The 144,179-nt window shown below is 41.2% G+C and overlaps 1 protein-coding gene across 1 annotated transcript; it reads left to right on the forward strand.

Annotated features, from left to right (window-relative positions):
- Positions 1–263: 263 nt before the first annotated feature.
- On the forward strand, positions 264–64,683 carry LOC149459878 (alcohol dehydrogenase 1-like). Its single transcript, XM_089680571.1, has 9 exons — positions 264–362; positions 19,661–19,762; positions 23,939–24,080; positions 27,717–27,804; positions 30,901–31,120; positions 35,493–35,753; positions 40,459–40,588; positions 44,349–44,487; positions 63,243–64,683. Exons 1-9 carry the CDS (start codon positions 345–347, stop codon positions 63,265–63,267), a joined length of 1,125 nt encoding a protein of 374 aa, XP_089536697.1. The 5' UTR covers positions 264–344; the 3' UTR covers positions 63,268–64,683.
- The last annotated feature ends 79,496 nt before the right edge of the window (positions 64,684–144,179 follow it).

The following is a 144,179-nucleotide window of genomic DNA, read 5'->3' on the forward strand; positions in this document are numbered from 1 at the left end:
TGGCTGCAATCCTCTGAAAAACAATCTACCATATTAAAATGCATGACAACATAAAATGTGTTTTTATTTAATACTCAGAATTTGAGACTGTCATAATGCAGCAGACTCAGTGTAATATATACCACTTCAACTACATATTGTGTAATATGGTATAATCAGATTTTCAACTTCAATGAACCCTTTATCTATAAGATTTTCAAGAAAATAAAAACTTGAACAAAGTGCATGCAAAGTTTTAATCATTTACTTACAGCAGGAGTGGTCAGAGAATTACCTTTTACTTTAAAGCAGTAAAAACAGAAAGCTGTAAAGCAGAAGCTGGTCATTGAAGACTTTTGATCAAAATGGATACCACTGGAAAAGTAAGAATATTCTTTTTTGTTTTATAAACATTCGCTAGTATAATTTGATGAGAAATAATGTTTTATCAGATGTTGGTTACCATGCCTGTGTGCTTATGTGGCTTTGTCTAGGTTCACAGTTATGCAATGTGGCTTGTGCATACATGTGAGTTTTACATGCTTTGCGTTGGACAGCCCATTCAATTGAATTTGAATTAATTTGAATGGGCTGCCCAGTACACAGAAATTGTACTAAAGAACCAGGGGCAGACTGACACCTCATGGGGCCCCCGGGCAATAGGGGATCATGGGGCCCCTGTGTCCTTGCTCAAACTTAAAAAAGCCTATGAAAAAGGTACCAGGGGCATCTCATGGGACCCCCTACTGACCCCGGGCCCTCGGGCAGTGCCCGAGTTTCCCAATGGTCAGTCCGCCCCTGTAAAGAACTGTATGTACCTCTTTTTCAAAATTCATTTCACCAAAATAAATGGTAAAAATTTATTATGCACTGTGGTGCTCTAAAACGTACATTCAATACCAAGTTGTGTTGTCATTAGGAATGAATGGCACTGCAGCACATCTAAAATAAAAACATATGTTTTGATGTGCTGCATGAATGCATGTAATTTCGTATTTGTTCCCGCAGCGCCTAGATGCATTTGGGCACTTAGTCTGCACTAGTGTATGAAAGGTGTGCTAACAAGAAAATGTTATACCACCCATAGCAATCTGAGAGAATCCTTGTTTTTGTCTTCAAACTATATACTGTAGAAATGACTTTTGAAAGCTGAAGGTTGCTAATACATTTTTACACAGACACCCAAAGTTTAGATACAGAAACTTGGAAGCAGAAGGAACATTTATCTGGCATAATAATTATAATTTATAGATATTAGTTGATCTTTAAAAGTGAATGTGTATACTGATTTATTTATATAATAAATAGTGCTTTTTTTCTTTAACCATTTCCAGACACTTTTACCCCCATCCAGTCCAGGCCATTTAATGTTCAGCCTCGTCATAATTTGAATGACCATTACTCAGTCATGCAACACTGCCCCCAAATTAATTTTCTATCATAAATCATTTTTGAGACACATAGAGCTTTCTTTTGGTTGTATTTAATCACCACTGGGTTTTTAAATTTTTTACTATGTAAGCTAAAGAATTTCACACCTTTTGAAAAAAACTATGTTTTTCTTAGTTTCAGGTTTAAAATGTTGATAATAAAACAATCTTTCTTCAAACATATTGGTCAGAAAGTATTCTGCAACATTTCTTTGGTAAAAATAACCCAAATCAGGGTATATTACTTAGTCTGTGTGAAAATTATAGTCTACAAACTATGGTATATATATATTTGAAAATTGATCAGCCTGATGTACTGATGGCATATCTCATTTCTGAAGGATCTTAAATGCCTGGACAGTACAAATACCTAACAAATTACCACTTTTTGGAAAGTAGATAATCCAAGGTATTTAGTAAGAGGCATGATGATTTTTTGGGAAGTTGTAATTTTTGTCATTTTGGAAAATGATAAAAGTAATTTTTTTCACAAAGTTGTCATTTTAGCAAGTTATTTCTCACACACATCATAAGCATACTCAAAATTACTCCACAAACACCATTCTGCTATGGCATTGCCACATGGGTGAAACTCTTTCACAGCCTAGCCACATAAACAGGCTCAAAATGAGGAGCACCTTTTACATTTTTGGAGGCCATGGAGCACCAGAACAGTGGAAACAATTGGGAACAATGATGGCAATGATCTGGTGACATGATGTCTGATGTAGCTAGTGATAAGGTACACTATTCTACCAGCACTGGTGGCACTAGAACAGGCATGACATGTGACTGTTTGCACTGTTTATTTACACACAGTGGGGGCTAATGATCAGCTACACTTTGGGCTGGCTGGCACTGCCGTGTGTGTGTTTAAATACAGTGTGACAGGCTGATTAAACTTACAGGTTGCTGAAACATTTCTCTCTCCTCCTACAGAGATCATAATTTTTTTATATTTACAAATGTGATCACTGTGATTGGACACAGTGATCACATGGTACAGAACCAATTTAATTAATCCTGTACCGGGTCGTGCGATCTGCTATGTCTGTGGCAAAGTAGACAGGCTTTGTGAGCCATGCACGAGACGCTGATTGTGGAGGACATATGGGTACATCCACCCGCATCACTGCTGCTTCCATCTGGCTGTATATATACATTGGCCAGATGGAAAGCAGTTAAAGTAAGACTAAAAGCAAAAAAAGTTTTTCTTCATTTTAAAGTAAGTGAGAATTATATTCTATGTCAGGTTCTTTTGACATCTGTGTCCCATTTGCTTTAATTTCGTGTCCAAAGCCAAAACAGGAAATGAGAAGAAATCTCTCCAAAGCTAGGGAATCCTAGGGCACCACAAGGGTCAGTAAAACTAGTGTCCCTATTTTCCATCTATTACTGTTCTGTAGACAATCTCAAATGTAGGATTTTCACTATCAATTATAACTGTAAACAGGATAAATAAAGAGGATTAATCCACATAATGGGGGCACAGACAGCAATAAAAACCTGACAGGTGTTCTAATCTCTATTCATTTAAATAAGTGCTATCATTATATTTTTGTTACAATCCTGCATACTTTGAGACAGAATGCTTTTTAAACATTGTCATGAGTACTGTCCCACCCTCCTCCTTTCCGATCTGACAGCAGCTTTTAAGGAGACAGCTGGTTCAAAACTGCAGCTTGTTTCGACTGTGAACAATTTCCACAGACAAGCAGCGCCAAAAGGAATGCAGAGGGAGCGGGAACATGTTAGACTCTGCATTATATAGCACCAACAGCAACACTTTAAAAAAAAATCAAGAAGAATTACCTCTACTTCATAGATATTGAAACTGGAGGTAATTAAGATTAGCTCTAAGTTGACTTACAGAGATAGGCAGAGTGCTTGTTTCTGTACACCAGTGGCATGTTAGCTGCTGCTACCCCCTCCCCTCTCCACCTATTACTGGTTGCCAAGGATGCTGTCAGCATCATGGTCAATAGACTCCTAGAAAACACATACGCTAACAGCAGGCAGAGCCTCACAGGGAAGCTGAGGGACAAGTTCCCCATCAGGTCCACTCCCTACTTGTGACTGACAGTGGGCAGTTGTTGGATTCCTTAGCCAATAGCAGGCTATCAATTGGCTATGGAACCTGCCCACTCTTTGCTATCAATCACAAGGTAGATGGACCTGATGGGGAGCAAGAGTCTGTGAATGCCCATCAGGTTCTGCCCACTCAGCTACAAAGGTCATCGACTGCTGTGCTGTCCGTGTGACAGCATACATTGTTTGTATGGAAACTGTGCATCTCTGCATGATAATTGTTGCTGCTTGCCTCAAAATCGTGTACCTGTTCCCAAAGAACAGGATGCCGACAAAATGGCCACCACCTCTCCATTATATAGGTTCAGTTTACAAAATGGCCACTATCCATACATAAGGATATATGTTTTTAAATGTGTAAATTTACAGGGGGGAGTTAAGTGCCAATCATAGCCTGTGTTAGTGTACCAACCACAGTGCTCCTGCTTGATCACAGTACACCTGCCTGATTACAACCAGTGCTAGGTTATAGCCAGTGGAATAATTACAGCCAGTGCTTGATTACAGCCAATGCCAGATTGCAGCCAGTGCCTCATTAAAGCCAGTGCTTGATTAGAGCCAAGGTCCTTTTACAGCCATATCATTGCCAGTACCAGATTACAACCAGGACCTGATTACAGCTAGTACCAGATTACAACCAGTATCTAATTACAGCCAGCGCCTGATTACAGCCAGCTCTAATCATAGCCAAGATCTTTTTACAGTCAACAATTTATTAAAGCCAGTGCTAGATTACAACAAGAACCTGATCACAGCAAGTTCCAGATTGCAGCCAGTCTCTATATACAGCCAGTACCAGATTACAACCAGCATTTGTTTACAGCCAGTGCTTGATTACAGCCAGTTTCATATTACAGCCAGGACCAGAATACTGCCAGTACAAGATTACAGTCTGTGTCTGATTACAGCCAGTTCCAGATTACAGCTAGAGACAGATTATAGCCAGGACTTGATTACAAGTACCATATAACAGCCAGCATTTGAATACAGCCAGTGCCTTATTACAGCCAGTTCCAGATTACAGCCAGTGATCGAATACAACCAGTGTTATATTACAACAACACCTGATTACAGTCAGTGTGCCAATGCTTTCAGTTTGCTGATCACAGCCTGTACCAGATGTTCCAGTTTGCTGATCACAGCCAGCACCAAGTTTTCAGTTTGCTGGTGACTGAGGACAGCTGATGACTGTCCTGATACTTCAGGTCTTCTGAAAATGTGATAGGTAGTCAGGAAATAAGATGTATAATGTATGCTCCCTGAAAGACTTAAGGTCTTCCTTGGATTTTGGTTCTCCCTATGCAGATAAACAACAAAACAGTCTTACACATGTGGTGTTCCCATACTCAAGGAAAGTAGCAGACTGTTGGGTTTCTTTACTAAAGCTGGTTTGCTCAGACTCTCTTGCACCTGTGTATGGTAGCCAATCAGCTTCTAACCTCAGCTTATTCAATTAATCTTTAGCAATAAAACCTGGAAGTTGACTGGTTTCTGTGCAGAAGTACACAAGATTCCGAGTGAACCAGCTTTAGTAAATAAACCTCTGTGTTTTGGGGTATAATTCAAAGTACAGTATGTCCATGCTGTGTATGACAACTTTGTGAAAAAAAAACATTTTCATTTTCTTTATTTTCCTAAAACCTGCAGCAAACAATAACTCTTCAATAGACTTAACCTTGCCTCTTAGCAAATACCTTGGAATGTCATTGATTGATAGTCAAAAAAACAGATGCATAATTGTTCCCCCTTGAAAGCCTGAAGGCTTCTTGGATTTCAGGGACCTCTACATGGATAGGCAGTGAAAAAGTCCCACACATGTGGAAATACTCAGAATGCCTCTTGGTAAATCCCTTTGAGTGCCTGCTTTCCAAAAAGGGCCTTGGGGGGGGGGGGGGGGTTGTATTGTTCAGGTATTTTAGAGCCTCAAGAAATGTGACTTATAGTGACTCATTTTGGTTATTTTTCACCACAAAATGTAGCAGAATACATGCTGGTCTACGTTTTAGAAATACTATTTGTGTTATATGTTTTTTTTTTAAAGTAAGGAAAACAGTTTTTAGTTAAATATTTTTGGCCCTTTTTTCCTTTTTATAATTAAAAAAAAAAACAGTGCGTGGTATACTCCACAACAAGAAAGCTTTCTCTGTCTCAAAAGATTGTATAAAATTAATTTGGACACAGTGGGGTTTATTTACTAAAGCTGGAGAGTGCAAAATCAGGCTCACTTCTGAATGGAAACTAATCAGCTTCTAACCTCAGCTTGTTCAATTAAGCTCTGGCAATAAAACCTAAAAGCTGATTGGTTTCTGTGCAGAAGTGAGCCTGATTTTTGCACTCTCCAGCTTTTGCAAATTAACCCCACAGTTGAACGACAAAATAATTATCAGTCCAACTGTCACAGTAGTGAAAACTGAAAATTGGCCTGGATAAGAAGGGGGTAGAACATGCTGGTATTGAGGTGGTTAAAACCAGATTTTTTTTAACATGTAAAGAAAATCACACTTACAGCTAATATTTATGAATTTTATGGAAAGCTCCTGGCAGCCCTGCCTGACGAGATGATAAGACCATCTATAGCATTGAAGAAGCAAGAAATCTTGATATTTTCAAGTAACTAAGTACAGACATGTATTTTTATGAAATGATTAACCAACTTTAGATCAAAGTCTACAGAAAATCTAAAATGTACACCTATCATATATTTATAAAAGTTAAATAAATGGTGTCATATTGAATGTATGGAGTCGCTCTTGGCTCAGGAGTTGGGCACATCCGAACACTGTCGTCACACATTGGTTCTCCTGGAATATCTATAGGGAGTCCTCTGCACTCCGTGCTCTCTTGGCTGCTTGAATGGGAGTTCATTTTGTTCTTTCCCTTACGGTCCTTCCTGGTTTGTTATTCCTCAGGCCTTTCCTCAGGCGGGTCTATTCTTCTTCTCTTTCTTTTTCTTCCTCTTCCCTTTCCTCCCCCCTTCCCCCTCCCCCTTTTTTTTCTTTTTTCTTTTTCTCTCTTCTCTTTTTCTGGGCACTTGTTTGATAGAGGAGGGGGGGGGGTGTGTGGACCACTGATTTTAATCTATTTTTACTAGTGACTTTTTCAATCTATTGCAAATCATTACATTAGCTCTTGGCCTTGGAAAATTTAAAGCTGGGAATTTGTGTCACAGAGTTTCTGATACAGAGAGTGATGCTCTAACCTAAGGCTCCCGCAGTCTGATACTCCCTGTATCCATAACTCCAACCCTCAGTAAAATCCTCTTGTAACCTTACACAACATCTCAAATTAACTCTCCTTGTAACCTTAACAACATTTACTCTATAAACTTTTTGAATAATAACTGTTCCTGTTCAAGGATTTCAGTCCCAAAGACTTTGTGGTGACAGAAACCAGAGTTGAGGCCCCAGTGCCAGAATCTGGATAAACTGTACATAATTTTTGTTTGTTAGTTGCCATATAGGACATTTTAAACACTGGTCTCGAATATGGCTAACAATTTTTTGGTTCTCTTTTCCGATCCATCATGCTCCTCAATCCGCAGATCCGATCCATCCGATCCAGGGTTAACTGATCTTGCAACACCGGACCGGGGGATGCAATGGGGATACAGGGAGGGAAGAGCCAAGCTGTGTGTGCACAACAGGGACCGTCCACCTCTGGAGGGGTGACACCACGTGATACTGCAGATCCGATCCATCTTGCGGGGATCGTCAGCTTGCTGTAAAACTTTTTGGTGTCACCCTGTGAGATAGGTGTCACGCGGTGTGGCTCGTATCCCCCGCACCCACCTAGGGATGCCACTGAAACAGGCATACCTCGGTTTACGATAATAAATGAGAAAAAGCGCCAAATACTTGTATCTCCAATACAGCTGCAAACCTTAGCCCAATAGGTATAATAATCAATAGAAAAAAGGAATGCGCTAATCAATAATAAAGTGTCACAAAATAATTACATTACATTACATTGAGTTTATATAGTGCCAAAGGGTTTGCTCAGCGCTGTACAATAGAGGGGGGGACAATACATGAAACATTACAGCAACTACAAACAGCACACAAGCGGTTATAGGGCCCTACTCTTTCGAGCTTACAATCTAGGAGGGAGGGGGTAGTGGTACAGGAGGAAGTGGCTGTGGGGGATGGAGTGGTAGGAGGAATGAAGGAGAGCAGCAGTTAGGTGAGGGTGGGGTAGGCTTCCCTGAAGAGGTGGGTTTTCAGGGAGCGCCAGAAGGTGAGGAGGGAAGGTGACAGTCTGATGGATTGGGGTAGTGAGTTCCAGAGGATGGGGGAGGACCTGGAGAAGTCTTGCAGACGTGCGTGTGAGGAGGAGACCAGGGAGCAAGATAGAAGGAGGTCCTGTGAAGAGCGAAGGGTACGGGTAGGGTGGTACTTGGGAATCGGGTTGGTTAGGTAGTTAGGGGCAGTGTTGTGAACGGCTTTGTAGGTCAGAGTGAGTAGTTTGAATTTGATGCATTGGGCGATAGGGAGCCAGTGGAGGAATAGGCAGAGGGGGGTGGCAGAGGTGGAGCGGTTGGTGAGGTGGATGAGTCTAGCCGCTGAGTTCAGGATGGTCTGAAGCGGGGAGAGCCTGCACTGGGGTAGGCCGGTGAGGAGGGAGTTGCAGTAGTCAAGGCGTGAGATAATCAGGGAGTGTACGAGTAGTTTAGCGGTGTCTGGGGTAAGGTAGGTGCGTATTTTGGCGATGTTGCGGAGGTGGAGCCTGCATGTGTTTGTAAGTGATTTGACATGAGGTTGGAAGGAGAGGTTAGAGTCCAGAATGACTCCAAGGACTTTGGTTTGCGGGGCAGGATTGATGGTGGTGATGTTAGTAGTGATGGATAGGATGGGGGGGGGGGCACGGGCAGGGGGGAAGACGAGAAACTCGGTTTTGGAGAGGTTAAGCTTGAGGAAATGGAGCGACATCCAGTCAGAGATGTCGTTTAGGAGGTGAGTGATGCAGGCGGAGAATGTGGGGGTGAGGTGGAGGGTGGAGAGGTAAATTTGAGTGTCATCATTGAGTGGGGGGTGGAGAGGTAAATTTGAGTGTCATCAGCGTAGAGGTGGTAGTTGAAGCCGTGGGAGTGTATGAGTTTGCCAAGGGAGGAGGTGTAGATGGAGAAGAGAAGGGGTCCAAGGACAGAGCCCTGGGGGACCCCAACAGAGAGGGGGAGGGAAGGGGAGGTGGCACCATTGTAGGAAACGCTGAAGGAGCCTCGGGATAGGTAAGAGGAGAACCAGGAGAGAGCGGTGTCTCTGATGCCAAGGGAGAGTAGTTTATTAAGGAGGAGGGGGTGGTCAACTGTGTCGAAGGCCGCGGAGAGGTCCAGGAGGAGGAGGACAGAGTAGTCGCCTTTGGCTTTGGCGGTTAGTAGGTCGTTGGTGATTTTGAGGAGGGCGGTTTCGGTGGAGTGTAGGGGACGGAAGCCGGACTGTAGTGGATCAAAGAGGTTGTTGTCAGTTAGGTGGGCGCTTAGGCGGTCGTAGACTAAGCGCTCCAGGAGTTTGGAAGTGAGTGGCAGCAGGGAGATGGGTCTGAGGTTGTTTGGGTCAGTGGGGTCCAGGGAGGGCTTTTTGAGTATGGGGGTGATGTGCGCATGCTTTAGGGGGGAGGGGAATATGCCGGTAGAGAGGGAGAGATTGAAGATGTGGGTGAGGGAGCAGATGAGGGAAGAGGGGGGTGACCGGAGGAGTCGAGAGGGGATAGGGTCCAGGGGGCAGGTAGTGAGGCGGGCTTCTGAGAAGACCCTGGTGACTTCCTCAGTGGTAGCGGGGCTGAAGGAGTGCAGAGCAGGGGGGGTTACGGTAAGCGGGGTCTTGGGTGTGGAGGGGGGCAGTGCGGTTGCGAGGTCAGAGGAGGGAAGAGATGAGGGGGAGATAGGGGGGGGAGGCTAGGTGGGGAGGTAGATTGCGAGTTGACTATGTCCTGACTGATTGCATCAATCTTGTTGTGGAAATGAGTGGCAATTTCGCGGGCGGTGAGTGAGGTACTGAATGGAGGAGGGGGGGGGAGAGAGTAGGGAGTTGAAGGTGGAGAAGAGTCGGCGAGGGCAGGAGGAGAGGGTGTTGATCAGGTTTACGAAGTAAGCCTGCTTGGCGGCGTGGAGGGAGGAGGTGTAAGTGAGGAAGGCAGACTTGTAGAGGGAGAATGAATGGGTGGACCTGGTTTTGCGCCATAGTCTCTCTAGCGCACGACTGCGGCGTTTGAGGCATTTAGTGTGGTCGTTCTGCCATGGTTGGAGCGGTCTAGGTTTGATGATGCGTGTGGTAAGGGGTGCCAGAGAGTCTAGTGTAGATGATAGTGAGTCGTTGTACGTGGTAGTGGCTAGGTCAGGACATGACAGTGGAAGGATGCTGTCGTGTAGGCGGTCAGCAGCTGAGTGGAGGGGGGCCGGGTTCAGGTTGCGGAGGTTGCGGCAGGTGATGGTTTGGCACTCTGGGGGGGGAGTTAGGGGAAAGGGAGATGGAGAACGTAAGGAGGTGGTGGTCAGAGAGAGGGAAGGGGGTGTTAGTGAAATGGTTGAGGGTACAGAGGTGGGAGAAGACGAGGTCCAGGGTGTTCCCATTGATGTGGGTGGAGGATTGAGTGTGCTGTGTGAGCGCGAAGGAGGAGGTTAGGTGGAGGAGTTGGGAAGTAGCCGGGCTGTTGTCGTTGATGGGGATATTGAAGTCCCCAAGGATGATGGTCGGTAATAATAATAATATCACTAAACTAGATATATAAAAATAAATATCCACAATTTGAATAAAAAGTCCAACCTACCATAAAGTGATAAACAATGTAGCAATCTGTATATAAATAAACATAAAAATAAATTCCACAATTCTTGTATAAAGTCCAACCACCATAAAGTAATAACAATGTAGCAATCTTGTATAAATAATTGACACCGTGAAGAAAAAAATCCACCACCGAATGAATTGAATGAACTCACCAGAGCGATATGCTGATCAAATTATAAATCAGCATAATCGCTATTGCTCTGGGAGCGATGATCTGTTTGAAGTATCCAAAAGTATGGGAGCAATACTCTGCAATCTGCCAGCATGAATGAAGGAACTTTATTATCAAACGAATCTCCTCTCTCTCTCCATGAATAAGGCAATGCTCGGGGGATTTAAAAAGAAATATAATAGTGCAGTACGTTCTTTAAACATAGACTTTATTGAATGTCAGATAAAACTCACAAAGAAGGTGTCTAAGCCAACACCAGCATAAACCGCCTCTGTCAATCCCAGGACAAGCTTTGTTCACTGCGGTGATCCAGTCGACAGCCTCGAGGAACGTCCTGAGCTCCGTGAGGACATCGAATGACAAAACGCGTGGGGTGGGGCTTAATGGATGTGACGTCAGTACGTTCCTCGAGGCTGTCGGCTGGATCACCGCAGTGAACGAGGCTCGTCCTGGGATTGACAGAGGTGGTTTATGCTGGTGTCTGTTTAGACACCTTCTTTGTGAGTTTTATCTGACATTCAATAAAGTCTATGTTTAAAGAACGTACTGCACTATTATATTTCTTCTTAAATCCCTCGAGCATTGCCTTATTCATGGAGAGAGAGAGGAGGTTCGTTTGATAATAAAGTTCCTTCATCCATGCTGGCTGATTGCAGAGTATTGCTCCCATACTTTTGGATACTTCAAGCAGATCATCGCTCCCAGAGCAATAGCGATTATGCTTATTTATAATTTGATCAGCATATTGCTCTGGTGAGTTCATTTAATTCATTTGGTGGTGGATATTTTTCTTCACGGTGTCAATTAATTATACAAGATTGCTACATTTTTATCACTTTATGGTGGTTGGACTTCATACAAGAATTATGGACTTTATTTTTATGTTTATTTATATACAGATTGCTACATTGTTTATCACTTTATGGTGGTTGGACTTTTTATATGAATTGTGGATATTTATTTTTATATGTCTAGTTTAGTGATATTATTATTTTGTGACACTTTATTATTGATTAGCGCATTCCTTTTTTACTATTGATTATTATACCTATTGGGCTAAGGTTTGCAGCTGTATTGGAGATACAAGTATTTGGTGCTTTTTCTCATTTATTATCGTAAACCGAGGTATGCCTGTATCAGTGGCATCCCTAGGTGGCTGCGGGGGATGCATGCCACACCGCATGACACCTATCTCACGGGGTGACACCAAAAAGTTTTACAGCAAGCTGACGATCCTCGCAAGATGGATCGAATCTGCAGTAACACGTGGTGTCACCCCTCCAGAGGTGGACGGTCCCTGTCGTGCACACACAGCTTGGCTAATTCATTCTCTGGGACTTTTCATATAGTGAAAAATTTGTAAACCAAAACACCGTTTCCCATATGAATGCAATGAAAACCAATTAATCCGTTCCTGAGGTAAGAAAGAAGTAAACGCTACTAAAATACTGCATGAGTTATTTTATTAAGTCATGAGGTATTTTAGTAGTGACAACCATGTGTTAATGTTTCAGCTGTCAGAGGGGTTCCCCACTGACAGCTGAATGTAAAAGAATTGCTGGCATTTAAAATCATTGTTGTCACATGGGGTGGGGTCACATGCGTGATGTCCCCGGGATTGATTGGAATCTGTGCTTAATGGTAGCATACCTATAACTTTCCTGATTATCTCTAAAATTCATGTGGGACACCAGGCAAACTGTTAAATACACAGTTGGCATACATACAATATACATATTTACTATTTTACCTGCCAAAGGATTTGTAAACTTGGATACTCTTTTACTTCCTAAACTTCCTTCCTAAGCATTACCAGACATTTCCTGGCTTATCATTGCTGCTGCTCAGATTGGATCTTCCAATCTGTGCTTTTCTTTCCTTTCTTGAACTATTATAGATTTACTTACTTTTGATAGAAAAATAAAGTGCCCCTCCCCAAGAAAAAAAAGCATAGACTGGCATACCTATACAAACAGATATTACCATAGTAAGTTGGCTATGATCATTCAGGCTATGGTTTCTTTTTGTCGTGCAGCAGTAAATGACCGCTGCTCAGTTCTCCTGCATTCTCAGAGAGAGAGAGAGAGAGAGTTCTCCTCTGAATGCCTTTTTATGCAGCGGTGTAGATCGCTTCTCCGAATGAAGGGAGAAGCGATCTACAAATGCTTTGAATGCTGGAAAATGGCTGCTTTTACTATAATCGCACGAGATTACAGTAAGAGATCAGTCAAACACAATTTACTAAGCAGCGGTAAATTACCTCTCCTTCGTTGCGGTTCTGACGATTCTCCACCTCTGGGCTGGAGAATCTGGAGGGAGAACACAGATCGCCAGTGAAGGGCTGACATCGCTTCTTCATACACTGGCCATCTGTGTGCTGAGATGATCAGCGGAGAACATGTTCTCTGCTGATTGTCTCTGTTTCCTAAACCACAAATGATCTGAGGTCAGCAACAATCCTTAGGATCGCCGCTGATCTCGGTTTCATAAAAGGACACCCAAGTGCTAAGATGGTTCAACCCAATAGTGAAAGGATTTGAGCTTTTCTGCACCCTGTGCTCAGTGAACTTTTGTCTTGATGCTGTTAGGTACTTAAACACAAGAACCATGTGTATTCTTACCTGAAACCTGGTGTCCATATATATGCAGTGAAGCAGCATGAAACAACTTCTGCCCTTTCCCTGCGTGCAGAAACTTGCTATAAAACTGAGAATATCTTTCCAGTTTGTGTGCGCCAAACAATTTTGCAAACCCAATTATAATTTTGTAAAAGTAGTGGTGACATAACAGTAGGGAAAGACATAAAAATGGGTCCAACCACTTCAGATTGCCTGTTGAAAACTGTAAGCTGGTGATAAAAGAACACTCATTTTGCACCAAAAGAGAGAGCAGCATTGGCCGGTCATTGTTACTGAAAGCTCCTGCACAGAGGCAACGTTTGCTGCACAGATCTGAACGAAATACACAAAGCACTCCAAGATTCAAGTTCAAGGCTCTTGCATTTAGACAATATTTGCTTATTCAGAAATTCAGCATTATTAAAGACTGGTTATTGCTGCTTTTTCTCCTTGTGTAAGGTGAGACAACATACATCATTCTCTCTGTAGTTTTCTGCAAGCAGCCTAAAATGGAAGGACTCGATGTATACAGACTAGGCTACATGGCATATGGTAATATAAAAATTTGGATAATGCTAAACGTAACGCAAATTTGCAAGTATGTGTGTATTCATAATTTTCAGCTTGCAATTCTAAATTAGTCCAGTAGGATGCATTGTTCCAAGTGTGGTGATTCATTGGAGTGTGGTTATTTGAAGTAAAACACATATTTTTGTTGTTTTGTGTTTTATGATCTTCTGGACAGAAGATTTCAAAAGTTATATATTTATTCACAGACACTTCAATGTGATTACTTATGGACATTTACATTGCATGATTAAGAAGGTTTAACAATATGTGTGCTTTAAAGCATTCATAATTTTTGTGAGACATTTACCTCCTTGGCGCCATCTGTACACATATATGCAGCCGCTTGGAGGATGGGCATTAAAGCTGCATATATTTGGCCCTTTGTAAATTACTTACAATGCTGAGAGAGCTTCCTGCATGCTCCTAGCATGGTAGCCTGCAGTGACTGGAAAGTTCTCGATGCATAGTTGCCATCAGGAGCTTTCCAATCATGTGACTGCTGTGACAGGAAATCACTGCCTGATAGCCTGTCTCCACCTCCCGGCATCTAGAAGCTCTTAAAGGGTCAAGAGGCGTTGGCGCAAAAGGGTTAAATATGATGTTTTATAAACACTTAGGTTGTATAATTGAGATTATTTGACACTCTTTGTGCTTATTTAGGGATCTTCATAATTATAATGATTAGGTTATGCTTGCACCTTCAGGTGATTGGACACTGGCAAAAAACAGACATGAAGTTCCCTCCCAGATATACCCCCCCCCCATTATCCAGGCTCCAGGCCATGAACAAAAAAGGAAGAGGGGTGAGCCAGGTTCCAGGTTTTTTACTAATTGTCTTGATGATGGTCATGTATGTGCAGCTTTCTGCATGAAAAAAACCTAACTTCTTACAGTTCCAGCTGGAGGTAGAAGAGTGGTTTTATACACAATTTCACACCCATGTCTTTGTTATGCCTGGTACCTGGACCTGAATGCAAGGACAGTGGTAATGTTGCCGGTCAGTACTTTGTTCAACGATATATTACCTTGTGGCAATGCAGGTCCAGTATAGTGATCTCCTGCTGGGTAGTTGAGTCCCAGGAACCTCCTGTGGTTATGGGATTGGCAGGAATGGTGACTGCCTTAAGATAGCACTTCGCTGGGACCCATGCCCAAGCCAGTCCCCCCTGCCCCAACCCTATGTTGTATGTTCCTTTAAATTTGGGTGGATATAGGCAGCATAATTACTTACAGTTCCTGGGCTACTCAGAGCACACAATAGGCACAAGGTGGGTAAGTGAGCGCTAGAAGTCGCTAGAGCCGCTGAAACACCAAAAAGGTACCAAACAACCTCAAAAAAGACAATGTAAACAATGGGCGCAGTGCTTGATTTACCAATAGTCACAAATAATGCATCCAATAAATAAATATGTACAAAAACATGTATAAGTAAAGAATTACATATAACGCGCTGATGCATAAATAAATATATATATAAGGAGGAGCTACAGTGCAGTGACATCATGCCGCCGGCGCCACGTGGGTCCCAGCGGCCATCTTGGATTCATGTTTACCTGGTCAGTGATTGTCTTGCTCTACTACTTGCTTGTTTACTGGATGCAATAAACACATTTATTGGAAACAATATCACACTATTGGCCTCCTTTTTCTGGGGCTCCCTGTGAGCTTTCTACCACCCACAGAGCCACTTGAAAGGAGGTTGCTGACATTGCTGACAGCTTAGTGAGGAGAGAGTGACAGCAGACCAGACCATACCTCAGAGGAATGACAGATATTACTAAGAGTGTTATCTCTGAAATGCGCTTACTGATTGCGCATCTGGTGAGTGCGCAGTCTTTTATTAATTTTGGATACACTGTCACCAACTGGATTAGCCCACCAGTTCTTTGGGGATCCTTGTGATCTTCCATGCACTTACCTACTGGGAGATTGTGGACTTCATGCCTTCACACACTACATTTTTGCATGTTTAGTCACCATGCAGAGAGGTAGATATTATTACGTGTGTGAACTGTATATTCTTTTACACTTTACCAATGTACCATGTTGGTTCACATTGAGTGACAATTACCATCCACTAATTGAGTCACGATATATATATATATTTATTTATGCATCAGCACTTTATATGTATTTCTTTACTTATACATGTTTTTGCACATATTTATTTATTGGATGCATTATTTGTGGCTATTGTTTACTCAAGCGCTGCGCCCATTGTTTACATACTCAGAGCACACGACTGGAGTGCTGGAGTTAAGGGACTGTCCTGGTAGTTTAGCTGCCATGTTTGGAGGCAGAGAACTTCTTCCCCGCCCCCTGTGCTAAGAGATGTGCAGGTGGAGGGGGCTGAAGCAGGATGAGGAGTTTTGAGGGAGTTTGGTGGTTATTTTGGTTTACCATGCATTGCACAGTGTGGGCTCAGCATTACCTGGGCTAACCACAAATAAGATTACATGTTACTAGCAGGGGGACCACAGGTAGCAGATGATCTTTAGTGGGAATACAGATTTGCAGCATAACCTCGGTAGGACTACAGTTTGCAGCAGATACCTGGTAGGACTAAAGGTTGGAAAAGATCCTCAGTGGGACAGCAAGTATTCTAACGATTTTTTGGTGGAGGTGCTGGGGCACTGGCAGAATATAGGGTGGTCTTTTTGACTTGGTGTCTCTCAGCTGATGCAGAATGCTATTTGTTAGCAAGGGTTCTGTGATTTGTCAGCGGTTTATGTCTCAAAAACAACAGAGTGGAGGGAATGTAGGTGGGGGGGGGGGGGCCTGTGCATAAACTCCCGTGCTGTATATTTCCAGGGGGGTCAATATGTTTTAGGTGGCTCTGACTCTGATTCTTTATCAGGTATATCCACTAATTGTGAGACATATTTCCCCAGTTTGTGACAAGTGAGGACTTTTTATCTGCTTTTGCTAGAATACAACAGCAGCTTTATGGAATACTTGTCAGCCACCTTGGTAGCAAGTGCTCCTCCTCCCCTTCCCATTCATTATTAACAGAGGGAACCAAGGAGGATGAGGTGAAGGAAGAAGATTATATTAAGGTAGAAGGGGACACAGAAGATTTCTTGTTCTTTGAGTCTACTTCAGAAGAACCCCAGAGTCAGAGATTTCCTCAGATTCAGAAGGCCTTTGTACATTTTCTTGGGGAACTTGTTTAATAAATTTGAAATTATCACTTCCAGAGTCCTCTGCTCCAAAGGTTACAGGATTAGGATCATGGCGGGCGCTATGAGATCCACAGTCCTTCCTTTTACATCTTCATTTAAAGGATGTTTTGTATGCGGACTGAGCTCACCCTGACAAAGTATTCTTCCCACCAAAAAGTTTCACTTAGCAATAGCACATGGAGAGTGAGTTCACTAAAAATGGAGTATGCCTTCAGTAGATTTGGCAGTTTCTTACCTCATTAAGAACCTTATCTGTCCAGTGGATGAGGTCCTGATGTTTAAAGATGCCTCAGACAAACTTCTGGAGTTCACACAAAATATTATTTAATTTAATATTTATTAGTAAAGGTCTTGAGTTTTTTGCCCTGGTGGGGGTAGTTTACAGCTGGCAATTGCAACTGCAGCAGCTCTGTGATGTGGCTGGAGATTATATGCTGTATCTTGTCTGTGTCTTTTCTCCCATGCAGACTGTCTGATTGGGCAGAGCCCTCTCCCCTTTTATTATCAGCATGGGAGAGGCAGAGCTCAGTAGAAGGTGTGGAAAACAGGTTAATTGTTTCCCTCCCAGATGGGGCAGCAGCTGTCTTGTTAACCAGCATTTCAACCTGCTTACACACATTTTGCATGCAGCTGCTTGAGATTCTTACCCAGTCGGGGTTGGTGGCTGGTTACCGTGTTGCTCTCCCCTCATTTTATTGGTTTGGGAAGTCCCTATCATTATGAACATGAACATTCTCTGTGTCCTGGGATATACGAAAAAGATAATCAGATTTTTGGTTTACCTGTAAAATCCAGGACCAGGAATGTAATGCTGAAAATGCAGGGATCAGGAGTATGCAACACACAGAAATCATGGATCAGTAGTACAAATCTATACATCAGCATTTACAGCTGCCAGAAATAATCTAATGATTATTTCTCGAGTCTGCCTCTAGCCTCTGCTATTCAAGTGTAGCCTTAAAACAGAGTTCCACCCAAAAGTGCAAGCTCTGCTTTTCTGTCTCCTCCCCCCTGGCACCTTTTGGGGGGGAAAGGGGGACATGTACCTGGTTCTGACAGGTACCCACTCCCACTTTCGGCTCAGTTTGCTGCAAGGAACTGAATCAGAATTTTGGCACCCCCAAAGCCCTCTGGGACCTGGGACTGCAGCCCATTCACAAAGTGCAGCAGGCTTCGCACATGTGCAGTAGGGTTTCCCCTTAGTCAAGATTGTGGCACCAGCTCCCGAAAGCCTATTGAAGAATCGGCTCAGGGTGAGGACACCCCTGGATGCATGGACAGGTAAGTGCCCTACTATTAAAAGTCAGCAGCCACAGTATTTGTAACTGCAGACATTACTTATTTTTGGAAGGTGGCGGGGCCAAAACTCCACTTTAAGACTTGTGTTTAAAATTTCCAAACAGGAGCTGAAGGGTGCTTTACAGACTTCAATAAAGTTGCTTGAAGCTTGCCAAAAGGTTTGCAAAAGTTTCTGAAAGCTTCATAAAAGCTTGCTGTTCATACTGCTTTAATACAAACTTAAGCCTCTGTGAACTAGAGTGTTTTATATATCTTTGTGCACAACTAATTGCTTTCACAGGTATTTATTAAACACGGTTTATTGATTTTTTTTTTATATATGTAGCACTACCCCCTCAGGGGTCACTGGATTTGTTTTGGGTCCCCCAATACTCTGCAGGGCCAGGCAACACACATTTCCTACACTTTGGATGGGGCCTAGGGGTATATGGGATGCCCAAGGAACTGTAGAACTTGAGGACAACTCTTTAGCAACATGTACAGAAATTTGGATTAGCAACAGTGTCTTCTTTAAGAGCACTAAAGGCTCTTTGGTGTACCTCCTCGGACCCCAGATGGTTCCTTCGCTTCATCCAGCTGCCAACTATCCCTGTGCGAGGAGGCCCAGGAGCTGCCGATTGAACAGTCCCAGATGAGAAGCTTGTTGGGCGTTACACCTGACTACCCTCTCTCTTTATCTGGCCTAGGGGGTGTAGAAGTACACACTCTGTCCTTTCCTGTAGCTTAAAGTGTTGGTGGCTGCATTCGGGCCTTATGCTGAGCTGGCTCCTTCCCTGCTGCACAGGCTGTCCTCACCAGGAGACATTGAAGCAGTGGAGATCCTACCTCCAGCAATCTGCCTGTAGGTAGACTCCCCTCCCTGGGGCCCCCTCCCAGGATCCTCACTCCAGCCTTCTCTGAATCCATCTTTCACCTGACCCTGCACACTTCTCCCCAGACTCTGCCACATTTGAGGGTTGCCCTGGACACCATGCCCAGCCTCCTGCCAGGGGATTGGCTAAGGTTCCTCAAACATGCAGATCTGGGCCTCCTCCTCTCCCCTGCTTCAGAAAGTGCTCAGGTTTCTGGAAAGGCTCCAGCAGCTCTGACTTGTTAGAGCCTCCCAGCTTGTCCTGAGGTGACCTCCGTATCTCACTCCCAGGCTCACTCATCCCCAGGCTGCTACTCAGCCTCTATCTAACAGAAAAAAACCCTACCTAACTAACCTGGAGGGTGTTACATCTACATTCCCAGAACTCATACTGCAAGTACCCATGAGTAAGTTTTCTTGAGTGGATACATACAAATGTATTGTTTGGGCTGATTGGTATGTTTAAACAATTTTAAAGTTTGTTTAAGTATCAGGCAGCTATAATTTAGACAGGCCATGCAATAGCCATAAATAGTTTTTCCATTATGATTGCTATTCCATTCATCATATCAGAGAGAGAGAAGTTTTCAGTATGTCTTTGGCATTCAAAAGATCAACATATATCAGAATCTATTTATCTGTGCCTACTATAGTTAACTGCATTTATATGGTTATGTTAACATTTTCCAGGTTATCAAATGCAAGGCTGCTCTTTTGTGGGAGCCAAACAAACCTCTTAGCATTGAAGAGATTGAAGTTGCTCCACCAAAGGCTCATGAGGTCCGGATAAAGGTAAAATAGATTTTTTTTTGGAGGGGGATCAATTAGTTAGAGCTTTTAGTATGTTATATATTTGATGCCCAGAATTTTAAATGGACAATTTAGCAGATTTAAAAAAGTCTTTTGAAATTGGTAAAGTTAGTGGTGTTAAACCCAAAACCAAAAATGCATTTGTTTTTTTTAGGCTTGTTTACCGTATTTTAGGCATTATCAACTGGTGATCTGGCCAGTAACACACCTCCTGCTTTAGAGTGCCCCCACGCTGGATGAATGGGGGCAAATTTGGACAGCAGCATTGTCAGTCTGGGGGGAGAGGATTGTTAAAAGTACTATCAGACTTAAATACACTAACAAATTGAACTCCAGCTAATACTTTATAAGCAGCTACAGCCGTTTTTTTTTTCCTTTTGGGATAAAGCTTTTACATAAGCAAAATAAAGCTGATCAATGCAAGGACCCCTGCCAGTGTTAAATGATTTGCCTCATCCCTGTAACTGCAAAAGAGCTTGTTGTTTTGGTAAACAACATACTGGCTGGATCACCAGATGAAAACAGAAGAAAGAAAAAAAAGCCTGAAAAAAGAAAACTAATGCAGCCATCACATCTAAGAATTGGTAAGCTGCAATATAACAAATGTTCGGTTTCTGTAGTGGACCATATTTGTAGTGGAGTGCTCCTTTACTCACCATGCTCAGATGACGACACAGGCACTTTTAACTCCAATCCCTACAATTCCCTGGATTCCTGGACATGCCCAGGAAGGATAGATTTCTCAACACTATCCCTCAGCAGCTCTGAGAGGCCCCATCTGATGAAGCAGAGGTAGCTGAGCCAGTTATTTGAAGCCAGATAAGCAGCCTTCCATTGTCAGAACCCGCATTCAGGCAGAACTTAGTCTAAAAGCACACAGTTCTATTACCAGAGCTACCCCTCACTTCATGGGCAGGGCAGGGGCGGACTGACAACTCATGGGGCCCCCGGGCAATAGGGGATCATGGGGCCCCTGTGTCCTTGCCCAAACTCAAAAAAGCCTATGAAAAAGGTACTAGGGGCATCTCATGGGGCCCCCTACTGACCCCGGGCCCTCGGGCATGGTCAGTCCGCCCCTGGGGCAGGGATACAGATTATGAAACAATCACAACCAGCAGTTTTGTGTTCTGAACTCTTTTTACTGCAGCAATTCCCAGCTTGATGCTTTGTTGTAGAGTCTTTAGAGAATATGCTATGTAGCCATATTTTACCCATTGATCCTCAGAGACATTGCTTTGAAGAGTCTATGGGGTTGATTTACTAAAACTAGAGAGGGCAAAATCTGATGCAGCTGTGCATGGTAGCCAAGCAGCTTCTAACTTCAGCTTGTTCAGTTACACCTTGACAAAAAATCTGGAAGCTGATTGGATTCTATGCAGAGCTGCACCAGATTTTGCAGTCTCCAGTTTTAGTAAATTGCCCCCAATTTTTTTATACCTTTCATATTTTGTTTTGTATTATTCTGTAGTGTATGCATGCTCTTTGCCATCTTTAACCTGTTTCCAATTATTGCTTCTAACTTTGCTCCGGTTTAGTAAAATGCAAGCTGCAGTTACTCCTGATCATTTGCCCAGTTATCTGTTCTGATAAGTAGCTAAAGTCAAACGTTTATATATATATATATATATATATATATATATATATATTTATTTTTTGGAGTGGTGAGAGCTTACCCCCCAGCTGGGGGCAAGGGCCAGGACTGTTGGGAGGGGACCTAAAAAGAAGAGGATCAGGGCTGCTCTGTGCAGAACCATTGTTATTTTTTTTTAACCACTTGCCCTCCAGAGGATTTACCCTGCTTCCTGACCAGACTATTTTGTACGTTACAACGCTGCGTTACTTTAACTGACAATTGCGTGGTCATGCAACGCTGCACCCAGATTAAATTTACGTCCTTTTTTTCCCCTCAAATAGAGATTTCTTTTGGTGGTATTTTATTGCCTGTGCGTTTTTATTTTTTTGTACTATAAAAAAAGACAGATAATTTTGAGAAAAAAAATATTTTTTTTGACTTTTTGCTAATAAACATGTCCAGTAACAAAATTTTAAAAATCAAATTTCGTCATAAATGTAGGGCAAAATGTATTTTGCTACATATCTTTTCTAAAAAAAATCCCAATAGGTGTAAATTAGTTGGTTTACATGAAAGTTACAAGCGGCAGTATATATACTGGGATTTTTAATGTTGTTTATTTATTTTACTAGTAATGGCGGTGATCAGCGACTTATAGCGGAACTGCAGCGGGCGTTCTGACACTGGGGGGAACTGACTTGGTGTCATTGACATCCCCGGTGACACCAGTACAGTGATCAGTGCTAATAAAAAGCGTTGACACTGTACTAATGGCACTGGGTAGGAAGGGGTTAACATGTGGGGCGATCAAAGGGTTAACTGTGTGCTGTGTGCTGTTTTACATGCTGGGCTGTGTTTGTGTTTCACTGTAAGCAGTAAGAGCTACGGGAGAGAACTGTTTTATTTACAACAGTTCTCCCACAAATCCCCCCCCCCCCCCGTTGGAGATGCTCAGCAATCACCGGGCGCAGGAGAGTGTCAGGGCTCTGGGTATGACCAGAGGTGTGTGGACTGACACAGGGAAACGCAGGCTTCAGATATGGTATAAACAGTATGATTTATTAAGACTAACAATACAAAACGCAGTGCAAAACTAAACATAAACACAGTGCAAACAAACCAAACCACCCACCGATAACAATACATACAATACAAAGAGTAGTCAGGCAGGCCGGGTCAGTAGCAAATGGGCAAACAGAGTACCAGGAACAGGCGGGAGAGTGGTCGGGGTCACAAGCTGGGTTCATTAACTCACGGGCAGCGCGGTGCAGAGGGTCGGGCAGAGAATGGTCAGGGTCACAAGCCAGGGATCAAACAGGAGAAGTCAGCAGAGGTCAGGATCAGGCAGGGTCGGCAACAAGTCAGGCAGAAACAGGAACAGGAACACAGGATACAAGATACAGGGGCCCATGGAAAAACACACACCAAGGCCCTGAATGTGAGTCTGGCCATTCCTTAAATACAACCCCTGCAATCAGCTTCAGGTGTTTGGCTGACTGCAGGGGTGAGTCTCTGATTGCTGAGAGCACCCACTGGCCAGCCCTGGTACTGCAGCCCACAAGGCAGGTGAGTCCCACCATTATTGGAAAGTCCATTCCTGACAGAGTAATCACCGGCAGGGACCAGGTGATTGACAGCCAAAGCCGTGAATGGTGGTGTGGGTAGGGTAGGGCTCGCGTGCACCCCCTACCCGGAAATGCAAAATCATATACAATATCTCACAGAAATTAGTACACCCCTCACATTTTTGTAAATATTTTATTATATATTTTCTATTTTTATATTATGTGACAACACTGAGAAAATGGTAAAATATATACAAAAATGTGAGGGGTGTACTTACTTCTGTACTATACTGTACATATCATTTCACAACATTGTTTTATATGGAGAAAGAGCACAAAATAAATTCCTTGCTTTTATTGGCATAATATAGCAACAATATAAAAAAACCTTTGTGATATCATTACCTGTGAAAATTACCTTTTTATAGGGGAAGATTACATTCCACCAGTTGTTTTATATATAAAATATCATAAAGTGTATTCATTGTTCTCAAAATAGAACTAAGGTTCTATAGAGCAGTATTTTGAACATTAACCGGGGCTCACCTGGGTGGATAGTCATTGGATTGCTGAGAAACCTGATATATTTTTGGAGTTACATCTATATTTGGACATTAAAGGATAATCACACCCTAGGGTGGATGGGAGGCTGTTAGATTACAACCTTTGGAATCATTTTAAGACAGATAAAACCATAATGCTTCACTAGAGAATAATCAGTACAGCCTACTGGAAGACACATGCCTAATTTGGGCAAAGATCATTGCTAGAAAACAATATGATAAAATATATTAATTTGATTTTTTAATATAATTGCACCACAGTTGTCATTTACAGCATTAAACAGTGATGCCCACCTGGCAGCATGGATACAATGACAGTATGCTCAACTGTACTGCACAGCATACCTCATAATTTGGCAGATTGCTTACTAGTGGTTTAAACAATAACATGCAGAGAAGCCACTTCCTATGTCTACATGCTTTACCTTTTATCATTCATTGTTTTATTTGTATTTAGATTGTAGCTACTGGAATCTGTCGATCAGATGACCATGTGATAGAAGGACATGTAAAAAATATGAAATTTCCAATTATTTTAGGCCATGAAGGTGCTGGAATAGTTGAAAGTATTGGTGAAGGAGTAACTACAGTTAAGCCAGGTAGGTACATATTTTAACATGGATGTTTATTTGGGTCGTGGTATATTTATCATAAGGATCTTGTTAGCCTGTGCCCAGGGATCAGGATAAGAGAGGCAGCAACACAGTCCAAAATTTACATTATGTGTTTATATTTTAAATTTATGAAGAAGGGTTATTTATTTGCAAAATTTTATAACAGAAACTAAGAAAAACACATTTTTTTCCCAAAAGTTTCGGTCTTCTGTTTATTTAGCAAAACATTTTAAATTGAGTGGTGATTAAATACCACCAAAACAAAAGCTGTATTTGTGCAAAAAAAAATTATAAAAATATTTTATGGATACAGTGTTGCATGATCGCGCAATTGTCATTCAAAGTGCGACAGCTCTGAAAGCTGAAAACTGGCCTGGGCAGGAAGGGGGTAAAAGTGCCTGGTATTGAAGTGGTTAAGGGATGTCATTAAAAAGTCATCAATGTGACCATCATCAATCATTCACTGCAGACAAATCAGTCACGATAACTCAAATATTATATAAATACAAGAGGCCTGTGTATTCCTACTTGAATCTCAGTGTGCTTTGTGTATTCCTTCCAAATCTGTTCAGTAATATAATATGAAAATGTGTCTCTGTGCAAGATAGCTGTAATAAAGACCAGTCACTGCTGCTCTATCTCCTGGTGCAGGGTGACTGGTCTTGTATCCGCCTCCACCCCCTGTAGTTTTTTTGTAGAGTCTGTAGTGGGTGGAGCCTGCTGGATACCTCCTACTGCTCTGCTCTCTGCACAGGCTATAAACAGCACGGTGGTGATGTCAGTACTACTTTGACAAGATGATAACTGTGTTTGTAAAGGCATTTGGATTTACTGTATATCCATTGTGGCTGCTGAGGAACATATTCAAATGAAAGTTTTGTGCCCAGAGCTCACTAGGAAGATACACCTGCAGTAACCTGCAAAGGGTTGTTGAATCTGCTTTTAGCAAGCTGTTGTCCTTGAAGGATTGCCTAGGCCGGGTGTCGGCAACCCGCGGCTCCGGAGCCGCATGCGGCTCTTTTTCACCTTTCCTGCGGCTCCGGAGCACACTGCCCACCAGGTGACAGGCAATAGGGTCGGCAAGCCACGGCTCTTTTAATGTAGATCTTCTGTGTGCCGGGCGCCCGCTGGCAAACATTGGCTGTCAGGATGTAGGCGGGGCAGCCCGGATGTAGGCGGGGCAGCGCGACGAACTCCTCTCCTCTCACAGTCCGCCCTGAAGACCAGAACGGCGCGGGAACCCAGCGAGAGGAACGAGCAAAGGTAAGTGAATTCACACAATATGGGGAATGAATTACTATGGGGGATGAATTACTATAGGGGGGATGAATTACTATAGGGGGGATGAATTACTACGGGGGATGAATTACTACAGGGGGGATGAATTACTATAGGGGGGATGAATTACTATAGGGGGGATGAATTACTATAGGAGGGATGAATTACTATATGGGATGAATTACTATGGGGGATGAATTACTATGGGGGATGAATTACTATGGGGGATGAATTACTATAGGGGGGGTGAATTACTATATGGGGGATGAATTACTATAGGGGGGATGAATTACTATAGGGGGGATGAATTACTATAGGGGGGATGAATTACTATGGGGGATGAATTACTACGGGGGATGAATTACTATATGGGGGATGAATTACTATATGGGGGATGAATTACTATAGGGGGGATGAATTACTATAGGGGGGATGAATTACTATGGGGGATGAATTACTATATGGGGGATGAATTACTATAGGGGGGATGAATTACTATGGGGGATGAATTACTATATGAGGGATGAATTACTATATGGGGGATGAATTACTATGGGGGATGAATTACTATGGGGGATGAATTACTATATGGGGGATGAATTACTATATGGGGGATGTATTTTCAGTTTTAAAAATGTTTCTCTCAAAATAAATTTCAATCGTGGTTTTGGCGAGATTTGGCTCAGTCGAAAAAAAAGGTTGCCCACCACTGACCTAAGGCTATGATTGTGATTATGACGATACACTGTGGCCCTGATTAACCCTTTGCTTACTGGGCCCTTAAACCCCCTTCATGATCAGAGCGTTTTTTGCAATATATGCAGTGTCGGATTTGTTTTAAATGTTGCAATGGTTTTGCGGCTCCCAGTCTTTTTTTCCCTCTCGGAAATGGGTCCAAGTGGCTCTTTATGTCTTAAAGGTTGCAGACCCCTGGCCTAGGCCCTGTTATGAGAGAGGGTCTGCATTTGATTAATCTGCAGAGAATCCCTTTAAAGTTTCGGGATTTGGCCTGGCTCTCATTCATTGGCAGATTCTATGTGAAGGGCAACATGAAGCATCGCTCTGCGGTGAACCATGGTTGTCCAAGAGTGGAGTGTGGTGGGGTGGAGGAGACAATGGACCATTTCTTGCTTCTGTGCCCCATCAGTACAGAAGTCTATAAACAGGTGGGTGGGGCTGTGGGTGTCCCTTTCCTTTCCTACTTGAGTTATGCAGAGTGGTCATACGGGACTTTTGAGCTTCATTGGGATTTTGATTTTGAGAAATTTTTTCTAGTTAGCTTAGCAGTCCGTTACTTCACGTGGAATGCATGATGTCAGGTTTCCACTTGCAAAAAAGTCCTTCCTATTGAGGTGGTGGTGCACAACATTCTGGCTGAGGTTGAGAAAATGCAGGGTCTTGAGAAGGACAGGTGACGGCCAGAGGCCTGGACAAAGGCATGGAGGAATGTCAGGTCCCCGTAGCTGCTGTCTCTCAGTCTCTAGGTGTGCGTCTTTTATTCCTGTCCTTTGATGTCCCCTAGATTTTTATAAGATCAGATTTTTTAAAAAAGGCTGCATGCATGGATTCAATGTTTAATGGTTTGTTAGCCTGGGGTGTGTTTAGGTGGAGGTTAGGCTTTGCTGAGGTGCTTTACAATGATAACAATAATATTAAAATATGAGCAAAAAAGCTGTGTCCTGTGTTCTATGCTGAAGTAAACTATTTTAGTATATATATATATATATATACACACACATATATTTTTTTTTTCAATGTATTCTGTATATATGTAAATGTGTAGGTATTATGTTGTTTGTAAGATTTTTACTAAACAAAAATTTACACCTGCAGTAAATGTTTGGAGAATGTCACATGCTCTCAAAATCCAGGGCATAATAGAAAACAAAATGTATAGAAACTTACTACAGTTACTTGTGAGTGCAGTAACCTAGTGCAACCAGTTGGAATCTACCATGCACTGGTCTGACCTCAGCAGAGTGAATTTTGATTGGTTTGACTACTGATTAGCACTTGTACATATACAAATATTTTTTTTAATAAAGCTAAAAATGCTGATTTTGTGCTTTGTTGTTGCCTATTAAGCCCATCCCTGCTGCACCGCATTTTGTACAAGTAGTAAAGTTAGGTATTATTGCTCTTTGTGAGTTCTTATATGATGTATCTGATACACAGCATAAGGAACCAGAGGAAGGGTAACTGGAGCAGGAAAATAGAACAACCAGTGATCTTTTGTTTCTTTTTCTTTACTGTGATAGAAAGTAAATGCTAAAAGCAGGTTAGCATTATTTTTTGTCAGGTTTTTTTTAAATTAGTCAAAATTTTACATCTATATTTTTTTAGGTGACAAAGTAATACCACTAATTGTCCCTCAGTGCAGAGAATGCAGGGGCTGCAATGATCCAAATAGCAATATTTGTAACAAATCAGAGTAAGTAAGTTTCTATCTATCTATCTATCTATCTATCTATAAATCTGACAGTCATTTTTGTAATTTTGTATTTTTTTAATCATTTATAAGACAATAAAAAATTAACACTGTGGTTTGATCAATCAGACTTTTAGCAGTTCAGAGTAGTTATAATAAAAAAATCTGGTCCTCCCATGCCCAAGGTGGATAGGGCGACAGAGTGGCTAGAGTGGGAGAGGTGGCAGAGTTGTGGGGGTGTAAGACACAGTGTTAAGAGTGGATGGACCAAGGGGGCAGAGAAGAATAGAAAGAGCAGCAGCAGGTGGGTGGACATGTATCAATGTATCAGAGTGGTCATGGAACGAGCATGGGTGGGTGGGTTGACATGTGTCAATGTATTGGAGTGGTCTTTGAACGAGCAGGGGCAGGTGGGTGGACATGTATCAATGTATCAGAGCAGTCGTGGGGGGCAGAGGTTTTAAAAGAGGGGAGGTCCAACAGAGTGGTGGTGGGGGGGGGGGTGAGATATGGTGAGTGGGGGAGGCAGTACAGTAGAGTGGTGTGATCAGAAATGTATCTGGTACACAAGCACAAATTTAACTCTTGCACTTCAGAAAGGGTCCCTAAACATGTACAGTAAAAATCAGGAGCAAGAGAGGTTGTAGGCAGGTGTAGGTTTCACTCCATCCAGAAAGTGGTCTCCTGCTACTATATGGATAGAGCAGAGGCTCAGAGGAAGAATATTCTTTTGTGGGCTCTGTAGTCTTCACAGGGAGAGCGGCTGTCTGATTGGATGCTGCAATCCACAGTGACCTTTGGTAGCCATCTTAGGTTGGGCAACCCTATTAAATAGGGTTTGGCACGCATTGTGCAAGTGGACAGGATAGGCACAGGTACCCTGCTAACTAGGGAGAGTGATATAGTGTTAGGGAAAGGTTCCTGCATGGGGATGAATCGCATAGGGATACCGCTGCTTATTCCTAAATTCACAGGCCACCAAAACTGCTGTTGCAGCCCTAAGAATGGTCTCTGAGAGCCGCCAGCTCAGCCTGGCCATTCAGCCAGTCAGCCAACCCTCCAGTAGATGCCTTGCCTGTATAGTGCCTTACTGAGAGCCTGTCGGGTTCTCCACCACTTACCTGTGTGATGCTACAGTATGTGACATACTGGTACACGATAGTGATTCCCTGCTTGCCTTATGCTGCCACACATGTCATTAATCCCTGGACTTTCACACTGACTGGAAGTGCTCTGTGTCAGAGTAAAGTAATAATCATACCTGTGTTGCTGCAACTATCACCGCAATTGTTAGTGCAAATGTTACCACAATTATTAATAAGTGTTAATACCGGTGATACCAACAGTATTCTTGTAAGTACTCTTGTAACCTTTTGCCATACTACTTTTCCAAATACCTATACTTTTCCAAATTCCTATACCTCTTACTGGTCTTTGTGTGTTTGCTCTCCCTATATTGTGTACATCAGCTCCTGGTCCCTCCCACAAGGTAGTATCACTACCATGCTCCCAAAAGGCTGTCATCAATATGGTGGTGAAATCCGAGTCCTTATACTGCTACTGCTGCGCATGCATGGGATCTCCTGCCAAGTCAAATAGTCCCAGACACTGCTCACTTTTGGTCTGGTGAAATACCCTTTTTGATGCTCTAATCATGCCTGGCTTGCAATATTCAAGTGGTACCAGGCAGCAAGTACCACTTTTTTACTCCATGCCAGATGAGCAATAAGACATGCAGAAAGCTTTTCCCATTTCCTTTTGTCACTATTAGGACTGGAAGCAAAAGCAGCATTTGTTGTCTGAGATCATTTGTATATTATAAACCATGAAAACATCTAGGGCATGCTACTATCTATCTATATCTATCTATCTATCTATCTATCTATCTATCTATCTATCTATCTATCTATCTATCTATCTATCTCTCTATCTATACACAGTGAATGTTTGTACAATGGTTGAATGAGGGGTGCAAAAATTGTTCTTGCATATGTTGCCCATTGACATCTTTGTCCATAACTGTCATGTCATGCTATATGATTTCCACAGACTGAATATCCAAATGATATCTATTATATGAGTAGATCACAGAAACCGAAACATAAATGCATTTTGTGGACTGAAAGTTGTTGGTTTGTTCTGAGGGTACAAAGCTGAACCCCAGACAAACAGCCAAATACATATTACTTGTCAAAGAATGTTTAAAGCAAAATAATATAATATAAAATAAAATAATATCATAATGTGCTAGTATGCATCCCATACTAGCACCTTATGAAAAACCTGCCTTAGAACGAAGCCCTCCAGCAGCAGGGCTTCCATCTTCACCCGGTCTTTCTTCTGGGTTTGCAGGCTCTGGCCGCCTGATAGGCCAAGCTGCGATTGAGTCACTCACGCGCAGAGATCTGAAGGATCGGCGCGGTATGCCGTTTTTTCAGAGCACATGTGCTGGTGACATCATCAGCTGCAGGGACACTAAATAAAGATATTCCTTGTACCTACAAGTAAGCTTTAATATAAACTTACCTGTAGGTACAGGTGTCCAATGGGAATTGACTTCCTTTATAAAGTTGTACAGCCACTTTTGTGATTGACACCTATTTGTTATGTTGCAGACAGGTTTTTTTTTACAGTTGGGGTTCATTTATGAAGCAGTGGTATGGCCTTTGGGACTTCAGAGGGTAATTCACTGCGGCTCCACAGGCTTCACACAATGGCGCACATTTTATGAACAGGCCATAAAATGCATGCCATGGTGTGTGTAACCTGATTAAGTATAATGGACAGCCAATAGTAATCAGTTATAAATCAGTCCCTACTTAGTGTATTTTTATGTCTTCCTGGGGCATTACTGGTCACATTTGGGTTGATTTAATAAATGCATAATCTGGTGCAGCTCCACATAGAAACCAATCAGCTTTCAGTTTTGTTTTTTGTCGAAGCTTAATTGCACAAGCTGAAGTTAGAAGCTAATTGGCTACCATGCACAGCTACACCAGATTTTGCTCTCCCAATTTTGGTAAATCAACCCCAATATGTTTTGAAAGTTTATTAAATTTGTGATTTTTGTTTTTTTGTATAACACCTTTTTTTTTACAGCTTTGGAAAATACCAAGGTCTAATGTCTGACAACACCAGCAGATTTACCTGCAAGGGCCAAGTGGTTTATAATTTTCTCAACACCAGTACATTTACAGAGTACACTGTGGTGGAGGAATTTTGTGTGGTTAAAATTAATGATGATGCACAACTGGATAAATCCTGTGTGATTGGATGTGGGTTTTCCACTGGCTATGGCTCAGCTATTAACGTAGCTAAGGCAAGTGATAATTCTAATTTTAACTAGAGATTAGTTTAAATTTGTTCATTTATATACATGGTAGATTTTTTGCATACATCATTTTGTGTTATATTATTATTATTATTATTATTATGCAGTATTTATAAAGCGCCAATAGTTTGCTCAGCGCTGTACATTACAAAGGGGGACAGAACATGTGACAGAACAATACCAATACAATGCAAAACATGAGGGGATTGAGGGTCCTGCTCTTTCGAGCTTACAATCTAGGATAGACATTTTATATATCTGTACTTGACAGTTTATCACTTAGCCAAGCAAAAATGCAGTTCTGTAAAATTCTGTCATGGAACTGGTAAAGTAACTCATGTAAAATTATTTTTCTTGCTGAGACGAAGAGATAGGCATACCAGCCTACCATAGTTTGTGACCTATTGACATTTTTCTTAAAATGCTAACTAATCTAATCTACAGTGTCAGTGACATGCAACAAGTATGCAGAAAATTAAATCTGAATTCATAATACATTTTCTACATACATGTACTTATTTAATGTCAATGGGTCAAACCTCTAAAGCCACTGAGTCAGAATGGCAATGCAACTAGCATTTTCAGAAAAAAATGTCAGCAACACGTAGTTCATATTCCACATAGTTTGATTAGTTCACACATATGATTTACATGTGGTTGAAAATAGTACAATATTAAAATGTACAACATTTCAAAAATCTTTTAAAACCCTTACCATCAATACTTTTGGTGCCTAATGCATATCATTTGCATTTATGTTTAAACACAGCAGCAAATCACCCTATAGTGACCCAGAAAAGTTATCCACCTCCACCCTTGAAGGCTAATTGAACAAAATAATAAAACTTTTCCCTAAAACAAATAAATGACAATAAAAAAAACAACAAAAAAATAAATAAAATAAAACCCACATCAAAATATAAAACCATAAAAAATTGTCCCAAATATCCAAAATTCAAAAAATACAAAAATAATAAATAATCCAAAAAAATTTAATAAATAATCCAAAAAAATATAATAGTCCAGAAAAATAATAATCTAAAAAAATATAATCCCCACAGGTGTAAATAATACTTTTCTTTCTTCTTTCATCAAACACTCCTTCTCAATATCCGCAAATCCTGATGACAGTACACCCTATATCAAAAACATCAAGGCAGGACACCACTCTGGGTTAATTTCTCCTCAAACCGATTTTATCCAATGCTAGGGTTTTTCTTCCATTCTCAAGAAAATCCACAGTCACAGATAGTCTATAACATATCCTCCTTTATTAGTAACTCACATAGAATCTGGGTGAAAACAGCTCCTCCTCAAAGGGATACAAGTGTGGACAGATTCAGGGAAACATTGGCCACATGTTCCCACTTCCAAGATGGGCGCGATCGCACTTCCGGTCAACGTCGATACGTCTGACGCCACGTGTCTCTGACGCGTTTCGTCACCTCCTATGACTTTTTCTGAAAAACAACAAAAGCAACTCCAAAAAACGTATAACTGGGCAAGAAGAAGGGGACTTTAATTTCAGTACAGTTTAAAATGGTCATAATAGTCAAATTCTTCTTACCCATTCTAACTCTTCCTAACACGACCTTAGGCCACACCTTAGTGGCACACTAAAGGGTGACATTTAGGATCCAAGACCATGGGCACTGCTAGCGCTTGGTACCCAGCACATGATGCCAAGTCTGCTGCTGCCCACTATGTTTCTTTCCTGGTTGCTGTGGGTCTTGGCACCATGAGCTGTTTAAGAAAACATGTTGAAATTAACCCTGGCTCCAGAAAAGCTGTAGTGGAGCAGTGAGAAATGCTGAAGTGACCAGTTGAAAAAGGGAGTAGGCACAGCAGGGGATACAGAGGTGAATGGTCGAAGAGAAGTGCATGGGGTGCAGAGTTATTTAGAGTAAGAGAGGTGAAATTACTGCAGGGGGTGCAGGAGACAACAATGAAAGAGAGGTGCAGGTACTGCAGGAGGGTGCAGATGTGATGCTGCAGGAAGGGTGTAGGCACCTCAGGGGCTGCAGAAGTGAGAGCTGGAGGCATGTTGCAGAGGTGAGTGGTGGAGCAAAGCAGGGTGGTGGAAAAGGAATGCAGGCATTACAGAAGGTGCAAGAGTTAGCAGTGAATGACAGGTGCAGGCAGTGCAAAGGTGAGCAATGGAACAGTGAGGAATGGTTGAGCAGTGGAACAGTGAAAGAGAGGTGCTGGGGGTACAGGGGTGAGCAGTCTATCAGGGGTGCAAGGGGTACAGAAGTGAGTGGTGGACATTGGGTGTAGGCTAGAGTGATAAAAGAGGGGTTCAGAGGTGAGCAGTGAAGCAGAGGTGCAGGGCTACAGAAAGAACACTGGATGAGGGGTGCAAAGATGAGCACTGAAAGAGTTGATCAAGGGGAGCAAAAGTGGGAGGTGGAAGAAGGTGGGGGATGGCATATACAAAACATTTTTTGGGCTGGTAAATTAAATTCTTTCTTTAGACAAGCCTATACTATGTGGTTGTGGGCGATAAGTTATTTAGGTGTTTGTGTCAGGTAGCAGGAAAGTTTGGTTTACCTCTGCTCAGTAGCCATATCTCCTAAAATGCATGTACCCACTACAGTAGTTGCAAGCATTCCTTGGAAATAAGTCCATTGCTTAGTAAGAAGTGTATGAGAAGCACTTGCAAGCAGTGAATATGCAGTCAGTCATTTTCAGTTGATATGCTGGTGATTAGATACAGTATGTGCTTCCTGACCTAGTGTCATGTATTGAAATGTAATATTTCCTCACATGACCACATTGAAGCCTCTTGGTCCCAGGTCCCTCATCTAACATTGACAATGTAGCTATTTTAATGCAAATGGTGAGCTTAACCGCTTGCCTACAGGGCACTTATACCCCCTTCCTGCCCAGGCCAATTTCCAGCTCTCAGAGCTGTCACACTTTGAATGACAATTGCGCGGTCTTGCAAAACTGTACCCATATGAAATTTTTAGCATTTGTTTGTGACAGATAGAGCTTTATTTTGGTGGTATTTAATCACCTCTGGGTTTTTTATTTTTTCTTAAACAAACCAAAAACCGCTGAAAATTTTGAAAAACAAATGTTTTTTCTTAGTTTTTGTTGTAAAAGTTTGTAAATAAGTGATTTTTCTCCTTCACTGATGTGCGCTAATGAGGCTGCAGTGAAGGGCACTGATAGGCTGCACTGATGGACACTGATAGGTGGCACTGATGGGCACTGATGAGGAGGCACTGGTAGGTGGCACTGATGGGCATTGACAGGCATCACTGATGGGCACTGAAAGGCAGCACTGATAGGCGGCATTGATAGGTGGCACTAACTGGCACTGATAGGCGGCACTGATGCTCACTGATAGGTGGCACTGACTGGCACTGATATGCGGCACTGACTGGCACTGATAGGTGGCACTGATTGGCAGCACTGATAGGTGGTACTGATTGGCATTGATAGGTGGCACTGACTGGCACTGATGGGTGACACTGAAAGGCAGCTCAGATGGGCACTGATATGTGGCATTGATGTGGCACTGGCACGTGGCACTGTTCAGCACTGGCAGCTGGCACTGATGGACACTGACAGGTGGCACTTCTGAGGCCACACTGATCATCAGGGCACACTGATCATCAGTGCCCTGATGATCAGTGTACATGTCCCCTCCGCGAAATGCTGATTACCGGCTCTCCTCTCGAGCTGTCAGCGTGACAGCTCGTGAGGAGAGAAATGCCGATAACCAGCATTTCCCTGTTTACATGTGATCAGCTGTGATTGGACACAGCTGATCACATGACTGAGCCGACATCTTCGGCTCTTTCCGTAGATCTGTGATCCGCTGTGTCCGGGGGACACAGCGCTCCCTGAGCTGCGCATGCATGGTGAGAATGGGAGGACATCATATGATGTCCTCCCAGAACCAGAGAATCACCTTGTGCCCGTCATTGCACTATATGGCGGGCGGGAGGTGGTTAAAGTGTACTTTTATTAAAAACATTTTTTTTTTGGATAGAACCTCTTTCAAGGTTTTATTTCTATATGTGTCCCTGTTGGGGAGATTTATTTCTGTTTGTACCGTGACCATGATCACCAAGAATGAAAGTGAAAATTTTTAGATTTGTCCTTAGTAAAAGAAGTAAGAGTACATTTTCCAATTGGGACACGTGTTCCATGAAAACTATTTGAGAGAGGAATTTGCCTCACTTTAGGGTATTTACTTCCTGTTGCATTTCTGGGACAGGAAGTGAAGGGAAAGCTCAATGAGACACAGATCTCAAAAATAAACTGGCAGGGGTTTTAACCCTTCACTACGCTGTTGAAAAAAATAAAAGTATTGACTGTACATACAGATTAATGTATCCTGTTGCAGGTAACTCCTGGGTCCACCTGTGTTGTGTTTGGGTTAGGTGGCATTGGCCTCTCTGTAGTAATTGGATGTAAAGTTGCTGGAGCTGCAAAAATCATTGGAGTTGACGTAAACAGTGATAAGTTTGCAAGTGCCAAAGAATTGGGAGCTACTGAATGTCTCAATCCAAAAGAATTTGAAGCTCCCATCCATGATGTGTTACTAAAGCTGACCAATGGTGGAGCCAACTACGCTTTTGAGTGCATTGGAAGAACTGATATCATGGTGAGTACCTAATTTGGCTACTTAAATATTGATTCTAATAATTCTGGTTCTTTTTAACAAATCCCCATATATCTGTGCTTTTTTTTACCTCTTTTATTCCTTTATATTGGCTTTTTAAAATAATATGCGTAGTAATATAGAGCTTAGATAAAAGTTTAGTGCAGCACAACACTTTTGGAAAAAAAATTGTACATTTTGTATAGAAATGTACACATCAGACCAAAAAGAGGAACAACTGAGACTGCACGTGGGACAGAGAAATTTGGTACCAAATGAAGTACAGTTGGGAGCTATGAATTAGATCTGATACCAACACAAACAGGCAGAGCTCATCAAGCATATCATTAGCACTCCCACATTTGTGATGCAACACAGAGGAAATGGCAAGGCATGAGTTGGGCACTTTGTGACCCGAAAGAAGCAGTTGCCTGTGCCTTTTACAGATAGGGACAAGCTAGCTGAATGAATGCATGAACATTGGGGTATTGATTAGCCATGACACTACAAACTGCATCCACATATGAGCCCAACAATATAAGGTAAGGCAAACTAACAACATAGGGAATATACCGTAACTACATGAATACCTAGTTAATACAATGAAAACATGAAAAAGATTACAACACCTTTGAAAAGTGTAAAAATACTTTTAAGCAGACAACTTTTACATATACTGTATCTTTTAAAGCTAGTAGTAAAACTACAATTTTTGACCTGGTGGTGTGAATATATTAAAGTACCCAAAAATATATGATTTCCTTTGTTTTGTTATATAGCCTTATCATTTTGTATGTGTTAACATACTGTACAGTATTATTAAACAAGGCCCTTTTCATGTTAGGCTCTGTCAGTGTCCAAAAATAACAATTGTGCTTTAGAGAATGTGAAGTTTGGCATCCCAGCAAGCGAGTTGAATACTAAATAGTGAAAGATAAATTGGTATGGAAATAATTTGTTCCCAGCTGTGTTTACTTTCAATGCAAAACAAAGGAAAGCAAACTTTAAGCAAAGCAACAATAGTCAGGATATTATTTAATCTCTTCATCTTTCTGTCCTGTGAGTTGCATGACTTGTTCATTCCAGGGTCATCTAAGGACATCCATATTACTATTATATATGTAAACATAGAATCCCACACCTACAATTGTATACTTCTGTGAAAGTGGGGTACTAATGGAGGTATTACTTTTTTGTTCAATATTATATTCAGGAGTTGGGAGTACCGATACAGTGGAGATATGTAATTTAACAATTACCATACATACTTTAAGTATTTGATAATGATACTAAAAATGTTATCAGATTTGGCATCAAATGACTAAATAAAACTGATTTCTCAACAGCTGTCAAGTCAAATAATATTGTTTAATCTTCTTCCTAAACTGTAATTTTAGTCTGTGATAAAAACCATTTGACTTGGCTTTACAGTTACATTATTTGATGGATCTACTTCTTTGTACTGGCTACTAAAAGGTAACCTTACTGCATACTGACAGGAGCAATCAAGTTCCAAGGCAAGCTGGAAATTTGGTCACGCAAATTATACAGCTATGAGGCCAACAGTTTTGTACTTGGGGAAAAATACTCAGCATCAGTATAAGCATCAACAACCCAGCCTTGTTCATAAAGCCAAACATGGAAGGGTTAAAGTAATTTTTTTTTTGCTGTCTGCATCCCACTATAGATTTTTTCCTTTATTTTTTGCCCTAAAACAAAACAGAAATTGGGAAGAAATCTCTCCAAAATAAGGAGAAATCCCCTAGACAGTTTTCATCAACAGAGATCTGCCCCATTAGAAGATTTCCCTTTAATTGCTATTCCACTGAAATGTTGGGTTTACCTCCACTTTCTAAATCAAGAGGATGAATCTTTCCAACGAGGAGGACACAGACAGCAATAAAAACTTGACAAGGGTTCTAAAACTAAATTCTAAAGCTGGAACAAGCTTTTACAGGAGATACACAATGTTGCTAAATGTTAAAGTTGAACTTCGGGAAAGGAAAACCTTTAAAGTGGTTCTAAAGCCTCAAGGTTTTTTTTACCTTTTTTTCAATGTTTTTATTTATTGAAGAAACAACATACAGATTAACAAAACCCACAATTGTGGATGTCAAAATTCCAAGCAATTAGTCCTTGCAAAAATAAATGATACAGTCGTGAAATAAAGGGGTGAAAAAATCGGACTGAGCAATTAAGTATGAGACCTAACAATCCCTCTGCTGCAGTCTGGAGACCAAGAGGATACGTCGTAACAATAAACAGGGATCTGGTACATAGTGCACTATGAGAATTAAATAACCATACGCATATTCAACCTGTAGTCAAATATCAGTATATATTACGGCAAAGTGGAATGTTGAAATCAAAAATGTAGGGAACAATAATGAAGAAGAAAGAGAGAAGAACACAGAAGAAAGAGTAAAGTAAAGGAGGATCAGCCATGAACCCATTAAGGGGTGGAGAGATATTGAATCCATGGAACCGAAGTACTGTAAAATTTTGAAGCATTATTTTTAAGAATACAAGTGAGCGTATCATTAATCATGATCCAATTGAGTTTATTTTTGACATACAGTAATTTGACATAATTTTGACAATCAAGTGGTAATAGGGACATAAAAACCTCAAAGTATCAATCATAAATGGACAACTAGCTTGAAGTAAAACATACTTTCTTGGGGGATAAAAAAAAATTAAGAAAGAAAAATCCAGGGGGTAAGTAACTAAGGCAAAAAAAGGCAAAAAAAGGGGAAAAGGAAAAAAGGTACAGGCAAGAAGAAAAAAAACAAAACTAAAACAAAAAAAACAACCCCCAAATGAGCTAACAGTGGTAGATAATGTTCCAGTAGGGAACCACAGAGGAGCTACCACATAGAAAGTCCAAGGCACATCAATGAAGGATTTTCAAGTAGCTCTACGAGAGTGTCTCATCTTCTTTGATGGTGAGGCAGACCACAGTGGTGAAAGTGGCGGAGGCAGAACGTTGGATTATGATTGAGTGTGGGATGAAGGACTATGGGAAATGAAGCCCAGCTGGAGCAAGATCTTTTCTCCTTTGTGAAATGTGGAAAAAGCATAGGGTTTACTGTTATAGGTACATTGAAGCCTAAATGGTTAGGCCCAACAATAGCGAATGTCCCTCTGTATCAAGGTGGAATGTAGTGGTTTGAAGGATCTTCTACTCTGGATGGTAGTTGTAGAGATATCCGCAAAGATTTAAATTTTGTAGCCAGCAAGTTCCATGTCTGGATTTTCTCTAGCGGATTTCATGATTGCTTCCTTAATCTGAAAGAAGTGTGGTTTGATGATAATGTCTCTAGGAGGCCCCTCCGGTCTGGGGGGAATCAGGACCCTGTGGATGCGGTCAATTTCCATGTGGAGGTCATCAGTCTCTGGCACCGCAGATCACATAAGAGACTGAGTAAGGGTAGTGAGATCCTTCACCGATTTCGGGAGTCCCCGGATACGGAAATTGTAGTGTCTGGCATGGTTTTCCAGAGCGTCTATTTTAGTGTAAGCTTCTTCCAGTCGGTCCTGTAACTCAGTGATCATGTTAGAATTTTGTGACACATTATGGACAGTTGTGTCTACTTTAGATTCAGTGCTATCCAAACGTTGGCCTAATTCCTGTAAGTCCTGGTTTAAATCCGCCTCTAATTTAGTAGTAGCCTTATCCAGTTCCCATTGCAACAGATCAGCAAAATGGGCAATAAGGACTGAGTCCCCCGAATACTGCGGCGGAATAGGCGAGGATGTTGAAGATCCCTCACGGCTATCCAGATAAGGGTCCACACCACTATTTTGACTGAGGAAAATATCAGCCATCTCCTTATCCAGGACAGAGGTGTGGGAATCATGGCCTAGAGAGCAGGCAGAAGCCTGTGATGGAGATGCAGCAGGACTAGAAGAAGGATTGAGGGATTGCAGAAGGTCACTCACCCCCTTAATAAAAGCCATAGTGCTCAGATCATGGTCTCCACTGCAGGAGGTGCCAGCCTTGGTCTTCTGTGGAAGAGGCTTAACTTGGAGGGAAGAACTGCATACCATTGGACCAGAGCCGGGTGCTATCTTGCCACCCCTGCCTGCCACGAAGATTGGGTTCTGTTAGCTGCTTTGGCTCTTCCCGGCCGCATGACCCAGCATGGGGATGAGCTCTATAGTGCTTGGAGTTGACCGAAGCTTGTGCAGAGGTATGGTGCCGCTGTAGAGCGCTGAATGTACCAGGAGGGTGCGGAGCGGTTTACTGGGACATCTGGCCGCCTGTGCATGCGCACCCCAGGTTTTTTTTTACCTGAATGCATTCTATGGTCCACTTTGAAATGCTTCAGTATGTGGCCGGGCAATTGCTGATAAGATAAGTAAAAACTGCATTTAAAGCTATCCTAGGCAAAAAATTAGAATTTAACCCTTGCATTGCAGGGAAGCCCCATGGAAAGGGTAGCTTTTCAATTTTTTCATTAAAATTTATTATAGCTAAATACAATGTAAAGTAATACTCCTAAAAAAAAATATAAGTAAAAGCTGCATTTAAAGCTATCATAGGCGAAAATGAGAATTTAACTCTTGCGTTGTAGGGGGAATCCTACAGAAAGGGTAGTTTTACAATGTTTTCATTAAAATGTATTATAGCTAAATTGAATCTAAAGTAATACACCTTAAAAATATTCAGTACATAACTTTGGTATATTGTTCTATATTGTTTTAGGTTTCTGCAATTTTGTCCACCTACGCTGGCTCTGGTACCACAGTTATTATTGGAGTATCAACTGAACAAATCACATTTAATCCCATGATACTTCTAACTGGACGCACTTTGAAAGGAGCTTTATTTGGAGGTAATGAAAATATAATTCATTAATATTTCTTTTATGTGATCCAAAGGACTTTTGACATGTCTACAATTCCAAGTTACTGTTAATCATCCAGAAGCAGGAGAATTACGCTTAGAAAATATTTACATTGTCACATCTTTTGTTGAAACTTTATTTCATTTTATTTTGACTGTTGCTGATGTTGTGTATGTACCAGGGGCAGACTGACAACTCATGGGGCCCCCGGGAAATAGGGGATCATGGGGCCCCTGTGTCCTTGCCCAAACTCAAAACAGCCTATGAAAAAGGTACAGTTGCAAGAAAAAGTATGTGAACCCCTTGGGATTACGTGAAGTTTTGCATGAATTGGGCATAAAATGTGCTCTGAACGTCATCTAAGTCACAACAATAGAAGAACACAGTCTGCTGAACATAATACTACACAAACATTAGATGTTTCCATGGTTTAATTGCACATAACATGTAAACATTCATAGTGCAGGGAGGAAAAAGTATGTGAACCATTGGACTTAATAACTGGTTGACCCTCCTTTGGCAGCAATAACCTCAACCAAACGTTTCCTGTAGTTGCAGATCAGACCTGTATAACGATCTGGAGTAATTTTGGACCACTCCTCTTCACAAAACTGTTTCAGTGTAGCAATATTCTTGGGATGTCTGGTGTGAATCGCTCTCTTAAGGTCATGCCACAGTATTTCAATCGGGTTGAGGTCAGGACTCTGACTGGGCCACTCCAGAAGGCGTATTCTGTGCTGTTGCAGCCATTGTTTTGTTGAATTACTTGTATGCTTTGGGTCATTGTCCTGTTGCATCACCCATCCTCTGCGGAGCTTCAGTTGGTGGACAGATGGTCGTACGTTTTCCTGCAAAATGTCTTGATAAACTCTGGAATTCATTTTCCCATCAATGACAACAATCCGTCCAGGCCCTGAGGCAGCAAAGCAGCCCCAAACCATGATGCTCCCTCCGCCATGTTTTACAGTGGGGATGAGGTTTTGATGTTGGTGTGCTGTGCCTTTTTTTCTCCACACATAGTGTTGTGTGTTCTTCCCAAACAACTCAATCTTGGTTTCATCTGTCCACAGTATATTTTGCCAGTAGTGCTGTGGAACATCCAGGTGCTCTTTTGCAAACTTCAAACGTTCTGCAATATTCTTTTTGGACAGCAATGGCTTCCTCCGTGGTGTCCTCCCATGTACTCCATTCTTGTTTAATGTTTTCCTTATTGTAGATGTGTCAACAAAAATGTTAGCATGTGCCAGAGATTTCTGTAGGTCTTTAGCTGACACTCTGGGATTCTTCTTTACCTCATGCAGCATTCTGCACTGTGCTCTTGTAGTCATTTTTACAGGACGACCACGCCTAGGGAGAGTAGCAACAGTGCTAAACTTTCTCCATTTGTAGACAGTCTGTCTTACCATGGACACATGAACATCAAGGCTTTTGGAGATACTTTTGTAACCCTTTCCAGCTTCATGCAAGTCAACAATTCTTGATCGTAGGTCTTCTGAGAGCTCTTTTCTGCGAGGCATGGTTCACATCAGACAGTGCTTCTTGAAACCAGTAAACCCAAAACAGGTGTGTGTTTTTTAAGGGCAGGACAGCTGTCAGCAACACATCCAATATCATCACACTGATTGGAGTCAAGGTTGGCTCACTCCTGGCTCCAGTTAGCTCTGGGAGAAGTCATTAAGCTAGGGCCTCACATACTTTTTCCTCCCTGCACTGTGAATGTTTACATGTTATGTGCAATTAAACCATGGCAACATCTAATGTTTGAGTAGTATTATGTTCAGCAGACTGTGTTCTTCTATTGTTGTGACTTAGATGACGTTCAGAGCACATTTTATGCCCAATTCATGCAAAACTCCACGTAATCCCAAGGGGTTCACATACTTTTTCTTGCAACTGTACCAGGGGCATCTCATGGGGCCCCCTACTGACCCCAGGCCCTCGGGCAGTGCCCGAGTTTCCAAATGGTCAGTCCACCCCTGGTATGTACAGTGGATTTCTGTACTCCATTCAAAAACTAAATAATGTCTTCAAGGAAGAAAATAAGAAAATATATTAAAAAAAAAACTTAAAAAGGACTAGGAGATTTCTTACTTAAAGTGTTACTAAACCCAGCACCCTGCATCCACTATATATAGTCTCCTACAGGACACAGGACATAGAAATTCAATTATTTTAGTCATTATAAATGGCTAAATACCTTTTCTCATCAGCATTTGGAGCAGCCTTGTGACTTCTATCAGTGTCCAGCAGAGCACTGGTAAAGCTTGTAGGATGAGTTTTCATTCTTCTCTAGGAGGATGCAGGACCTCTGACTTCTGTCTGGACGGTGTTGATCGGCCCTGTGCTTATCACATGCTCCCTCCCAAAGAAAAAAAAAAACTCTAGCAATATAAACCAAACTGAGCATGTGCAGAGTGACTCTAAACCTCTGTTCTATCAGGAGATGTTTAAAGAACAATGAAAGAAGGGGAGGATCAGAGAAGACAGGATCAAACATCCTTTTTACACAATGTGGGGAATTAACCCCTTAGGTTCCTCAGTGAGTATAAGCATGCTTCACTGCATATACAGACTGATTTTACTTTGGTGGGTTTTGTAACACTTTAAAAGATGTATATAAAGGTAACATTTTTTTTTAGTTTTAAGATAGAATGTGGATGGGTTGGAACCTCTGTCAGAGTTTTATTGCTGCTTGTGAGGAGAATAACCCCAGTTCTAATGACAGCTGCCTTAACGGGCATTGCCCTTATTTTGGGTGATTTCCTTTCTGTTGCAACACCAGGACTAAAAGTGAAGGGAAATCTCCTCAATAGGACAGATTTTTACATGGGTTCTAATCATTTCCTACTAAGAAAAAAAAGTTTGCCTCTTAATACATTTTAATAATCACTTCTGGGTTTTAAAACCCTGGGTTAAAAATGGAGGTAACGAAGACTAAACAGGTACTCAGGTGTATTGAAAAGATACAGTAAATACTGTATATACAAAGGATATCTAGAAATGTACATAAGTAAACACACCTTTTTCCTGTAACTGTTATTTGTACACTATTCTGTAAATGGACATGTGTACAGGATTTGAACAGTCTGCTAATAACCTCAGCAGACAAAGCAAAAATACTTTTTTTCATATATCATAAAATAGTGCCGTGCATATATCTCTATAACTTCATATATGAATTAAAGCATCCAATCCATGTGATTATGCAACAATAGTGAATACGCTGAATACAACTTAAAAGTCCATAATGTGTGCTTGATCCGTGCGTTTATAATTTGTTCCCAGACAGGTGCTCTTTATTGCTTATATCCACATATTTTCCTATAGCTTCTCCTCCAACAGAGACATACATACATACTCTCACCTCCTTTTATGACCCAAATTGCATATTTAAAATACCACCTTTCCCTTTTAACTCGGGTGGGTATACTGTGTAGATGACTTCACTTTCCTCCTCAATGCTGCAAATGGTCTCGTCTCCTTTTTATCCCACATATTCTCTGCATATGTAAACAGAAATGCTTGCCATAGTGTAGTATATAAATATACTGTGATTTATTAAAATAAAAAAAAAAGAGAAAAAGCAAAGTGCACTCACATTTAAAAGTGTCCTGCTGGGACACCACAGTAAAGAACCTTGTTATAATGTATTTTCATTGTGTTCAGGAATTTCCAAGATGGCGGCTCGTAAACTTCCTGTTTAGCAGCTTGACATCATTGGCCTATTCACATTTTTTTTCATCCATAGGTTTGAAGAGCAAGGATTGTGTTCCTCAGCTTGTATCAGATCTGATATCAGAAAAGTTTAAATTGGATGCTTTGATAACTCACCGATTACCTTTTACTGAAATAAACAAAGGATTTGAGCTTTTGCATAAAGGGGAAAGGTAAGTTGTCAATGTCAGAAATAAAAACAAATAATCTGTTGAAGAATTTGATATTGAGTTAGAAGTACACAGTTCAGTCTTTTGTGCTTTACCTTTATCACAGATTAGCAGGGAGACCTGTATAGAGTGCCTGTATGGCATTGTATTGTGTGTATGTCTGTATACATAGTGCATAGGGCCTTTGCGCCTTGCACAGCATGCACTAAAAGCTCCTATGATCTCTCCAATTGTCCAGTTGTCCAATTACTGTGGTTCACAGAAAGTTTTTTTACAGCCAGGCAAATATGGACTGTACAGTCTTTTCTGTTTCGCCAGTTGGTGGCTTTAAAAGTTCCTAATCACATTTTCCATTTTCTTCTTATTTCCTGTTGTAGTTGATAGAGTTCAATGGCTCAAGCTGAAGTTTACAAAAAGATCTCAGATAAAACGTATTCCAATTTGACAGCTCTATCCCCTTGAACCTTTTCTGAATAGAGACAGCCCCTGAAAGGGAATCATTTGCTACTCTCTCAGCTAACCCATTAGGATGCAAGTGGAAGGGGTTTACATTTCTCCCAGATTTCTCTTCTATGCAGGTTTCAGACAAAGCCAGTTTAGTTCATGAAGGATTACTTACTTGGTCCTCAGTATTACTGAGATTTTGGACCCTGTGGTAAAAGTTAAGAGTCAGGATGAGGCATTCCTACCTGTCAGGCTTTAGATTTAGCTGGCCTAGTTAGGCTTAAGTATGCTACTCATATGGCTATCCTTTTTAGAGGAACCTGACTGACTTAAATGTGTCTCTTAATCTCTGGAGTCTTTTCAGAGGACCACATTGTGTATACCCAGAATGTGATAGATGTTCTGTGAGTACAACGCTTTTGATTTTTGGAGCTAGTAGGAAGGTCCACTTTCCCACCAAAGAAAGAACTGTGTGTACCACCCTCCTATTGTATTGTGGGCAGAGCCAGGACAAGGGGTGGGCGGGAGGGTCAGCTGCCCTGGGCGCAATGGTTTACTTTAGGGATGGGAGCACCTTCCTTCTGTTACAAGGCTGACAGGAGTAGAGACAGCTGCAGTGATTTTGACAAGAGAATGACTGTGGTGCATAGGTGGAACATCATGAACCAGGAAGGGGAGTGGGTGGCACAGTTAGGCATATTTGGGCTGGGCACTGGATGACCTTGTCCCGGCACTGAGTGTAGGGTGCTAGGTAAATTTAGCTAGCTCCTCTATAATCAGAGAAGGGATTGATTGTTAAGGAATGCTCAGTGTTTTCTTTGGACCCAGTGGAAGCATGCTTGGCTGTGTGTACTCTAAGGGGGATATAGGACCAAATTCACTAGCAGCTCTTTAGGGGGTGTGCTACATGTGTAGTAAGTGTGAGAGAGGCAAGGGTTTGGTTTTTTTGCAGCATCAAATAAACATAGGCATCAAAAGTAATAAAACTGATTGTGGCCAGTTTGAAGCCTCATTGGCTGTGTGAAATATAAGTAACTCTTTAAACTTTTCAATAGTTTCCCTTTATTTATTACTACTAGGTCTTTTGTAAGTGATCCTAACACCAACATGTCATCTGTAAACAACAGCGGCCATGTCAAAGAAAAAACAGCCTTTGCTGCAATACTCACCTTCCCTCTCCATCACTGTTCCCCATCAAGTGAAAAAGAAACTAGTGTGGGGTTTGCACCTAATTAACAAAAGGATTGAAACTAACCTATATCTCTGTCAAATTGCATCTGGTATACAGGATGCGAACTGTCTGCTAATAACCTCAGCAGACAGCTCACAGGGATCACTGCTCATGCAGTGAACGCACTACACAAGCAGAGCATTCATACAGGCAGGGAAAGCTCGCTTCCAGCTAAGAAGGGTAAGGGCAGGAAAAGGGAACAGGATCAAGCAGCACATAGCTCCTACTTAACAAAAGGGTTTGTGCCCTCTCTGTAAATTAGAAGAAAAATATGCTCCATTTCTCACTTTAGATGAGAGGCGCACTCTTCGTTAATTCCTCCCCTTTTTTACAGTTTACCTACAATTTATAAATTTATTTAAACTCAAAAACAAGAATGCAGAGTAAAAGAAAAAGTGTTAATGTGTTTTATTTTGGTCTACAGTTTCCATTGGTGATTATCTGAACAGTACAGATGTATACATTGTTCCTATAGTACTTTACTATTTTGAAAGTGAAAATTAGTGGCTTTCAAACTAAACTCTTCCTGTTTTCTACCAATAAAAAATAAATTAGCCAGTAGCTGTAAAAATAAAAAACAGCTTTTGGCTTTTGTTCCAATACTCACCGCCTCTTTGTCACTGACAAACCTCCCTGCAACACACAGTTCTGCAATCTCTTTCTGGAATGAATGACATTATCCAACCCATGTCTCGTAAGCCCAGGCTGTTATAGATACATCCCCTGTGTAGTAGGTTAAAATGCCATTCTTGGCTCACAGTACCGCTTTACTGAGCAAAAGTTGGATATGTTTATTTTTATTCCTTGTTATTTACTGACCAGCTTTTTAAAGAGGTACTGCAGGTAAACATCTCAGACTGTATAAATTACAAATATATATGCTGCATTACCCCTCAATACTAACCAAAAGATTTCTAATTTTAGTCCGCCATTCTTTAAAGGATAAGTTCACCTTTTGCTAAAAAATAATAAATGCACATTTTTTTGCAGTTAAAAAAATGTGCTTTTATTTTCTTTTGTTGCTTGAACCTGTAAACCATTGCACCAGCGATCAGCAGATCGCTGGTGCCATACAGGTCCCCTGCAGACCTGTCAGTATATCTGCTTATATGGGATGTACGGGCAAGCAGATATACTGACAGGAAGAATCCATGAACTACCACAAAGTTCCAGAGCACCATGGTAGTTAATTTAGAACTACAAGTCAACAGCCGCTAAGGCTGTCGGGGTTTTCATTTTCTCATTCACATAGGACTGTGAAAGAGTTATGCAGCCGGGTGGGTGGAGCTAGCTGTCAAAGGGGGGGTAACGGGGGAGCGTGGGCTGGTCTATTCATAACATATAACAGGTTACACCTTGAATATGGGTTTAACATGTAACATGTTATGAAAGGTGAACTTATCCTTTAAGTACACATTGTTCTGCTAATCAGAACGTTTTCTCTTCCACTGCCTGCTTTTGCATTGTTGCCTCCTGGTTCAGTTTTACTATGCATTGGGTAGAAGTTGTGATGCTAAGTAATTGTCCAATGAACAGGCTAGGCTCCATGCATGCTAGCTTAAAAAAAAGCGCCTTGTTTTTTTTTCTGTCCCTAGAAGCAAATAGTGTTATCCTATGTGTCCATGCACACTATTATAGTCTAGGAGCGTTTCGCTGACAAGTCTGTACGTCATACGGACCTGACAGCAGGGGGTTTTATACACAATCCAGTGGCTGCAGCCATCGGTATTGTGTCTAAAACTGACAGGTATACACCTGCCTGTCAGGTGGCTTCGCTGTCGCCGATTTCTTCCACAGCCCCTGGCGACAGTGACTCCCACCCCACAGGCACGCTCTCGCCATGTATTCGGGCTCTGCTTGCCCATCTGCAGGCCTGGGGAGAGCCATGGCAGGTGCCGGCAGGTGGAGGGGAGAGAGGAGAGGAGAAACGTGTCTGCTTTTCTCCCCTTCTTTGTGTGACCTGGAAGGCGATGTTCATGACGTCACTTCCAGGTCATGGCTGTCACTTTCCCTGATAGAATAGCCAGGGAAAGATGTATTGCAATGCGGTTTGCATTGCAATACATCTAATGGATCACAGAGAAGACATGGAGGGTCTTTTAGACCATCATCACAGCTGCGCCATTCAATCTGCCGGAACCGGCGAACCCAGAAGGAAGACCGGATAAAGATGGAAGCCCTGTCAGCGGTGAAAGCACACCGCTGGAGAATTTTATTCCAAGGTAAGTATTTCATAATATGCTAGTATGCGATGCATAATAGCACATTGTGCCTTTGCCTTGCAGTGGATTTTTTCTTACATTAAGGACGCTGTTTACTACCGCTTTAGGTACATTTAGTACATTTACTGCAAGGCTGGATCACTTACATGTAAGTGATATAGCTTCTTCTGTGTCCTGACCTATAATGTACAATGTAATACAGCACGATTTTATCAGAAGGTCGTGGCCAATGATTTATGGCTGAGACCTGCTGCAGCCAATCACAGCAGAGAGTCTTGTGTTTGCAAACACACATGGCACTGTACACAGATCAGAGTTCTGACTAATTGTTCTACCTGCAAAGCAGGGGTTAAAAAGAGCCTTTCGGAGGGCAAGTGCATCATGAGCTACCTCTTGTAGCAACACAACTGTTAGCTATGGCTAGGAAATTGAATACTGCAAAATGTGAAATAATTACATTGCTGAGCTGTTTATCTTTTTGGAACATCATTTAGACTTACACTAATCTCTCAAAAAACATATGAAAAATGTGTAAAGCAAGTAAAGATGGACAGTACAACTTAAAGCCAACAGGGGGCAATGCAGTGATATCTGAAGCACTGACCATGGAAATCAATATGCCCAGAACAAAGTGTGTCCAGAATCTTTTATCTGAAGAAGAGGGGTTTGTTTTCTGTTAACACTACTGAAATTAACCAAGACTGAAATCTCAGACAGGCACATTTCTTACATTTTATTCTAGTCTTGTGCCTGCATGTGTGATACCACACTTTGAATCAGTGTTAAAAAAATGAAAGTCTATTATCTACAAAATCAATTCCTAAATTATTGCTTTCTATAACATGATATTCTAGGGAGTGAGAAGTAACAAGATATGTTATACTGAGAAGATATAAAAGATGTACTCATTCTAAGAAATATTATTAAAGCCCATCTCTGGACAAATTTTAAATGCAAATAAAAAAACAGTCAGCAGGTGGTGTGCTTGAGGCTACTCTTCTGTATTTCACTATATACTCTTTTACTGTTATGCTTTGAATAAACAGAATAGCCTGTGGTATTTTATATCCTGCTATTCCTTATTATTATACCATATGTACATTTTATTAAGGTCTGTTCCCTGTCTGCTAGGTCATATGGACCTGTAGTATTTAAAAGTGTGCAATTCCTTTAGAGCTCTATGAATGGAGGATGAGTGGATGAATGAAAGGGCCATCTCCTCCATTCATAGAGGGCTTTACAATGCTGGAAGCTATAGTATAGCTTCTATGAATAGAGGAGGGTTACTGGAGGGGGGCAGAGGATGGAAGATTTCAACTAGAGAGGGTAGACACCAGCACATGGCACACCATTCAATGTAAATACCGTCCATTGTGCAGCATTAAAAAAAATGTAACTAAGGCTTTAAAGATAGCTAATAGTAGTAGCTCAGTGCTTCAAATGTATGTACTCAGTTTCTACTATATGCAACTGCAAAGGTAATGGTTACTAGGGATTAATAGTAGGATGATCATGAGTGGTGACCACCGCAGCAAATTTGTCCATGTACTCCCAGTCTAACACAGGATTTTTTTTCACTAAAACATAACTATTCACTATTTGTTAGACCCCTCATTATTCAATACAACAACCCTATCTCAAAACTTAATGTAATTGTACAATTTCAAATGTTTTTGTTGGTATTCGTGTAGTTATATTCCCTGTATTGCTTGTTTGCCTTACCTTGTAATTTTGGGCTCACATTTTGTGTACATGTATTCATTCACTTAACTTGTCCCTTTTCACTAAAATTACAGACAACTTCTTTTTCGAGGTCATGCAGAATCCAATCCATGCCTCACCATTTATCTGTCAGAGAACTCATGTGATGAAAACACACCTCTTCCCTTAATTGCTCTACCAGCTTGTGGCTGCTCTGACCTGCAGAACACTAGACTGAGAGACTCAGGGATTGTGGGATATATAGTTTCTTTATAGGAAGTGTCAGTCCTTAGACTACAGATAGAGGTAATACATTAACCTGCAGCGATAGGCGGCATGCCTTATGCTTGCACACAAACAGAAACTTCTGATACCAAAATGGGAAGATTTACTCTACTATAGGCTGTGTGTACAGAGCAACAAATTACACATTGAAACTATATGATCAATGCACATCTTAGGTAGGTGAAATACACAAGGTGCAGATAGGAAAGTTTATAATGCCTAAAAAAATTAAACATTTTTGTTAAAATTATTAAATGTTAGTGTAACAGAATAGATAACTGGCTGAGAGATAGAGTAGCAGGTGCAAAGTTAGACACAATAATCCAAAACAAGTTCAAGATGTCAAAGAGCATGGAATACACAGCAGAAAAACACAAACTAGAATATAGAACTGCACAAACATAGACTCTTCACAGCAATGACTCTTTGGTTCAATCAATATATCGTGTGACCACATAGCATAGTCTCTAAAAGGCTTGCTGTTGCCATCACTGCTGATGCCATTGCCAAAGCCTGTCCTATCAGTCTGTTGTGCCCAGGGGCGGACTGACAACTCATGGGGCCCCCGGGCAATAGGGGATCATGGGACCCCTGTGTCCTTGCCCAAACTCAAAAAAGCCTATGAAAAAGGTACCAGGGGCATCTCATGGGGCCCCCTACTGACCCCGGGCCCTCGGGCAGTGCCCGCGTTTCCAAATGGTCAGTCCGCCCCTTGTTGTGCCATGCCCAGTCCTGAGTTCCTGATAAAGATTGCCTAGCGTTGGAAGCCTGCCACCATGTAGGGGGACTGCTGGAATCTGCAGTCTGCCCTTAAGAATGTCAGTTGCTGGACACTCCCAAGATGGACTTTCATCCTTTGCAGGTATGCTGGGACAACCACAAGCCTGAGTTAAGGATTAGGGAATGTTTGGAAAACACTGTTCTCTGTGTTCTGTTATGCTGAGAGTTTTTAGTAAAGCTTTTGAAACTTTGTCCTTGCCTGGTTTGAAGTTACTAAATAGGTGTAATGCAACTAACCAGCACATTTTGCGCTTAGTTTACAACTTGGGTCAGTAAAGCACATTGGGGCATGAAGACACAAGTGTAATGGAGATTTACCAAGCAGCCTGTCATAAGCATGTGTCTGTGACAAGTGGAACAGCCTCTTGCAGCGAAGGAGTTGTTGTCAGCATTCCCCCTGTAAGCTGTCTGTCTCCCAAAGCAACAGGAGCAGATCAGCACCCCAGAGATCTGTGGTCTGTGCACAGTTACGGAAGAGGAAAAGTTAATACAGAACACATAAGGAGCCTGTGCTAGGTGCTTGGTACGTCCCCATTCCATTACAGGAGGTAGCAAAGATGTGCTGGATAAGTGGAGTGGGCATAGGCTCAACATGTCCCTCCTAAATGCCTCAGAGACAGTATTATTTATTTATTTCAGGTACTTATATAGCGCATATAACATATATATTGTACATTCACACCAGTCCCTAACCCTCAAGGGGTGTGCAATCTATGGTCCCTAACTCACATTTATTCATACATACTCAATTAATCTACCAGCATGTCTTTGGAGTGTGGGAGGAAACTGGAGTACCCAGAGGAAATCTACGCAGGCACAGGGAGAACATGCAACTCCAGGCAGGTGGCACCATGGTTGGGATTCGAACCAATGACACAGGTACTGCAAGGCGGAAGTGCTAACCACTTAGCCACTGTGCTGCCCATGTATGGTGTACATTGACATGGGGATGAGAGCGTTAACAGGAGTGCAGTTTATTGTTCAAGTGTACACAGTGTATTGAACGGCCATCTCTACAGTTGGAGGCTCGCCTTAAGGTTATCCCTGAAAGCAGCCTTAGCCTTGATTCAGGGCATTGCTGGGTACGGCACAGTAAAGGTACTTCATGTGCAAAGCGAGTGACCCTGTCCAAGGTGCCTAGGGTAGCCCAGAAGAACCCACCCTGGGGTAGGCCTTTCACGTGACCTGCACTTGGCACCCTAAAAGGAGGGGAACATGGAGAAAGCACTACCCACAACAGCCACAACCCCACAGCCCAGTCTTCATCCTTAATGAAGTCTAAGTTAGCTGTGGTAACCAAGGTGAACTGGTTAAGGGATCCAAGGCCCAAGGACAAATTGCTATGCCACTAGAAATGGATTACTCTGATTGGAGGGTGCTCCCCATATTAGCTGGGTCTTCTGGGGAAGATGTGTGTTATTAGTCTCTTGCCTGGCCGCCCCACATGCCAATTCTGACAGTGGAGGACAGCTCACCTGTCTGCAGATTACTTGCCCAGCTACCTCTGCCTCATCAGCTGTGGCCTCTCTGAGATTCTGAGGGAGGAAAGATGAGAAACGTATGTTCCCTGGGCATGTCCAAGAACCCAAGGAGTTATGGGAAATTGAGTTAAAGGCGTTTGAGCCTGCATCTAAGCAAATGGGCACTCTGCTACCACTGGCAGTATCTGGTTTCTGCTCCTTTAGACTATGCACTGGTGATGCCCCATAGTCTTCCCACAGCCTCTTGGGAGAATTCTAAATTTCATGAAGATGCTCATATGCACTGCACATGGGGAGTTAACAAATATCCACTTTCAGGTCAGTCAGGCTCTTGTACTGTGCAAAGAGGAGGCAGCTAACAATTACACTGTGTGCAAAATTTTTAGGGCAAATTGTATTTTTGAGGATTAATTTCATTATTGAACAACTACAGTGCTCTTGGTTATTCCAAATGTTAATAAACCTCAAACCTGAATATTTAAGAAAGTAATTAGTGTGCAGAAATATTATCCAACTAAACGAAAAACAAACATTTTCCCATTTCACTTGTTTATTTTCATATGTTAACATGAGAATAATAAACAAATTTAAAAAGAAATATTTCTGGCATTTAAAAAAAAAAGCAGTGACCAATATAACCACCCTTCTTTTTAATAACACTCGTAAGTCTTCCATCAGTTTTCTGATCTGTTGACTATCAGCTTTTTGTGCAACAACCACAGCCTCCTAGATACTGTTCAGAGAGGTGTACTGTTTTCCTTCACTGTAAATCTCCCATTTAAGAAGGGCCCACACGTTCTCAATAGGGTTTAGGTAAGATGAGGAAAGGGGCCATGTCATTTTTCTTTCATCTTTAAGGCCTTTTCTGGCATGCTACGCAGTGGAGTACTTTGATGTAGCATTATCCTGCATAAATATCATTGTCTTCAGCGTGCATGAGAACTAAATGATAAAGAAGAGGAGGGGGAGGGATTTCAGTGACAACTCGGTTTTGTTTTACTGGGACACGTTGCAACCATGATTTTAATACGGGACAGAGCTCCATTTTCGGGATTTTGCACGGAACAAGAGCAGAGTGGGGCACATGTCGCATTTTTAGGGCTGTCCCGGGTATTTCAGGACTGTTGGCAACTATGGTACCATCTGATAGCATGCTGTTGCTAATCAGCCTACAATTCTGCATCCAGTTGCTTCGCATTTTCAAGCAAAGGATCTTGTGCAGAAGGGTGGTACCATAAGAGCAAAATGTGCATAGTATTTAGCCAGCTTAACTCTTAGACCTTATTCAAACAGGTTTCAATTTGTATAAGAGCAATGTGTACAGCAAACATATGCAAAGCATTTGTATTTGCAAAGACTTCGGCAGCTTTGTTAAAAACTAAGGGCTAATGTACACAGGGCATTTGGAAAACTCTTCTGACCGCTGGAAACTGACTGCTAGAAAATATAGGTTAAAAAAACGTCAGTTTAGCCATGTTTGCATTCCGCGTTTATGCTCGTTTACATTTAGAAGCATTTTTAAAAGATAACCTCAGGAGACCCTCCCAAATGCCCAGAATGCACTGAAAAATCTTAAATTAATTAACTATTTCAAACATTTTGAGAGAAATAGAGAGAGCAGAAGCAGAGAGAGCAGTATGTGTTGAGATTACCTATGTTTACTGGTTGTATTCACTATGGATCCCATCATGAGCGTAATGCAGCACGTTCTACCATTTTTTTTATTGCACGCGAAACCTGGAACTGACTGCACTGGTGTACTAGGTCCATTTGAATACATAGAAAATGCTTTGCATGCATTTTTGATGAAGAAAAAAGGCTCTGGACAGCATCTGGATATGGACCTATACACAAACGCCTGTTATCGCGGTTAACCACGTTTACAAGCGTTTACAAGCATTTGGCATTTGAAACGCCGGTCAAATCTACTCTTGAACCCAATTTTGGTGCATTCAAGAAAACAACTGTAAACTTAACTGCCTGTAAACTACTGTTAATGACTATGTGTACATGGACACATAGGAAAACATAAAGGAGAGTTCAGGGGCTGCTGAAAAAACCGCTGAACAGCTCCTGAACGTCAGTTTAGCAGCTGCAGTGTACATGAGCCCTAACTCCATGTTAGTGTAATACCCTGCTAATTACACTAAGGGGAGTTAGAATCCTTAATGATTAGTCAGGAGCTGCTAGCAGCTCAGCTGTAATAGCCAGAGGGGTCACATTTGGGTCAGGGCTGAGAGACTCTATAGGCCAGCCTCTCTGGAATTTCCCCCTGCTCTGAGATTCTCAGGGAGGGCCTTGAAGGCAGTTGGTGGACCTGAAGAGTTGCTGGCTGCACTTCTTTAGGGACTTCAGCCAATCCCAAACAGGAGGCTTGGCAAGGGGCTGGACTCCTTAAAAGGTGTTAGAGTCTGCTCAGTAGCACGTGTGGGAGGAGAGTGGAGTGACAGTGTTGGAGAGTAAAGGAGGAGGCTGGTGGGGGAGGACCATCAGGAGGCCCACTGGGATGGGGCCTGCCTGCAAGCCTGGTTCTGGAGAGGAGGAAAAATCAGGATTCACTGGTCCCCTGGGAAAGGATTCCCTGTTTGGCAGGAAGGAACCATCCAGTTATCAAGCCTGGTAACTGCAGCCATCCACAAGCTGTGCAGGAGAGGAGCTAAGTGAGTACACCTACAACCCCTGGGTGAATAGGGGAAATAGCACTCTGGTGGGAAACCAGATTGGCCCCCCTGCCTAGTGGCTGTCCACCTTACATAAGGGAACAGAATCTGGGTCTCCTGCTCAGGATTAGAAAGAAACTTTGTCTTTTGGAGGTGCTGGCTAGCATTCCAACCATGCTGTTGAAGCCTTAAAGGGGAAGTTGTATATAGTCAGTAAAGTTGTCCTCGAAGTTCAGTCCATTGGGTATCCTATACACCCCTATCCCCTATGTAAGTTCAAATTCCCTAAATAAAAAATTAAAAAAAACAATGCTCAAGGCCTGATTTCTTGTGTGTGAAACCGGAAGCGACAAGGATTTCGACTTGTGTCGATATGGGCTTGAACAAGCAGCAGATCACACCGATCTTGGAGTGATCTGATGCTTTGGAGGCCAGAGGAGAGCTATGGAGTCTAATAGACCCCAGAACTCTTCAAAAAGAGTACCTGTCATGCTTTATGCTATCATATGGTTACATTCTTTGCGATTGCAATAAAAGTGATTTAAAAAATAAAGTTACAATGTGAAAGAAAAACTAAACTAAAATTTAAAAAAAGTTAAAAAGCCCATGTCCCACCGTGCTCACTTGCAAAGGTGAATGCATGCATTGGTCCCGCACTCATATGTAAACGGCGATTGCACCACACATGTGAGATATCACCGTGAACATCAGAGCTAGAGCAATAATCCTATCCCCAGGCCTCCTGTGTAACTCTAAACAGGTAACCTGTAAAGGTATTTAAAGCGTTGCCCATGGAAATTTTTGGATACCGCAGTTTGGCACCTTTCCATGGACGTACGCAGTTTTAAAGCATGACATGTTTGGTATCTATCTACTTGGTGTAACATCATCTTTTATATTTTACCATAGAATCAGGTATTATATAAAATTTGTTAAAGTGTATTTACTCCAAAAAAAATGTGCGTTTGCAAAACCACTGCGAAAATACAGTGTGACATAAAATTATGCAACACCCATCATTTTTTCTCTAGGGACTCTGCTTAACCACTTGAGCTCCTGAGGATTTACCCCCCTTAATGACCAGGCCTCTTTTTGCTACTCGGCGCTGCACTAATTCAACTGATAATTGTGTGGTCATGCAATGCTGCACCCAAACGAAATTTACGTCCTTTTTTTTACACAAATAGAGCTTTCTTTCGGTGTAATTTGATCACCTGTGCGCTTTTTATTTTTCACGTTATAAACAAAAAAAGGCCAAAAATTTTGAAGAAAAACAATATTTTTTACTTTCAGCTATAAAAAATATATAGTAAACTCAAAGTTGGTTATAAATTTAGGCCACAATGTATTCTGCTACATGTTTTTGGTAAGAAAAAATCCCAATAAGTGTATATTGATTGCTTTGTTATAGCGTCTACAAACTATGGTATAAATACTGCAATTTACGCCATTTTTCTGCTATACAGCGCTGCGCTAGTTTAACGGACAATTGCGCGGTCATGCAATATGGTACATAAATGAACTTTACATCCTTTTTTTCCCCACAAATTGAGCTTTCTTTCGGTGGTATTTGATCGCCTGTGCAGTTTTTATTTTTTGCGCTATAAAAAAAAAGGCTGACAATTTTGAGGAAAAAAAAACAATATTTTGGACTTTTTGCTATAAAACATGTCCAGTAAAAAAAAAAATGCAAAAATCAAATTTAGTCATAAATTTCTGCCAAAATGCATTCTGCGACATGTTTTTGCTAAAAAAAAAACCCAATACGTGTAAATTAATTGGTTTACGTGAAAGTTACAGCGTTTACAAATGGCGGGAAAGATACTGGAATTTTTAATTTTTATTTATACTAATAATGGCGCCGATCAGCGACTTTTGGCTGCAATCAGCGACATATGGCGGTGACCAGCGACTTATGGCAGGACTGCGGGACATTTTGACACGGGAGGGGAACTGACTTGGGGTCACTGACATCCCCAGTGACATCAATACAGTGATCAGTGAAAAAAACCACTGAAACTGTACTAATGTCACTGGGGAGGAAGGGGTTAACATTTTTAGAATTTGCTGTGTAAGGGGAGTGTTTTACTAGGGGGCGGGGGTGTGTACTGGACGGGGGGAGGGAGGGGGGAGCTGATCGAGGGAGAGAAACTCTGTAGCTTCTCACAAGCTGTCAGAGAACTGACACAGAACAGGGCTGTGTGTAAACAATGCAGCCCTGCTCTGTGTCAGCGATCACCGTCAATCGCGGGAAAACGGCCGGTAAAAAACGGCCGTGACCCGTCGGCTGACACTTGCTGCTGACACCCGCGGGACAGGTAGGGCAGGCACGCGCCTCGCAAGCGCCCCCTACCTGTTTTGAAGGCAGTCGTTTTAAAACGTGCTTTTGCCTACGAGTGCCGCCCTGCCACCATTTATATGCGGTGGCTGGGCGGCAAGTGGTTAAAAATTATTAAAATATATAATGTTTGAAGGTTCTAAGTAGTTTTCTAGCAAAAAGTTATGTTTTTTTTTACATGTAGGAGAGGAATATCAGAATTGGCCAGACTGGAAGTGGTTAAAACAATTTATCAGGACAAAAATGAGTTACTATTGTGATTATTGTTATTGGTGGCACAGGTTTCAGGGCAGATATCCAATCCCTTATTTCACTATTACTGATCTGGAAAAAGTATGTGTGTATCAGGTGTCCGATACTTGACATGCATTTGTCAGTGACTAACCACGCTTTGAAGGATGGATGACAACCTTGGAACTTGTATCCCCAAAAACAGTTCAGCAATGAAATTTCCCATAGTTTTGCAGAGACAGGTTCCATTTTAAACATTTAGTAGTTTGTTACCTGAAAACTATTGTAAAAACATATCAGGAAAGTTGTTTGAACTTGCTGAATGCAGACGTTCCTTAGTATTAATCCTTTGGCACCATGGGCATAATCCTAGTAATATTGTTTTATTGCAATTGCTGAACCTGGGAATTCTTTAGACACATCTCTGTATGTAGAGTCGCTCTTCACTCATAAGAGCTTAATAGCTTATTATACGCCCTTTAATTACACTAGTCATCTTGTGCCAACACAGCCAAGCTGTTTGTTATTTGGAACCAGAAATGAATCATAAGAAAAATATTCCAGCTGAAACATGATCATAGCTACCTTGTATGACTTCTGAACTCTTTAGAACGCAGCATGTGAAAACAAGTTTGATGTGTATGGGGACTGACAATTACAGAACAGATCAGAAAAAAGCAATTACTTAGTTTGTGTTTAACACTGATCTCCACCTATTGTTATACTTTTCATAGTTTGTTTAGGCCAGCTTAGCCCAACGTGTCCTCGCTAACCTGTGAGGCCACTGCATGTGCAGTATAACCTGTATGTAGCTGCGGCTACATACAGCATACCGCGCTATGTTATGGGTGTGAGCCAAGGCTTCCTCTGAGCCTGTGACATCATAAGCCCGCCTCTCTGACTCAGCCAATCAGAAGAAGCTTTGTAGTCGATAGAATACATCGCTTACTCTGAATGGCTGAGATCCACTGTGAGAGGCTTTACTGCATTCTGGGTATGAGACTGGAAGTCTCGGCTCGTACCTGGAACACAGTACAGTATGCTACCTCAGCTACGTATGGTTTATAATGCACATTCAGCGGCCTCACAGACTAGAGCGGGACATAGTTTGTTTGAACTATGTAAAGTATATCAAAAGGTGGAGATCAGCTTTAAGGTATAAAGTATTTAAGGTGTAAACTCTATGGCTCTAAGGCCTCTTGCACAATGCAGCTTTAAAAAGCTCAGTACAGCTTTTTTTTCACTGATCTAAAATGCAGCCCATTGTTTACAATATGCCTGTACACACAGACGTGTAAACAAGCGCTGCATATTTGTAAACAAAATGGAAAATTCTACGTTCCTGGGCAACATTTTGCTCTGGTACATGCACAAATACGTGCATACGAGTGTAAATATTAATAGATTTATCCTAGGAATCTATTGTAGGTGCGAATGCACAAATATGCACAAATAAGCTCAAATCCAAGCATAAATACAAGTGAATGCATGCAACGCAAATGCCTTAAATTATTATTATTATTATTATTATTATACAGTATTTATAAAGCGCCAATAGTTCGCTCAGCGCTGTACATTACAAAGGGGGACAGAACATGTGACAGAACAATACCAATACAATGCAAAACATGAGGGGATCGAGGGCCCTGCTCTTTCAAGCTTACAATCTAGGAGGGAGGGGATGGTGGCACAGGAGGAGATAGCTGTGGGGGATGGAGTGGTAGGAAGAGTGGAGGAGGTCGGCAAGTTAACAGGGGGCGGGGTAGGCTTCCCTGAAGAGATGGGTTTTCAGGGTGCGCCTAAAGGAGAGGAGAGTAGGTGATAATCTGATGGGTTGGGGCAGGGAGTTCCAGAGGATGGGTGACACCCTGGAGAAGTCCTGGAGGCGGGCATGGGAGGAGGAGACCAGGGAACTAGAGAGAAGGAGGTCTTGTGAGGAGCGGAGTGTGCGTGCTGGGCGGTACTTGGATATTAGGTCAGTGATGTAGTTCGGGGCAGTATGGTGGACAGCTTTGTACGTCAGCGTTAGGATTTTGAATTTGATCCGTTGCGCAATCGGAAGCCAGTGGAGGGATTGGCAGAGGGGGGTGGCGGAAACGGAGCGGTTGGAAAGGTGAATGAGTCTGGCAGCCGTATTCAGGATGGACTGAAGCGGGGATAGCCAGCGGCGAGGCAGGCCAGTGAGGAGGGAGTTGCAGTAGTCGAGTCGCGATATGATGAGGGAGTGGATGAGCTGTTTAGTGGTTTCTGGAGTTAGGAACGTGCGGATTTTGGCGATGTTGCGGAGGTGGAGTCTGCACAAGTTTGTTAAAGAGTGGACTTGGGGCTGGAAGGATAGGTTGGAGTCTAAAATGACACCAAGTACTCTGGCCTGCGGGGCGGGTTTGATGGTGGCGTTGTTGGACATGATGGAGAAGTCAATGGGGGGTGGTGTCCGGGCTGGAGGGAAGACAAGAAACTCGGTTTTGGAGAGGTTCAGTTTAAGGAAGTGGAGCGACATCCAGTCTGATATGTCGCTCAACAGGTGTGTGATTCGGGCGGAGACCGAGGGGGTGAGGTGGGGGGTTGAGAGATAGATTTGTGTGTCGTCGGCATAGAGGTGGTAGTTGAAGCCGTGAGAGTGTATGAGTTGGCCAAGGGAGGAGGTGTAGATGGAGAAGAGAAGGGGCCCGAGGACAGAGCCTTGAGGGACCCCAACAGAGAGGGGGAGTGAGAGGGAGGTGGTGGCATTATAGGTAACGCTGAAAGAGCGTTGTGACAGGGAGGATGAGAGCCAGGAGAGAGCAGAATCTCTGAGGCCGAGGGAGTGTAGTTTTTTGAGGAGGAGGGGGTGGTCGACTGTGTCAAAGGCCGCAGAGAGGTCAAGGAGTAGGAGCACTGAATAGTGGCCATTAGCTTTGGCGGTTAGCAGGTCGTTGGAGAGTTTGAGTAAGGCAGTTTCGGTGGAGTGTAGGGGACGGAAGCCGGACTGTAGGGGATCGAGGAGGTTGTTGTCGTTGAGGTGAGAGCATAGGCGGGCGTAGACTAGGCGCTCGAGGAGTTTAGATGTAAATGGGAGCAGGGAGATGGGTCTGAGGTTGTTCGGGTCATTGGGGTCCAGGGAGGGCTTTTTAAGTATGGGGGTGATGTGTGCATGTTTCAGAGGGGAAGGGAAAGTGCCGGAGGAGAGGGAGAGATTGAAGATGTGGGTGAGGGAGCATAGGATGGAGGGGGAGGGAGGTTGTAGGAGTTGTGTGGGGATAGGGTCAAGGGGGCAGGTGGTGAGGCGGGCATCAGAGAGGATCTTGGAGACTTCTTCGATGGTAGTAAGGTCAAAGGTGCGGAGTGTTGGGGGAGCTTCAGTATGAGGAATGTAGGGTGGGGTGGGAGAGGAGGTCAGAGCAGTGGTGGGGCCGTGGGAGAGGGGTGTAGAGGGGGTAGCTGAGTGAGGGGGAAGGGGGTTGGAGGGAGTTTGAGCAGCGACGAAGTCCCTGTGGGTTATGTCGAGGGGGAGGGGGGATGAGGGGGTAGCTGTGTAAGAGGGGACGGGTTGAGAAGGCGTGTGAGTTGCGGCAATGTCCTTGCGAATTGTGTCAATCTTGTTTTTGAAGTGATTGGCAATCTCAAGGGCAGTGAGTGAGGTGCTGGGTGGAGGTGGGGGTGGCGAGAGTAGAGAGTTGAAGGTGGAGAAGAGTCGGCGAGGATTGGAGGAGAGGGCCTTGATGAGGGTCAGGAAGTAGGCTTGTTTGGCAGTATGGAGGGAGGAGGTGTAGGTGTGGAAGGCAGATTTGTATCGGCTGAAGGCTTGTTGGGATTTGGTTTTGCGCCATAGGCGCTCCAGGGCATCCAGAAATACCGATGCTCAGACATCAGTACTATGTGCCAGAGGCCCAACACTGAACTTTTTTAATGGCTCTCCTTTGGTCTGTTTACAACAACATTCAAAATGTTTTATTATCTATTGAAAAAAAATTAATTCTCAAAAATACATGTTGATCCTGATAGGAATCCAGTAGGCTCTTACACTTTGTAACCCAAAATACTCTCACTACAATCCGAATAAAAATATTACAAGTGTGCAACAATATATTGTCATCAGCTGGCCAACACTGACGTGTTCCCACATAAAGCCTAAACTTTCACCTATAAAAGTATAGTGCTGCTGTAAACATATATCAATACAAGATAAATAGTGGAAAAGATAAAATCAAAAAAGTGTCCAGCGTGCTGCAAATAAATATAATTTAATATAAAACTTCAAAATATCCACCTTTTTATGTAAATAAACAAATGGTACCTAATAATAATATACAAAAATGAATTAATTCAGTGTAAAAAGCATTGAATTGCTTCAACATATGCCAATCATTAAAGCAGCCCAAGTCTGCTGCCCATAAAGAATAAAGTGCTCAGTGCTGTAAACAAAGATTCCATCCAAGTGCTTCACCCTTTGTTCTCATATACATTGTCACCTCTATTGTTTACCCATAAACATTTTAACCACTAGAGCTCAGGAAGATTTTACCCCCTTCATGAACAGGCCATTTTTTGCTATAGCGCACTGCACTGCTTTAACAATTGTGTGGTCGTGTATGTGAGATAAAACCTCGCCAATCCCTAATCAATTGCGCTTTCATGCAATACTGTACCTAAAAAAAATTTATATCATTTTTTCACGCAAATAGAACTTTCTCTTGGTGGAATTTGATCACCACATAAACAAGAAAAAAAAAGGAACATTTTGAAAAGAACAATATTTTTTACTTTCTGCAATAAAACATATCCAATAAAAAATTATAAAAAACTAATTTCTTCATAAATTTTGGCCAAAATGTATTCTGCTTTTGTATATTGATTGGTTTGTGTGAAAGTTTTAGTGTCTACAAACTACGGTACATATAATGCAATTTTTATGTATTTTTTTGTATACAACTAATGGTGGTGCTCAGTAACTTATAATGGGACTGCGATAGTGCGGCAAGCAATCTGACACTCACTAATCTCTGGATGGTGAGCAGCAGGGCAGCCGCTCAGCATGCGATCTAAACACTAGCAGCGTTCACTGTAGTATTTAGGCCTACTATACTGATATCCAGCTTCCAGGGGGATCTACCAAGTATGGAACATATACCTATATATACATTGTTTCAAGATGTTTATATCTGGAATTCAGCTGTAAAGGTCCAGTAAATACTGCTTGCTAATATTAATTGTATACAAGTTTAAAATTGATACATCTATATTTTTGTGGTATTCTTAAATAATATACAGTATGTGACAATTTTAAAGGAAAATTCAAAGCTGTAACTATTATCTTCCTAAACATGCCCCAAACCGACTAAAATATTTAATTGCTTATTTTGTGTGAAAGAGTCTTACACTGTTTTTTTTTTTTTTTTTTTGCAGCATACGCACAGTCCTCCAGTTCTGATTTCAAACATCAGCCGTTCTTCTGGTCCTTATAGAAGGCTAAATTAAGAATATGTTAATTTTTGGAATTTGTCTATTTCCTTCATTTCACAAGAAAAATACAGTCAACATATTAATCAGCTAAAAAGACTCAAATCTCAATACGGGCGTACTTGTTTAACAAAAAAGTTTTACACACATCAGCAATAACCAAATACTGAAGATGAGGATAATCTCTTTAGCTATGTAAATATGTAGAGGGAAAGTGTCCTGGCAAACAAGAACCTCTTCATTGTCATTGTGCTACTATTGTTATGAGTCACTTGTCAAGAAACAAAGCCAAGCAATCAGAATGATAACCAGGGGCAAACATTGCCAGAAAGAGGCAGACACTATGGTACACATATCTTACAGAAAAGGTTCTGTGTGGAGCAGATTAGATTTTTTTTCTGTGACTTCAAAGAGTATTTCCAGTTTTGCAACCAAATTAGAAAAACATCTAATTAGCATAATATTTAAAAAATGCTGCTTACCTTTTTATCTGCTGAAAGTTCATAATTAAATTTCTCCTGCATTGTAGGGGGCTGGGAGTTATGTTTACCATAACTAACTCTATCTGTATTGTGCTGGCAGATCTCATTATTAGTTGCTAGGTCTGCACAATAGCTGTCCTAACAAAAGGCTGAAGATCTGAAGGCTTGGGTGGTACATTGGGGTTGATTTACTAAAGGCAAATAGACTTTGTACTTTGCAAAATGCAGTTTCTTAGTAAATTAGCAGAAGCTCTACTGACTTCCATTATCCATTCATGTGCAAGCAAAAGTGCTGTTTTTTTTTAAAGTTTTCTTTCATGTGATTAGGTATTCTTTTCAAAGTGAAGCTTTACCTCATTTACAAGCTCTGGAGCAACTGCACTGCAAAGTGCGCAGTCTATTTGCCTTTAATACCCATATGGAAGAAAAATAAATAATATGTAATATATAATAATATATAATATGGACAAAATTGTAGCATTTCAAATATATGACAATATATTTGGGAATAATATTTTTAAAATATATTTCAAATATATTTTTCGTCCATGTGGGTAAATCAACCCCATTGCATGTTACTGCACTTTAAAAAAAAAAAATGTCCTTCAGTTTGACCATTTTTTGCACATTTAGTTTTCTAAAGCACAACAAAAGTTATCAATAGCATCCTATATACAGTTGCAAGAAAAAGTATGTGAACCCCTTGGGATTACGTGGAGTTTTGCATGAATTGGGCATAAAATGTGCTCTGAACGTCATCTAAGTCACAACAATAGAAGAACACAGTCTGCTGAACATAATACTACACAAACATTAGATGTTGCTATGGTTTAATTGCACATAACATGTAACATGTTCTTCTATTGTTGTGACTTAGATGACGTTCAGAGCACATTTTATGCCCAATTCATGCAAAACTCCACGTAATCCCAAGGGGTTCACATACTTTTTCTTGCAACTGTATATAATACTGCTTCAAAGAAACAACTAGAACAACAACAACAACAACAGTTCAGGTATGCGATGCAAATGGGAACACAGAACAAACATATGGAGGTTGATTTACTAGAGGCAAATAGATCGTGCAGTTTGCAAGTGCAATTGTTCCAGAGCTTAGTAAATGTGAAGTTTCACATACCCAATCACAAGCAAGAAAAATGAAAAATAACATTTTTGCTTGCATGTCATTGGATGATGGAACTCAGCAGAGCTTCACCTCATTTACTAAGCTCTGGAGCAACTGCACTGCAAATGCATAGTCTGTTTGCCTTTAGTAAATCAATCTCATAGTGGAGGGTTTCCAAATGTGATTGCAAAAAAGAGAAAATGCACTTTAACGTGAACTTATGATGATATATGGAAGCGGATTTGTTTTTAAAATCAGTACTGAGTAGCCAAAAATAACATGTAGTCAATAAAGGCTGAAAGCGTGAACTTCCAAAACAAATAATGAGATGAGAAGAAAGTAGATAATACTTCATAACATAATCAGTAAATGGAAGGAATATGAGAGTGAAGGGAAAGGTGAAATAATAAAGGTCCAAAATGAGGACCAAAAGGTGTAACAAACAATAAACCGTGACCGTGGGCAAAAAGCACAGAAATGATCAGGGAAAAATAAAATTAAATCACAGTAATAGTGGGACATATGAGTCCGTCACAACATAAATGAAATAATGTGAATACATCTAATGAGACAGTGGAGCAAAATCTTTACTGGAGAGTACTGGCATATTGACACTGTTATGCATTTTCAGGAGTTGTGACACAGTGCATAAGGTCAAACAGGCAGCAAATGTCAGGCAACGGGTGACCACCAAGCCAGATTCTTCAGCTTGAAAATCAGGTTTAAAGTATGAATCCCTTCATGCCACCACCTCCCAGCCCTTTAAGAGGTTCTAAATGCTGGGAGGTGGAGGCGGGCCTGATCATGTGACCACTGCGATTGGCTGTCACAGTGGTCACATGATTGGAAAGCTCTGGCTCCCGATTGCCCAACGCATCAAATTCAAACTGCTAACTCTGACCTACAAAGCCATTCACAATGCCGCCCCGAACTACATAACCGACCTGATACCCAAGTACTACCCTACCCGTGCCCTCCGCTCCTCACAGGACCTCCTACTCTCTAGCTCCCAGGTTTCCTCCTCCCACACCCGATTACAGGACTTATCCAGGACTTCTCCCATCCTCTGGGACTCCCTATCCCAATCCATCAGACTGTCACCTACCCTCCTCACCTTCAGGCGCACCCTGAAAACCCTCCTCTTCAGGGAAGCCTACCCCAACCTCCCCTAACACCCAACCTCACCTAACAACTAACCTCCTCCACTCCTCCCACCACTCCATCCCCCACAGCCATCTCCTCCTGTACCACCTTCCCCTCCCTCCTAGATTGTAAGCTCGAAAGAGCAGGGCCCTCGAACCCCTCTTGTAGTGTATTGTTACTGTCTTGTCTCATGTTCTGTCCCCCTTGCTACTGTACAGCTCTGAGCATACCCTTTGGCGCTATATAATACTGTATAATAATAATAATAATAATATGCATCTGGAGCTTTCCAGTACTTGCTGGTAACTGTGGTGGGAACACTCAGGGCGCTGGCCCTCAATGTAGAAAATGTTTACATAGGGACGCATATATGTGGCCTCTGGGCATTAAAGCCCACCCATGGAGAGGCCACATATATGCATACAGTCAGCGGAAACAGGTTAAACTTGAACAGAGCAGGTATACATCTTCCAAGGCAAGAGTGCAGAATTATATTTATGACTGAAATTCAGACTCCCACAGAAGCCTAGAAATTATATAAATATGGGAGCTATCACTAATAGCTTTATATGTCATTATATACTGTACATATACATGCACATTGACATATGTTGTAGACCTTACATTCTTCAGGCAGAGAAAGTAATATTTACCAATAAGGCAGTTTCCCAGCATTACAGGATTCCAGAGGAACATGTCCCTTGGAGGTGTTTTTTTATTTCTCTATCACACTCTGATCCCCAAGTGTCCTTGCAGATATCCAGCTGCCAATGGGAAACTGTTCTGAGAAGCTGACAAAATAGACACCCTGTAAAAGGAAACCTATTCCTTCCCTCCTCAACAGGTACAGTGCCACTCCTTATGCTACTCCCACTCTCTCCCTATCCAGTGGGGTCTCTGTCACTATCTTACTCCCACACTGCAGGAACACCAAATTACACAGAATCTCTTGTTTAAGGACTTCTGTGTCTAGATGGCTTTCCAAATCTTTTGAGATTTCAATATCTAATAACATATGCAATTCTCCCCAAGATGGCTACCTGGAACCCATAGCAGTGGACAAATTGGTCCTTAGTGGTCTCCTGCCAGCAGAGAAAAAAACTGCACAGTGCTACCCTTAGGTTGGTATATATACTGCGGCCCAACACCTGCCCATATTAAAAAGAGTAATATAAATGTATTGCAATCAACATTTGATCAGAGCTTGGTAAAGTTAATATAACTAAGTCTGTTTATTATTACATTAAAAGACTTTTGTCGTTTTGATTTTTACAATAATCTGGGAAAATAAAGTCAAGGAAATGATGGTTTATGCATCTTTTTTGCTATTATGTTGATTAAATGTGCATTATCAAGTTTGATTAAAAGTATTGAAAACATTCTACCTGCACCCTGTATTTTTCACCTGCATAAAATGTGCATTGGTTATGTAGTTTCATGGTGTCATTTGTTGCCCTGTACTATCAGCTTAGGCCCCATGTACACGGGACACTTCTGAATGAAGGAAATTGACTACTGGAAAACACAGGTTAAAAAACGTCTGTTTAGCCGCGTTTGCATAACGTGTTAATGAGTGTTTGCATTTAGAGGCGTTTTTTAAAGATAAGCACAGGAGAACCTCCCAAATGCTCAGAATGCACTGAAAAGTGGTAAATTATTAATTATGTCAGACTGTTTCAGAGAAATACAGAGAGTAGAAGCAGAGAGAGCAGTATGTGTTGAGATTAGTTTAGGTGTGAGTTGCTCATTAACATTTCTTTTGTTTCCAAGGGTGAGAAAGGTGTCTGGTGGAGTGAGTCATTAAGGTCACCTGGCAGGGGGTCTTCATGAGGAATTTGAGGTGTGAATGGTCATTAACATATCTTTTTTTTCCAAGGGTGGGAGAGGTCTGAGGTGTGAATTGGTCATTACAATGTGTGACAAGCTTGGTAGGAACATCCTGTGTTCAGTGTTTTGTCCATTTGAGTACCTTGAAAATGCTTTCCATGCATTTTTCATGATGAAAAGAGGCTCTGGACAGCATCGGGATCTGGAAGAGTTAAACACAAATGTTCAAACGCAAATGCTTATAAACGCGATTTGCCGCGTTTAGCCACATTCACAAGCGTTTTGCCTTTTGAAACGCTGATAAAATCGACTGCTGAACGCAAGTTTTCTGCGTTCAAAAAAAGGACTGTAAACTCAAATGCCTGTAAACTACTGTAAACGAAGATGTGTACATGGACACAAAGGAAAACATTAGGGTGAGCTCAGGGACTGCTGAAAAAAAAAGCTGAACAGCTCCTAAACGTGAGTTTATCAGCTGCAGTGTACATGAGTCCTTATAGTAGAGTAAATATTCGAATCCCTGGGTCAGCAGCTTTTGCTTGTGTAGAAGATATTGGGCACTGCACTGCACAGGTTAATCTATGACCTCTATTTGTAGTGTAAGACCTGACACTTCCTGTGAAGAAACTACAAATCCCACAATGCCTGGGTCTGTTAGTCTAGTGCTGGTGCAGGTGTGAACTACACACTAATTAGAACTGAGAAAGACACAAACAGGCAGAGCATTCAAAGACACATGCAGAGCTCACCATGAGGTAAAGCTTTACTTTGTAAAGAATACTCAATCAGGTGCAAGGAAAATAAAAAACACATCATTTTTGCCTGCACATATTAGATGATGTTAATCAGCATTCACTAAGCTCTCAGGAAAATTAGTTCATCTGCACTTGCAAAGTGCACAGTGTATTGGCCTTTAGTAAATCAACCCCAATTAGCTGTACTGTAATGTGTTCCATTAATGCCTAGCACAGACATGAAATTTAAATCTGACTACTTTTGTTATTGACTAGATAATTTTGGAGATATGAAGGAGGCGCTGTGTTCAGTATGGCTCCTCCATTTGCTCTACACCATTTTAGGTCTGTCTGGCTCATTATTGTTACCCCTCCTCTCTTTGAGAGGTTGCACAGAAGTATTTACAAATACTTTTCCAATGTGACCAGAATCTGCAACTCCCAGCTATCAAGTCTAACAGTGGGTGTGCCTCTTTCTGTTCAGGTCTGCTATATACTGGCATTACATATGCTGTTCTTTCATGTGCCTGTGCTTCCTTTCAGATTCTTGATGTAAGTGAGGCACTTTATGGTTGGATATGGCAGCTCATATATTACCTGTAGTTTGTTTTAGGAAACAGAACATATACCTTCTGACCCATGTTGTTTGTCCACTTTCTTACTAACATTTCTGCTTGGCCTGAACCTGTCCCCAATATACCCCAAATTTTGAACTGGAACCGTAGTACTTAATCCACCACAGAGACCTCTGTGGTGGACCAGCAGTCTTTCCCTCCTAAGTATTTTGGAAAAGGTCTAAGGGTCCTCTTGTCTTCCACATAGGAGTTAAAATGGTGAAATGACTGTTGACTTATAGGGCACATCTCTGTAAGCAAACAGCACGTGAGACAAATATTATTCACAAGTGCCTTTCCTGTGTCCTCAACATCTGTGTCAAGGCCCCATTGAAGGGCACGCTCAGGCTTTCCCTTTTCTTGGTGGTAAGGACTAACCACAATATGCGTAAAACACACAAACTGAGGGCCTTAAACACTAAAAAGCTGTACAGGGAACTTGACCCTTATAAAGATTCCCAGAAAAGCATTTGCAGCTTTGTCTGCCCTGCAGGAGGATAGTGATGCAGCCTCTGAATCAAGAATAATGCTTAATAATAAAATAATAGTTGCAGTCCACACTGTAATGTGTATTTTCACACCATCAATAATATACCAAACAAAAGTGTAATGCAACTATCTGATCATATACCACAATAGCCACACTACATACAGTTGTGATCAAAGTAATAGCAGTCAGACATCACTAACCTGATCAATCACTGTTTTTGGTGGAAATTATATTTCTACATGGCAAATAAATTACTAGCAGGTGTAGTAGAGTAATAGAAATCCAACAGACCCAACAGTCATGACATGCATGCTGCTGATTCTGTGTAATTGAATCACTAATTGAAAGGGGCATGTTCAAAATAATAGCAGTGTGGAGTTCTATTAGTGAGGTCATTCATTCTTTGAAAAACAGGTGGCAATTATTGCCCTTATTTAAGGAAGGAAGGCAGCAAATGTTGTACATGCTGGTTACAGTGCATTTCTCTCTGAAATTCTGAGGAAAATGAGTCGTTCCAGACATTATTCAGAAGAACACTGTACCTTGATTAAAAAGTTGATTGGAGAGGGGAAAACATATAAAGAAGTGCAGAAAATGATAGGCTGCTCAGCTAAAATGATCGCAAATGCTTTAAAATTACAACCAAAACCTGAAAGACGTGGAAGAAAGCGAAAAACTACCATTCGAATGGTGAGAAGAATAGCCAAAATGGCAAGGACTCAGCCAACAATCAGCTCCAGGAAGATCAAAGAAGGTCTAAAGTTACCTGTAAGTACTGTTACAATTAGAAGACGCCTATGTGAAGCCAAGCTATCTGCAAGAAGCCCCCGCAAAGTCCCTCTGTTGAAAAAAAGACATATGCTGAAGAGGTTACAATTTACCAAAGAGCACATTGCCTGGCCTAAAGAGAAATGGCGCAACATTTTGTCGACTGATGAAAGTAAGATTGTTCTTTTTGGGTCTAGTGGCCGGAGACAGTTTGTCAGATGACCCCCAAACACAGAATTCAAGCCATAGTACACTGTGAAGACAGTGAAGCATGGTTGCGCAAGCATCATGATATGGGGATGTTTCTCATACTACGGTGTTGGGCCTATTTATCGCATACCAGGGATCATGGATCAGTTTGAATACATCAGAATACTTGAAGAGGTCATGCTGCCTTATGCTGAAGAGGAAAGTAAACGTGCAACATCTTGGTTCCAGACCAACAAGATTGACATTATGGAGTGGTCAGCCCAATCCCCGGATCTTAATCCAATAGAAAACTTGTGGGGTGACATCAAAAATTCAGTTTCTGAGGCAAAACCAAGAAATAGAGAAGAACTGTGGAATGTAGTCCAATCATCCTGGGCTGGAATACCTGTTCACAGGTACCAGAAGTTGGTTGACTCCATGCAACACAGATGTACAGCAGTTCTCAGAAACAGTGCTTATACAACTAAATATTAATTAAGTGATTTAAAGGAAAGCAAAATCTTCAAACATTTTTCAGTTTATATAGTGAATGTTTGAGTTTGTAAAGAAGAATACAAACACTGCTATTTTTTTGAACAGTCTAATAGTCACTTTTCTTCAATTTTTTTGAGAGGAACAATACAAGTTTGATATATTTTTCTTCATGTTGTGATTTGGAATAGAATGTATAGTGTTCCCAATGCATTTGTGTGTATTATTATTATTATTATTACTACGAGTTTATATAGCGCCAAAGGGTTTGCTCAGCGCTGTACAATAGAGGGGGGACAATACATGGCACAGTACAACAACAACAAACAACGTATGAGGGGTAAGAGGGCCCTACTCTTTCGAGCTTACAATCTAGGAGGGAGGGGGTAAAGGTACAGTAGGAAGTGGCTGAGGGGAATGAAGTGGTGGGAGGAATGAGGGAGGATGGCCGTTAGGTGAGGGTGGGGTAGGCTTCCCTGAAGAAGTCAGGGAAGTGTGTATGGAAATAAAAGCTATTAGAAGGATTTTCAGCTTTATTCACTTTTTTCAACACACTGCTATTATTTTGAACACAACTGTACATAGCAATACGCATTTCCAAACACATGAGTTAATGTACATACATTATACACCTATACCTATGTGACATTTATATGCTTGAATAAAGTGATCCTTCCTATTTATAATGAGTTCGGAGACACAGACACACAGGAACAGAGATCTGCATACTACAGACGAAAACTTCTGTTTCCAGATAAGAAGGCTGTGGAGAAGGACCATTGCTCGCTGTGTGGAAGCAGTATTCTCTCTGTAGCAGCAACACCCCTTGTTGAGCCAGAGGAAGTTTATGCTGCCCGCTGATTGGAGAGCTATACATCAGACTCAACCGGGTTGTGTGAGACTGTTGAACTGAAGTGGGAAAAGGTTGCAGAAAGGCTTCTAAGACACAGGCCAACAGGGGCTCCAACACCAGATAGAGTCTTTCTCTTCTTAATCAGCAAGAATTCTGACTATTGGAGGATCTCAGCAACTCAGCCTCTTTTCTGAGCGGAGGAGCCCTGGAGATTGTTCGAAGGGAGGGATATATATCCAAGCCATTGAGGAGGATCTCAGAAGTGGAGAAGTAGGGTGAATAGGTCTATTTATTAAGGAGAGGAGGAGAGTGGGACCTTCTATCCTTTTATGTGCATAAATGGGCGCATGAAGACTTTATAAAGCACAATACTTAGCTGGAGCACATTTAAAAGGACTCTATCATTAGATTCTTCTTGATTACAAAGTGTTTCTTGACATGTTTTGTTTTACTTAAGTTTACATTTATATTTATATTTTTTGATGGCATATGATTTGAGATAGAAGCAACTCCCTGCTGTCATGTGTTGTTTGCCTGAACTGCTGGGGATGGCTAGGGACCCGATGATATAAACTGCCACATTCTGAAAAGGTTCATCAAGTACAGACAAATGTTGTGGGGGAGCCCTGTGAATATCTCTTGCCTTGCCACCCAGCTGGCAGGTAACACAGGTCAGATAAAAGTGGGCTATATTTGCAAGGATGTTAGGCCAGAACAATTATGCATCACTTGGGCCCTGGTCTTTGAGGTTCCCAAAGTGATCTTGTAGGGAAATTTTGTGAGCTGACTTCGACAAATGTCCCCTAAATTGGTTGGGGACAATAAGCTGCCTTTGACCAGTTCTGCCCCTGTACAGTTTTTCATTGCCCCAGTGAAAATTGTTTTCTCTAACACTGCAGGAGGTATAGGCTGTTCAGCTCCTGCAGATTTTGATCAGTCTGCAGTAATTGCTCAAACGTAACACTACAAGTCCCAGTCAAGTGTCCCATGATGAATGAGAACAGCAGGTGAGGCTTGACAGAGGATTGGTCTACTGGATCAGGGCAAGGAAAAGGCTTTTGAGTACCATCCCCCCCAGCTCTGCAATCAGAGACTATTCCTCAGCTGCCTTTACAGCTGGCAACTTTTTATGAAGGTATCTCCTTTACAGTAGGAATCATGGAATATGGATAGAGTTTGCTCTGGTAGTTAAGAAAAAACACACAGCATGTGTATTTGCTCAAACCATTTAACAGACTCTTTGAGACCCATTAGAGACTTGGCTCATTAAGAATGTTTCTGCATTCTACTAGCCAATTTTGGAGAAATGAGGGTGGCACTGTATTCAATACAAATCTCCCATTCACTTCACACACTTCACTGTCATCACATGCATGATTTGGGCATAGGTTCACTTTAAAAGTCCACCCCAAGACACTGGAAGAGACATTGTCCATATAAGAGGCAATCAGAGAAATACTCTTTTGGTTTTGGTTATATAACAAAACTCATCCACTCTACTGTCAAATATGCCTTGGTGCTCAACACTTTATACATTTGTATTGCAAATGCGTGTTTATTAAAGAAAATGTGTGTGCATGTTTATTTTTATTCTCTGCATAAAAGAGTGAAAGAATGAAAAATATGACATGTGCCAATGCAATCCGAAGCATGAGCAGCCCTCCAAGACACGTTGGCATTCAATACAATGTGTGTCCGTAGCTGCATGTTGATATGAAATAATCCAGCTTTTATTTCAGTCCTAATGCTGAAGGCCAACATAAACATTCTAGAAGTTCACATAACAGAAATGGAAAAGTGGTTTCTGCTGCTCATGGCAGGATGCATCCAAGTTTTTAATAGCCTTGATAAGCCTTCAGCTATGTGCTGCTTCTAATAAACAAAATAAGAGCAAACTGGAATCAATTAAGAAATAAACATCTCTGTATGTCCTTCTTATAAAAGCTGTTTTTTCAGTTTTTAAAGTTTGATTTATTTAATACAATTTCAACGTGCTGATTTGTATGGCTACCAGAGCTGATCAGCTCTGCACTCGATAGCTGCAAGCAAGTCAGCCATTGATATTTTATCAAAGCACCATGTTCTAGAAAAGTTCCTCTTCTTTGGAATGCTCTTCACGCCATTAGACTCTAAAATCACTTAAACACATCATAACAATCACATTTTTTGTTTAACCCTTGCGATATCTTTTTCTGATTTGCCTAAATGTTTTTAACTTCCATTCTCTGGAATCTACCACCACTGCTGTTACCCTTTCCTTCCCTATAAAACCACTTTACTGTAAGCTCTTCTGGATGGTGTATTGCTATACTCTGATGTATTAGTGGATGTTACATTACTTGCCACATACATACATGTTAATTTTTGTGAAAGTTTTCAATTAAAAAAGATGGAAATTGTTACTGTGCGGGTCTGAACATCAAACAGGCTAGAACAAAACTTTGTTAGCAGTTTTGTGTTACTGTATAGATTAAAAGGGTCAGTTTTGTTCATCTGCTACTGTATAAAGTCCCATTTTTCATTTACAGTCCGTAGTGGAGTGCAAATAGGATAGAGTGACATTTAAAGTTCTGTATAGAAAGGACGGATCCACTTGACTCCTTAATAAAACCCCTAAAACTCTGAATGAACAGCATAAATTAGCTCTGTTGCTCAACTTGCATCTTGAAGTGTCAGTGTGTCAAAGGAAACCCACAACTGCGATCTCAACACAGATCAGTATTATACATAAACATGGAGCTGAAGTTTTACTATTAATGCAAACTTGATATCACTTACAAAATGTTTATAAAAATATATTTAAACTGAAGAACAAATATATAATATACAGTTCTCAAAAGTTTGCATACCCTTGGAGAAATGATAATATACAGTATGTATCATTGTAACCAATTCTGCGCTGCACTATTGCAGGAATACAGGGCAGCACAGGTGCGCAAAATTACGTATAAATATATTTTACATTTCCGGGCAGGGGGCACATGCAAGCCACGTGTACGCCCTACCCGCACCGCCATTCACAGCCGCGGCTGTCAATCACAGGGCCCCGACCAGCAATTAATCGCTGGCGCTGGTGACTTCTGATGATCTCCGACGGGGAGGAGAACTATTTTGTTTGCTAACAGTTCTCCTCCCTGTCAGGTAGGGCACACTGCTTTGGATGGCTGTGCACAGCACAGCCATCCAAAGCAGTGTGCTTTCAGTAAAGCACACTGATACGGCCCCCTATGTAAAACACTCCCAGCACACTGTTAACCTTTTGATTGCCCCTCATGTTAACCCTTTCCTACCCAGTGCCATTAGTACAGTGTCAGCGATTTTTTTTTTAGCACTGATCACTGTATTGGTGTCACTGGGGATGTCAGGGACACCAAGTCAGTTCACCCCAGTGTCAGAATGCCCACCGCAGTTCCGCTTTAAGTCGCTGCTCACCGCCATTACTAGTAAAAATTTAAAAAAAATTCCAGTATCTATAACGCCATTTGTAAACGCTAAAACTTTCACGTAAACCAATTACTTTATATGTTTTGGGATTTTTTTTAGCAAAGACATAGCAGAATACATTTTGGCTTAAATTAATGAATAAATTTGATTCTTTTTATTTTTTTACTGGATATGTTTTATAGCAAAAAGTCAAAAATATTGTTTTTTCTCAAAATTGTTGGGCTTTCTTTTTAATAGCGCAAAAAATAAAAAATGCACAGGCGATCAAATACCACCAAAAGAAAGCTCAATTTGTGGGAAAAAAGGACGTAAATTTCATTTGGGTGCAGCACTGCATGACCGCAAAATTGTCAGTTAAATGAATGCAGCTCCGTAAAGCAAAAAATGGCCTGGTCAGGAAGGGGGGTAAATCATCAGGAGCATGAGTGAGCAGGCAAAACATGTCTCTTTTATTTCTTATGGGATTCATATTCAATTGTAGGTCATAACAGAATGGCATAATCAGAAAACAAAACATGGCGGCAAGTAAACAATTGTAATGACCCTTGTCCAAAAGTCTGCATACCCTTAGCTCTGTATTGCCCCCTTTAGCATCAATAACAGCAAGCAGTCTTTTAGTTGTCTATAAGTCCCCAAATTCTTGCAGGTGATATAGCTGCCCATTTGTGTTGGCAAAATGCATACAGGTCATGCAAAGTCTTTGGTCATCTTGCATGAACTGCATGTTTGCGATCTCCCCAGAGTGGCTCGATGATATTAAGGTCAGGAGGCTATGAAGGCCACTCCAGGACCTTCACCTTTTTCTGCAGTAACCACTAGACAGTCAAGTTGGCCTTGTGGTGCTTAAGGTCATTTTTGTGCCGGAAGGTCTAAAAGCGTCCAATGAGCAGCTTTTGTGCAGAAAAATGCGAATTGTCTGCCAGTATTTTCTGATAACATGCTGCATTCAACTTGCCATCAATTTTCACAAGATTGCACTGTGTCTTTAGAGCTCACACACCTCAAAAACGTCAGTGAGCCAACACCATGCTTCACAGTGGGGATGGTATTCTTGTGGCTATAGGCTTTGTTGATCCCTCTCCAAACACAGGACTTATGGTTGTGACCATAAAGCTCTATTTTGGTCTTGTCACTCCAAATTACAATGTACAAGAAGCTGTAAGGTGTGTCAAGGTGCTGTTGGGCATATTGTAACTGGAATTTTTTGTGGCATTGGCGCAGTAAAAACTTCTTTCAGGCAACTTGATCATGCAGCTAATTTTTGTTCAGGTGCCATCTTATCATGCTCCTTGAAACAACTACATCGCCTTTTTCCAGAGAAGCCTGTATTTCTCCTGAGGTTACCTGTGAGTTTTTCTTTGTATCCCCAGCAATTCCTCTGACAGTTATCGCTGCATCTTTCTTAGTCTACCTGACTTGGCTTGCTATCAAGAGATCCTCGAATTTCCTACTTCTTAATATGTGATTGAAAAGTACTGACTGGCATATTCAAGGCTTTTTCTATCTTTTTCTGTCTTTATAAAGTTCCATTACCTTGTTACACAGGTATTTTGGCAATTCTTTTCTGCTCCCCATGGCTCAGTATCTAGCCTGCTTAGTGCATCCACATTAGAGCTAACAAACTCATTAACTATTTATACAGAGGCACTAATTGCAATTTAAAAAGTCACAAATGTGGGAAAGTAACCTTTAATTGCCATTTTAACCTGTGTGTGTCACCTTGTATGTCTGTACCAAGGCCAAACACTTCAGGGTATGTAAACTTTTGATCAGGGTCATTTGGGTGATTTCTGTTATAATTATGATTTAAAAAGGTCAAACAACTATGTAATAATGAATGGCTTCATATGATCACTGCCCCTAAATAAAATACAGTTTTTTGGTATGATCAGTCATATTTTCAATATCAATGACAAAATTTCATGATTTCTGCCAGGGTATGCAAACGTTTGAGCACATCTGTATTGCAGCTTACCAGTCCTCAGATGTGATGGCGGCATTAGTTCTCTTTTCAAGCAAAGTACATTTTTTACAAGTATAGAAAACTCTTACTTGGCCCCGCCAAAATTCCAGTGTTATTGTCATTTCCTGCGTATAGAGCTGCCTTAGACAGTGTTATCAGTTCTAACTACTTCCTTTCTATGAACTATAAATCATACCCCCTTTCCTTGTAATGAGATGAGAGGCGCTTGTAATTCAAATCAGAGAGCAACCTAGAGCGAAAATGCTGCTCCTCTATAGATACAATACAGTGAGTGAGTGTTGTCACCCTAGGACAGTAAGTGTGTTGCTGAAACGATCCCCTGGCAAAAATGAAGTAAAAGAACATGAAAAAAAGAAATGCAGTCATCACATCTGGAGACTGGTAAGCTGCAATGTATTACAGGTTTGTATTTTGGGATCAGAAAGGAAAAACTTGACCACTGCAGTACATTAAAAATTTACAGACATTGAGGTGGATTTACTAAAACTGGTGCTCTCAGAATCTGGTGAAGGCGTGCATGGTAGCCAATCAGCTTCTAGCTTCAGCTTGTTCAGTTAGTCTTTGTCAATAAAAACTGGAATCCGATTGATTTCTACCAGATTTTGCACTCTCCAGCTTTAGTAAATAACCTACTAACGTGTCAGTTTAAAATGTTGGCTGACCAGGATTCTTTGGGGTTTTTTTCTGTAAAGAGTACAAAAATTAGGTTGGTAACCCTGGCAAATCACTATACAGAAGCACCATACAGTTGAGGGACTGCCAGCTGCTAAAGATATATGGCTTGCAATGATAGGATGATAGACTCTTAAATAGACACTAGGGAACAATCATTTGTCATCCATTTAAGTGGTAGCAAAGTCATTTTTTCATGTTTTTCCTATAAGGCTTACCTGTAGATACTGTAAATATCTCCTACATGTGCACCGTTTAGGAGATATTTACTTCAGCGCGTAGATGATGTTACCAGTGCATGTGCACTGCACTCTCAATGGACGGGGTGCCGTCCATTGAGTGAGCCATGCCGTGGCCTGAGACTCCTGTGCGCATGCGGGGGAGTGACATCACCGTGGTTCGGCCAGTCAAACGGCCTGCAGCCCAGGAACCCAGAAGGAAGCAGAACAGGGGATGAAAACCGTCACATCCCTTGGTAGAAACAGCACACAATTAACACAATAATGCTGGCTAGGCATGCAGTTAACCCTCTGATTGCTCCAGATGTTAACCCCTTCCTACCCAATGCCATTAGTACAGTGACAATGCATATTATTAGCACTGTATAAGTGTTGTTGGTGATGTCAGTGTTAGTTATTCAGTGCCCACAAAGTGTCAATTAATGTCAGACTGACGCAATATTACAGTCCCACTATAAGTCAGTGATCACAGCCATTACTAGTATAAAAAAAAAAATTCCAATATATACACATATAAATATATATATATATATTTATACACCGTAATTTGTAGATGCTATAACTTTCTAATTTTCACACAAAACCAATTAATACACATTTATTGGGATTTTTTTTTTGTCAAAGACATGTAGCAGAATACATTTTGACCTAAATTTATGAAGAAATGTTACCACAAGTAAATCTCTATATATCTTGCGAGCCAAGCTGTATCTACTAAATATCCACCTTAAAGCACAAAACTGGACAAAATATGTCCTTGATATTACTGGATCGCAAACACCCAACACATAACTACCACTGTGTGCATAAATTATTTCACCATATTGTGTTGCGCTTCTTATTAATTAATATCTCTTTAGATACTTATAATCCCAAAATAAATAATCATGTATTTCCTAGTGATCAAATATACAAAAAATGTTGAAACATGAATATATAACTTTACCCAAAATTCATATATAATAATAGCTTAATATATAAAACATATTATTAATCCATATCCATGATTATATAATTAATTATAATTAATTGTGCATCATAATTAGTGAAAAATAATAATTAAAAATTTTTTTTGTGAATAAATACTCATATAAAATTAATTGATTAATTTTGTGCAAAAACAAAGTCCCATTAATCAAAAAAATATGTATAGTGACTCTGTGCTCTAATTAATTTTCAATCCGTGACTGATTGTGAATCCGTGACTGTGTTGTGAATCCTTCAATTAGTGCAGATGTAAGCTCACCTCCTTATTTGCCTACAATTAGGCTATATGCGCTTTTGGTTCACCTCCTTTGGAACCTGCTTGTTTAAGATTTCTCCTCTTTAGATTGTGGAACAGGGATATCCTTTAGCACTGATTATCCCCTCTGGGATTAATCCCTCCTCACGGTGATACAAGCCCCTATACTCTCCTCTCCATGCGTCTCTCCACATGCAGGGAAAAAATGCCAAACATGTGTTTTATCCTTTTAAAACACTACTTTATTCCTTCCAAGTAGTACACTCACATTTACTAAAATCGATATAAGGCAACCCAGTGTGTAACGAATCCTCCGCCGACCATTGAGTCATGCACCCGCCATCTGTCAAACAATCCGGCTATCTCCGAGTGACGTTGCAGCCCCACCCCTACGCGTTACGCCACTGGTCACGTGGCTTCATCAGGGGGTATTCATCAATACCCCCTGATGAAGCCACGTGACCAGTGGCGTAGATAAAACACTATGTTTGGCATTTTTTTTTTTAATCAATATGCTTTACTGCAAAAAGTAAAAAAAGTTTTGTTTTAAATGTTTCGGTCTTTTTTCGTTTATAGTGCAAAAAATAAAAAACCCAGAGGTGATCAAATAACACTAAAAGAAAACTCTATTTGTGTAGAAAAAAAGTATATACATTTCATTTGCATACAGTGTTGCATAAATTGTCAGTTAAAGTAGTGCTGTACCGTAAAGCAAATTATGGCCTGGTCATGAAGGGGGTAAAATCTTCTGGAGGTCAAGTGGATATGAATATAGGTATTTATATATTCTGAAATTATGAACCCAAAACTATTTTTAATGGTCAGGCTGAGGAATTGGAATATCTACAAATAACAAAAATAATAAATAAAAAAACCGTGCAAATGTCACACGTCCAAGTAAATACAAAGCTGCAAACACACCCAAAGGATATCCCCCTCTCAATCAACATATAAAAATCAATGTTGCGCTAAGAGTGAACAAACATGAACAAGAAATGTTAATAAATGCACAATAAAGTGCTCTAAACAAACAAGTGACAACAGTCCTTGAGGGACCCTATAGTGCTCAAAGTCCACATATGCGAAGAACAATCAAAAAACAATCCTTGTGAGTGCAAGACAATTTCTTGAATTAACAAGCAATGGTGAATATTCTTCATTCCATCCAAAAATCACCAATGTGACTGGCCACCACCATGTTAGCAAGTCAAAGGCTAACCAGATTCTCAGACTGATGATCAGTGTGCCCTGATGATCAGTGTAGCCCCAGCAGTGCCACCTGTCAGTGTCCATCAGTGCCAGCTCTCAGTGCTCATCCATGCCACCTGCCAGTGCCCATCAGTGCCACATCAGTGCCACATATCAGTGCCTACCAGTGCACATCAATGCCACATATCAGTGCTCATCTGAACTGCCTTTCAGTGTCACCCATCAGTGCCAGTCAGTGCCACCTATCAATGCCAATCAGTGCCACCTATCAGTGCCGCCTATCAGTGCCAGGCAGTGCCACCTATCAGTGTGCATCAGTGCCGCCTATTAGTGCTGCCTATTAGTGCTGCCTAACAGTGCCAGTCAGTGCCACCTAACAGTGCCAGTCAGTGCCGCCTATCAGTGCCAGTCAGTGCCGCCTATCAGTGCCACCGATCAGTGCTGCCTATCAGTGCCATATATCAGTGCTGCCTTTCAGTGCCCATCAGTGATGCCTGTCAATGCCCATCAGTGCCACCTACCAGTGCCTCCTCATCAGTGCCCATCAGTGCCACCTATCAGTGTTCATCAGTGCAGCCTATCAGTTCCTATCACTGCAGCCTCATTAGCGCACATCAGTGAAGGAGAAAAATCACTTATTTACAAAATTTTATAACAAAAACTAAGAAAAAATGTTGTTTTTCAAAATTTTCAGTGGTTTTTGGTTTGTTTAAGAAAAAAACCCAGAGGTGATTAAATACCACCAAAATAAAGCTCTATCTGTCACAAAAAATGATAAAAATTTCATATGTGTACAGTGTTGCATGACCGCGCAATTGTCATTCAAAGTGTGACAGCGCTGAAAGCTGGAAATTGGCCTGGGCAGGAAGGGGGTATAAGTGCCCTGTAGGCTAGTGGTTAAAAAAAGATACACGCTTTATTCCATAAACATACTTATAAAAGATACATATGTTTTAGAGAACATTGACTCTGACAATACTACAAGATACTTTAACAACATGAAAAAAATACTCCCAAAGAAAGGGAGAATACAACTTCGATCATTCCATTTTTTTATCTTCTTTAGGGGGCATGGATACAAGAGGAATTTCTAAATAGACATATAGAGGTAAATGATAATGTACAAATGGATAGTAGGAAAATGACATTGAGATAATTGCCATAATAATACTTCCAAAAGGATTAAACAGGCATTAATCAGAGCAATTATAAAATAATGGTGTCCAGGATGAGACTGCATATTCCAAGGCCTCAACGGCATGGACCATCAAGAAGAGCAAGGGTGGTCAAATATCAATCTTATGGCTGACAGCAACTGGGGAACATCAAATCACCCTCAATATTCCTTTAAACATCATAGAAGATATAATGTAAATTAGATACAAGGCTAATTGGACAGGTCTATAAATTGATATTCTGATAGATCTATAAGAACAAGACTAACCATGTTGAGAACATGGTAGATGAGCACAGAGAACTAAAGTGCTTATTGCTATTATGGTGAAGACGTCACAGATCTCACAGAACCACAGATTTAAAGCAGTTATTTGATCTATAATGAAAATCAAAAAATGTTAAATATATTTGTATAACTGCCTATATTAGTACAAAAAAATTGCTGTTGCAAAAATAGATTTTTAGGGTACTGCTTAGGTAGAATTAACATTTTTAAATGTTCACTATAACATAGCAAATCTTCACTATTTCAGTTCTCTTCTTCATTAACATTTACAAGTACCTTTCAAAACGAGCTCAAATACAGACATCTTACGTAGATACCATGTAAATACCATGAATCTCTTTTAAAGCATGGACTTCTTACATGGAAAAATCCTTCCTGATCTCCAGGTAGTGTGAGCCCCAGTTTGTCAAAGCTCTTTTTATTGCAACTCCTGTCATATAATATCATTTTATTTCTTGTCCTGGGTTGCCCCAGAGTTGTACATTTCCAGCTGCAATTTCATTTTTTTTTCTGTTATACCTATGTTATTTTTATATTTGCTTGTGTATTGATTTACATTTTCTATATTTTTGGCATTGATGAATTAGTCAGGGTACTGGATGCATACCAGAAGGGATGATGCCTATGGCCATAGGCCGCCCACCATTCCGCAACTAAGGGGGAAAGGCAGGCGGCAGAAAATAGAGGGGAGAAAGTCTACAGCCAGGAAGAAGAGCAGGCAACAGCAAAAATGTAAAATTTTACAGCCATACACTGCACCACTTTCCATCCCAAAAAGGAAAATAAAAACAGGCAAGCATAAAAGGAGAGGTAGAAGTGCTGCCACATGAAGGTAGTGACTGCAAAGCATTGCATGTTATCTCTTACTCTCCCTTCCCTACTTTACCTCTGCTTTGCTCCTCCTCTTGATTCTGCTTTTCTCCTTCCTCCTTCACTCCATTGTAACCTGTGTACCGGGGTGGGCTCCCCAGGATACAGTGAAGTCACGAACTAGGAAAGTAATCCCAACACCAGCTTTTGCCACAACAGAATTTTTACTTAGATGTGGCAAATAAACACAACCACAAATGCTGGAATATACAATATATTTACATACACCCAGCCCAAAGGCTGAGACCCTTGTGCTGTACAGCACGGCACCTTCTGATGGATGAAGGTAGAAAGTGAGGTAATTTACCTACTGGCGGGCACAACTAAGCTGCCACACCTTACATGTTATTACCCTAAAAGAGCAGGAATCAGTGTATGGGTGTATGGTATGGGCTAGCCTGCGGTGCAGCACAACAGCTTACAATCTTACACAAATCTACAGTATTCCCTCTCCCGTAACTGATCCTATAGCACGTGCCTGAGTATTCCTTCTGAGCAAAACGCCAGTCTGGCTTGAGTTTGTAGGATTTTATCAGTTCTCCAATGTGAAATGTCACTTTAAGTTGTGGAGTCCTTCCAATGATCAGCAATAACACTTGTGGCCTGACACAAACAGAGACCCTAACTAACTAACTGTAGGCCTTGACTCATTCTCTAGGCACAAACACTGAAAGGAGGTGCGTGCACAATTCTTACCGACCCGGGTCTGTATTTCAGCCGCTGATGACTCTGAACAGAACAAATGTCTCTCCACTACTCATGCGATGTTATCAGCAATGTATGTTGCTTTGCTCCTCTGCCCTCATCAGCTTCCTGGTAGCAAATCTTCCCCTCTTTGGACAGGATTAGCGTTTTGAACACCATCAGCTTCACTCAATGGGATTTCTGATTACAAAGGGCAGTCTTCACAGCTGGATGGCAACGGATTCTCCGATCACACAGCCCCCCTTCTCTCTCTCAAGCATGGCTGCTCTCCTTTCCTTTTCCTGTTCACTCTCCAAGTGTAAAAACCCCACCCCTTCATGAATAAAGAAATCTCTATGCAGTCTGAGTCTGTGTTAGAACAAAACAGCGACATCTTGTGGCTAAACTGCAGAATGTCAGTCAGAATGTTTTTAATTTACTTCAATCAGTGTTCAAACAATGAAAGCTTTTTCCCCATCTCACACCATCATCCTCCCTTCCCTTTTCTACCCCCTCCTCCCTGTACGTTTCCTCTTTTTCACTCTTTTTTTTTCCCACACCATCATCACCCTACTGCTCATCATCTAGGACACCTGTGCCATTGTGGCCCCCTTTGAAGAGGCAACTAAAATTGTGAGCTGCAATGGATCAAGGATTAGTGACATGATCCCTCTTGTGTTCTTCCTAGAGCACACACTGCATGGCTAAATAGATGGTATCATTCACTTAAAACATTTACTGTAATTCCTCCCATATTTTGAAAATTCCTGGCATAGGCAGTCCCACATTAAAATAAGTGCTCCTGAATCCTACATGGTAAAAAGCTAGTGAAAACCGCCCTCTTCCTCCAGTTTTCTGGTCCCACATTAACATACATCTACCTACAATGGCAATTTGTATTATGTATTTTTACATTTGTTGAAAATTATTTAGAGATTTCTTTTTTTTCTATTATTTTTATTATTTTCTATCATTTTTTTTCCTTGTAAGGCCTTCTCTGTCCAATTAAAGCAACATGGGCAGGGGCAGCAGTGCAAACTGCGTGATAATTTTGACAGCTGGGAAAGATGCTGCAAAGGCATAGGCTGCCTGTCCTTCTTAGATTGAAGCCTTGAAACTCAAAGCAGTACTCACCAACTCCCACCCCACCATCTCCAAAAACAACCTTCTTGTATCAGAACTCTGTGAGCGAGTAACGCGGCCGTGTGGGCGGAGCCCCCCATGGCCACGCTGTTTTCAAATCTGACAAATAGTACAGGTAGACTTCTCCCCGTACTATTTGTCAGAGGGAAGGGAGGGGGGCGATGGGCGTGGCTGCGATTTCTGGAGAGGTGCAAGGAACTTTTTCCTATGTTTTGCAAGGCATGACAGCCCATTCAAATTAATGTGCAAAGAAAAAATAATAGCACTAGTGTGAACCAAGGGTGAATTGCAATATTCAATAATCAAGTATCTGGCTGAAGTACAGTATAATTGCCTGCTACAGGTCAGAGGAAGGGGGCGGCGGGGGCAGTTGCGATTTCTGGAGAGGTGCAGGGATCTTTTTGTTGCATTTTGTGAGGCATGGCAGCCCATTCAAATTAATGGGCAAATAAAAAAATGGTGTGAATCAAGGGTGAATTGCAATATTCAAAAATTACATATCTGGCTGAAGTGCAGTATAATTGCATGCTACTGGTTTCTGGGCTCTGCCTTTTATCATTGCTTTTGCATTAAATAAATATGTTTTCATGTTGTTACTAAAAGTAACATTGTTAACCACTGTGCTATTTCACCTGGTAATTGTGCAGTCATGCAATGCTGTACCCAAATTACATTTATGTCCTTTTTTCACACAAACAGAGCTTTCTTTTGGTGGTATTTGATCACCAATGGGTTTTTTATTTTTTTGTGATATAAACGAAAAAAAACTAACATTTTGGAGAAAAAACTATATTTTTTACTTTTGTTTATTAAAAATATCCAGTAAACTCAAAGTTAGCCATAAATTTAGGCCAAAATATATTCTGCTACATGTCTTTGGTATAAAAAATCCCAATAAGTGTATATTAATTGGTTTAGGTGAAAGCTATAGCATCTACAAACGACAGTATATACAGCATATTGGAATTTATGCAGCTTTTTAGTTTCTGACCGCCTATCACATTTCTTGAGGTGCTAAAATGCCAGGGCAGTACAAAACCCTCCCAAATTACCCCTTTTTGTAAAGTAGACACCCCAAGGAATTTGCTGAGAGGCATGAAAACTCTGTGGAACATTTTATTGTTGCCACAATGTTTTTGAAAATGACAAAAAAAAAATTGTACATTTTTTTACACAAAGTTGTCAACTAAATTATATTTTGCTCATGCATGCCATGGGTATATATGGAATAACACCCAAAACAAATTCAGCTATTTCTCCTGAGTATGGGAATACCATATGTGAGAGACGTTTTCGCAGCCTAGACACATAAACACCCCCAAAATCCAATAACCACCTCCAGGCTTTCCTTTCAATACATTTTTATTGAATAGTTTTAAGTTTAAAAGATACAGATGCAACTGATAATATGTATATAAATATTGAAGTAACAATAAACAGTGACAGTCAATGGTGGTCGTACATTGGGAAACATATTCGTAAATAGAGACACATAATTTGAATGTCAAAAGAGAGATAACAGAAACATCAAACATATGAAGTAAATAACTCAGCGTAAGGGCAAAAGAAGAACTATACACCCATTGTCCAATAACTGACAACAGCGAAAAAGACAATGACATTTGAAATGCACAAAGTATATAGTTGAACCAAAAAAAATATGGAACTTATCATGAATTATCCCTGCAAAAGAGCCAGTAAAATAATAATAAATAAATAAATAATCTGTACGCACCTGAGTACAGATGATGGGGCCTTCAAAATTATAGCAAAGTAAAATTATCTATTGATATAGCAGGATGGGCATGTTGGATCAACAGAGTCCATGTTTTAAGGAATCTCTCGTGGGTATCAGAGAGGATGCTACAGAGTTTCACCTCCACGTTTTTTATATTTCCTCATATCACTTCCTCACCACCGATCAAAATTTTGGAGGCCCTAAAATGCCAGGATAGTACAAATGGCCACTTTTTGGAAAGTAGACATCCCAAGGGATTTGATAAGAGGCATAGTGAGTACTTTGCAGATATAATTTTTGTCACATGGTTTTGAAAAAGAATAAAAGAAAAGAAAATATACATTTTCTTTTTCTTTCTTCTTTTTCCAAAAACCTGTGGCAACAAATGAGATCTGCAAAATACTCACCATGCCCCTTAGCAAATACCTTGGAGTGTTTACTTTCCAAAAAGGGGTCATTTGGGGGGTGCTTCTATTATCCTGGCATTTCAGGGCCTACATTAAATGCTTATGCCGAATATCATACCACTTTTCTAACCACTTGAAGACCAAGCCTTTTCTGACACTTTTGTTTACTTGAAAAAATAGTTTTTTTCACTGCGGGTTTCCCCCTTCTCCCCCTACTGTGCAGCCGTATGCCCCTTCCCATCCTTCTTCCCCCCCCCATTTTGTTAGGCCTTAACTGCCATTTGATAGTCCTCTTTATTAGTGATGCCTGACCTTGTATTATTGGGTTTCTTACTGTGCAATTAATGTACACCTTCAATGACCCATACTTTTGCTTCTTATTTTATACTGTTCCATGTTAAAAAATAAAATAGTTTGAACAAGAAAAATAGTTTTTTTCCTAGAAAATTACTTAGAACCCACAAATATTCTATATTTTTTTTAAAGCAGAGGCCACAGCCAGAGGCCATAGAGAATAAAATGGTGGGTGTTGAAATTTCGTGTGTCACACAAGAATTTGTGCAGCGATTTTTTAAACTCAAATTTTTGTAAAAAATACACTTTCTAGAATTTTAATGCTCAAAAACACAATATATTGCCCAATTGATGAATATTTTTCTCCTGCAGCTGCTGAATGCCAGCAGGAGGGAGAGGAGGAGAAGCCAGCTTTTAGTGGTTGCAGGAGGAAAATGGAGAGGATCAGTTCCTGTATATGCTGCCCCTCCTGTCCAATTGTAAAACAGAATGTGACAGGAAGGCACAGGGCCCCCTGGCGCATGGCATGGTGTCACCATTGCGACCCCTGATACTACACTGCTGGTTGGGGGTTTGTGGTAAAAACACGTCTCCACTATGGGGTATTACCACCCCCTCAAACGTAATGTAAATGAGCTATTACTGTCCTGAGCCCCCTATAAAGCTGCTTTCACACTGATGAACTGTAGTTTACCCGCAAAGTGGGTGCAGCGCAGTACACCAGCTGCTTTCCTGCGGGTTAGCTGCACTTTGCCATAGAATTCTATTATATCTTGTGGGTGTGGTTCCCTTTCTGAAAAAGCACCAAAACACCTGCATTGAGGAGTTTGGGCTCGCTTTCAGAAAGTGCACCAAACCCGCAGGATATAATAGAAGTGAGCTTCCCTAGTTTGAGATGGAGGGCCTCATCAGAGGTCCCTGGGGGCCATAGGTCGAGCACCCCTGACTTAAAGAGTCACTTTATCACAATTGTTAGAGGTTTTTTTCTAACAATAATGTATTGTCATCATTAATCTGCAGTATATAAAATGACTTGCTATGGCATTTATGGTTGAATTTATTTGACATAATAATATCAGTGTGGCTGTGTAAAGTGCGTTCTCATGCTGAATACAGGATTTAACATGTCAAATACCCCACAGCTTCCAGAGTTTTCTTGTTCGTGTTGCCAAAAAAACCTCAGCTGAATTACTAATTTTGTATAAGATTATACAATACAACCTTTATCAACTTGGCAGTAAATGATGACTGTAATGATGACAAAGCAATTATTAGCTCTCTCATGAAAGAGCAAATTAAATTGAAGCAGCCACTTCTTCTTATGTGCAAATAAGTTTGGAAAACACATTCTCTGCACTACAGTATGGCAATGTACCAGGGGCGGACTGACCATTTGGAAACTCGGGCACTGGCCGAGGGCCTGGGGTCAGAAGGGGACCCCATGAGATGCCCCTGGTACCTTTTTCATAGGCTTTTTTTAGTTTGGGCAAGGACACAGGGGCCCCATGATCCCCTATTGCCTGGGGGGCCCATGAGTTGTCAGTCCGCCCCTGGAATGTACAGTATATTAGATGAAAAGTTTGATTTTTCTGTTAAAGCTGAATTCCACCTCCCCAAAATCCCCCCCCCCCCCACAATCACCGCCACCATCACTACCAGATTTGTTTTTTCTTGAAGTTTGCAGGTTAGTCTAGTGATGTCATGAGTCCTTCTTCCTCCACAGTGGAAGCAGAGGGTGTAATGACATACAGTCTGAGTTTTGTTATAGTCCTTTTGGAGCAATATTTTACCTGCTTGTTGGAGCACCTTAGTTTGAAAATGTCATTTTTGGACTGCATATTACTGGTTACAAAATTGTCTATCCCCATCAAACTTTTAGAACTTGTCAGTTGACTTTTGAAAGGTTGGTCAATATGAAACTGTGTCCTGAATTTGTGTCCTTTCCAATTCTTGGTCACCAGACCTTTTTATGTAACTGTTCCTTGGTGCAAACAATACCTGAATACCCTTGAGGGACCAGCTCAAAGGCAATGTTTTACCTATTAATAAACAGGTGCACATTGATTGCATGCTCCAAGCTGAATACATTTTTGTAGATATGAACTTTTTTTTTAATACTCCCTGATTAGCACATTAGTTTCAGGTTTAGGTACCTAGCAACAGTCTTAGGTTCCTTGGAAATGCATATAGTATTTTAATCACTTCCCTTCCAGCCCTCGTACATAAACGGCTGGACGAGAGCAGTGCAGGAGTTGGTTGCCGTTCATAAACGGCGCCCGCATTTACACCTTGTATATTCATGAAGAGGTGGAGTTTTCACTCAGAGTTGGAGTGAACAGGAAGAGGAGACTGCAGCCATGTTTTGAACGATGCTGAATGAAGGGGCCGTGTGAGCTGAGAATCCGATGACATTCAGCTGTGGGAGCTTCCCTCGGTAACCAGAGCTGAAGCTAAGTAAAGCTGATCATGTCCAAGACCCTGATGCTGTTCAGAGAAAGGAAGATTGCTGCCAGTAATGCTGATGAGAGCAGAGGAACAACGCAGCATACTCTGCAATATCACAAGCTTGTTGGAGAGACATTTGTTCTGTTCAGAGTCACCAGCAGATACAAAGCAGACCCGGGTCGGTAAGATTGTAAGCTGTTGTGCTGCACCGCAGGCTAGCCCATACCATACACCCATACACTGATTCCTGCTCTTTTAGGGTAATAACAGGTAAGGTGTGGCAGCTTAGTTGTGCCCGCCAGTAGGTAAATTACTACACTTTCTACCTTCATCCATCAGGAGGCGCCGTGCTGGGCAGCACAAGGGTCTCAGCCTTTGGGCTGGGTGTATGTACATTTCTTGTAGGTTCCCAGCATTTGTGGTTGTGTTTACTTACCACATCTAAGTAAAATTCTGTTGTGGCAAAAGCTGGTGTTGGGGTTGCTTTCCTCGTTCGTGACTTCACTGTATCCTGGGGAGCCTACCCCGGTACACGGCTTACAGCCTCATTGACCAATAAGAGTATACTATCGTTAGAAAGGGGTGGGTAAGCTTCTGCATACAGGGTTGAAGCTTTGCTTGTCATAACAACCTGAGACTGAAGGGTTTGGAGGAGTGCTGCAGATATGCTTAGGTACCTCTAGGTACTTGCACTTCATACCTGCAGCAGTTTACCACCCTTCCCATAATGAAAAAGTTTCTTGAAGGACAGAATCAGACAGCACGCTGATTTCTGCAATGCCTGCACTAGGACAGATCCTAATTGCTTTTAATTTGTAGCTGTATTGCAGCCAAATTCCTTTCTCATTAGCAACCAAAAAAATCAGTCCACAGAGGGAAGATTCTTGACCCTTTGTTTAAAAAAACAAATCAAATTCTGCTTTATTCTGCAGGGCGGTACTAGAACCATATGTGAAACCTTTTTTTGTTCTGACACAATTTGAGATGTTTATCACTGCTTTTTAAAATGTTCTTGGATGCAGAATCTATAAGAGAGAACGTTCCAGAGTAGATCAATGCTGTCTGGCTCAATAGCAGACATAGTTTCCATACCTGTTGAATGCGTCAAATAGCTGCAAAATAAACCCTCTTACCCTACACATAGAACATTTTATTCAGCTCCACCATGCAGCCTTTTCTGCCACAATTATTATTATTATACAGGATTTATATAGCGCCAACAGTTTGCTCAGCGCTTTAAAATATAACAGGAGACAATACAGCAACAAAACAGTTCAATACAAGAGGGTTAGGAGGGCCCTGCTCCTTGGAGCTTACAATTAGCACAGTTTCTATAGATTTGGCTTCACTGATACCTTGCCCTTTGTTTTCCTTCAATTTTTATTCAACTTTGGAGATTGCACATTATTGATACAGACTTTACTAACTTACATAACTATTTTCTGTTATGTAAGGTTTTCAAAGCAGTCTGCTTTTGAGATGCTAAGATAAACATTTCTCAATTACTTGTGTAGCCCTCTTTTGGAGGGGTGCTATGAGAAATGGCCCTCCCAAAACAGAATATTGCACTCAATCTGTAGGCAAATAAGAGAACCAGAATATTCGCTAAGTAGAAGAGTGGATTTGATACCAAAGTTGGCGGTGTCTCTGTGATCAGAGGGGGTTCAGTTTCTGGGAAATTAACCAGTAATCTAATCAAAGTCACTGGGAGCAGAAAAACTACTGCAATCGACATATAACATTACCAATAAGTACACCGGTATAGAAATAATACACGCTTTATATAAGAAGAGATTAATAACAGTGCATACATCCAAATAAATCTACAAACAGGTGCACATACAGTACACCCATAGATATACAGTATACAGTATTTATAATAGAGACACCTCAACAAGAATGTTGCAGCAAAGTCCAGTTGCAGGGGCTATTGAGAATGGTGTGGCGCTTGTATTTGTGTCAGAGACCTGCAGAAAAGGTCAGAAGTCATGGGGGGATCCTCCAACTGTTGTTCAAGCAGCCTGGAATGGAACTTTTCACCAACAGGAGCTGTGGTGTGGCATTGGAGCTCAGAGTCAGCCTATCTACTCTGTGCTTTAATCCCACCCTAATAATTTCTAATTTTACATGCAACTGGGCCACTAAGCTAAGGAACCCAAAGTGGACACCGGAAGTTTAACCTGGCTATAGCCTATGGTGGTTATTGAGCCCTAAGCTAAAACTTGCTAAACAATCCCAGACCACAAGGGACAGGGTTAACCAGAATAACAAGAGCTGCATATAAACTATATTGCAATAAAAGGGTTCACCTAACAATATACTTGAAGGAGACCACTACACATATAATAGAACAGACCTAGCTATCTGGCACCGTGCATATGAAATATTAACAAGGACGGGGCAGAGATACTCTGTATGTCACAAGAATTTAGATCAGGGGTCTCGAAACTATGGCCTTCCAGGTGTTGAGCAACTGCAAGTCCCATGAGGCCTTGCAAGACTCTGACAGCCACAGGCAAGACTTCCAGATGCAGAGGCATGATAGGACTGGTAATACTTCAACAGCTGGAGGGCCATAGTTTGGAGACCCCTGATTACATAACAGTCGCTTCTGGCTTTGGGTTTAAAAGTAAGGACAGGACATTTGGCTGAGGTCTTCTCTCTCTTCTCTTTCACATTCCAGGGTTTCAAAGCCAAAAACACAGGGACTGTCAGGAATGGACTTGCCAGTAATGGTGGGACTCACCTGCCTTGTGGGCTGCAGTACCAGGGCTGGCCAGCGGGTGCTCCCAGCAATCAGAGACTCAACCCTGCAGCCAGCCAAACACCTGAAGTTGATTATGCAGGTGTATTTAAGGGATGGCCAGACCTGCAGTCTCTGCCTTGGTGTGTGTTTTTCCTGGGCCCTGTATCTTGTTCCTGCATCCCTGTTCCTGTTCCTGTCCGTGTCCCTGTCTCTGTCTGATTCGTTGCTGACCCTGCCTGATCCGGACCTCTGCTGACTTCTCCTGTTTTATCCCTGGCTTGTGACCCCGACCATTCTCTGCCTGACCCCCTGTACCTACCTGCCCGATTGTTATTGACCCGGCCTGCCTGACGACGCTTGCATTGTATGTACTGTTATCTGTGGGTGGTTTGGTTTGTTTGCACTGTGTTATGTTTTAGTATTGCACTGCATTTATGTTTGTATTGTTAGTCTTTAATAAATTATATTGTTTATAACTTATCTGAAGCCTGCGTTTCCCTGCGTCAGTTCACATACCTCTGGTCATACCCAGAGCCCTGACAGGAACAGATAGGGCATACATAATATATTTACAGGTATTTACAAATTCAACAGTAGAGGGCAACAGATCCCTACACTTAATACCTGATTATTTCCTCTTTTAAGCTAGCCATACATGTAAAAATTTCTCTCATTACAGACTGACTCCATACTGACTTTTTACTTTCACTGTGTCTTTGTGCATTTTGGTATCTTGCTGTCTACATCCACCCAAAACTGAAAACTGACTGTTTACTTTAACTGTGTCTTTGTGCATTTTGGCATGTTGTTGCAGTCACCATCTGTTGCCCTGTCTGCATCACATTTCACATTGCTCTGTAGTGTCTTACCTACATTATGAGCTGAGTGCTAGACTATTTCGCCCTAGGCAAGACCAGCTACTTGTGCCCCCCCCAAAAAAAATTAAACAGTAGAAAATATTAAATCAACAAAACATGAAATTTCTACATTTCTTTTACTTTGCAAAAATAAGTGCCATAAGATGCCACCAGCACCACTGTTAAAGACAAAATTAGTGTCACAGACGGACTGTATCTGTGGCCGGCAATGGAGGGGTGACAGTTGCAGTGAGTGGAAGATGATGGATCCACACTCCAATATTAAATCAACAAAACATGAAACTGCTAAATTTCTTTTAATTTGCAAAAATAAGTGCTAAAGCATAGCTCAGACAGAACTAAAACTGGAATTCCCCAGGCAATGGGGGAAATAAAACGCTGTGACAGCAGACAGCTGAACTGAGCAATCCCACACAATGACAGATCTTACACAACACACTACCACCAACACTGACACAGATCAGTAGGCCCAGCAGGCACTGGAAGAGCAGGCTGCAGGATGACATCACTCACCGACACATTGCACATGTGATGGATGTGCGGCCGAAGTCACACTCACACAGACACGAGACATCAGAGTCAGACATTACCTTCCTCCGCAAGTGCAGCTACCCCTCCACTGATGAATGGGAAGAGAAGGGCTGGAACTCCACAGTGATGAGCAGCCGCCAGCCAGCTTGCAGTAAGGGACTGAGTCTGAGAGGAACACTGGAAGGAGCTGCAGATCAGCTGCTACACTGGCCCCAGACACCCGGCATGTTCCTCTGTCCTTTCTTCCTCCCCTCTGCCACCCCTCCTCTCAGGTAAAGGATCATACATGACATGATGGCACCCCATGCAGAGAGGTTGCTGGCCTGTGATGTACCCAGATGCCCCTAGGGGGCAGTGTGCCCCAGACAGCCACCTAGTTTGCCTAGTGGAAGCACCGGGTCTGCTTGCAAGGCTCACCTAGATGTGAAAAGCTTGCTTTGACAGCCAGCCATAATTATATTAGCTCATATATAATTAATTACCAGCCAACCACCCCCACCCTTAACAGTATAATTCTAGAGCACCTATATGGAGAAAGTACTTTGCTAGGAGGAACATTGCTGAGTTTCTTTCCTTTAGTGACTCTTTCTATAAGTGGTTCTTTATACAAGTGATATGCACTGCAAGCTGAGCACTTCAGAAATTGCTCAAAGTGAACATACATAGCACGCTGCATTGAAAAACACCAAACAGTTTGCATGTGACCCTGTTTCTCTATTCAGCTTTCCTTCCACTCTGTAACATACGCTTTCTACCACTCCTTCTGACAGTTGTGTCCTCTCTCCATAAACTCTTTTTCCTTCACCCCTCTTCTCTACCCCACAGCTTACATATATCACTCCCCCTTCTGTCCCCTCACTATTACTGCACTCACCAACTGCTAATTCTACATCCACACGCTAATAAAACCTCCAGGTCACTGAGACATATCCCTTCATATAAATCACACTCCCATATTACCTCCCTCACCGTTTTGCTTCTCCTAATCTCAGGTGATATATCCCCAAACCCTGGGCTTCCATAATTTAACTGTGCCCAACGCTCCCATCACCCCACTTGCTCTGGCAGCAGCATCAATCCACAGAACTTAGTTTCCATTCACCTTGTTCCCAAAACCAGCCTCCCCTTTTCCTGTGCTCTCTAGAATGCCTGCTCTGTCTATAACAAACTTGCATTAATCCAGGACCTCTTTATCACAAACCTACTTGCCAGTACCGAAACCTGGCCTCATGAATCTGACACTGCTTCCCCTGCTTCCCTCTCCCATGCTGACCTTCTCTTGACTCACTCCCCCAGACCCAGTGGACATAAGATAGGTGAAGTAGGAATACTTCTAGCCCTACGCAGCACCTATCGGGTACTTCACCGACATCCTTCTCTGACACTCTCCTCTTTTGAGGCACATTGTATTTGTCTATATTCTCCCATTTCTCTAAGAATTGCTGTGATCTACCAGCCCCCTGGACCGGTATTAACCTTCCTTGCTGACTTCTCAAAAAATGTCAGTGGCCTCCACCTGTAAAACCATTTCTGTTTTGGGGGTCATCTCATTGTTGCCCATCTAGTGCACCTGTTGTTAATTTCATTGACACCAAAGCAGCTGAAACTGATTAACAACCCCCTCTGCTACTTAACTGACAAGATCAATATCCCAGGAGTTTAATTGACTTGATGCTATAATCTGATTAAAAAGTGTTCCTTTAATTTTTTTGAGCATTGAGATTTGAATAGAGTGAGAGTATATCCATTAGCTGGGGTGGTTACTGACCTGATTGGAGTATTTGAGTATGAGGTTGGTCTTTCCAAGATAAGGAGAGGGGTTGGGACTTGTCGGGTGTCAGTCGGAGCTTGTGCCAACACGGTTGAGGTTTCTCCCACCCTCCCTCCATGGACCTGTTTCCTTGTTTTCTTTTAATGTTTCTTGCTTTTGTTTTTTTGTCCTTTGTTTTTGTCTTGTTCTTTGTTTTTGTGTGGGTTCATTTGTTTTGTTTTCTTTCATTGATTTGCATTTTGTGCTTTAGGGTGCTTGTCTTGCATATTTTGTTTTTGTTATGGCAGCTGGCAGGGATTGCTGGGTCTTTGAAGGCGGTGCTGGAGTGACAATGTGGTGGATTATGGGTTGGGCCCATTGTAGGTATGGGTGTTACTTCCCAATTATAAGGTTATGTTGGTAAGGTTGTAGTTAATGGGCTGTATCTGGGACTCTGTAGCTGTAGTATTGTCCCTAAGGCAGTGTAGCAGTGGCTGGGGACCTGTTCATTGGGTGTCAGATACAGCCTAGTTATTTATGTGATTAACAGTGCCTTCGAAGACATTGGACCTGGTTGGGATCATTACTGTCAGTTTTTATTTTGATTGTACTGTATGAAGTAATAATAGTTATGTTAAATAAATGGGCTGCTATGGCCGTTTTTACACCAAAAAGGAGAGTCGCATGGTTATTTCAGGTGGGAAAAGGTTGAGGGGGTGGTTGTATTATTGCTTAGGTGGTAAGTATTAGCCTCAATATTCTGCATGTCGCTCAGTCAAGCATCTGCATGTCACTTGTCTCTGACCTGTTCCCACTAATGCAATTGGTCAATTTCTATCTGCTAGTCAAAGCAGTCCTAGTACTACTTGATGAAACAAATGTCATACTAGAAATACCTGAAAAATTCTAATTGTTAACAAAAAATATCAATTCCACAACTAAATATATGCTCTCAAGGTAAGCTGTCCTAAAATCGTGCTACTCCATAACTGTTCTGCTTCCACAATCTAAGCACTGAAAGTGTGATCTCTTTAAGTGACCCAGTTATGGTGAGGTAGCTTAACCGCTTCCTGACTGCCCTATAGCAGAACAACTGCTACAGGGCAGCAGGGCTGTGCAAAATCACGTATATATACATGATTTTGTATTTCCGGGTAAGGGGCCATTGGTGGTTACAGCTATCAATCACCGGGTCCCAGCCGGAGATCACAATATAGATATCTCCCCTGTCAGCACCAGCATGCTGCATAGATCTGTGTACTGTGTGAGACCAGATATAGTGAATGCAGGGTCCTGGGTTTAGTAACACTTTAAATTATTTTTTCTTGTGATGAATACCATGGTCAGGCTTTTCTGCAATTTCCTTCTTCAACCCAATGGTTATTTGCTTTACAACCTTATTCGTACCATTCTTGCTCTGCACTTTCTTTTTACCACCATGCTTGCTCTTCACATTCTTGTCACCTTCATTACCGCTATGCACTTTCTTTTTACCACCATGCTTGCTCTGCACATCTTGTCACCTTCATTACCACTCTGCACATTCTGGTCACCTTCTTTACCATTCTACACTTTCTTTTTAACAACATGCTTGCTCTGCATATTCTTGTCACCTTCATTACCGCTCTGCACATTCTGGACACCTTCATTACCACTCGCACTTTCTTTTCAACAACATACTTGCTCTGCACATTCTTGTCACCTTCATTACTGCTCCGCACTTTCTTCTTACCACCATGCTTGCTCTGAATTTTCTATGGAGCCATACTGGATGTCCGGTACAGTATGTGCTAAAAAGCACCCAAAAAAGCTTTACAGCAAGTGTGCACAGGGATGTATAGTACAGTACTGTACTGCATGTGGTAAAAAGCACACCAAAAAGAGCAGGGAAGATGACTGCGGCTTGTGTTCAACCGAAGTGGAGGTTGCAAACCAAAGCAAATTTTTGCAAACTCTACTGTTCATGAACCGAGTTGTTCATGAACAGAAGCGTTTGTGAACCGAGGTATCACTGTATATGTATAATGCACAAATGACTTGCATAACACTCCCAATAGATAAACATTGGATTATTGCTCTCTTGTAGGCTGTAGGCTGCTGTGATTAGCTTGCAGGCATGTACAGGCTAGTATGGCAACAACTGTACTGTCCTAACCTGCTGTATACCCAGAGTTCATATCACAATTCATAGTATATTTTAGAACTATTATTGATTTTTTTTTACTGGAGCTAAATGTTTTATTTGACTGGACCTAAATGATTGTTTGCCTGTTCTGCTTCTGCAATCTAGGCACTGAAAGTGTGATCTCTATAACTGATCCAGTTGTGGTGAGATAGTTTGACTTGCAGGGGGAGTTATTTACTAAAACTGGAGCGTGAAAAACCTGGTGCAACTCTGCATAGAAACCAATCAGCTTTCAGGATTTATTGCCAAAGCTTAAATGAACAAGCTTAAGTTAGAAGCTGACTGGCTACCATGCACAGCTGTAACAGATTCTGAGTGCACCAGTTTTAGTAAATTTGCCCCACAGTCTCTTTAGCTTGGCATACACAGACTTTATCCAAATGACATCTTGCAGATCATAGAAAGGTTAAATCTAAAACGTGTGCAGATCTCAACAGATTAAAATCAGACAGGTAAAAAAATCATATTGTGTCTATCTCTAGCAGAATAGAGTACAGGTGGTGAATGGAGGCTAAAGCATGTAAAAGGGTGGGACTAACTATAGAGAGCACCCCCTAGCTATGTAGTGTGGTAGGGCCAAGATTATTACATGTAATCAAACAGGCAATGCTTTCTTTTTTTCTTTGTGGAGGTATGGAATTATATAGCAAGAATTGACTATAAAGATTTGCCTTTTCAAAGATATCAGGTCTTTCTGTTCTTAACTAGACATACTTCTTTTTAGGTAGAAAAATAAAATCAAACTACATATGTAGGAAGTTTTACTATAGTGTAGATTATTTGCACAGCATTTACATTATCTTCATGTATGTTAAATATCTATTTTGTCACTGAAATGCAATTACATTTTATGCAGTACAGTTTATTCAGTTGAGCTTGTTCATGTTGCTAAACAGCTTACCGTTGTAAATTTGATATGGGCCAGTTCTGTGTTTACATAAAATGTCCCCTTAATTCACATATTCTTTGTGGTAAAAACATTTAGCTCATTTAGTTTTTTCTTATAGATGAGGTAATCCCTTGTTGTTGATAATTTTATAATTATTTTCCCTTCTCTTTTACACAACATTCATTACACATTTTAGTTGACTATGGGCTGATGTCTGAAACTGGGGCTAGATTATCTCTCTTGAGTTTATAGTCCATCTCTTCTCTCTCGGGTCCTGCAGCCCAGAACAGTGGTCTCCAAACTGAGTTGGCTCTGAGGAAGACATTCTGCCTCGAAATGCGTCAGCATTTGGAGGTCTACAGTCCCCCAACAGCCACCATCTAGGGAGATTGGACCATGCTGTCTTTTTTGTGATGTACCTTTGATTTTATTCTTTTGTGATTATATTACTTTTTATTCAATAAATCTCATTTTTAGAAGGTAATGCACTAGGCCCGTGCAGTCTCTGTTTGTTTCTTTGCATAAGTCTCCAAACTGAGGCCTGAGGGCCAGATGCAGCCTTTTGCTAGCCTTTATCCGACCCTTGGGACACTATTCCTCCCAATGATATGAGGCACTATTCTTACCACTGATATCAACAGTGGGGCATTATTCCTGCCACTAATGATGGGGCCCTATTCATTCCACTAATATCAATGATGGGACACTATTCCTTCCACTTAAATCAATGATGGAGCACTATTACTTCCACTAATATCGATGATGTGGCACTACTCTTCCTATTGACACCAACAATGAGGCACTATTCCTTGCACTGATACCAATGGTAGGGCACTATTCCTCCCACTAATACCAATGATGGGGCACTACTTCTTCTACTGAACACTAACCCCAAGGCAATGTTTATTCTCATTGATGCTGGGCCCGGGACATTTTCAAACCACCACTGCCACAATCCAGCCCCTTAAAGTTTGAAGTCCAAATTGGGCCTTTGTTTGAAAAGTTTGGAGACCCCTGGCCTAGCAGATAAAAGACTTGGGACACAACTTGTCAAGTAACCACTGATTTATTAAAATTGTACATTTTAAACTGATGTTTTATACATCTTTTTGCATGTACCATTCAAAAAACATTTTAGTTAACAAATTAACATTTAATTCTGTGTAAATATATGACACTGGTGTAATAGAGCAATATAAAAAAAAAAACCCACACACACACGTGCAATAGAAGCACAATTGTATCTCTTTAGTTACCATATACAAGTGCAAAAGTGAGCAACTTTAACACCTAAATTTTACAAAATTCTTGTAATTCAGCTGTTAAAATTGCAACTGGAGCATTTCAGGCTTGTTATAACATTGTCTGACATTTGATAATCATAGAGCCAGCTATTAGATGCTAAGTCAAATGCTGTGCACTTCAAGTAGGCCTGTCCCATTGCAACTATGCCATCATCTAAAAATTCGAACAGCTTCTGCATCCCTATATGTACATAGCAGGAGGAAAGACAATAGGGGGACCACTCACTGAGCTGTGTTTATTTGGAAAATTCAGCTTAGGTACTGCGCTTTGAAAACCATCTAATTCAGCAAAGCCATTAAGCTTAATTTAGAGCTTAACATGTACAGTATGTTGGTTCTGTCTCTGAGACATAGTAAATTGCTTTCTCATCCTGGAAAACATACAAAGGGGACACCTAACTTTTTATTTCACCAATTAAATAAATTAATAAATAAACACCCTCCCCATTTACCATCTGTAGTATTTTTTTCTGTTAGCTTGCAGTTCAGCTCTAATATTATTATATTTCATAATAGTGTTTTCATAATAAGATTATTTAATATTACTATTTAATATTAATATTTAATGACGATTTGATATTATTTATTAATAATATTGAAATATTATTTAATATTAATTTTAAATGTTTTAATATTAATTGTTAACATTATCATATATCAATATTTTTTTAATCTGCTACAAGTGAAAAGCTAAGCAAGTTTAACACCTAAAGTGTACTTTGTCATCAAGAAAAAAAGATCAGATGTTAAAACTGCAATGGAAGCATTTTCAGGCTCGTTATAAAATTGCTTAATATTTCATAATACCACAGCCAGCTATTAAATGCTAAATCATATGTTGTGCACTTCAAGTATGTAGTGATTTCCCACTCTAAAATATGTCATCAGCTGTAAAATCTGATCTTATCCAAGCAAATAAATAATTCTGCCTGGGAGCTACACCCTGATATGTGCACATTTGTAAACACAGTGAACAACAATTTATTGCTAGAGAACAAACAGTAGTTTGGAATATTAAAGTGGTATTAAATCCAAATCCAAAAATGTAATATATTCAGTTTACCAATAATTAGATGTGGTGGCGGCGGCATTCTTTTTTTTTTTTTGTCTTTTTCCCTCTGTTTTTACCTGGAGATCTTACCGGTAACACCCCTCCAGTATTAGTGAGACACAACTCTGAAGGAATGAGCACAGGAGGCACAGCAGACATCAGCATTGTCAGTACTGGGGGAGGGTAGTGCTAAATGTATTAGCAGATTTAATTAAACTAACACATTGAAACCAAACTCCAGCTCAAACGTTATAATCACTTACAGAAAACAGTTATTTTACTTTTGGGATTAAGGTTTTGCATAAATTAATAAAAGCTGGTAATTTTATAAACCCCTGCTAGGGTTAACTGGTCTGGCCCTGGGGGTGTAGAAGTACTCACACTGTCCTGTTAGCTTGATGGGTTGCAGCTGTTTTCAGGACTTACGCTGAGCTGGCTCCTTCCCTGCTGACAATATTGTCTTCCCTAGGAACTTAGCACAGTGGAGATCCTTCTGTCCAGCAACCAGCCTGTAGGTAGGCTCCCCTCCCTGGGGCCCCCTCCCAGGCTCCCCTTTTCAGAACCTTCCTTCAGTCCATCTTCCACCCGACTCCCCTTCTGCACAGGCTCTGTCATATTTAAGGGTTGCTCTTAGCTACCATGCCCTGCCTCCTACTTGGGGATTGTCCACGTTCCCCAAAACATACAAATCTGGGCCTCCTGCCATCCTCTGCCTCTCTTCCAGAAAGTTCTAGCAGTTTCTGGAAAGGTGGGAGGGCTCCAGAAGACCTACCCTGCAGAGGATCTCAGCCTGTCCTGAGGTCACCCCACTACCTCACTCCCAGGGTGACAGACTGACTCATTCCAGGCTTCTACCAAGCCTCTAACTAACAATAAATCCTACCTAGCTAATCTAGAAGACGCTACATACATTAAGCACTTTAAGCAGGTGAATATAAAATAAAAGTGCAGCGCTAGAAATTAAATGTGACACAATAAAAAATAATCAAAAAAAGTCCCAATTATGGTGACCTAGGGTACCAATGCACACTAACCAGAAGTGCACATAAATAGTGCAGTGTAGGAAGGATGGAGTTCATAAAGTAGTCATCAGCATGGGGAGGGTAGATGTATTCCCTTGATCAATGAAGGTCCACACGATGATACAGAGCTAGGCAGAAGAAATCCACTAGATGGCAGAAAATGATGGCTCCACCAAAGAAAACACTGCTCCTCCACTGTACACCAACGATATCTGAGAGAAAAGATGCTCCCCACAAGGGATCAAGAAAAAATGCCCATAGTGAAGTATAGTTAAAAAGTATGTATTAAAAATAGGCAGGATGCATCCAGTATAATGGCAACAATACCAAACGAAAAGCAGACAGGACTAACCGTCCTGTCAGATGTAGTGGCCGCCGGAGCTCCACGATGCTCCGACGGCATGACGTCAAGGCGTGCGTAGGCTCCTCCTACACTGCACTATTTATGTGCACTTCTGGTTAGTGTGCATTGTTACCCTAGGTCACCATAATTGGGACTTTTTTTGATCACTTTTTATTGTGTCACATTTAATTTCTAGCGCTGCACTTTTATTTTATTTTCATGTGAGGATTTTTTGGTTATCCTGTGTGCCTCAGCTGCTTGTTTACTGAAAGCGCTCACTTCTTTATTTTCTGTTTTATACTTTAAGCAGGTGGTTAAAGCACAAGAGGGTTAGTGGGAGGCTGGGAGAGGGAATGTGGGGGGTTGTTGTGCTGAGAGAGGAAATTTGGGGGGTGGCAGGTAAGGTTTGCCTTAGGAGTTGAAATTTGGGGGGACTTGTGCTGTGAGAGGGAATTGGGGGTTGACAGACATAAGATTTGTTCTAGAAGGGGAATTTGGGCAAATGTGCAAAGAGTGGTGATTTGGAAGGGGGATTTGTTCTGGATGAGGGGAAGGGGGGATTCGTGCTGAGGGGTATTGGGGGGAGGGGATTTGTGCTGAAGGGGGAATTTGGGGGTGTCAGGGTAAGATGTGTTATAGGAGGGGAAATTTGGGGGGATTTGTGCTGGTAGGGGGTATTTGGGGGATAACAGGGTAAGATTTGTTCTAGCAGAGGAAATTTGGGGGAGGTGTCAGTCTAGGAGGGGGGATTTGTGCTAGGAGAAGGGGAAAGGATTTGTGCTAGGAGGGGGGATTTATACTGGGAGGAGGGGGAATTTTAAGCATGCAGATTTGTACTCAATTTTTTGAGGGGGGGAGGAGATTTTGCTGACACACAAAAGTTCATACATCTTAGGAGGATGGGGGGAGGGGGGGGGCGCTGTTTGGCATCTTCACCCTGGGAGCTAGATGACCTTTTCCCTGCACTTTAGAGTGTTTAAAATCTGGTTACCTTATATGTTTTTTGATTTACATTTGAACAGATAGCTGACATTTGTAATATCTGGTGCCTGATACCCTTATATTAAAAATCTAATGTTAATTATTAGGTCAGGCATCCTGTTTGAAAGATCTTTTTGCATCAGATTTCTTCCTATTTTCCAGTAGATTACTAATTTATATTTCACATAAATTTACCATATTTTTTAGTGAACACCATAATAGATCAAGTTCACAGTACTGATACTCTGTTGTTATAGGATTGGAACTCCTATAACATATTTTTTTTTTCATTTAATTTAAAAAAATTGCATATCCCTCATGTCAGTTCTATTCCCTTGCATACTGTGCTCAGCAAATGGGCAGGTATTCCTATGACAAAGTGAACAAAAGAGCTCAATTAAAAACAAAAAACAAAATAACAACTGCCACATATTTTCAGTTTCCTCAGATTTTCTGTAATGTATACTCAAAAAATTTAATTGTGAGCCATTCACATATTCAAGAGAAGTGGGAAAAGGCACAATGTAGATAGACATCATTGGTGTCAGCACTACAGGGAGAAAAAAAATAGTAGTCATACAAGGTATTCTAACACATTTGAGTGCTTCTTCCCCTACAAGTCACATATAATCAGATCTAGGTTGGAGGAAAAAAATTTCTCAAAGCCATAAAAACAGGTGTATCATTAACTATATCTATAACACATAAGCAGGAGTAACATTAATCTAAACAAAGGGTTAGTTTACTGTCCTTTAAAAGTTAGGAGGGCCGGACTGTGGCCAGCAGGAGTAATTAATGTCTGAGTGTCAGTGGGAGTAAGGAGTGTTCCCTCTTTGATATTAGGGTCAGAAATATTGTCCCATCATTGGTGTCATTGGGAGAAATAGTGCCCCATCTTTGGTGTCAGTGGGAGGAAAGTTGCCCCATTGTTGGTGTCAGTGGGAGGAATAGTGCCCCAATGTTAGTGTCAGGAGGTGGAATAGTGCCCCATCAGTTGGTATCAGTGGAAGTAATATTGCTCCGTTGTCAGTGGCAGTGGCAGGAACTACTCCCTACTGTTGCTGACACTGAGTGGAATGATGGCCCAAGGGCTGGATAAAATGGATAAAAGAAAGCAAAGGGCCGCATCCAGCTCCCGGGCCACAGTTTGGAGACCACTGCTTTATAGGGAGCAGAATGCAAATGGTACCAGCAATGGTAGCCCTTGCGTTCCTCTTTGTCAAGACTTCTTTTAATAAAATGGAGCAGTGCTGACTTCAAAACCTACAGCCGGCTTAATATAAAGCTGTGCTAAAGTTGAAGGCTCCATCTCAAAATGCTAGTTGTCTGGATGACATTTTTGAGGCTTTGACCCACAAGCCTGCAGATTAATTTTGCCTTCATTCTTCACTTACTGCATGCAAGTTCCAGGATAATAACTCAAAATGTTTTGAAGTGGTGGTCAAGCAATATGTATTTTAGATGTCTTCATACAGTGCCTTGAAAAAGAATACATACCCCTTGCAATTTTCCACATTTTGTCATGTTACAACCAAAAACATAAATTTATTTTTTGGAATTTTATGTGATAGACCAACACAAAGTGGCACATAATTGTGAAGTGGAAGGAAAATGATAAATGGTTTTCAACATTTTTTTCAAATCAATTTCTGAAAAGTGTGGAGTGCATTTGTATTTAGCCCCCCCTGAGTCAATACTTGGTAGAACCACCTTTCACTGCAATTACAGCTGCAAGTCTTTTTGGGGATGTCTCTACCAGCTTTGCACATCTAGAAAGTGAAAATTTTGCACATTCTTTGCAAAATAGCTCAAGCTCTGTCAGATTGGATGGAGAGCATCTGTGAACAGCAATTTTTAAGTCTTGCCACAGATCCTCAATTGGATTTAGGTCTGGACTTTGACTGGGCCATTCTAACACATGAATACGCTTTGATCTAAACCATTCCATTGTAGCTCTGGCTGCATGTTTAGGGTCGTTGTCCTGCTGGAAGGTGAACCTCCGCCCCAGTCTCAAGTCTTTTGCAGACTGTAACAGGTTTTCTTCTAAGATTGCCCTGTATATGGCTCCATCCATCTTCCCATCAACTCTGACCAGCTACCCTGTCCCTGCTGAAGAAAGGCATCCCCACAACATGATGCGGCCACCACCATGTTTCACGGTGGGGATGGTGTTTTCAGGGTGATGTGCAGTGTTAGTTTTTTGCCACACATAGTGTTTTGCTTTTAGGCCAGAAAGTTCAATTTTGGTCACACCTGACCAGAGCTCCTTCTTCCACATGTTTGCTGTGATCCCCACATGGCGTCTCGCAAATTGTAAAGGGACTTCTTATGGCTTTCTTTCAACAATGACTTTCTTCTTACCACTCTTCCATAAAGGCCAGATTTGTGGAGTGCACAACTAATAGTAGTCCGGTGGACAGATTCTCTTACCTGAGCTGTGGATCTCTGCAGCTCCTCCATCGTTGCAATGGGCCTCTTGGCTGCTTCTCTGATTAATGCTCTCCTTACCCGGCCTGTCAGTTTAGGTGGATGGCCATGTCTTGGTAAGTTGGCAGTTGTACCATACTCTTTCCATTTTCGGATGATTATTATTATTATTACAGTTACTTATATAGCGCCATCAATTTAAATAGCGCTTTACATATATATTGTACATTCACATCAGTCCTTAACCTTCAAGGGGTGGGCAATCTAAGGTCCCTAGCTTACATTCATATACTAGGGCTAATTTAGACAGAAGCCAATTAACCTACCGTCTTTGGAGAGCAAACCCATTTGATGGGTTGAACAGTGCTCAGTGAGATGTTCAAAGCTTGGGATATTTTTTTTATAAACTAACCCTGTTTTAAACTTCTCCACAACTTTATCTCTGACCTGTCTGGTGTGTTGTTCCTTGGCCTTCATGATGCTGTTTCTTCTTTAGTGTTACCTAACAAACCTCTGAGCGCTTCACAGAACAGCTGTGAGATTAAATTAAACACAAGTGAACTCTATTTACTAATTAGATGACTTTTGAAGGCAATTGGTTCCACTAGATTTTTGGGGTATCAGAGTAAAGAGGACTGAATACAAATGTATGCTTCACTTTTCAGATATTTATTTGTACAAAAATTTGAAAACCATTTATCATTTTCCTTCTACTTCACAATTATGTGTCACTTTGTGTTGGTCTATCACATAAAATACATTTATGTTTTTGGTTGTAACATGACAAAATGTGGAAAATTTCAAGGGGTATGAATACTTTTTCAAGGCACTGTTTTTCTTTTAGTACAGGTTTATTCTGAAGGATAAAACAGAATCTAAATGGATTTGAAGGAGTACATACAGTATATTTGTATTTGTTTTAGGAATATTTGGAATTTTTATGTTTATTATCTTGCTATATCATAGTCATCACTAGAAAAATTAAAACGTATATATTTAGTTGGTTAAATATGAAATATTGCATATTAATATTTATTATTCTGCTTTTGACCCAGTAGGTGGATATGTATTTCCACAATATTTCTCCTGTATTATAAAGACAAATTTAGCATACAGAGCTCAAAAGCTTTAGCTCAAATTAACACACAGCCATGCTTATTGGGAAAAAAAAATTAAAAAAGTAAAAATTGATAAAATAAAAATAGAATACAAAAACAGCATATGATTGGGTGATGGAAGTAAGCAGAGCTTCAGCACATTCTCTAAGCTTTTTGTGCCAAATTCAGTTGCAATGTGAACAGTCCATTTATATATAAGTAGAATAGAATATATAAGAATAGCATAGAAAATAAAAGAATTGAATAGAATACAAAAAATAAATTAGAATATAATAAAATAAAAAGAATATAGAATATTCAAATTTCAAACAGAATAGAATAAAACTGAATAGAATAGAAAAGAATGGAGTAAAACAGAATAAACTAGAAAATAAAAGAATAGAATAAAATAGAATAGAATAGATAATAAAGTATAGGAATCCGATATAAAAGAATAGGATAGAAAAGAAAATAATGGAAAAGAATTGAAAATAAAAGAATAGAGTAAAACAGACCCTAACAGAATAGAATAAAATAGAAAATAAAGGAATATAAAAGAAAAGAATAGATTAGAATATAATTGAATAGAAAATTCGAGAATAGAATAAAATTGAATAGAAAAGAATAGAATAAAATAAAGCAGAAAGAATATAACCGTCTTCTGATATTCGAATTTTGAATAGAATAGAACCAGCTAATCTTCACAATTAACTCAGATTGATTCAATATTTTCAATTCAAATTCGAATAAACAAAACTAAATGGAACACATTTTGTTACTAAATTAGTAACTTAACAAATTGCTCCGAAATGAATTGGATTTTTTAGTTCTCCACTAAATGATATCAACCTGAGATGGCTTCCTTTTTGAACACGCTTTCATGCACACAATGGAAAGGGACCATTAAAATGGAAGCCATGGCAGCACAAGTGGTGCACAGGATAATTTTGCATCTTTCTTTATGTCTCCCACAAGAGAGCTCCCATGACAGCTCGATGCTATTGAACAAATGCGAGATAAGGACTTCAGCTCTGCACACTTGTAGTTTTGCATTTTCAGCTCTGTAGATTTGGATAATAAAATGATTTGAACTTAAAAAAGTCTTTTATGGTGGTATTTTACATGGTGGATGCACATTGTGGGAGAATACAGAACATGGCTGGTACATATCTGCAAAATCTACTGCTGCATTGATGCACAAAGGCTACAGGCAGATTTACATCTAGCAAAGCATGATGATGTACATTGTGAGAGAATGGACCTGGCTATATTAGATGTCTTGCAAGGTTGTAGTAGTGAGCAGAGAACTTTAGAACAAGTAACACATCAACTAAACATGGCAGATTATATCCATGTTTTCTTGTCTCTTGGAGGAACTGTAGGTGGCCCAGTCTGGAAATACTAGTGATGTGATGTCTTTTCAAGTCTGTTTTTTCTTTCCTTTGTTTTTATATTGGGGGTCCTTTGGATCATGTAGTCATGCGTGCCCATGTACCAGGGCAATAAAGCTTTCTGGTTCAGATAATGCGAGGTGTCCTCCATCTTGCTCAGAAATGGTGTGTTTAGGGGTGGAGTGTTACTTATTACTGAACTATGAAAAATGTGCGATAAAAGGCTCCTTGTGTCGTGTATTTTCAGGCATTCTCATTGTAGTCTATGGGGCAAAAAATGCTCCAATCTGCCTGAAAAGTAGCTCATGTACTTTTTTGAGCAATAAAATGCTCAGATGTGAATACGGGCCATTGAAATGAATGCAAGTGAATGCGATTTGGCTTGTTGAGTGTCTTGGAGCTTGGAGCTACAAAGTGTCTCAGGTGTAAATGGAGCCTAACAAACCAAATAAATAAATACAAAAAAATACAACATTTTTGAATCACTGTGGGACAGGGAACAGATATCTGTGGGCGCAGTGTGCAGTGTGTTTAGGGGCGGGGCATCTCATCCTTCAGCCCAGGGGCGGACTGACCATTTGGAAACTCAGGCACTGCCCGAGGGCCCGGGGTCAGTAGGGGGCCCCATGAGATGCCCCTGGTACCTTTTTCATAGGCTTTTTTGAGTTTGGGCAAGGACACAGGGGCCCCATGATCCCCTATTGCCCGGGGGCCCCATGAGTTGTCAGTCCGCCCCTGCTGCAGCCTAATGTCTGGAAGCTGATGCCCCGGGGGGTGATCGCCGGCCAGCGGGCAAGAAGCAGAGCGCTTGGTGCACTGTGTGGGATCCAAAACGGGAGTTACTATAAAGAGGGGCTGTCTGCTGACAGCTGTGTTTTGCAAAGCTAGCTAACCATATGAGGGAAGTGGAGGGGGAGGGGGGATATGCAAAGGTGAGCTGCAGTCAGGTGTTGCAGAGGTAAATTGACAGAACTCTCCTGCCACTGAACAGGATCTCTCATTTTTAAGGGTTGCCCTGACCTCTTGCCAAGCCTCCTGTCAGGGATTAGCCAGGATCCCTCAAAAGTGCAGATCAGCCACTCTTCTGATCCACCCACTTCTTCTAGACCTTTCTCCAAAGTTCTAGAGCAGGGAGAAATTTCATAGGGCTGGTCGGCAGAGACTCTCAGCTCTGACCAAAGTTTCATCCCTGCTAGCTATCACACCCAGGCTGCTACTCAGCCCTCCTCACTAACAATTGGAGTCTATCTAGGTCTAGGAGCTGACTAGGAGAGTGCTACAAACACAAAATGGTGTTTTATTAGTGTAAATTGAGAGACATTTTCTGTACATACATTTTATAAGTGCCTATCAGAAACTATTTCTTTTTGCATTAAATGAGCTGTAATGAGGGAAAAGAACAAAAAAAACAAAGGAAGTGCATTTTCAAAATCACTGCAGGGAATAACATTACATGTCAAAAAATGCAACTGAATCATGGTATTTATGCTGCATGACATACAGAAACATTAATACTAGAAAGTTATGTTTATTTTCTTCATATTTACATATTTAATAATAAATATGACCATGACATCAATCAATTTGGAAGAATGCCCTGTATACACTGAGTCTGGTTCATTCTGGAAGCAGAGAAGTTTTGGCAAGAGCAAAACCTGGATATCTTCTTGATCGCTTAAAAGCAGAAATGAATAAGACCAAAAAATTGTGCATCGTTCACCTTCCTCAGTGTATACACTTATCATCCTCCTAAATAATAATAGTGACTAAACAATCATAAATAAATAAAATCCAAATATAGTGCTTCTCTTGAAAACAATATATGTATACAAATAATTCAAAATTATTTGTATAAACAATATTTATACAAATAATTGTGTCAAAGGCAATATTGTGATAATGTCCCGATAGGGGCTTTAACAATGTGTCCCCACTTATTACTTTTGTGAAAAAGTGAGTATCCTTATAGTGCTAGTAATCTGCCACCAAAATAAAAAAAAATGGGGTCCCTGCAGGTACTTGTATGAACTGCAAACTAGCACATTATGACAGATTTACCTGGACACGGAGCCCTCCAGTGCAGCGCTATCATGGCTCCTGGGTGCACCCATCTTCAACCAGTCTTCCTTTGGGGTCACGGATTCCAGCTCTATGAATGGCTGGGGCTGCAATGATGTCACTCCCATGCATCCGTGTGAGAGCCTGGCCCTGGCACGGAGCTCTGAAGGTACCATACCCTTAGAGTGCATGCGCAGGTGATTGTTGAGTGTATATATTCTAAACAGTGCAAGTTTAGGAGATATTCATTGTACCTACAGGTAAGCCTTATTATAGGCTTACCTGTAGGTGCGAGTTAAAAAGCGGACTTAAATCAAAGTTCCACCTGGAAAAAAAAATATAAGGCAGCAGCTACAAAAGCTGTAACTGCTGACTTTTAAAATGCAGATTCTTACCTGTCCAGCGGTGTCCTCACAACCGCTGCTTTCACCAGCCGTCTCCTGTCCCTGGCGCCGGCATCTTCAGTGTGGGCACCCGGCTGTGATAGTTTGCAGCTTCACAGCTGGGTGCCCACTGCGCATGTGCGAGAAGCACTGTGCTTTGTGAATGGCCCCGTAGTCTTCTGGGACCTGTCAAGTGTCCCAGAAGACTACAGGGAGGGAGGGCAGGAGGACAACTTCCGCTTCCGATCTTCCGACCTAGGCGATCACAGTGGAAGTGGGAGCGGGTACCTATCATATTCAGGTACCCGCTCCCCCATGCTCCAAAAAGGTGCCAATCCTTAATGGGGAGTGGGGGACAAAGGCTAAAAAAGTGGAACTTCCCCGTTTGGGTGGAGCTCCACTTTAACTTCCACTTTAAAAAGCAAATATCTCAGATAATGTGACCAAATTCCTCTTCCATAGGGACCATCACCAATAAAAATCCAACACCTTCACACATAATATGTAATTAAGCGCTCACCTTCAAAAATGGACCTCCTAAGTTATAGGAGATCAGTAGCAGCCTGCTCTAGGATCTCCAGAGTCTCATATGACCACAATCATGGGTAATACTTACTCTTAGCTGGATCACCAATGCAATATCTCCTCCACCTCATATACTACGATATGTCTCCAGATCAGGGAAAAAGCTTGACTTCTGATGTTCCAATCTGTGATGGTCTGGAGTCACCTTATAATATATACAATATATAAAATGGCTCTTTTCCAAGTGATTCCTCTTTAAGAGGGTGTAATCAGACTGGAAGAATGCCCTGTATATAAAGTCTATGTAAACTGAGCCCAGTTTATGTTAAAAGCATAGAGATTTTGGCAGGAAGACAAAATCTGGAAATCTTCTTTATCGCTTAAAAGAACTCTGTAACTGAGCAGAAATGTCAACTGTTGGAAAGGTATTTACCCTTTATTTAGATGTTATCTCAGGAATATTATGTGTCATAATCTATTATGAAACACTGATATGTACGAAATACAGTATACTTCATTAATACCATATCATGCTCACCTAGTATACTTTTCATTTATTTCACTTGCTTATCAACCTTTCTATAATAAACATTCTGTAACTTTATTTGAGCACTGATTTGGCCATTGTTTTCAGAAGTTTATCCACTCAAACATATACTGTACACTCATATACAGAAAATACCATTTAACTTTTTTGAAGTGGTATTAAACCCCAAAGCAAACATTTATGATATTGCAGCTTACCAGTTCACAGATGTGATGGCTGTATTAGTTTCCTTTTTTAGGCTTTCTTTCTTCTATTTTCATCTGGTGATTCAGCCAGCAAGGCTGTCGTTTTTCAAAAGTACAAGCTCTCCTACAGAATTTTTAAGTTTACATGGATGAGACAAACCACTTAAGACTGGTAGTGATTAAAATGATCAGCTTTTATTTATTCATGCAAAACCTTTATCCCAAAATGAACAAAAACTGTTTGCTGTAAATACTTGAAACGTGTGAGCTGGAGTTTGGCTTCAATATGTTATTCTATCTAAATCTGCTAATACATTTAACACTACTGTACCCCCAGAATGACAATTCAGCTGTCTGCTGTTCCTCCTGTGCCCATTCATCCAGTAAGACAGGAGGTGTGTTACTGGCCAGATCACCAGTTGAAAAGAGAAGGAAAATAGCCAAAGAAAATAAACTGATGCAGCCACTACATCTAATGATTGGTAAGCTGCAATATAATACATGTTTGGTTTGGGGTTTAATACTGCTTAAAGTCTAGGCTTACAAAAACACAAGTAAATTAATTTCCCTTTATCTTTTAAGGGACCAAAAGGGACCAAAAGTAATGGGACAGAATAATAATCATAAATTAAACTTTCACTTTTTAATACTTGGTTGCAAATCCTTTGCAGTCAATTACAGCCTGAAGCCTGGAACGCATAGACATCACCAGACGCTGGGTTTCATCCCTGGTGATGCTCTGCCAGGCCTCTACTGCAACTGTCTTCAGTTCCTGCTTGTTCTTGGGGCATTTTCCCTTCAGTTTTGTCTTCAGCAAGTGAAATGCATGCTCAATTGGATTCAGGTCAGGTGATTGACTTGGCCATTGCATAACATTCCACTTCTTTCCCTTAAAAAACTCTTTGGTTACCTTTGCAGTATGCTTTGGGTCATTGTCCATCTGTACTGTGAAGCGGCATCCAATGAGTTCTGAAGCATTTGGCTGAATATGAGCAGATAATATTGCCCGAAACACTTCAGAATTCATCCTGCTGCTTTTGTCAGCAGTCACATCATCAATAAATACAAGAGAACCAGTTCCATTGGCAGCCATACATGCCCACGCCATGACACTACCACCACCATGCTTCACTGATGAGGTGGTATGCTTAGGATCATGAGCAGTTCCTTTCCTTCTCCATACTCTTCTCTTCCCATCACTCTGGTACAAGTTGATCTTGGTCTCATCTGTCCATAGGATGTTGTTCTAGAACTGTGAAGGCTTTTTTAGATGTCGTTTGGCAAACTCTAATCTGGCCTTCCTGTTTTTGAAGCTCACCAATGGTTTACATCTTGTGGTGAACCCTCTGTATTCACTCTGGTGAAGTCTTCTCTTGATTGGTGACTGACACACATACACCTACCTCCTGGAGAGTGTTCTTGATCTGGCCAACTGTTGTGAAGGGTGTTTTCTTCACTAGGGAAAGAATTCTTCGCTTATCCACCACAGTTGTTTTCTGTGGTCTTCCGGGTCTTTTGGTCTTGCTGAGCTCACCGGTGCGTTCCTTCTTTTTAAGAATGTTCCAAACAGTTGTTTTGGCCACGCCTAATGTTTTTGCTATCTCTCCGATGGGGTTGTTTTTTTTTTCAGCCTAATGATGGCTTGCTTCACTGATAGTGACAGCTCTTTGGATCTCATCTTGAGAGTTGACAGCAACAAATTCCAAATGCAAATAGCACACTTGAAATGAACTCTGGACCTTTTATCTGCTCATTGTAATTGGGATAATGAGGGAATAACACACACCTGGCCATGGAACAGCTGTGAAGCCAATTGTCCCATTACTTTTGGTCCCTTAACAAGTGGGAGGCACATATGCAAACTGTAGTAATTCCTACACGTTCACCTGATTTGGATGTAAATACCCTCAAATTAAAGCGGACAGTCTGCAGGTAAAGCACATCTTGTTTGTTTCATTTCAAATCCATTGTGGTGGTGTATAGAGCCAAAAATGTTAGAATTGTGTTGATGTCCCAATATTTATGGACCTGACTGTATATATATATATATATATATATATATAAATTGTATAAAGTATGTTGATCTGATTACAGTCAGGGCTGTGGATAAGGGGGTACCACCAGTCCCTCTGTACAGGGCCCAGGCCTACAGGGGGGCCCAGGCAGCTGGGTGAATTGAATGTGGGCAGGAAGGGCAATTACTGGAACCAATCCCCTGTATGGTTCTCTCTGCAGCAGCTGAAAGCTAGCTTCTTCTCCTCCCTCTCCCGGCTAGCTTTCAGCTGCTACAGAAACATACAGGGGATCGGTTCCAGTAACTTACCAGCCCCTTTCATTCCTGAATGAGCACAATGAGTGACCGGCACCAATCACTCATGTGTTCATTCATAACTGAAGCATAGTAAACTGTGTTTTTCTGTGGGGATGGGGCGCCCTGTTAGGTTGGCTGGGTGTGGTTTGGGGGGGGCCCTGTCAGATTGGCTGTAAGGGGCCCTATTGTTACTAACAGCAGCCCTGATTACAGTTGGCTGTATGGCATTGGTGTGATTGTTCAATATAAACTAATGTAAGCAGTGCAGTTAGCTGGCTGGTCACTAGATGGCTCTGTTCTCATTATAGTAAAGTAAAGGAAATAGTTAGCAGGCAATCACTCCCCTTTTAGAGAAGTCCCTCCTTAGTGATGTAATGGGTGTAGCTAGTGCCTATATAAAAGCCAGAATGGGAGGAGCCTAGTGCAGTTGGGGCATAAGAGCCAACCACCCCACACTTATGAAGATATAGTTAGCACAGCCAAGGCTGAAGTCCCTGGGTGACATACTACAATATCCAGGAGTGCTGGCTGTAGTTCTCCTGACTCATTAAAAATGGTTCAAGTGAACTGGTAACATAGTCTAACTGGACTGGGAATGCAAAAGGTCTTTTAGGCCAGGCTAGTGTTCTCTGGGGACAGTACTTGTAGGCAGGTGCAGTCTCCTTTCTCTACTCTAGGTGCAGCTCAACCACAGCAGCATTGAAGGAGGAAAGAGGAAATTGTTCCTCTATGGTTTTCTGGGTCACTGGGAAGTGATCTGGTTGGATGCTGCCACCCCATGTGACTCTGGTGGCCATCTTGGGTCAGACAGAGTCTATTTAAGACATTGGCTCTTGGGTTTGATGCTGATTTTGCAAGCGGACAGGGTAGGGACAGGTTACCTATCTCTCAGTGAATAGTGGAAGGGAAAGGTTCCAGATGAGTCGGGACATAATAAAGACACGCTATCCTCTCCAGGAATCCTCCCAATTGGGCACAGACCAGTCAGATCACATTCCACCCCCAGAGACAGACGCTCTCAGCACTCAGGATCTGCTCCACTCCGCATTACTGTTCAGAACTGTGAGTGTTCCCAGTTGGGTATCCTCCCGCTGGGCTTTTTTTTTTGTATGCATGAGCTGACTGTTTTTTATTGGTCAACCAGACAGTATCCATCAATTATTTTAAAATGGCAAACTCTATAGTGAAACACTAGTCTCAGTACTTTTGACAAGCCTCCCTTTGGATAAAAAAACAACTGTTTTGTTTATGTCATCCTGTATATCCCTAGGATTAGCAGGGCCCCAGGTATCTGGGGAGCAGGTAGATGTGCATGCTGAAGCCCATCTCCAAGTTGGCGTACATCACCTTCCAGAAGCCCCTCCCCCCTAAAGTCAGGGAGTAACATACACTCTTCTTTCCTGGTGTCTTCTGCTCAGTCACAGCGAGGGGGCCCAGTTCCTTTACTTCTGTCCTCCTGACCTACAATGATCAATTCTGAAGGCTGCAGAGAATAGGAGGTCATGTATTGATGGTTGTAGGATGTTGGGCATCATTGACCTGGAAAAGGAGCAGAGGACAGTGCTGGAGCATGAAGATTAGAAGAGTGTCACAAAAATTTGGGTTGAGAATTAAAAACAAACTAGAAATGGACTTTAAAGTATGTGCTTCTCATAAAGGCTAAAGAACATTTACTGGCTAAGTATTTCCTACATGTTTTTACCACCCCCTTCCTCAATCTATTATCTGTGAAACACAATACTAAGTCATGCTTCAGTTATTACAGTTTCCACTAATTAATATGTTGGTTCAGCTTATCGCTTAATAAAAGTAGCAGGATGCAAATATGAGATGCACTTTGTGTTACTGACATACAGATGAACTTTATTACTAAGTCCCTGCATAAATATTACTCAGCAATGAGTTTAGGAAGAAAAAACTATAAGAAGAAACTATACTGTATATCAGTGAATGACATTAGACATGAAAAACATCAGTTTCATTTAGTTTCGGAACAATTTGTTGTTACTCATTTTGTTTTGTTGCATTCATAACATAATTTGTTTTGTTTATTCATTTTCGACTGAATTCTAATTTTTTCCAATAGGTTTGCATTCAAATCGAAAATTTTAATTTTGTAAGACAGCTATTTTATTTATATGTCATTCTATTCTGTTTAAAATGTAAAATTCGAAATTTCATAAAACAGCTATATTCTTTCCATCTTATTCTATTTTTTCTATTCAAAATTCAAATTTCAGAAGACAGCTATATTCTTTCCATTTTACTCTATTCTATTCTGTTCGAATTTCAGATTTTGAAAGATGGCTATATTCTTTCCATTCTATTCATTTTTTATATACTATTCTGTTCTATTCTGTTATTTTCTATTCTGTTCTTTTCGAATTTCGGAAGACGGCTATATTCTATTTTACTCTCTTCTATTCAAAATTTGACATTTAAATTTTGGAAGACTGCTATTCTTGCTATTATATTCTACTGTATTCAAAATTAGAATTTCAGAAGACAGATATATCATTTCTATTTTGGAAGGCGGCTATTTTCTTTCTATCCTATTCTGTTTTCTTTTATTATTTTCTTTTCTATTCTGTTTTAATCTATTCTATTCTTTTTGAAATATGACTTTCACAAGATGGTTATATACTTTCTATTTTATACTATTATATTCTATTCAAAACTGAAATTCAATATGCAAATTTCAGAAGACAGCTATATTCTTTCTATTTTATTTAATTCAAAATTTGAATTTCAGAAAACAGCTATATGTGTTCTATTTTATTCTATTCTATTTGAAATTCAGAATTGAAATTCAAAATTCAAATTTCTGAAGACAGCTATATTCTTTTTATTTTTTTCTATTCTATTCTATTCAAAATTCAAGTTTTGTAAGGTGGCTATTTTCTTTCTTTTCTATTCTGTTTTGTTCTATTCTATTCTTTTTGAAAAGCGAATTTCAAAACATCTATATTATTTCTATTTTATGTTACTATATTCTATTCAAAATTGAAATTCAGTATGCAATTTTCAGAAGACGGCTATATTCTTTCTATTTTATTCCATTCAAAATTTGAATTTCAGAAAACGGCTATATTCGTTCTACTTTATTCTATTCTATTTGATCTGAAATTCAGAATTTAAATTCGAAATTCAATTTTCAGAAGACAGCTTTATTCATTCTATTTTTTTATATTCTATTCGAAATTCAAATTTTGGAAGACAGCTATATTATTTTTAATTTATTCCATTGTATTCTATTCAAAATTCAAATGTAAAAACATATTCTAATTTTTTATTCTATTCGCAATTGAAATTCAAAATTAAAATTTTGAGAGACGGCTATATTATTTCTATATTATTTTATTCTATTCTACTCAAAATGTTAATTTCAGAAGACAGCTATATTCTTTTTATTTTATTTGATTCTATTCAAAATTTCACATTTCAAAATTAGAATTTTGGAAGACTTCTTTGTTCTTTCTATTTTATTCTATTCTAAATTGAAATTTGAATTTTGGAAGATAGCTAAACCCTTTCTATTTTATTCTATTTTATTTGAAATTTGAATTTAAAGGTTCGAAAGACTGCTATATTGTTTCTATTCCTATATGTTCTAATCTATTCTGTTTTTTTCTATTGTTTTCTTTTCTATTCTATTTTTTTATGTTCTGTTCTATTCCTTTATGTTCTGTTCTATTCTGTTTTATTCTATTTTTTTCTTTTAGAGTCTATTCTGTTTTATTCTATGCTATTCTCTTTGAAATTCAAACTTTGGAAGACAGCTCTATTATTTCTATTCTATTCTATTCAAAATTTTAATTTTCTTTCTTTTATATTCTTTTTCTTTCTATTCTATTCTATTTGAAATTCAAATGCAAATTTGGAAATTCAAATTCTGGAAGATGGCTATATTCTTTCTATTTTAATCTATTATTTTTGAAATTTGAATCTCGGAAGACTGCTATATTTTTTCTATTATCTTTCTTTCTATTACTTTCTATTCTATTCTATTCTTTTATTTTCTACTTTATTCTATTTCTTTAAATTCTATTCTATTATTTTATTTTCCCTTCTTTATTATTCTGTTTTATTTTATTCTATTCTTTCATATTCTATTCTATTCTATAAAGCAGCCTAAGTAAAAATTATCATTTTATTTAACTTTCACACCTTACTGTATTTATTGCAATATGTTTCCATTTCCAATTAGAATGCATTTTTAAATTCCAATTCATTTTTGAACTCGAACGCATTTTCAAATTGAAATTCATTTTTGAATTTGGATAATTTATTTTGTTAAAATTTATTTTGGATTAGTTAAAATTAGTACTATTGTTATTCAGAAATTGGGATACATCCAAATCTCTGAATAATTAAAATTTCTGAATTTCTATTTGTAAAGAAATAAATTGCACATGTCTAAATGGTATTAGGGTTAGCACCTATTCTTGTTGTGTGGATGTACATTTTATATGGTCAACCACATATATCTTTTAAAATCTAAGATATTGGACAAGGTTGCAGATAAATTGCTTGTAGACACTTCCCGCCTGGCCTATTGTAAAAGAACAGCCGATTGGGAGTACAGTTATCCTGGATGGACGTCATACAGTTGTGACCAAAATTATTCAACCCCCAATGCTGTAAAGGGGTTTAGGGACTATAGTGTACATTTGGAATTGTATTCAGAATCAAATCCTACAAGGACGTTGTAACTACCCAAATGCAACTAAAATGACATCAATTGTTTATGTAATACAGTAGTAAATGGTTCTTATGTGGTTTCTTCATTGCCACAATTATTCAACCCCTTAAAGACTACCACTCTGAAGAACAGAGGTTCATACAGGTGCTTTCCATCAGGTATTGAAAACACCTGTGGATGTCACCGAGCAGCAATCAAGCATAATAAGCACCAATTAGGCAGCTTTAAAATGACTGTGATACTCAGCTCCTTCTAGACATTTACTGGTGTGGTTACAAACATGGTGAAGGCAAGAGAATGGTCCAGGAAGACAAGAGAAGAGGTGATTTCTCTTCACAGGAAGGGCAATGGCTATAAGAAGATTGCAAAGATGTTAAACATACCAAGAGACACCTTAGGAAGCATCATTCGCAAATTCAAGGCAAAGGGCACTGTTGAAACGCTACCTGGTCGTGGCAGAAAGAAGATGCTGACTTCGACTGCTGTGCGCTACCTGAAGCGTAGAGTGGAGAGAAGTCCCCGTGTGACTGCTGAGGAACTGAGAAAAGATTTGTCAGATGTGGGTACAGAAGTTTCAGCCCAGACAATAAGACGCACACTGCGTAATGAAGGCCTCCGTGCCAGAACTCCCAGGCGTACCCCCTTGCTGTCTCCAAAGAATAAGAAGAGTCGACTGCAGTATGCCAAAAGCCATGTGGACAAACCACAAAAGTTGTGGGATAGTGTTCTGTGGACTGATGAAACAAAATTAGAACTGTTTGGGCCCATGGATCAACGCTATGTTTGGAGGAGGAAGAACAAGGCCTATGATGAAAAGAACACCTTGCCTACTGTGAAGCATGGTGGAGGGTCAATCATGCTTTGGGGCTGTTTTGCTTCTGCAGGTACAGGGAAGCTTCAGCGTGTGCAAGGTACCATGAATTCTCTTCAGTACCAGGAGATATTGGATGGAAACGTGATGCAGTCCGTCACACACCTGAGGCTTGGGAGACGTTGGACCTTTCAACAGGACAATGATCCCAAGCATACCTCCAAGTCCACTAGAGCATGGTTGCAGAGGAAAGGCTGGAACATTTTGGAGTGGCCATCGCAGTCACCAGACTTAAATCCGATTGAGAACCTCTGGTGGGACTTAAAGAAAGCAGTTGCAGTGCGCAAGCCTAAGAATGTGACTGAACTGGAGGCCTTTGCCCATGAAGAATGGGCGAAGATACCCGTAGATCGCTGCAAGACACTTGTGTCAAGCTATGCTTCACGTTTAAAAGCTGTTATAACTGTAAAAGGATGCTGTACTAAGTACTAAGATTGAATGTCACTTGGGGGTTGAATAAAACTGATAATGCTGTGAGCACAGAAAAGACATTTGTGGTTATTTCATTATAACTGTTATGTTATATTTGTCTGACCTACAAGTGCCTCTTTAATGTAAATGTAAGCAAGATGACTGAATGATCAAAAGCAATGTCAAACTGGCCAAAACACTCAATTTCAGTGGGGGTTGAATAATTTTGGTCACAACTGTATGACATCCTACAGGCACACACATCCTGCACAGTCTAGCGGCCATGCTGCGGCTCAGTCTATCCACCAGACACAGCAGATGGCAGATTATTGTGCAGGACCTGCCCCAGTACCATGTGATCGCTGTGACCAATCACAGCAATCACATGTCAGTTGTACACAATGAATAGCTTTTATTCATAGCCATTCATTGCGCACGATTGTGAAGATCTTTGTAATTGGTCAGTAATCACATAATACAGACAGGGCCAATCACAGAGCATCTTTATCATGTGATATCTGTGACCAATCACAGCTATCACAATGGTACACACTGCAATGAATGGAAGTTATTCATAAAAATTATTGCCTGTAACAGTGATAATCACTGTTAAAAGCCACTGTTATAACCCTCATTTACTTTGTCTCTTAGATCTACAACCTTTATGTAAGCTACCACAGCTATTGCTTCAATGGAAGCATCCGAGAAAACATGGATCTCTCTTCTGGTGGTATTCCTTAGGGATGTAGAAATGTAAGAACATGGTATCTGAAGTTCTAGGGCTTTCAAGGACTCTTTCCATGATTCCCATCTTTCTGGTCTCGCTCTCTTTGGATAATGGGGTATCCCAATCTGTGTTTTCAGAAGTAAGCTGTCTTAGAAGTATCTTACCCTGATTGGTAAAGGGTGCTATGAAACCCAGAGGGTCATAGATGCTGTTCACAGCAGACAAAAATCCTTGCTTCGTGAAGGGCTTGTCAAAACGTGTCCTGTCTGACATCCCAAAGCAATCTGAGTCTATGTTATGTAAGGGAAAGACTTGTTCCTAGCTTGAATCCCTTTACACTAACAGCATGGTCATCAGAAGGAAAAGCTTTCTTTACCTTGTCACTGTTAGATACAATTTTGGGAATTCTGGGGTTGGCAGTGGCAAGCATATCCTGAGTACTGTTAAGATCAATTGCTTCTTCTTCTGTAGGCAGAAATTTGTGCCTACATCATCTACATAGAAAATGATTTCCAGAAATTCCCAAGCATCTGATCCAAATTCTTTTTCACCTTCTTGAGCTGTTCTTTTCAGCCCATAAATAGCTATAGCAGGAGAAGGGCTGTTACCGAAAACATGGCGTCGGCGTTGCAATACCATTGGAAAGTGAGGAAGTTTCTGTTATCTTCTTGAATGATGAAATAGTGGAACATTTGCTGAATGTCGGCCATAACAGCAACTGGTTCCTGTCTGAAGTAGAGCAAAACTCTTGTAAGGTTATTGTTCAGATTGGGCAAGGCGAAATAAAACATCATTGAGGGAAACACCTTCATATCGAGCATTTGAGTCAAAGACCACTCTGATTTGATCTGGCTTGTGAAGACGGTACAACCCAAAGCATGGGAGATACCAACATTCCTCCCCTTCCTTGAGAGATGGCACAAGCTCAGCATGATCTCTCACCAAAGTCTTCTGCATAAAGTCAATAATGTGTTTTTTCATCTCAGGTTTTCTGTTCAGGGTTCATTGTAAAGAAGTAAACTGTATTTCTGCATACTAAATGTTATTTGGTAGTTTCTTTCTTAAGGCATGCAATGGTAGTGGGGCTACCCAGCTGTTGGAATTGTCTTGATACTCATAGTTTTTAGGAACTCCTTATCTTCCATGGTGGCTGCCAGTCCATTATCTTTAATTGTTACATCAAACACTGCGGTGCAGACATTAACATTGCAGAAATGAACAGCCTTGTTATCACCTTGTGTGAAAAATTGTTTCATGCCTTTACTGCAAAGTCTTTCTCTGACAGGGTAGTGATGTGGGTGCTGTTTGAAACAAGTAATGTGAGTAATGTGGCAGGGCATGTGTCTTGAAAGAAGAAACTGTGAAAGACTTATTGACATTACCTAAGCAAATATTGCCTACGATGACCCAGCCTACCCATATAGAAGAAAAATATATTTTAAATATATTTTAAAAATTTTCTTCCCAAATATATTGCCATATATTTGAAATACTACAATTGTGGCCATATTCAATATATTTCAAAATATATTTCAATAAATATATACATATATACTGCATGTTGAAATGCGTTTTTATTACAAAATATATGAAAAATATTTTTTAAAATACATTTCAAATATACTGTATGTCTTTAAAAATACAGTTCTAAATTTTTGACATGCATTTACAAATATATGTAAAAATATATGTTAAAATGACTTTTTTATATGTTAAAAACAATATGAAGAATATATTTAAAAAAATATATATTTAAAAACATTTTTTTTTAAATATACTCTTCAGATTTTTTTAACATATAAAAAAGTAATTTTAACATATATTTTTGCATATATTTGTAAATGCATTACAAAAATGTAGATTTGTATATTTAAAGACAAATATATGGCAATATATTTGGAAATAAAATTTTTAAATATATTTCAAACATATTTTTCTTTCATGTGGGTAGGTCATGGCATTGGGCATATGGTGAATCTTGTGGCTTGTTTATTAGTTGGTGAGCCTTGTGTACGTACCCTTGGGACACTTCTGCTAAGAAGCAGGAGAATATTGACTTTTTAGTAAAGAGATGGTATGTGGTTAGCTATGCCCATCAAGTGAGAGTGGTGAGAGGCAGCTGAGGGGAGTATGGATCTCCTCTCTGTTGCTTGAAATCTGACTGCTTTTGATGAAAATGGGCAATGGTATTTCTATGCTGCCATTTAGTGGAGCTAAGACCAGTTGCTCTCCTGTCTGAAACTTCTATGTGCACCCAGGTTGTATGCTAACGCATCTGCTTTTATGTTTAACAGGTCAAAAAGTTGTGATCTTGCAAGAGACCTGTTACTCTGATCATCTATACTATACTATACATGGCCCTCAGGGTATACATGAACTAAGCAAATGTAGGCACAGAACGTATCCTTTTCCACAGACACCTGTACATGTGGAGGCACTGTCTGATGTATGCTGATGCCTCAGGAGAATTAACTGTAGACGGAGTGGGGCTGTTTTGAAATTAATCATCACTGTCACATTCTATGCACTTAATAGTAGCCTTATAGTCTTTAGCATGATGTTCTGTGGAAGCACAGCTTTTGAAGCAAATCCCAATTTCTTTAAAGGCTCTTCCTTAGTGGGTTGTTATGTATGTATAGGTGATTTGGGTTCTCAATTTTCTTGTTCTGATCAGTCTTTTCAGAGACTGGAGTAGGTTCAGGTAGAATATCAGTCCTTTTCACATACAGTGCTGGACTTCTGCCGTCTCTGTGTGGAATGTATGAGTTTGCAGGCCTTGGAGAAGGTGGACCGTGAGGGTTGGACTCCCCAAAGGAGAAACTTGGATCATTCATAAATTATTAAGTATTGCTGCCTCCCCTTAGTACCAACATCCCAATATATATCCAAAAAGAAGTACAAAGTAGTGCCGGACTTTACTGGTACCAAGGAACACTCTATTTGTCATTAAAATTAATATTTTTACTACACATATTAAAAGACAAAATTAACAAAACAAAGCATTCCATAGTCTTCACTCAATTGTACATCATTTCTTCAGTTGTTATGGTTTCTTTATATCCAATGATCCAAACAGGTCAACGCGTTTCGCTTATATGCTTCATCAGGACTCTCAATCGTATTTTACAGGAAATTAACCTAACTATAGAAAACATATATTTAAATAATATACCTAACAAAAAAACATTTAAGATAGAAATAAGAAAAAAAATGCATGAAGAACTGGTGCACTCACATGCTAATATTGGTTATCTCAAAGCGGGGGCACCAATGGGCAGTGGTAGTATCAAACTAGCAGACCATTATTACAATCACAATAGGGGTTTTTTCAAGAAACCATCCTCAATTTGGACATATCTGAAAACAATTATATATAATGGCACAGTGCCATAAGGGAAGAACATAGTTGGTGTGGAACAATACACAGTAATGGAAACAGTATATGAGCACAAATATTAAGAGTGATATGTACATAAGAGTATATACACAATATTATATTAACAATACAAACAAAAAAAAGTAGTGTATGGTAATAAAAATTCAGAATAAAACGCATGTGGTGTGAGTGGTATAAATTATTACCAAAGGAGACATGACAATACAACAAGGGAACTAGGACCTTATCAATATAGTATAGTATGTTTTTCAAACTCTTCATTCAACCCATCTAGGGACACTGTGTTTATCAGATCCTGCTTCAATAAGGCATCTATGTTCACCGAAACGTTTGTGTAACGTTCTGATAGTCCTTTCTACATAGAGTGATCCACATGGGCATGTTAGACAGTAGATCACATATTCAGTGGAACAGTTATAAAATTCTTTGATGGGATGAGTTTTCCCTTTGATGGTATAAGTTGTTTTGCCATGCTGAATAAAGGGGCATGTGAGACACAATGTCTCTTTGTATTGATACACCCCAACCAAATCAGTGTGGTACACGGTTTGGGATTAGGGTTATGTTTGATTTTACTAGTAGCTATTTGGCTTTTGATGTTTTTGGCCTTTCGATATGAGACTTTGGGGCAATCAGTAATAGATGTGTGCAGGAAGGGATCTTGTAACAGTATAGGCCAGTGTCTACGCAGGATGTTCTCCATTTTCTTATATTGAATATGAAATTGTGTGGTGAAACGGATGGGTTGGGAATTTTCCTCCAGGACTGTTTTGTTGGACATATGGGCTGGTCTTTCTAGATAATGCTGAAATGAATCTCGTATGAGTGGGGCAGGATATCCTTTCTCCAAGAATTTTTTGGCCAGGATTTCATCATGGTCCATATAATTGGCCTCCCTAGTACAATTATTTCTTAATCTGCAGTATTGGCTTTTAGGAATATTTTTAACCCACCGGGGTTGGTGGCAGCTCTGGTAATGAATGTATGAGTTCCCAGCAGTGGGTTTTATCATCATCATGACACAGGTGTAAATCAATGAAAGCAAGGGTATGAGAATCTTGTACATGGGTAAAGGATAGTCCTAAATGGTTCTGGTTACAATATTGTGCAAATGTATCGACAGTTGGGGGGGGGCATCCCAGATGATGACTATGTCATCTATGTATCTTCCGTAAAACACAATATGGGAGGCAAAAGGGTTATTGTTGGTATGTAGAGGTGTTCTCAGAAACCCATGGTTAGGTTGGCATAACTGGAGGTGAAATTTGCTCCCATAGCCGTGCCAGTCTTCTGCAAAAAAGAATTCTCCTTCAAATTCAAAATAGTTATGCTGTAAATAAAATTTAGTGGAATCAAGGATAAACTGCGCCTGTCTAGAATTCATGAGAGGGTCCTTTGCTAAAAAGTGTTGGATGTCTTGGAGACCTACCAAATGAGGGATGGAAGTGTACAGGAAGGTGACATCTAATGAAACCCATAGATAAGTGGGTTCCCAGCTGTAGGGTAAAAGTGTGTCCAGGAGGTGTATGCCATCTCTAATGTAAGAGGGTAGGTTTTGGGACAGTGGCTGTAAAAAGTGATCTACATGTATAGAAAAATCGCTGGTAATGCTATCCATTGCTGTTGCAATGGGGCGGCTTGCTCCGTTTTGTAGATCCTTATGTTTCTTCGGGAGATGGTAAAAATAGGGGGTCTGACAGAACTCCTTTTTAAGAAAGGATGCCTCCATATTAGTAAATATATTGTTTTCAACTGCTGAATTAATAAGAGCCAAGGCATCTTTAGAGAAGGCTGGTAAAGGGTTATGGTGTAATTTTTGATAGGTGTTATGGTCAGAAAGCAAACTGTTGCCCTCTTTTATGTAGACTGCTCTATTTTGAATAATGATGCCACCACCCTAGTCAGCAGGCTTGATGACAATGTCAAAATTGTTAATAAATTTACTGAGGGCTATTTTTTCACCTTGTGTAAGGTTGGATGGTTTGTAAGAATGACGTGAATCTGAATTGCACATGTGGGTGAAATCGGCATATACCACCTGGTGGGCCTTTTTTATGGGTAGGATTAAAGAAGGATTTAGGTCTCAGAGTTGTATGTTGTACTGGAGGTGAAGTGGGGAGATGTTGTGTGAACCATTCGGCTTCATCGTAGTAATTTTCTATAAGAAGATCTTCCAAACAATCAATGATGGATAAATCTCCTAGATTGTAAGCTCCAAGGAGCAGGGCCCTCCTTTCCCTCTTGTATTGAACTGTATTGTTTCTGTATTGTCTCCCGTTATATTGTAAAGCGCTGAGCAAACTGTTGGCGCTATATAAATCCTGTATAATAATAATAATAAATGGGAATCTGCAAAAGATATGGTCTCATTTTCATTTGGGGTAATGGGATCTGTATGAAGTGTGTTTTGAGCAGATTTGATGCTGAAGAATCTTTTTATGGTAAGGTCTCTGACAAATTTATTTAAGTCCTTGAATAATGTGAAGGGGTTGGGTTGAACCATAGGGGCGAAGGTTAAACTTTTACCAAGTAGGGAAATAACTTGGCTGTGGGATGTTTATGTTGAATAAGATACCCCAAAGAGGCTTTTAGACATAGTATATCAGGGGTGATTAAAGAATAAAGGATCATTCTTAGTATCTGCAATTCTCCTAATGAACTCAGAAATAGAAAAAGGGAGGAAAGTAAACTTTTGCTTGTACCTTGATCCAAGTGATGCCCATTTTTCCTGTATACCATAAGGTAACTTAGGGACTATTGGGTTAATTCCACAAGGGTTATCTAGGTAGCTGAGACCAGGTAGGTGGGTATCAGCTTTGGTGAGTTGAAGCTGCAAGAGAAGTTCACTGAGCTATTGAAACTTTAGAAGGTCTCTACCAGATATTTTTAGGAAGGGTTGGAGCTTTCTATACAAAGCGTCTTCAGTTGCTTCTGGGCTGCCGAAGACAAATACACAGACAATGGATGTATAAAATGTTACTTGGAAAACCCAGTGTTGTGCAGATTAAATTAAACAGGAATTTGCTTTTCATATGATATTGAAATGATTATTTACACAATTTTACTTGTGAAGATTCCCAACTCCTTTAGTAAATGGGCCTCAGTTTTCTATGTTATCTGCTAAATTATTGAAAAAACCCACTGGAAAATGTCTGTAGCAATCTTAACATTGGTCAGCTTTATAGCAATTTTGCATGATGCTTTTGCAAATTTTGATCATAAATGTAAAACTGACACGTGTTAAATATTTATAAATCTATTTCCATAACCACATTTCAGTTTATCCAAGCTTTAGTCATAATGAAAAAACACTCTTAATGGAACAGTTTATATTTTTTATATTTCTGTTTGGAGCTTGCTTTTTGCTTGGGTATGCATATTTCTTTATCTTTCAATCAATGGCCACACACCTTGTAATTTATATTGCTGGAAATAATACTTTTTGGCAGATATTTGAATTCTTGTTCCTGCCATGAATATGCAGTTGAACTGAAGCCTTTTGCACTCCTTGTCATTTGGTTTTAAAAAGAAAACAGCTTATACAGTTGTGGCCAAAATTATTCAACCCCCAATGCTGTAAAGGGGTTTAGGGACTATAGTGTACATTTGGAATTGTATTCAGAATCAAATCCTACAAGGACGTTGTAACTACCCAAATGCAACTAAAATGACATCAATTGTTTATGTAATACAGTAGTAAATGGTTCTTATGTGGTTTCTTCATTGCCACAATTATTCAACCCCTTAAAGACTACCACTCTGAAGAACAGAGGTTCATACAGGTGCTTTCCATCAGGTATTGAAAACACCTGTGGATGTCACCGAGCAGCAATCAAGCATAATAAGCACCAATTAGGCAGCTTTAAAATGACTGTGATACTCAGCTCCTTCTAGACATTTACTGGTGTGGTTACAAACATGGTGAAGGCAAGAGAATGGTCCAGGAAGACAAGAGAAGAGGTGATTTCTCTTCACAGGAAGGGCAATGGCTATAAGAAGATTGCAAAGATGTTAAACATACCAAGAGACACCTTAGGAAGCATCATTCGCAAATTCAAGGCAAAGGGCACTGTTGAAACGCTACCTGGTCGTGGCAGAAAGAAGATGCTGACTTCGACTGCTGTGCGCTACCTGAAGCGTAGAGTGGAGAGAAGTCCCCGTGTGACTGCTGAGGAACTGAGAAAAGATTTGTCAGATGTGGGTACAGAAGTTTCAGCCCAGACAATAAGACGCACACTGCGTAATGAAGGCCTCCGTGCCAGAACTCCCAGGCGTACCCCCTTGCTGTCTCCAAAGAATAAGAAGAGTCGACTGCAGTATGCCAAAAGCCATGTGGACAAACCACAAAAGTTGTGGGATAGTGTTCTGTGGACTGATGAAACAAAATTAGAACTGTTTGGGCCCATGGATCAACGCTATGTTTGGAGGAGGAAGAACAAGGCCTATGATGAAAAGAACACCTTGCCTACTGTGAAGCATGGTGGAGGGTCAATCATGCTTTGGGGCTGTTTTGCTTCTGCAGGTACAGGGAAGCTTCAGCGTGTGCAAGGTACCATGAATTCTCTTCAGTACCAGGAGATATTGGATGGAAACGTGATGCAGTCCGTCACACACCTGAGGCTTGGGAGACGTTGGACCTTTCAACAGGACAATGATCCCAAGCATACCTCCAAGTCCACTAGAGCATGGTTGCAGAGGAAAGGCTGGAACATTTTGGAGTGGCCATCGCAGTCACCAGACTTAAATCCGATTGAGAACCTCTGGTGGGACTTAAAGAAAGCAGTTGCAGTGCGCAAGCCTAAGAATGTGACTGAACTGGAGGCCTTTGCCCATGAAGAATGGGCGAAGATACCCGTAGATCGCTGCAAGACACTTGTGTCAAGCTATGCTTCACGTTTAAAAGCTGTTATAACTGTAAAAGGATGCTGTACTAAGTACTAAGATTGAATGTCACTTGGGGGTTGAATAAAACTGATAATGCTGTGAGCACAGAAAAGACATTTGTGGTTATTTCATTATAACTGTTATGTTATATTTGTCTGACCTACAAGTGCCTCTTTAATGTAAATGTAAGCAAGATGACTGAATGATCAAAAGCAATGTCAAACTGGCCAAAACACTCAATTTCAGTGGGGGTTGAATAATTTTGGCCACAACTGTAAGCACTGTAACTTTGGCAAATTGATGCAGAAAATGTAGTCCCACTACAAAACCCGCCAATTTTGGCAGCACAGCTGGCTTTTATTTCTCTTTTATGTGCCAGAGTAGATTGTCTTTAATGCAAATGTGGATTGCAAGATCTGAGCCCATCATAATTTGCACTATTTCTCTGCTAACTCAAGATAGTTATCTAAATGTTTCTAGCAGGGTTGCTCTATACATCCTATGTATTATATGCATATCGCAAGATATAAATCGCAGGTTAAGAACTGTGTGCCTAGTTATTAACTTACATACATTGTAATGAACACACTATGTTTGAAGGCGAATAGGCTGTTAACTTTGCAGTTCACTTAACAAGATATTCCCCAAAGCTTAGCAAATGTTGTGAAAATTCACTCTGCAAACAATACCCAATCATGTGCAAGGAACATTTACTTTTTTCATTTTATTTATTACAGGTGCTTATAGAGCATTGCCAGTTTACACAGCACTTTTACATGTACATTGTACATCCACATCAGGAGGGAAATTTTAAAAAACAGCATTAGATAATGGCTGTCAGCAGAGATTCACCTCATTTACTAAACTAAGGGCAAATTCTTTTGCAAATTTAACCACCTATTTGTCTTTAGTGAATAAACCCAATTGTAATTATGGTGCAGTGCAAGACTTTGTGGTTGATCTTCCAACAGCAAATAGGCTATTTGCTTTGCAAGGGATGTTGCGCAGTCCAAGGTCATTTTCCCCAGAGCCTAGTGAATGTGGTGAAATTTCACTTTGAATAATGGAAGTCAGCAGGGCTTCACTCATTTACTAAATTCTGGGGAAAATTCCCATGCAAAGTGCAACTTCACTTGCAAAGTGAACAGTGTATTGTTCTGGAATGACGTCCATGGACATCGTCCCAGAACTAGACAACCGCGCTGTAGCCGTCTTTCAGGCTATAGCGCGGCAGGGAAGAGGTTAAAGGGCTTATTTGCACATGATTGGATGAAAGAAGTCAGCAGACCTTCACCTCATTCACTAAGCTCTGGGAACATTCCTGTGCCAAGTGACCATCCTATATGCTTTTAGTAAATCAACCCAAATGTATGGGCTCCAGTAATTGCTCTGTTTATGATCTATGACAGATGTTTATTAGTGCATCACCACTGAAACATTTTGATATGCTCTTACTTTTTTCAGTATGTTAAAGCTGTTGTTTCCTCTGTCTGCCACAGACATAAACATGAATGCTTGGGAGGCCTTTCAAAAGCTAGATGTTGTCCACACATCCAAACACCTCAGATGCCTATTTCAAGCCTTTGCTACATTTGATATAAATATGATTTGGTGTATCACAATACTTCTTTCAGTAAGTACTTATATGAACACAAATCATTTAATGCTTTCATGAAATAAGCAAAAATTAAAAGCTGAGCACATTTGGTTTAATTTAAAAATCTCAGCAAATCAGAAAAAAGTTTTTGGAATGGATAACGCTGTCTGCAAATGCTTTTGATGTCCAATAGCTGCATGAAATGGAATGTGTTTACCACTCATATAACAAGTAGAATCCTTTTATACAGTACATGGCTTCCTGCCAGCTCACTAGTAGGCCTGTTGCACATGGACGTAAGAATTTACTGTTGTTTATACTCAGGATCAGGTTGTCAAAATGATCCTGAGTAAAATGTTCCATTAAGGCCTTCTGTGAATGCATGTAAAGATGCATAAGTGTATACAAGTATAAAATTCTTCTTCATTGACAGTATATGTGACAGCAGGAGGGGACCCGGAAACTGCCTGGCCCATGCATAAATGCCCCCAGAGGGCCTTTGTGCAACTGCAAAGTCTAGACAAATCTCATGTCTTCCCTTGCAAAATCTATGCCAGTTAGCAATTTCTCTTCATCCAACCACTATTGTGGCTCTATTTAACCGGTTCCTTATCATGCTATAGCTGAAAGACAGCTACAGTGTGGCTCTCTAGTTCTGGGAGGAAGTTTATGGTTATCCTCCAGATAACACGCTTCCCGCTTGCCCCCTGGGTGGGAAGTGTCTGATTGCTGTGTGCCTTGGACACAGCTCATCGCAAATCATGGTAAAGGGCCAATTATAGCGATTATCATATGATCGCTGTGTTAAATGACAAGCGATCAAATAGAGATACCCAGTGTGAGGGAAAGATCTGTGCTGAGCTGTGAGTTTAACAGTTTCCAAGTTTTTTACAGTGTCACCCATCAGTGCCCATCAGTGCTACCACATCAGTGCTGCCTCATCAGTGGAGTCTCATCAGCGCCCATCTGTACCAGTGAAGCTTATCAGTGCCGCCTCATCAGTGCATCCTTATCACGGCACCCTCATTAGTGCACATCATTGCAGCCTCATCAGTCCACATCAGCGCACATCAATGCAGCCTCTTCACCACCTATCAGAGCAGCCTCATCAACAACTATCAATGCAGCCTCATCAGTACCCATCAGTGCTGTCTCATCAATGCATATCAGCGCAAATCAGTGTAGCCGCATCAGTACATATCAGCGCACATCATTGCAGCCTCTTCAGCACCCATCAGTGCAGCAGCCTCATCAGCACCCATCAGTGCAGCCTCATCAGTACATATCAGTGCAGCCTCATCAGAATCCATCAGTGCAGCCTCATCAGCATCCATCCAAACACAACAACCCTTTACCAACTGATCAACGGTGTCCAATCACAGATGATCTGTAATCAGCTGTGTTCAAAGGACACAGTGGTCATGAAGTGCACCCAATGCACGCTCCAAAGAGCAAGTGGAAAGCAGGGTTCTGGGAGAACGTCCATGGAAGCCCTTTGAGAACTGGAGGACTGTGCTGTAGCCATCTTTCATCTATAGTGCAATAAGGAAGTGGTTAATATGGCCCTTTTCCTTTTTAAAATCATCTATACAAATAATATTAATATAAAACTAATCCCTCTGTGGCTTTTAAACACAATGGTTTTGTCTCACAAAATTACATAAAGAACTTTGTTTAGCTCTATAAGTAGTGATGTTTTACTATTATTCACACAAATATAGTACTGTCATTACTTTAGTTGCTGTTATCAAAGAATTAAAGTGGTATTAAACCCAAAAATAAAAATGTGTTACAGTGCTCAGCATAAATGAGTACACCCCAACAGATTTGTCAGAAAAACTTTCCTTTCCTTTCAGAATCAACATTTTCTATGGGACGCTATACTACATAATACTCCCACAAATTAAGGCCATTGATTGCAAACAAGATTTGTTCATTTGCACACACAAAAAAATATTTTTCCTAACAAATTCATTCAAGACCATGTTGCAAAAATGAATACACCTCAATGAAAGTCTTAGGGGCAAAGCTAAATTTTAGACAATAAAATCCTAATTAACAAGAATTCAACTACAGGTGAGTCTAATTATTCATTACACAGCTGTCCAGCAGACAGCTGATTATTAAAGGGCGTTACTTAACAAAGAAAACCCTGTCCCATTTCATGCTGTCACCAATGGCACCACATGGATGAGAAATGTCACAAGACCCGCGAAAAAAAATTATTTCTTTACACAAGAAAGGTGAAGGCTACAAGAAGGTCAGTAAAGCTTTACTTATCAGTCAAAATACTGTAACGAAAGTGATACAAAAAGTTAAAAAAAATGGAACTGCAACCATCTCATAGAGACGTCCAGGCCGTCTACGGAAGTTAACACCTCAACAGGAGCGTCTTCTCATGAGAAGGGTTGAAGAAAATCACCATGCAAGTTCACTGCAGTTAGCTAAAGAAGTAGAAAGGCAAACTGGGGCAATTGTTTCCCATGACACAATATGACATACACTGCAGAGGAATGGCATGCATGGATGCACAAACAAACACACCTAGAATTTGCCAGGGCCCATGCTGAAAAAGAAGACAACTACTGGGACTCTGTACTCTGGAGTGATGAGACCAAGATAAATGTTTTTGGAACTGATGGCTTCAAAACTGTACGGTGTTGCAAAGGTGAGGAGTACAAAGAAAAATGCATGGTGCCTACAGTGAAACATGGTGGTGGCAGTGCCCTTCTGTGGAACTGCATGAGTGCTGCTGGTGTCGGGGAGCTGCATTTCATTGATGGTATCATGAATTCACAGATGTACTGCTCTGTATTGAAAGAGAAGATGCTACCATCCATGCCCTTGGTCATCGTACACTGTTCCAACATGTCAATGATCAAAAACACACATCTAATGCCACTGTTGCATTTCTGAAGAGGAACAGGGTGAAAGTGATTCAGTGGCCAACTATGCCTCCTGATCTGGACCCAATCGAACACCTATGGGGAATTCTGAAGTTGAGCATCACTCTCCATCCAGCATTCAGACTCTAAAAGAGGTAGTTCTTGAAGAATGGAAAAAGATAGATGCAATATGTTGCCAACTTCTTCATTCCATACCTAGAAGAGTTGGTGCTATCCTTACAAATCATGGAGGTCATACAAAATACTAGATGTAGTAGCTTTTGTTGTGGGGTGTATACATTTTTGCATCAACTAATTTGAGTAAACCGAAGATTTTGTAATCTAAGTTATATTATTAACCTTACTTTCATGTAATGAGCTAAACAAATGTTCTATAAAACTCAGTTTTGTCAAAATTTTGGAAATTGTTCTTGTGTTCATTGAGATATTTATTAAAATCTTATTTTCAAACAGGGTGTACTCATTTATGCTGAGCACTGTATATTTTGGCTTACCAGCTTCTTAGAAGAGGGTGCTGCATGATTTTTCTTTTTTTTTCACCTGTTGATTCTGTCAATAAATCCGTCATTTTTCAACAGACCAGGCTGTCCAGCAAAAATGGCAGTTAAAGGGTTAGAGAAACCCTTTAACACTGACAGGAGTTCTTACAGTGGTTTATTTATTTATGTAAAACCTTTATCATAAAAAGAAAGAAAACCTGTTTGCTGTAACTGCTTATAAAGTGTGAGCTAGCAATCGGCTTTAATTGGTTAGGCAAGTCCATCTAAGGCTCCATGCACAATAGTGGTTTGCTTAAGCTCAAAAAATGCTAGGAAAAACTGCAGGATGAAAAATACTGATAATAGCATTTTTGTGCCTGTTTGTAATAGTGTTTAGATGTGTTTAGCGTTTTATTAGCGTTTTTACATTGCATAAAGAGAAATAAACAAAAAACGCTGAAAAATGCTGGGATTTAGTATCATTTAGGAGTGTTCAACATTTTTTTCTGCCATGAAAATGCTCTCAACAACTCTACAAAACAATGTTTTTTTATGCTCCTAAATGCTGAAGCTTGAAAAACGCTTCTAGCATCAAATAGTGTGTGTGGACACATAGGATAACACTATTAGCTTCTAGGAGCAGACAAAAATGCTCATAAAAGCTTCTAGGAGCTTAAATAAATGTTAGTGTGCATGGAGCCTAAATCTGCTAGTACATCTAACACTACCCTCTCCAGATTGACAATGTTGCTGTCCAAAAGTGTCTCTGCTGATGTTCTATCCAGAGTGGAGATATCCTAGGACAGGAAGTGTGTTGCTGATCAGATCACCAGGTGGAAATTAAGAAAAAAAGCCTAAAAAACAAGATGAATGTAGCCACCATATTCAAGGTTTGGCAAGCTGCAAAAAAAAAAAATGTTTTCCCTGTGTGGTAGCGTAACCATTTCAATCCCTTCCAATTCAGGCCAATTTTGACATTCCTCTCCTACAGGTAAAAAACCACAATATAATACCCAACAGACTGATAAAATACAAAATATTATATTAAGCTGACTAAATAGACACTAAACATGTCACTTGTTAAAACAGCATACACTTGTGGAACGGAGCCAAACTTCAGTACCTAAAAATGTCCATAGACAATGCTTTCAAAGCTTTTACAGGTTAGCACTAGAGATGAGCGAATCGAAGTATCCGAAGTGGAATTCGAGTCGAATATCGGAAAAATTTCGATTCGTGCCGAATCCGAAAAACAGCCTAATTCGGACGCGCGAATCGAAATTTTTCCGAAAATGGCGGCTGACATGTGCGGCGACGGAGCGGGGATGTCGGGGAAGGCGCGCAGACAAGGCGCGCTGCCCCATAATGCATTCCTCAACGACATGTGATCGCATCAGCCAATCAGCAGCCAGCCAGCCAGCACTGTGTAATGGTCGAGGTATATATAGCGGCCATTTTGGAAATCTTCATTTGCCTGCAGTCATTGAACAGAGGCAGACCGCTCTGTACTAGGGACAGGGACAGAGTTAGGGCCACAGAAACGAGAATTGGGGACAGAGAGAAGTTACTTAGGGACAGAGAACCATTACTCAGGGACACAGACTTGTTAATGAGGGCCACAGAATCGTTATTTAGGGACAAAGAAACGCTAGTTAGGGCCACAGAATTCATACTCAGGGACAGACAGAATTTTCACTCAGTGCCAGAGAATTGTTACTTAGGGCCACAGAAACGTTATTAGGGCCACAGAATTTTTACTCAGGGACAGACAGAATTGTTACTGAGTGCCAGAGAATTGTTACTCAGGGACAGACAGAATTGTTACTGAGTGCCAGAGAATTCTTACTCAGGGCCACAGAATTCATACTCAGGGACAGACAGAATTGTTACTCAGGGACAGACAGAATTGTTACTGAGTGCCAGAGAATTGTTACTCAGGGACAGACAGAATTGTTACTGAGTGCCAGAGAATTGTTACTCAGGGACAGACAGAATTGTTACTGAGTGCCAGAGAATTGTTACTCAGGGACAGACAGAATTGTTACTGAGTGCCAGAGAATTGTTACTCGCACAGACACAAAATTGTTACTTGCACAGACACAGAATTGTTACTCGCACAGACAGAATTGTTACTCAGGGCCACAGAATTCATACTCAGGGACAGACAGAATTGTTACTGAGTGCCAGAGAATTGTTACTCAGGGACAGACAGAATTGTTACTGAGTGCCAGAGAATTGTTACTCAGGGACAGACAGAATTGTTACTGAGTGCCAGAGAATTGTTACTCAGGGACAGACAGAATTGTTACTGAGTGCCAGAGAATTGTTACTCGCACAGACACAAAATTGTTACTTGCACAGACACAGAATTGTTACTCGCACAGACACAGAATTGTTACTCAGGGCCACAGAATTCATACTCAGGGACAGACAGAATTGTTACTGAGTGCCAGAGAATTGTTACTCAGGGACAGACAGAATTGTTACTGAGTGCCAGAGAATTGTTACTCAGGGACAGACAGAATTGTTACTGAGTGCCAGAGAATTGTTACTCGCACAGACACAAAATTGTTACTTGCACAGACACAGAATTGTTACTCGCACAGACACAGAATTGTTACTGAGTGCCAGAGAATTGTTACTCAGGGACAGACAGAATTGTTACTGAGTGCCAGAGAATTGTTACTCAGGGACAGACAGAATTGTTACTGAGTGCCAGAGAATTGTTACTCAGGGACAGACAGAATTGTTACTGAGTGCCAGAGAATTGTTACTCGCACAGACACAAAATTGTTACTTGCACAGACACAGAATTGTTACTCGCACAGACACAGAATTGTTACTGAGTGCCAGAGAATTGTTACTCAGGGACAGACAGAATTGTTACTGAGTGCCAGAGAATTGTTACTCAGGGACAGACAGAATTGTTACTGAGTGCCAGAGAATTGTTACTCAGGGACAGACAGAATTGTTACTGAGTGCCAGAGAATTGTTACTCAGGGACAGACAGAATTGTTACTGAGTGCCAGAGAATTGTTACTCGCACAGACACAAAATTGTTACTTGCACAGACACAGAATTGTTACTCGCACAGACACAGAATTGTTACTCAGGGCCACAGAATTCATACTCAGGGACAGACAGAATTGTTACTGAGTGCCAGAGAATTGTTACTCAGGGACAGACAGAATTGTTACTGAGTGCCAGAGAATTGTTACTCAGGGACAGACAGAATTGTTACTGAGTGCCAGAGAATTGTTACTCGCACAGACACAAAATTGTTACTTGCACAGACACAGAATTGTTACTCGCACAGACACAGAATTGTTACTCAGGGCCACAGAATTCATACTCAGGGACAGACAGAATTGTTACTGAGTGCCAGAGAATTGTTACTTAGGGACAGACAGAATTGTTACTGAGTGCCAGAGAATTGTTACTCAGGGACAGACAGAATTGTTACTGAGTGCCAGAGAATTGTTACTCGCACAGACACAAAATTGTTACTTGCACAGACACAGAATTGTTACTCGCACAGACACAGAATTGTTACTCAGGGCCACAGAATTCATACTCAGGGACAGACAGAATTGTTACTGAGTGCCAGAGAATTGTTACTCAGGGACAGACAGAATTGTTACTGAGTGCCAGAGAATTGTTACTCGCACAGACACAAAATTGTTACTTGCACAGACACAGAATTGTTACTCGCACAGACACAGAATTGTTACTCAGGGCCACAGAATTCATACTCAGGGACAGACAGAATTGTTACTGAGTGCCAGAGAATTGTTACTCAGGGACAGACAGAATTGTTACTGAGTGCCAGAGAATTGTTACTCAGGGACAGACAGAATTGTTACTGAGTGCCAGAGAATTGTTACTCAGGGACAGACAGAATTGTTACTGAGTGCCACAGAATTCATACTCAGGGACAGACAGAATTGTTACTGAGTGCCAGAGAATTGTTACTCAGGGACAGACAGAATTGTTACTGAGTGCCAGAGAATTGTTACTCAGGGACAGACAGAATTGTTACTGAGTGCCAGAGAATTGTTACTCGCACAGACACAAAATTGTTACTTGCACAGACACAGAATTGTTACTCGCACAGACACAGAATTGTTACTCAGGGCCACAGAATTCATACTCAGGGACAGACAGAATTGTTACTGAGTGCCAGAGAATTGTTACTCAGGGACAGACAGAATTGTTACTGAGTGCCAGAGAATTGTTACTCAGGGACAGACAGAATTGTTACTGAGTGCCAGAGAATTGTTACTCGCACAGACACAAAATTGTTACTTGCACAGACACAGAATTGTTACTCGCACAGACACAGAATTGTTACTCAGGGCCACAGAATTCATACTCAGGGACAGACAGAATTGTTACTGAGTGCCAGAGAATTGTTACTCAGGGACAGACAGAATTGTTACTGAGTGCCAGAGAATTGTTACTCGCACAGACACAAAATTGTTACTTGCACAGACACAGAATTGTTACTCGCACAGACACAGAATTGTTACTCAGGGCCACAGAATTCATACTCAGGGACAGACAGAATTGTTACTGAGTGCCAGAGAATTGTTACTCAGGGACAGACAGAATTGTTACTGAGTGCCAGAGAATTGTTACTCAGGGACAGACAGAATTGTTACTGAGTGCCAGAGAATTGTTACTCAGGGACAGACAGAATTGTTACTGAGTGCCAGAGAATTGTTACTCAGGGACAGACAGAATTGTTACTGAGTGCCAGAGAATTGTTACTCGCACAGACACAAAATTGTTACTTGCACAGACACAGAATTGTTACTCGCACAGACACAGAATTGTTACTCAGGGCCACAGAATTCATACTCAGGGACAGACAGAATTGTTACTGAGTGCCAGAGAATTGTTACTCAGGGACAGACAGAATTGTTACTGAGTGCCAGAGAATTGTTACTCAGGGACAGACAGAATTGTTACTGAGTGCCAGAGAATTGTTACTCGCACAGACACAAAATTGTTACTTGCACAGACACAGAATTGTTACTCGCACAGACACAGAATTGTTACTGAGTGCCAGAGAATTGTTACTCAGGGACAGACAGAATTGTTACTGAGTGCCAGAGAATTGTTACTCAGGGACAGACAGAATTGTTACTGAGTGCCAGAGAATTGTTACTCAGGGACAGACAGAATTGTTACTGAGTGCCAGAGAATTGTTACTCGCACAGACACAAAATTGTTACTTGCACAGACACAGAATTGTTACTCGCACAGACACAGAATTGTTACTCAGGGCCACAGAATTCATACTCAGGGACAGACAGAATTGTTACTGAGTGCCAGAGAATTGTTACTCAGGGACAGACAGAATTGTTACTGAGTGCCAGAGAATTGTTACTCGCACAGACACAAAATTGTTACTTGCACAGACACAGAATTGTTACTCGCACAGACACAGAATTGTTACTCAGGGCCACAGAATTCATACTCAGGGACAGACAGAATTGTTACTGAGTGCCAGAGAATTGTTACTCAGGGACAGACAGAATTGTTACTGAGTGCCAGAGAATTGTTACTCAGGGACAGACAGAATTGTTACTGAGTGCCAGAGAATTGTTACTCGCACAGACACAAAATTGTTACTTGCACAGACACAGAATTGTTACTCGCACAGACACAGAATTGTTACTCGCACAGACACAGAATTGTTACTCAGGGCCACAGAATTCATACTCAGGGACAGACAGAATTGTTACTGAGTGCCAGAGAATTGTTACTCAGGGACACCTAATCGTTGAATTAAATAGTATGTCAGACAACATGCAGAGGAGTGGCAGAGGAGGCAATGTTTTAGGAGCGAGCAGACGTGGCAGCAGAGGAAGGGGTCGAGGCAGCAGTATTCGCAGCCAGAGGCCAGTGCTCCCGGTGTCATCCAGCGGTCGTGTCTCCACCGACAACCCTGCCGTCATTGATTGGTTGGCTCGGTCGTCTTCCTCTTCCCAGGTCACCTCTGACACCTACAGCCAACGGTCGGTGGGTACGTCAGACACAACCGTTAGTTGGCATGGCCCGGGACCAAGCCCACTGAAATCACGTGTCCTCTACCTGCCCCTGTCCTTTGCTGTTCCCTCACCAAGCGAAGTATCGCATGCTGTGGGCTCAGCCCCACTGTACAGTGAGGAAGAGCTAACAGAGGGCGGTCAGGAACGGGGGGAGACATCGGCCTTTTCAGCAGCCAAGCGAACAAGTACTGGCGAGGAGAGTGGCTCGGTAGCCGGTCTAGAGACAGGTCTGTCTCCTGACCCAGACGCAGCCGAGGGGGCTAGTAGTGAGGCGGAGACCCTACTTGATGATGAGGAGGTTGATCGCACTTGGCAGCCTCGTCGTCATCAGGCAATTTCTTCCGCATCATCAGGAGAAGAGGGTGGCAGCTTGGCAGCGAGCAAAACAGTCGGTGGGTTGCCCAGGAGACAGCAGCAGGGTCGCATCAGTGTCAGTGGAGCCAAACGTCCACGGAGTAGAGCACCAGCTCCACTGCAGCCTACCACCACGGCCAGTAGTGGTGCCGGTGCGCACGGAGGAAGTAGCAGTCAGCCAGTGAAGAGTAGCGAGGGCAAAGTTTCCTACTCGGTGGTGTGGCAATTTTTCCTCAAGCCGCCCGAGGAAGTAAACGTAGCCGTATGTCGACTATGTGGCCAGAAATGCAAGCGTGGCCAGGGGGCCCATGTTGGGACTACAGCGTTGCGTCAGCATATGCAGCGTCACCATTCGGTGGCCTGGGAAAACCGTGATAAACATACGGCGGTTCTGCCTGCCCCAGCCCCCGCTCCATCACCCGCTCCGTTACTTGCTCCGTCACCCGACGTCGTCAATCGCCCTCTATCAGCCAGTCAAGGCTCCAACACCTCTGCTGAGGGGAGTTGTCGCTCGTTGGCATCTTCCGCTCGTTCAGATGCTCCTTCTCCTGCTACTCCTCTTCTCGGATTCCGTCAACAGTCTTTCTTGGAATCCGTATCCAAGAGACAACAGTTTGCGAGCACGCACCCGACGGTGCAAAAGCTGAACGTCCTCCTGTCCAAGTTGCTGGTGCTGCAGTCCCTCCCTTTCCAACTGGTGGACTCAGCACCTTTCCGAGAAATGATGGCTTGTGCCGCGCCGCGGTGGAGAGTGCCAAGCCGTCATTTCTTTGCCCAAAAGGCAGTGCCAGCCCTGCATTCACATGTAGAAGAGATGGTGGGCCAGTCTTTGAGCATGTCGGTCTCTGCCAAAGTGCACGGCAGCGCCGACGTGTGGAGCTGTAACTACGGTCAGGGACAGTACATGTCATTTACGGCCCACTGGGTGAACGTGGTGCCGGCACAGCCGCACCAGCAACTTGGACAGGTCACGACGCTTTTGCCTCCACGTTTGCACGTCCTTGGTCCAGCAAGCATGTCCGCCTCTACCACCTCTTTTTCCGCCGTGTCCTCAGCCGCCACCCCCGTGCCAAGTCCCATTACCCGACCGGCATATCACATGTGCAGGGCGCAACGGTGTCACGCTGTGCTGCACCTGGTATGCCTTGGCGAACGTAGTCACACAGGGGAGGAACTGCTGAGTGTAATGAACAGAGAAATCGACAGATGGCTGTCTCCGCGCAAACTAAAAATCGGAACCATGTTGACTGACAACGGAAAGAACATGGTGTCTGCTCTGCGTCAAGGAAGGTTGTGCCATGCGCCATGCATGGCTCACGTGTTCAATCTGGTTGTCAAGCGGTTCCTAAAATCCACCATCCCACTGCAAGACATCCTTAAAATGTCACGTAAACTGTGCATGCATTTCAGCCATTCCTACACCGCAAAGAACACCCTCATTGAGCTGCAGCGGCAGAACGTAATTCCACAGCATCGCCTGATCTGCGACGTTGCAACAAGGTGGAATTCAACCCTACACATGTTAGACCGCCTTTACGAGCAGCGAAAGGCCATCACCGATTTCCTGATGTTACAAGCGGATAAAGGTACTCCCCTGTGTAACTTAGATGTCAGCCATTGGCAGCTCATGCGTGACACCTGCCGCTTGCTCAGGCCCTTTGAGGAGGCCACGCTATTCGTGAGTCGGCAGGACTATGGGATGAACGACGTCATTCCTCTGTTGCACGTCCTGGAACAAATGCTGTTAACAATGGCTGGTCAGGGTGCGGTAGACGTGGCGCACAGATCTCAACGCCACATGACCCCTGTGGGGGCAGGACAGGAAGAAGAGGAGGAGGTAGAGGAGGACATTTGTGCTCAGGAATTATTGAGTGAAATGGGTGGTTTTTCCACTCAGCGGACAGGAGTGGAGGAGCAGGAGCATCTGGTAGAGGAGGAGGAGGAGGAGACAGAGGACCCAGACGCACCGTGGCAGTATGCTGTGGAGATGGAGGCAGGGAGTCCCTCGCATTCCTTGGCACAAATGGCCCATAGCATGCTCGGTTGCTTGCGTAGCGACAGCCGAATAATAACCATCAGACAGAGGGATGACTTTTGGCTGTCCACCTTGTTGGACCCTCGCTACCGGTCCAAAATGGTGGCCTTTTTCACACCTGCTGAGAGGGAGGCCAAAATTACGTACTATAAAAACCACCTATGTAGTCAGTTGGTCTCTGCCTTTGTGCGCCAACGTCCATCCTCAGACACTGTGGGCCCTGTGCGCTCGCGTTCCGCTGGCATGGCAGCAGGGGAGGGGTGGGGTGGTAGGAGCAGTGGCAGCTCCACCAGCAGCGGCTGCCTCAGTCTGCAGTCGATGATGAGTAGCTTTCTTCACCAGCGCAGTGAGGAAACTACTAACCAGCCGCAGCAGCAGCAGCAGCATCAGGTGGACCTGGAGCAGGAGCTCAAACAACAGGCTTGGGCCTACTTGGACAGCACCCTGCCAACCGAGGTAGACAATCCCCTTGACTACTGGGCAACGAAACTTGACCTTTGGCCCCAACTAGCTGAATTTGCCCTTGAAAGGCTGTCATGCCCGGCCAGTAGCGTGGCATCGGAGCGCGTGTTTAGTGCGGCAGGAGGTATTGTAACTCCGCGGAGGACACGACTGTCCACCCAAAGTGTGGAGAGACTCACGTTTGTGAAAATGAATCAGGCGTGGATTAGTCTGGATTTCAAACCACCAGTTCCTGACACAACTGACTAAATCCGCCATGAATCATGCCTCAAACATGTGCCACTTTCAGGTCTCCTCACACTGCTGGTGTGTTTAATTTTTTGTCATAGGGTGCTGGCAGATTACGGGCCTCCTATAGCTGCTGCCAGGCCCCTAATCTGCCATAGGCCCCTATATACCGCCTCCTCATGCTGCTGCTAGGTCCAGAGTCTCTCATGGGTCCCTGTACGGCCTCCCATTGCTGCTGTCTCCATCGCCACACTCTGCTGCCATGTGCCACTTTCAGGTCTCTTCACACTGCTGGTGTGTTTAATTTTTTGACATAGGGTGCAGGCAGATTACGGGCCTCACATAGCTGCTGCCAGGCCCCTAATCTGCCATGGGCCCCTATATACCGCCTCCTCATGCTGCTGCCAAGTCTAGAGTCTCTCATGGGTCCCTGTACGGCCTCCCATTGCTGCTGTCTCCATCGCCACACTCTGCTGCCATGTGCCACTTTCAGGTCTCTTCACACTGCTGGTGTGTTTAATTTTTTGACATAGGGTGCAGGCAGATTACGGGCCTCACATAGCTGCTGCCAGGCCCCTAATCTGCCATGGGCCCCTATATACCGCCTCCTCATGCTGC

This window comes from Staurois parvus, unplaced genomic scaffold, assembly GCF_062004578.1.
Source record: "Staurois parvus isolate SC_StPar_1 unplaced genomic scaffold, SC_StPar_1.0 ptg000244l, whole genome shotgun sequence".
Classification (NCBI taxonomy): Eukaryota; Metazoa; Chordata; class Amphibia; order Anura; family Ranidae; genus Staurois; species Staurois parvus.

Excerpts from the sequence above, each read along its gene's own strand:
- LOC149459878 (XM_089680571.1), top strand. Across the intron at positions 27,805-30,900 it reads AATATTTGTAACAAATCAGA|CTTTGGAAAATACCAAGGTC; the intron begins GTAAGTAAGTTT and ends TTTTTTTTACAG. Across the intron at positions 44,488-63,242 it reads CTTTTGCATAAAGGGGAAAG|CATACGCACAGTCCTCCAGT; the intron begins GTAAGTTGTCAA and ends TTTTTTTTGCAG.